General features: G+C 38.7%; 4 protein-coding genes and 2 long non-coding RNA genes across 8 annotated transcripts in view; 2 read left to right on the forward strand and 4 right to left on the reverse strand.

Annotated features, from left to right (window-relative positions):
- Positions 1-11194: 11194 nt before the first annotated feature.
- LOC138910642 (uncharacterized) lies at positions 11195-28004 on the forward strand. Its single transcript, XR_011415779.1, has 2 exons — positions 11195-11625; positions 27619-28004. It is a non-coding gene; the product is annotated as an uncharacterized lncRNA (long non-coding RNA).
- A 23182-nt stretch (positions 28005-51186) lies between these two features.
- Positions 51187-56108, forward strand: LOC104110735 (uncharacterized). The gene is made up of 3 exons (XM_009620273.4): positions 51187-51704; positions 52864-52993; positions 55489-56108. The coding sequence occupies exons 1-3, from the start codon at positions 51294-51296 to the stop codon at positions 55707-55709; spliced, it is 762 nt and encodes a 253-aa protein (XP_009618568.1). The 5' UTR covers positions 51187-51293; the 3' UTR covers positions 55710-56108.
- A 14859-nt stretch (positions 56109-70967) lies between these two features.
- Positions 70968-74028, reverse strand: LOC104110743 (uncharacterized). The gene is made up of 4 exons (XR_689532.4): positions 73889-74028; positions 72671-72735; positions 72412-72599; positions 70968-71429 (listed from the first exon to the last, which is right to left on the reverse strand). It is a non-coding gene; the product is annotated as an uncharacterized lncRNA (long non-coding RNA).
- An 8368-nt stretch (positions 74029-82396) lies between these two features.
- On the reverse strand, positions 82397-83622 carry LOC104110747 (subtilisin-like protease SBT4.1). Its single transcript, XM_009620292.4, has 3 exons — positions 83397-83622; positions 83192-83289; positions 82397-82646 (listed from the first exon to the last, which is right to left on the reverse strand). Exons 1-3 carry the CDS (start codon positions 83567-83569, stop codon positions 82573-82575), a joined length of 345 nt encoding a protein of 114 aa, XP_009618587.1. The 5' UTR covers positions 83570-83622; the 3' UTR covers positions 82397-82572.
- A 25664-nt stretch (positions 83623-109286) lies between these two features.
- LOC138909899 (uncharacterized) lies at positions 109287-110507 on the reverse strand. The gene is made up of 3 exons (XM_070201116.1): positions 110307-110507; positions 109443-110228; positions 109287-109358 (listed from the first exon to the last, which is right to left on the reverse strand). Exons 1-3 carry the CDS (start codon positions 110505-110507, stop codon positions 109287-109289), a joined length of 1059 nt encoding a protein of 352 aa, XP_070057217.1.
- Positions 110508-140458: 29951 nt separating this feature from the next.
- Positions 140459-144179, reverse strand: part of LOC104110758 (subtilisin-like protease SBT3.10) — a 19989-nt gene continuing 16268 nt past the window's right edge. The window contains exons 3-4 of one of the 3 annotated variants that reach the window (XR_011415443.1): positions 142464-142768; positions 140459-140734 (exon numbers count right to left, since the gene is read on the reverse strand). Coding sequence is in view for 2 of the 3 variants with exons in the window: in XM_009620311.4 (XP_009618606.1) it covers positions 141671-141723 (53 nt within the window). In the remaining variant the exon portion in view is untranslated. Of the gene's footprint in view, positions 140735-141654; positions 141724-142463; positions 142769-144179 lie in introns of all 3 variants that reach the window. The other 2 variants (XM_009620311.4, XM_009620318.4) reach the window with 2 other exon arrangements.

The following is a 144179-nucleotide window of genomic DNA, read 5'->3' on the forward strand; positions in this document are numbered from 1 at the left end:
CAACTGGGTTGCAACCCGTGACTCCCAATTGGCAAAATCCCGAGTCTCCATCATACAGGGCGTGCCAGGTGTGAAAACCATTCAGAAATGGGAGTGCATAACATAGAAGATTGTTGGGCCCTCAAAAGGGCGATCGAAGGCCTGATCGAAGCAAAAGGAATTGTGCTGAGGGATGAAGAGATCCCTAATGTGACCAACAATCCACTACCTACTCACAATAATGGGCCAATCATTGGTATGATTTGTGATGAGAAAGAGGTTGACCCGACATTGAAAGCCATTGTTGCCATCGCCAATTTAAAATCAAGACCTAAAGTGGCGGTAAAACCGACAAAAACTGAAAAGAAAGTAGCTCTGATTCCTCAGGCCGTTGAAACAATAACTGGGACAGCACCTACCCAGAACATGGTTCTTTATGTTCCTAAGGCCCCGAGAAAAGAACAACTTATCCTCAGCATTCCCAAGAAGTTCGATGAAAGGAAAGCTATATTGAATGTGCCAAGACTATATGTACCAAAGGGGACATATGTGGCGTGAAGGCCGGTAATTTCACCAAGACTGACTGAGCTTGTGGTTATCAGTACTGCACCACAGAGTCAAATGAAATATCCTACCACAGTCCCCTGGAACTACAACAAAACCGTGGTTACATACAAAGGGAAAGAAATTATGGGGGAAGTGAATGAGATGAATCAGTCTAGGACGTACCATACCCCAAAAGAGCTAAAGAAGTCCAAACATAACAGGGATAAAAAGATGCCATCCAAGAAGCCTATAAGCAATGAGGAAGCGGAAGAGTTTTTTAAAAACATGAAAACTTCAGAGTACTCAATAGTTGACCAACTCCGGAAGACTCCTTCCCAAGTCTCACTCTTATCTCTATTGCTGAGTTTGGATGAACATCAAAAAGTTCTCCTCAAAACATTAAATGAAGCGTATGTCCCGGTTGATACTTCTATCGAACAATTGGAAAGGATGGCCGAAAGATTTTTTGAGGTCAATAAGATTTCCTTCAGCTGCGATGATTTGCCCGTAGAGGGAGCTGCCCACAACAAAGCCCTCCACCTGACTGTCAAATGTGAGGACTATTATCTGAAAAGAGTGATGTTAGATGGTAGGTCTAGGTAGATATTTTCCCTCTCTCAACACTCCAGAGAATGGAGATTGGAACATAAAGAAGTTGGGCTAACAATATCTGCGTACGAGCTTTTGATGGGGTCAAGAGAGACACAATAGGAGAAACTGATCTGATTTTAACTATTGTACCTGTAGACTTTAAGGTGACTTTCCAAGCTTTGGACATGGAAACCTCGTACAATTTCCTCCTAGGTAGACCATGGATTCATACTGTCGGAGCTATTCCCTCCACTTTTCACCAACAGTCAAGTTTGAATATGATAATCAAGAGATTGTTGTCCATGGAGAAGACGAGCAATCCATCTCCTGGGACCCCTCGGTCCCGTGTCTTGAAGCTAGAGAAGGCAGTGAGCACATTGTGTACCAAGCTTTTGAAATTGTGGTCGCTAACCAATTTGAAGAAGGGGCCCCATTACCTTAACCTTGCTTGTCTAATGCTTCGATCATGGTCGCCACCCAAATGATTAGAAATGGGTACAAACCCTAAAAGGGGCTCGGAGTATCTCTACAGGGCATTACTGAGCCCATTTCCCCAATCGTCAATGAGAAGTATTTTGGGTTGGGCTTCCAAGCTACAAAGGCCGACAGAACATGGGCTGACAAATGCAAAGAAAATGGGTGGTTCATGTCCCAGCCCATTCCACATCTCGCCTAATCATTTGTCAAACCAAAGTATATGGAAGAAGAAGAAGAAGAAGAGGCCTTCACGGCTGAAGAAATCGATGATATGTGCGAAGCCTTGAAACAAATGCTATATGAGTCCCACATGGTCCATCCATGGGAAGGCACGAGCCGTGCCGAGGTGCAATATATCGGACAGGATTTCAAGCTCCAGAACTGGTAGGCTACCTCATTCCCTATCAGGCGGGAGTCCCAGTAGTTCAGTCTTGCTATCTCTTCTACATTACGAGTTATTTCAGGGTATAACTCGAATGTTTTACTTTATTGTATTTTAATTCTGATATAAACCCTCATATATTTCAATTCAATTAAATGGAATCAATATTTCATCGTCCATAGATGTCTCTTTTCCTTTGTTCTGATTTTGCTATTTTTTGTTATCTTTTTCTTTTCAGTTCTAATAATGCGGATTTAAATAACATGACATACTTGCGGACTTCATGCCCAGATCCTAAAATGCTGTCTAACTTTGAAATAATGAATCAAGAGCCAGAATATGATGAAGACGAGGCCTTTAGGGAAATAAATCGAGAATTGGAACAATTTGAGAATAAGCCTAAGCTAAGCTTAAATGAACCGAGCTAGTTAATTTGAGCAGTTCAGAAGAGATCCGAAAAACCATGATAAGCATTCACGCTGACGAAAGAATTAGAGATGCCTTCATCCAACTTTTGTTTGAATTCAAAGATGTGTTTGCATGGTCTTATGATGATATGCCAGGGCTGAGCGTTGATTTGGTAGTACATAAATTGCCTACTTATCTCGGTTATCCACCAGTCCAACAGGAGCAAAGAAAGTTCAAAACTGACATCAGTGATAAGATCAAAGAAGAAGTCACCAAACAACTGAAAGTTGGTGTGATCCGAGTGGTCCGACACACCACATGGCTGGCTAATGCGTTACCTGTGCCAAAGAAAGATGGAAAACCCCAAGTCCGTGTTGATTATCGGGATTTGAACAAGGCAAGTCCCAAGATAAATTTCCATTGCCAAAACTCCCCATTCTTATTGATAATTGTGCTAAACATGAGATACAGTCTTTCGTGGATTGTTATGCTGGGTATCACCAGGTTCTGATGGATGAAGAAGATGCAGAAAAGACTGCTTTTACCACACCTTGGAGCACTTACTGTTACAGGGTCATGCCATTTGGTCTGAAAAACATCGGGGCAACCTACATGAGAGTTATAACTACCATCTTCCATGACATGATGCATCAGGAAATTGAGGTATATGTGGATGATGTGATCATTAAATCCATAAAGCATGAAGACCATATGCGAGATTTGAGGAAATCTTTTGAGCGTCTGCGCAGGTATGATTTGAAATTGAACCTAGCTAAATGTGCATTCAGAGTTCCATCTGGGAAACTTCTGGTGTTTATAGTCAGTCGGAGGGATATGTAATTAGATCCAACAAATATAAAGTTTATTCGGGACTTTCCACCTCTGATGAGCAAGAAAGAGGTCATGTGTCTACTAGGTAGATTGAAGTACATCAGCAGATTCATCGCTTATCTTACCACCACTTGTGAGCCCATATTCAAGTTATTGAAGATAGATGTGGCAATCAAATGGACAGATGAGTGTAAAGAAGCTTTTGATAAAATTAAAGAATACCTGTCAAATCCATCGGTGTTGGTTCCACCCGAGCCAGGAAGACCTTTGTTCTTGTATCTGACAGTCTTGGAAAATTCTTTCGGCTGTGTCCTGGGGCAACACGGTGTAACCGGGAAGAGAGAACATGCCATATATTATCTGAGCAAGAAATTCACCAGTTATGAAGCCAAGTACACTTTGTTGGAAAGAACTTGTTGCACCCTAACTTGGGTCGCCCAAAAGCTGAGACACTACTTGTTGGCTTACACAACACATCTCATAACCATGATGGATCCTTTGAAGTATATATTCCATAAGCGTGCCCACTGGAAGGTTAGAAAAATGGCAGATCTTGCTCACCAAGTTTGACATTGTCCATGTCACTCACACGGTGATGAAAGCTCAAGCCTTGGCAGATCACCTGGCCAAAAATCTGGTCGATGATGAATATCAACCATTAAGCACTTATTTTCCGGATGAGGAAGTAAACTCGAGTGAAGTAATTCCAGGGAACACCAATGCATGGAAAATTTTATTGATGGGGTCGTAAACGCAAAAGACGTGGGGATTGGGGCAATTCTGATTTTGCCCACAAGTCAACACTATACAACCACTGCCCGGCTCCGGTTCTTCTGTACAAACAACACCACCGAGTATGAATCTTGCATCATGGGCATAAACATGGCAGTTGATTTAGATGTACAGGAATTACTAATCATGTGGGATTCTGATTTAATCATTCGCCAAGCCCTAGGCGAATGGGAAACTCGAGACATCAAACTCATACCGTACAAGCAACACGTGGAGGATCTTAGCAGATGATTTAAGTCCGTCGAGTTCAGGTATATTCCTCGATTCCACAATGAGCTAGTTGATGCACTAGCTACTTTGGCCCCAATGTTGCCGTACCCGGGTAATGTTCATATTGACCCGCTGGAGATTCAAGTTCAAGAAAGGCATGGTTATTGTAACGCAATTGAAATAGAGCCAGATGGTCAGTCATGGTATCATGATATCAAAAGGTTTTTGAAAATAAAAGAATATCCGGAGCAGGCCAGTGGAGATCAAAAGATAACTATAAGAAGGCTTGCAAGCGGTTTCTTTTAAGTAGAGGGATCCTATATAAAAGAACTCCGGATATGAATCTCTTAAGGTGCGTAGATTCTCGAGAAGCTGAAAAGATCATGAACAAAATGCATTCAGGAGTATGTGGGACTCCATGAATGGGTATGTCCTTGCAAAGAAAATTCTCCCGGAAGGTTATTACTAGATGACCATGGAAAATGATTTTTTCAATTTTGTCCGTAAATGCCATCAGTGCCAGATAAACTGTGACATGACTCATGCACCGCCTTCAGAGCTACATCCTATATCAGCGCCTTGGTCATTCGTTGCTTGGGGCATGGATGTTATTAGGTCAATCTAGCCAAAAGCCTCAAATGGGCACAGATTCATCTTGGTTTCCATCGATTATTTCACAAAGTGGGTCGAAGCAGTCACTTTCAAAGCCGTCACCAAGAAAGCAGTAGTGGACTTCATGTATTCCAACATTTTTTGTCATTTTTGTATTCCTAAAACTATCATTACAGACAATGCTACAAATCTGAACAGCCATTTGATGAGGGAGGTATGCGAACAATTTAAAATTACGCATCGTAATTCTACCCCTTATCGGCCCAAAGCTAATGGCGTTATTGAAGCGGCAAACAAGAACATCAAGAAGATCCTCAGGAAAATGGTTCAGGGTTCTAGACAATGGCATGAAAATTTTCCTTTTGCACTATTGGGATATCGCACAACCGTGTGCATGTTAGTTGGGGCCACTCCCTACTTATTGGTTTATGGCACAGAAGCCATAATACTTGCAGAAGTTGAGATTCCCTCTCTTCAGATCATTGTTGAAGCCGAGATTGAGGATGATGAATGGGTCAAAACCCGGTTGGAACAATTGACTATGATTGATGAAAAGCGGATAGCCGTAGTTTGCCACGTGCATTTGTACCAACAAAGAATGGCCCGTGCCTACAACAAGAAAGTTCAGCCCAGAAAATTCGAAATGGGGAAATGCGTTCTGAGACGTATTCTCCCGTATCATGAAGAATCCAAAAGAAAATTTGTCCAAATTGGAAAGGTCCGTACATTGTAAGAAGAGTGTTGCCGAAAGGAGCGCTGTATTTGGGAGACATCGAAGGAACCCCGAGACAGATATCAATGCAGATGCGGTCAAAAGGTATTATGTTTGACCCCTTTTTCACAGCTTTAACATGCTCCGATTGGGATGATGAAGGCTTTCTTTCTCACTATCCAAACACTATCAACCCTTTGAGAACTCGTTGAGCCGGTTCCCTTTCATTGATAAACCTCTTAGGAACCTGGAAGTTATTATTGAAAAAGAAAAAAGAAAAAATTAAAAAAAAAACAAAGTTCATTGAACTACGTTCGACTTGATTCCGAAGGATACGTAAGCAGCCTCTCTCTGGGGTTTAGTCATGCCAAAACAAAAATCCACATTCCCCCAAAAGTGAAAACTGGGGTAGATGTTATAATGGTTCGGCGATGGTTTCTCCTGAAAGGTTCCAAAGTTGTAATTCAATCTAAATTCTTTTTACCCAAATCATTTTCAAGTCCTTTCGATCAATCGGCAAAGATGTTCACAATTGGAGGATACAATTACTTGGATCTGATGCAACCAAAATGAGAGAGTTTTATTAGTGAAAACCCTCACGGGCATCATAAGATGATGGTAGTTAGAGAAATTAAAAATGAGAGAGTCTTGTTAGTGAAAACTCGCAAAGAGAACTATAATACGATGGTGAGAAGAGAAATGAGAGAGGTCAGCTGGTGAAAACTCGCAAATGGTGCCACTGATCGAAAAGAGGATCCTCACAACCATTGGTATCGACACAGTCCCGGGCAAGGTTTCTCGGTTTCGAGGCAAACGTTGTGATGAATTTCTAAGAGTTGGGCGGTTTACACATATCAGGCATCCAGTCCAAAAGGCATGTCATGTTCATCGAAGTCCGCATATACTCCAGATAAGTCCTTCTTTCCTTTCCCCAAAAGGGATACCTCTTGTTTATATTCATTTTCCATTCCATTATTTGCTTTTCTTTGAATCTCTTTCGGTCTAACTTTGTTCCAAAAACTAAGGCAAAGAAGGGATGGCAAGACTGATTTACAGGGCTCTCGTTTGATACAAGCTAATATGCAAAAAAGGCACCCAACCTTGGCAGGAGCATCAAGTCGACCCCGACTGTCCATGGCAGTCGACGCTTTAAAATCAAAAACTCTCGAAAGAAGAAAATCAAATGTAAGTGCCTACAAGGGAGAAATGAAGTTGAAAAGGTTGAATCCCATGTGGCTAACCATCTTGGAAAGGTTTGAAAAGCCAAGGATTCCCCAAATGCTCTGAAATTAAAATTGAAAGAAAGAAGTCAGAAGTGAAAGGCCTACAAAGGCAAAATAAAGTTGAAAAAGGTTAAGTCCCAAGCGACCCACCATCATAGCAAAGTTTGGAAAAGCCAAAGGCTCGTTGGGGCCAGAAAGGCACTCGGTATCCAGGAAACAATCAGTTGCAGTTTGAAATCATCGTCAAAAGAAGATTGGTCAAGATCAAGTGACTGAAACACTCAAGGCGACAAAACCAACCACCATTTCAAACTGACAAATTGTTCTTTGTTTGAAAAACAGGAAACAGGTGCAATCCAAAAGCAACCTTGCAAGAAGCAGGTGCAACCAAAAAGAAACTGTGCGGGGAGTAGAAACTACAGCAGAAACAACTCCAAAATGGGAAGTCTTCTCCAAATTCTTTCCCGCATTTTACTCATTCTCTTAATAAAAAAATATAATTAAAAAAAAGAAGAAAGAAAAGAAATAAAGTTCAAAACCATGGTAGTATAGGGTACACCAATCCCTAGCTGCGTTTTCAAATATAGGGTCTCCACTCCCTAGTTGAAGTTATTTTAGACATAGAGTCTCCACTCCCTAGTCTCATTTTCCAACATAGGGTCTCCACTCCTTAGTTGATTTTATTTTATACATAGGGTCTCCACTCCTTAGTCTTTCTTTCCAACATAGGGTCTCCACTCCCTAGTTGATGTTAGTTTAGACATAGGGTCTCCACTTCCTAGTCTCCTTTTCCAACATAGGGTATCCACTCCCTAGTTGATGTTATTTTAGACATAGGGTCTCCACTCCCTAGTCTTATTTTCCAACATAGGGTCCCCACTCCCTAGTTGATGTTATTTTAGACATAGGGTCTCCACTCCCTAGTCTCGTTTTCCGACATAGGGTCTCCGCTCCCTAGCTGATATTATTTTAGACATAGAGTCTTCACTCCCTAGTCTTCTTTTCCAACATAGGGTCTGTACTCTCTAGTTGATGTTATTTTAGAAATAGGGTCTCCACTCCCTAGTCTCCTTTTTCCAATATAAGGTCTTCACTCCCTAGTTGATTTTATTTTAAACATAGGGTCTCCACTCCCTAGTCTCCTTTCCAACATAGGGTCTTCACTCCCTAGTTCATTTTATTTTAGACATAGGTTATCCACTCCCTAGTCTCATTTTCCAACATAGGGTCTACACTCCCTAGTTGATTTTATTTTAGACATAAGGTCTCCACTCCCTAGTCTCCTTTTCAAATATAGGGTCTCCACTCCCTAGTTGATTTTATTTTATACATAGGGTCTCCACTCCCTAGTATCCTTTTCCAACATAGGGTCTCCACTCCCTAGTTGATTTTATTTTAGATATAGGGTCTCCACTCCCTAGTCTTGTTTTTCAACATAGGGTCTTCACTCCCTAGTTGATTTTATTTTAGACATATGGTCTTCACTCCCTAGTCTCCTTTTCCAACATAGGGTCTCCACTCCCAAGTCTCATTTTCTAACATAGGGTCTCCACTCCCTAGTTGATTTTATTTTAGACATAGGGTCTCCACTCCCTAGTCTCCTTTTCCAACATAGGGTTTGCACTCCCTAGTTGATGTTATTTTAGACATAGGGTCCTCACTCCCTAGTCTCCTTTTCCAACATAGGGTCTCCACTCCCTAGTTGGTGATAGTTTAGACATAGGTTCAACACTCCCTAGTCTCCTTACCAGTATAGGGTACACCAATCCCTAGGTGTGTTTTCCAACATAGGGTCACCACTCCCTAGTTGATGATATTTTTACACCATTTCCTATCTACATTTTCCCAACATAAGGTACACCAATCCTTGGTTGAAACATCATTTTCACTTTTTTTTAAAAAAAATCAAATCAAAATAAAATCAAAAATCATCAAATTCTCTCTGGATACACCATTCACGGCTCTTTTATTGCTTTCAATAAAGAAGTAGTTTAAATTTCTGTTACAATAACTCATGAAAATTTCCTGGTGAAAACTAGGGCAGAAAAATTTCGTTCGTTTGTTTTGTTTTGGTATCTGAGTAGATTTTACCTCGAGGCACAGGGTTTGAGATGATCAAAAGAAGAAGTCTCAATCCAGAATAAAGAAAAAAAAGAAAAAAAAAGTGAATTCAAAATGCAGAAGCGGATGAAAAAATATGGACTGCTCAAGACATGACTGAAGTCACGAGCATCGCATTTCCCGTCTTGATTAGAAAAACCATAGAAGAATGAACTAGCACCTAAAACTAGCAAGCATCAAGATTCAAATCAGAGCCTACATGAAGAACCAGTCAGGACTCAAGATCAAGCTCCAAAAGACTTATAGATAGGAATCTTGTAACTCATACCTGATAGGCTTGTCTAGTTTTTTTTTTTTTTAATTTTGATTTTGGTGTAATAAGGAGTTCAACAAACAGTAACAGCAGCAACAGACGTGAAATAATAGTTCCCCGGTAGTCCCAGCTACCAAAACTTCTAGAATTATACTGACCTGATTCCTTTATAGCCAAGGATAAGTAGGAAACCTCTGAAGCAAGGTTCGGTCGAAAGTTTTCAAAATGCTTCCCATGCAGTATCAAACGGGTAAAAGTTATTCGTAGTTGCTCACTTTATCTTGGCCCAAAAACTCTTCATGTTCTCGAGCAAAGAGGGGCAGCTATGAGCACGTAATTTTTATCCCACATATAAAATTACTCCTAAAAAATATTCAAAATAGTTATAATTATTTTTCATAGATTTTAAGGAATTTTCTTTCTTTATTTGTTTGCATTTTTATCGCATTTAGTTGCATTGTTAGCCTAATTAAGAATACCATAAATCACAAAATACCAAAAATACTTTTATATTTTATTTTTCTTTTATTCATTGCATTCCAACACCTTAATTGCATTTTTAGGATTTAATTACATCGTAAATGCATAGTTAATACATAAAAATCACAAAAAAATATACGTTAGCCATTTTTGCATTGTCTTGCATTTTTTTTAAGTTTAATTATTGAGTTAATAGGTGAATTGATCAATTATTAGTTGAAGAGGATAAACGGGTTAATTTTCCAAACAAAAAAAAGATTAATTCAAAATTAGGACCCTACATTAATGCGTTAGGTTTGAAACTTAGAGCAAAAAGAAGGGGGGAGTTTGGTCTTGCATTTAAACTGTGCCAACAAGTTGGACGGCCTAGTTGTCTTCAATGTTACACGACCCAGTCCTTTAATTTACCCGATCTAGCCTTAGCAATCCACAACGACGCCGTTTTGAAACGGTTAATCGTGGCCCTTCATTTATTTGATCCAATAGTCCGCAACTCATCCCCTTTCTCCCATATAACTGTCTGAACCGGGTCCCCTAACCCCCAAAACCCTAGAGACTCTCATCATCTCTCATCTTTTTCACTTTCTCTCAGAGCCGCCGCCGAAAATCATCCCACGGCGGCGGCACTGCTCCAAACGGCTCCAAATCACCACCCACAATTCTCATTCCCTCCTCATTCACAGCCCCTTATTGGTTTCCCTCAACACCTTTTGAATCTCTTCGATTTCCGGATCTAAGAATCAAAGATCAACTTAAATTGCCCATTTCTGATTTTTCCTAAACCTTGACCCATCTGAGTTAGATAACTGGTATTAACTGATTACCATCAGCAGATTTCCTCAATTCCTTCTTTCCTCCTTCTACACGGCTCGTCAGAGTCATTATTATGTGTAGCACTGACCTAAAGATGGATAATCTCCGGCCAGTGCTCACATAGCAATAACTTTGGTTTGCCGGAGTTTGGTCGACCACCAGTTTCCTTCTGACCAGTGCCTATACGGCATCAATCGGTAACTTTTCGACCTTTTCTTTTGTTTAAGATTATTTGTTTCCTTGTTAATTTCAATGAATCCATGTTTTGCATTTTCTTTCTCTTAGTTCAATTTAGTTAGACGTTTTGCATATTATCTGTTTAATTGTATGTTTTGCATGATTAGCTTAATAGTTTAACTGCATGATAGTTAGTTTGTAAGCTAATTGATCCTGAATTAGTTAGTCGCATATTTAAATTAGGATTTATTTGTTAAATTATTTGGTTTTGCATATGGTTTGCTCTGTGTTGGACTTCCTGATACGTTTTGAATTCCTAATTATAGTTGTATGTAATTAACAGAAGTCTAAGGGGCTAAAAGAAATAAGAAAATCACTTAATCTTTCTGTTTAGGTGTTAAGAAGGTTCTAGAATAGAGTAGAAGGGGTTAAAATGCAATATGACAAAGGAATTAGGTCAAATTTGGGGTGAAAAGGGGTAAATTCAGAAGTTAAAGGGGCTGTTAAAAGAAAAAAAAATAATCTGAATAGGACAGTTGTCCAATTCAGTTTTAAAAGATGTTATTTTCCTATTTTTTAGGGACTGACAGATTCTCAAAAGAAGCTCTCATTTTCTGCATAAAAACTCATTTACACTCTCATTTTTAGGCATCTTTATCTCGGCATTCCTTTAGAGAACACACACACATTTTGCATACATTGAATACACTCTTCTTTTTCACTTCACCACACAAGACTGGATTGAGAGGACTTCATCCTTTTTTTTTATACACTTTGAAGTATTTACTCTTAGATTTAGCAATCCTAATTTCAAAAACAAAACACAAAAAAAAAAGAGAACACTTAGAAAAGAGATCTGAAAGCAAGCTTTTGGGGAATATTTTTTGGGTTTAGAAGCTGTTGAAGTTGGAGTTCATTTGTTGTTGATTACTGCTTTAGTTCTCCTGTCTAACCAAGTTCTGTTTGCCCTCAAATTTGACCTTTACTTGGTCATTTTCTTATGTTTCCTTGTTGCTAGGTATGTAATCCTTCATCTAGGATCTCTATTGAATATGGAATTGAAGATATGATTTGTTCTTGTTGTATTTATGTCCAGATTTCGTGTATTAAGGGTGTGTGGTCCTTTAATCTGTCCATACTTGCTTTCTCTCTTGATATATGAATTATGTTTAGCTGTGATTATTGACTATGTTACTGTAGATTTAGTCAAGGTATAGCTAATTGATTTTAAGCTAAAATGATCTTTGTATAAGCTTAGTCTATGATTGAAATGAGTTAGATCTGCATATTAGTATGTATAACCTTCATAAAAGTTGAATCCAAGTTTGATTTAATTGCACTCAATGGTCTGATTAGAGACAAATGTTATTATGAAATTTACAGCATGTTGAATAGTGATAGTGAGTATGATTTGAATTAGGGTCATGGAATCAGTCTACAACAACTCGTTTGTATAAATTAGAATAGATTATGATTGCATCAGGAACATGTAAAGCAAGAATCTGGCAAGTGGAGTGAGATTTAGGAGATTGATTCTATGGAAGAATGACTCACTAAAATGGTGTTAGCTCTAATCAGGCTTTAGACAAATTCATTCTTGTATTTGGCTACTCTGCAACTAGGCATGTTAAATGGTGGTAATGACTGTTGTTACGGTTTGTTTTGAAGTCAGGCCAATTTGCTGTAGATGCAATTGGCCAGACCCTGAGGAGGCTTTGGAGCCCGTTTTATTTATAAATTGAAAAGTGTCAAGGACTCTATGATTTCGTCTTTGGAATATAATTCCAATTTAGGTCTCACGATATTGGTCATTTGCCTTAGGCCTACTCTATTCACTTGGATCAGTTGAAGACCTTAATAAGAGTATTTAATCATCTCCTTTAAATCACCCCAACGGACTCACGCGAGATTCCTTAATAAGATTACATGTACTCTATCCAAAATGAATCCATAACTGATGACCTTCATCTCAAACTTAGGTATTAAACAATTTTGAACATCGTAGCTTGCTTTAGGCATGATTAATAGTAAAGCATCATGACTATGGGTACGGTTCTCGTGGCATAATCACGATACATAAACCCCAATTCGAGTGCGCGTTTCATGCGACTTGAACACACCTTTAAATAATAATAATAATAATAATAAACATATTGTAAATCGCGGGTGCGTTTCACGTGGCGCGGCTTGCAATGTGTACCAGAATGACAAGTGTACAACATCATAACTTGTTCCAAAAATAACTCCATAAATACTAAAAGCGGTTAAAGATTTAATTAAAATCGGTGAAAGATAAAATGCACAATAGGTTTTAAACATATATTAATTCAGATAATTAAGCCAATTATTAATTGTTAAGCAACCGTGCTAAAATCACGGAACTCGGGAGTGCCTCAAACCTTCTCCCGGGTTAATAAAATTTCTTACCTGGTCTTCTGTGTTTGCGGACCATAAATAAAATAAATTTTCTCGATTTGGGATTTTATAATAAACTGGTAATTTGGGACACCATAATAAATATTCCAAGTGGAGACTCTTATTAAATAAATAATCCCATTTTGAACAATATCACTTTAATTGAAAAAACTCCTCTATTTTTCGGAAAAAGGAGGTGTGACAGCAAGTTTGGCTAGGCATCATCACAACCTTGAGGTATGATTTTGGTTCGTGACAATTAGTTTCCAGCCACTATAATTCCTCTTTCCATCCTTTCACTAACATGTTGATTCCTTGCTGTCACGACCCGAATCCCTCCATAAGAGTTGCGATAGCCCATAATCTCTAAAACTAGGTAAGTAGATCACTTATGAATATTTAAATTAGTAAAACATGATAGAATAAAGCAGAGTTTAACATAAATACGGAAATAAAAGGTGGTACAAACTAAAACGAGGATAATCACAAACATATCCCTATAACTAGGTAGTAGAGAGTACGAGCTCTAACTGAATACATGAGAGTTTCTCTAAATACTGTTTGAAATACACAAACAATAGAAAAAGGGTAAGGACGGTGACTCCGAGGCCTGCGAACGGAATATGCAGGGATACCTTGAAGTCTCCAACAAGCATAATGCTTCCCTATCGATTAGCCCGATACGACGTACCTGGATCTACAAAACAATATGCATAAGCGTAGTATGAGTACACCACAGTCGATACCCAGTAAGTATCAAAACTAACCTCGGTGGAGTAGTGACGAGGTTCAAGTCATGTGATAAGCACTAATCCAATAGCTTGTACAATATATATATAAAAGAAACTGACAATAGAATGTATAATTGAAAATAACAACAATAATCTCTTTAGAACGTGTGATAACAACTTGATGTAGTAAAACCCATCTTTTCAACAACACATCAAATAGGAGTGGGGCATGTGATAGCATGTCAAGTACAACCAATAATTCATAGAAGTGCAAGACAAAAACTTTAAGAAAACAGGTATATTGATTAAAATATCAACCCAGTCTCAACACAAAAACAACATCAAGAAAGACACCCTGAAATATCACATAATATCATCAATAATGCCACCTTTATTTCGCCGCATGTGCACATAACTATGAAATACCTCCCTTATTCTCCACATGCGCATATCGCCCCTTATTTCACCACGTGACCCGAGATAACGGCACTCTTATTTCGCCCTATACCCACAATAATAGACATGATCGCACGGCAAAGACCTCATCTGACACCCCCAATCAATCTGCCCAACATGTCCACATGTGTCACAATATCACAAAAACAACAATGCCAAATTTTTATCAAGATATAAGCTCGCAACTTATCAATAAAGTGCACAAGGATATAACAATAACATTTAGTGCGGAGGGGTGTTCAACAAATAAAGTATGACTATGGCTAATTCAATGTAGTGATCATGATCATGTAGTCACAAAGTGGATTAAACATGTTTCATATAAAGTCCGTTATCAAATTAAGGCATATTAATAGCCTATTAACTAATCCGGTCATAAATCACACATATCACTTATGTACACGCTCGTCACCACATGCATACGTCACTTTTCACATAACACGAATAAGTAATTTAAGGCTAAATCCTAAGGTATATTTCTCCCACACAAGATTAGGCAAGATACTTACCTCAAACAAGCTAAATCAGTACTCTAAAATTCCTTTCCCGCATGAATCAACCTCCGGACGGCTCGAATCTAGACGAAATAACATAATAATATCAATAAAAGTCATAGAAAATAACCCCAAACAATAAAGCTATGATCTTGATTCAAGTATGCAAAGTCAACCCAAAAGGTCAACCCCAGACTCACACCCCAGAACCCGACAAAACTCACAAATTCCAAATAGCCATTCCAGTACAAGACCAACAATACAAAATTCATCTAAATCCGACTACAAATCGGGGTTCAAATCCCCATTTTTAATTTAGAAATGGTTTTACCAAAATCCCTAATTTTCTTCAATTAGATTTATCATTCAAATGCTAAATCAAGGTTGGAATCATGAATAATAACCAAATCCGATTAAAAAACACTTACCAAAATCCAAATCATGAAATTCTCCTCCAAAATCGCCAAATCCAAGCTCCAAACCTCAAAATGTGATAAAATAACTCAAACCCTCGAAATAGAGTATATAATGAATCTTCCCAGATATACACTTCGCGATCGCGAGGCCACCTTCGCGATCACGAATGCCAAACTCTACCCAGTTGTTGTCCCTTCTACGCGAATGCAAGGACCTGGTCACAAACGCGATGACTTCCACAGCTGAGCCTACCTGAACGTGTTCCCTCACATGTGAACGCGAAGGCTAAGAGCCTGACGACCCTCTCCGGGCTTCCCTTCAACGCGAATGCGATGTCCAGGACGGGATTGCAGAGGCTACTGCCCTCCGTGCTCCATGAACACGACACACCGATCACAAAAGCGAAGAGAAAACATCACCTGCCACTAAAATACTCTCCGTGATTGCGATAAACACTTTCGCGATCGTGATGAACACCAGAACACCAGAAGACAACTAATCCAAAACAAGTGGAAATGGGCTGAAACCACCCCGAAACACACCCGAGGCCCTCATGACCCCGTCCAATCATACAAAGTAATCCCAAAATATAACACGGACCTACTTGAGGTCTCAAAGCACACTAAATAATATCAAATTCACGAATTGCACCTCAATTCAAGCTTAATAAACAAATCAAAAAATTTCAAATTCCAAACTAACGTCGTACATGCCTAAACAACTCAAAATGATCTTAAATTTTACACACAAGTCATAAATTACCATACAAATCTATTCCAAGGTTCAGAATTCCAAACGGACATCGATAACTACAAAGTCAACTATGGGTCTAACCTATGAATTTCTAAACATTCAAATTGTCAACTTTCGCCAATTAGAGCCAATTCAACCTAGGAACCTTCGAATCCAAATCCAGACATACACCTAAGTCCATAATCACCATTCAGACCTAACAGAACTATCAGACTCCGATCCGAGGTCAAATACACAAAAGTTAAACTTGGTCAATACTTCCAACTTAAGCTTCCAAACTAGAAACTAAGTGTTCCAATTCAATATAAAATATCCCCTCAACCAAACCAACTACCCACGCAAGTCACACAATAACAAATATACCTATGGGAAGCATCAAATAGGGAAAGGGGGCTCAAATATACAAAATGACTGATCGGGTCGTTATACTTGCCATTATAGTATCTTTATACAAATTGAAGCAACAAACTCACATACAAAGAATAGATGAGAGATTGTTTCATCCCCTATAGAGCATAATGGGCAAATATGATTAGTAGTTATGCTCTATTTTAGTATCCTATTCTTTTTATACAACTTACCATGTGCAACAAGTCCTACAATGAATATCCAATTTAGTGCTCCATTGTTATTACAAACTAACCTCTTTTAGTTAATCTTTTGGAAGACCCCTTGCAATTTCTGGTACATTTTTCTAATAGAAAACCTATTCATAGTCAGTAGGTCATTGATGGTTACCCCTGCTTCTTCAAAAACCTTCTTTGCACTCATTATTTTTGAAGGACCCATGAAGCTTGTTTGAAACTAGCTTCCAATATTGATCTTCCTTTGATTTAATAAGTATGCACCCATTTCACCATAAGTTTATCTTTTTTCATATACAAATTTCACATTAGCTTGTTGCTCTATTTCACACTAATATATTAATTATATTTAATTCTTATGCTGACATGGATAATATAACTTGTCCCAAGCAATTAGGGCTTTCCTTATAACCTCTGTGTTCCTTCTCCATATATATCTTTTATGTATAGCCTCTATAAGCTCAACAATTTTCTTGGGTAATATGAACACTTGAGATCAAAAAGTTTGGATAAAGAATAGCACACACTTGATAAGTTGCACCCTACCAGCATATGATAGAAATTTAGTTGTCCATGTAGTGACTCTCCCGAGCATCCTCTCCAATAAAGGTTGACATTGTACTATAAGCAATCTCTTATAGCTTAAAGGAACTCCAAAATATCTAATATGAAGATTTTCATTGTGAAACCTAAGATATTGATGATTTATTGTTGATTCACAATACTTACCGCCCAAAGTATATTGAGTTGTTGGTGGGATTAGCAATAAGACCTTAAGATTCAGAGAACTTGAGGAAACAATCATATAAAGCCTTAAAAATTTCTTATTCCATTTACAAATAGTATCAAATCATCAGCGAATCTCAATTGTATAATTTTCAACTTTGCACATTTTCGACGGAACTTAAAATTCTTCACATGCACTAATATTTTCAATAGTCTACTAAATTACTCCATCACCAATACTAACATAAATGGGGACAAGGGATCACCCTGTATAGGCCTTTGTTTTGCAACAAATACAGTAGTTGGCCTACCATTTATCATGAAAGAATAGAACTAGGTCTTTATACAATCCAGTATCCATTTCACATAACTATCAGGAAAAATGAGACTGATTAAAACTTGGGCTAAAAATGGTCAATCCACCGAGACATAGGCCTTCTGCATATTTGTTTTTATCATATACCCGGATGATATATTCTTCCTTCTCATACCCCTTTACCAACCCATGGCTAAGGATGATGTTATCTGTGATCTTTTCTGGAACAAAAGCACCTTGGTTGTTGTCTACAAGATTATCAAGTATATAGTGCATTCTCAAAGTCAACATTTTGGATATTATCTTATACAACACTATACAACATGAAATAGGTCTAAAATTTATGACTGTGAAAAGGATTTTTAACTTTTGGAATAAATATCACCTCAGTGCAGTTAATTTCCTTACATAAATTTGTAGTTCTGAAGAATTTCAAAATAGTTGTTGTAATGTCATCCCCTATGATAGGCCAAGTCTTTTTATAAAAAAAAACTATTGAAACCATCACACTCCAGGGGCCTTGTCAATGAGTTGCAGTTGCTAATTTTTATTGAGAATGCATCCTGATTTTATGACATTTGGATCAATTGCAAGAAGTTGACTGGTAGTTGTCCCCCATAGGTTTCTTAAAAGCCAATGATCTTAGCTTTAATACGCTCCTTATCACGATTCAATTCTCATCATAGGCCGTTATAGCGCCCAACACTGACGTTAGGCAAGCCTACGGTAAACCACCTACACAATTACCCGTTCATAAAACTTTTAAAATCAGGAATTTCATTAAGAAAGTGGAATTAAGTTTAGAATGCATGGTAAAATACTTTCATTCTTACTAAGTCACAGAGTATGAAACAAATATAAAGTGAAATGATGATAATATTAGGTACAACCATAATCATCTACTAGAAATCCCCAAAATCTGGTGTTACACAGTACATGAGCATCTAGAAGAATATACACAATCATTATAACTACTGTCTGGAATGAAAATAGAAAGAACAAAATAAACATAGGGGAAAGAGATGTGTTGCGGATCGAAGGATGGAAAGAAACTCACCACCAAATCTCCAAATAGTGTGTCTACGCATCCGAGTAACCGCCTGAAGTACATGCACAATTAGTTCAGAAGTGTAGTATGAGTATGTAAATCAATGCGTACCCAGTAAGTATCTAGTCTAACCTCGATGAAGTAGTGACGAGGGGTTGACATCGACACTTACTAGTGGTCCAATAACAAGTATATAAAAGTAGACAGGTATGAAGCCCAACAAGTAGCAATGAAACATATCAAATAAATAACATAAGTTTTAACATAAAAATAGTTATGAAATCATCAAATATCATATGCTATCTCGAACGAACAAAGATAATCAAGACCATGTCAAATCGCAAGTTAGGAAAAGCTCATGTGTACTCTGACTCCTATCGAATATTACGCATAAATTCTACAGAGGTCGTACGGCGCGATCCATAATAATAGTTTACACTGCCGAGGTTGTACGGTCCGATCCGTGGATGCATCTCATAATATTGTCGAGGTCGTACGACCCGATCCATAATGCTACTTCATAGCACTGCCGAGGCATACGACCCGATCCTTAGGAATAGAGAAACTTTCTCACCCATAAACATACGTGGGGTCAAGAAGACAAAACCACTAATAATGTAAACACAACACGAGAATCAGAGTGCAAAAGAAAACATAATTATTACTGACAATTACATATCCCTCCAAAGCTCAAGGTAAAGAGGCTTGGTCAAAGCATAAATTCTAATCTAAATCTCAGTTTAATTTCAGGTAATCAACAAGCAAGTTTAATTCAAGTAGCACAGTTAAGGCATGATGTAGGTCTAAGTCTACCCGAACATAAGCATAAATCTAGCTTAAAAAGTGCCGTTTTTAAAAAAAAATATTTAAGCATTGAGTTAGGCAACGGATATTATTTTGACAATGACTAAATTTTTAAAGTTTGCAACATCTAGTTTTTTGACTTATTTAATAAACTTAAAAATTAAACAAAAATTAAAAAACTAAGTAAAGAATTATAAAATATTAAAATAAAAGACTTGTAATGAAATATTCTAGTAATTATAAATTTATAATAGAGTTATAATTTATTTAATATAATTTCAAGCCATTAAGTAACTAAGTAAGAGTGTAAGACAATTCATAAAACAAATTCAACGCTTAGAGCCTTTTATTTTATTAATAGAACTTTCAAATCTCACATACAAATATAATTCTTTTGAAGAGTACCTAATCTACGCAGCCACCTTCTAAGAAGGGTTCTGTTTGAACTAGGCCTCTTAGTAGCCAATTACAAATTATCATACTAATATTTGTAAGCTCCTATATAACTTCGTTGTAACTTATCTATAATTTTTCTCGGACATTGTTTTGGAATTGGCAATATTGATTGATGTTCCATGAGTTCCATGCCGTTATCGCTCCCAGTGCTAAGTATCTCATTGTATTCTTCTTCTTCCCTAGTGGTTAATTTTTCAAAACCAAGATTTCTTCTTTCTGAATTAATCCAATCTCTGAATAATACGGAAATCTCTAGGCTGTCCTCCGCTAATGAATGTCTATGATCTCCGATTTGAAATCTTGCCGCGCTAAAAGTACTCTCTAATGCTACTGATGATGCTTGAATAGCAAGGATATCTCGGGCCATTATTGAAAGTGTTGGAAAAGCCTTGCCACGCTCCCTCCACCATGCCAAAGGTTATTCGTTGCCTTCTTCGTCTTTAATGCTTTCCAATTCTTGATTAAGATAAGAATCAAGTTTATCATCAATAGAGGAATCAAAACCTGTTATATCATCCATATCTTCCCATAGAACTTCTACTCTAGACTTAGAAGTAGAAGGAGAAGTTTTACCACATGTTGTTTCCATAGATTTATATTTATCAAACATTGATCTAACACAAGAATATATGTTAGCTTGGCATTCTTCGAGAGATGGTTGTTCATTTTCTTGAATTGCTAAATTCTCATAAATTTTACGAACAAGTCCCTTTGCACCTCTTAATTTTAAAGATGGGTTAAGTATAGTAGAAATTAAATAAACTTGGGGAATAAGAAAAAAATACTTTTTAAATTTTGCAATCATTTCATTAATGGCCGATGCATAAGTTGGATTAGTTTTATACTTACCAAATACAATAGAAATTCCACAAATATACCATAATATATGTGTAATAGTAGGATAATATATACCAGAAAATTATTTTGTAGCATAATAAAAACTTTCTAAAAAATTAGTAAGCTCTTTGATCTGATCCCAATCAGAATCAACAATTTGATCAGCGGGGATACCATTATGCATATTAAATACCTTTTGTATAGGCACCCGATAATCATAAGCAACTTTAAGTATTTCATAAGTAGAATTCTACCTAGTAAAAACATCTTTTGAAACTTGAAGAAATTGCCCAAAATATTGCTCCAAATACTTGACGAATTAATTTGAAGCTTGAAAGTTGCTCCAAAAATTTGTCCAAATGCTTGAAACTTATCACTTGATTGCAAGAAAATTGAGAGAATAATATAGATAGAATGTAAGAGATTTGAGAGAGAATGATTTATTTTTGTGGAAAAAAATGAAGAAGAATAGGGGTATTTATATTAGAAAATAGGGCCAAGGTATAATTTAATAAACTTAGGGATTATATTAAATGTTTTGGGGGGGTAGGGGTGTTTTGGGGGAGTGGGGGCCAAATATGGCCGTTTTTAGCCATTGGAAAAGGCTATTTTTGCAATTATAGCCGTTGCCCAACGGCTATAATTCAAAAAAAAGGGACGCGGAATGGGACGGGACGGGAAAAACGGGACAGGACGGGACGAAATGGGACAGGATAAACGGGACGAAATGGCCATCCCGTCCCATCTCGTGTTCCGTTTAACATGGGCCCATCCCGTTTAAAATTAAGTGGGATGGGACGGGATGCAGGACGGGACCGGGATGAGTCGGGACGTCCCGTCCCGTTGGACAACCTTATTCAGAGCTATCACAGTAGTTATTCGGGTCAGCAGCGTCAGTCTCTGATTTAGCAGCCATGCCGGCTGAGAGGATGCTTTGAGTGTGGAGATACATGTCACATCATAAAGTATTATCCCAAATTTCAGAGCAGTATGCCACAACAGGGTACTCGTGCCATGATTCTAGCACTGGTTGCTCCACCACCCGCTCAGCCAGTTAGAGGTAGGGGTCAGGTAGCCCGAGGTGGTGGTCAACTAATTATAGGTGGAGGTCAGTCAGTAAGAGTTCATCCCAGAGGTGGAGGACGCGTTGGTGGGGCTCAACCCCTTTATTATGCATTTCTAACTAGACCTGAGGCTGAATCGACCAATGCTGTTATTACAGGTATTATCTCAGTCTATCATAGAGATGCTTTCGTGTTGTTTAATCCGAGTTCTACATATTCTTATGTGTCTTCATATTTTATTTTGCATTTGAGTATGCCTCGTGATTATTTTGATACTCTTGTTTCTGTGTCTACACCGGTTGGATATTCTATAGTAGTTGATCGGGCATACAGATCATGTGTTGTCACTATTAATGGTTTTGATATTGTAGTTGATCTTCTTTTGTTAGATATGATGGATTTTGAGGTTATTCTTGGTGTGGATTGGTTGTCACTGTATCATACTATCTTGGATTGTCATGCCAAGACTGTGACTTTAGCTATGACGGTGTTTCCTAGATTATAGTGGAAAGGGACTCTCGGTCACTCCACTACTAGGGTGGTTTCATGTTTTAAGGCTCGACATACGATCGAGAAGGGGTATTTGGCGTATCTGGCTTATATCAGTGATTCTAGTGTGAAGTTCCTTCTATGGATTCGATATGAGTTGTGAAGTTCCCAGAGGTGTTTCCTACAGATTTGTCGGGTATGCCACCTGAGAGAGATATCGACTTTTGCATTGATTTGGTTCTGGGCACTCAATCGATTTCTATTCCATCGTACCACTCTAGTTGAGTTGAAAGAATTGAGAATCAAGTGAAGGATTTTCTTGACAAGGGATTCATTAGACATAGTGTTTCACCTTGGGGTGTGTCGGTGTTGTTTGTTAAGAAAAAGGACAGATCGATAAGGACGTGCATAAATTATCGACAATTGAATAAGGTCACTATCAAGAACAAGTATTTGTTTCTTAGGATTGATGATGTATTTGACCAGTTTCAAGGTGCCAAGGTGTTTTCCAAGATTGATTTGAAATCAGACTACCATTAGGTGAAGATTAGGGCATCGGATGTCCCTAAGACAGCTTTTAGGAGTCGATATGGTCATTACAAGTTCTTGGTGATGTCATTTGGCTTGACTAATGCTCCAGCAGCCTTCATGGATTTGATGAACAGAGTGTTCAAGACTTATTTGTATTCCTTCGTAATTGTTTTCATTGATGACATTCTGGTTTACTCTCGTAGTAGAGAGGAGTATGAGCAGCACCTATAGATTGTACTTCAGACTTTGAAGGATCGTCAGTTATATGCCAAATTTTTGAAGGTGAGTTCTTGTTAGACTTAGTTGCCTTTTTGGGTCATGTTTATGTTTCAAGAGTATAATGGCGGATCCTAATAAGATTGAGGTAGTTCAGAACTGGCTAAACCTACTTTAGCTACAGAGATTTGGATCTTCCTAGGTTTGGCGGGTTACTATCGCCTGTTCGTGTAGGGGTTTTCATTTATCTCAACCCCATTGACCAAGTTAACCCATAAGGGTTCTCTTTTCAGATGGTCCAACGAGTGTGAGGCGAACTTTTAGAAGCTCAAGACTACCTTGACTACAGCCCCAGTATTGATATTGCATACAAGTTCGGGATCTTATATTGTGTATTGTGATGCATCACATATTGGTCTTGGCGCTGTATTGATGTAGGATAGTAGTGTGATTGCATACACGTCTCGCCAGCTGAAGGTCCATGAGAAGAATTACCCTGTGCATGATTTAGAGTTGGAAATCATTGTTCACGGGCTCAAGATTTAGAGGCACTATATTTACGGCATCCTATGTGAGGTCTATACCGACCATCAGAGTCTCCAGTACCTATTCAAGCAGAAGGACCTTAATTTGAGGCATCAGAGATGGTTAGAGTTGCTGAAAGACTATGATATCACCATATTATATCATCCGGGAAGGCCAATATGGTGGTCGATGCCTTGAGTAGGAAGGCGGAGACCATGGGCAGTTTGGCATTTTTACCGGCCGTAGAGAGGCCATTAGCCATGGATGTTCAGGCTTTGGCCAACAGGTTCATGAGTTTGGATATTTCATAGACGAGTAGGGTTCTTGCTTGTGTTGTGGCACAGTCATCCTTTTGGAGTGTATCAAGGCTCTCCGGTTTGAGGAATCCTCACTTGTTGGTGTTCAAAGACACGATGCACCAGGGTGGTGCCAAAAAGGTTATAATTGGAGATGATGGTGTCATGCGGCTTCAGGGCCGAATTTGTGTTCCAACTGTCGATGGGTTGAGATAGTTGATCCTTGAGGAGGCTCATACTTCACGGTATTCCATCCACCCAAGTGCCACGAAGATGTACCGTGACTTGAAGCAACAATATTGGTGGCGAAAGAAAAAGAAAGATATTGTTGGTCGTGTCTCTTGGTGTTTGAATTGTCAACAGGTGAAGTATGAACATCAGAAATTGGGTGGGTTGACTCAGAGATCGGAGATACCGGAGTGGAAGTGAGAGCGCATCACTATGGACTTTGTGGTAGGCTTACCAAGGACCTTGAGGAAATACCACATTTTTTGGGTTATTGTGGACCGGTTGACTAAGTCCGCCCACTTCATTCCAGTGATGACTTCCTATTCTTTAAAGCGGTTGGCTCAGATTTACATCCAGGAGATTATCTATCTGCACAGTGTGCCCATTTCCATCATTTCTGACCGGAGGCACGCAATCCACTTCACACTTTTGGAGAGTTGTGCAGCGTGAGTTGGGCACGGGGCTCGATCTAAGTACCTCATTTCATCCTCAGACGGACGAACAGCCTGAGCTTACTATTCAAATTTTTGAGGACATGTTGCGGCCATTCTCTATGGATTCGAGGGTCGGTGGGACCAGCTTTTACCTCTAGAAGAGCTCGCCTACAATAATAGCTATCAGTCGAGCATCCACATGGCTTCGTACAAGGCCTTATATTGGAGGCAGTGTCGTTCTCCGGTAGGCTTGTTTGAGCCTGGTGAGGCCAGATTGTTGGGCACAGATTTGGTTCATGAAGCACTGGAAAGGGTGAAAGTGATTCAGGATGGACGTCGTACAGCTTAGTCCAGGCAAAAGAGTTATGTGAACTGGAAGGTTCGAGATATGGCTTACATAGAAGGTGAGAAGGGTCTTCTCCGAGTGTCGCCTATGAAGGTCGTGATGCAGTTCGAGAAGAAAGGCAAGTTGAGCCCGATGTTTATTGGCCCATTTGAGATTTTGGAGAGAGTTAGGGAGGTTTCTTATAGGCTTGTATTGCCTCCTAGCCTAGGAGGGGTACATCCGGTATTTTATGTTTTCGTGCTTCGGAAGTACCATGAGGATAGGTCACATGTTTTAGACTTCAGCACAGTGCAACTTGATGAGAATTTGACCTATGAGGAAGAGCCGGTGGCTATTCTAGACCAAAAGGTTCGGAAGTTGAGATCTAAGAGTTTTCCTTCTATAAAAGTGCATTGGAGGGGTCAGCCGATTGAGGAGGCTACGTGGGAGTCCGAGTTCGATTTGACGAGTAGATACCCACACCTTTTTACCAGTCCATGTACATTTATATGTCCATTCGAGGATAAATATTTCTTTTAGAGGTGGAGAATATGACAACCTGATAGGTCGTTTTGAGTACTAGCTCCCTTTTTTGTGTTTCAAGACCTCTCATAGCTTTATTTGATAATTTATGACTTGCGTGCGTTGGTCCGTTTCATTTTTCGAAAAGTCTATATGTGAGAGTTTAAAGAAAATGTGATTTTTGACCTTTGATGTGGCTAGAGTTGACCACATTTAACATTTTTGATAAACGACCTCGGATCGGTGTTTTGACAATTTCTGAAGGTTTGTATGATATTTTTGGACTAGTACACATGTTTGGTTGGGGTCGTGGTGTTACGGGAGACCGTTTAGGCGCATTATGTGAAAAATTGAAAAATTGATATTTTAAGTTGAAAATCTTGAATTTTGCTGATTGATTCTTGATATTTGATGTTACTTTGATGATTTGAGCTAGCAAACGAGTTTCTATGATATTATTACACTTGTGTGAATGTTCGAGTTGGATCCCGGGGGCTCGGATAAGTTCTGATGTGTTTTGGAATATTTTGGACTGCTGAGGCATTTTCTGGTGTTGCTGAACTGCAGGTCTCGCAATTGCAAGAACCTGTTCACAAATGCGATCCTCGCATCGCATTTACGATGTCAGGATCGCATTTGCGATATTTTGGCATGGCTAGGGGGCTTCGCAATTGCAAAGTCAGTGGTCGCATTTGCGAGCTGGAGGCCATCGCATTAGCGATTTAAGCGTCGTATTTGTGACTCAGACTGGGTTGGACAGCCTTCGCAAAAGCAAAGGCAGACTCTCTTTTGCGATAGGGGCACTTCGGAAAAGCGGTTGTCTTGTCGCAATTGCGATAACAGAGTGGTTGGGACACTTCTCGCATATGCGATCAATAGTTCGCTTTTGCGATGGTCGCATCTGCAGCTGGGTAAAGGTTGGAAATTTCGGGACTTAGCTCATTTTACACTATTTTTGAACCCTGAACTTCATAGAGGCGATTTTTGGATAGCAATTTCTTCCCAAATTCATAGGTAAGAAACTTTAACTTGTTTTCAATCAATTTCAATTACTTTTTCATGTATTTTATTATCAAATCTATAAATTACAAAGTAAAAATTTGGGATTGTGGGTAGAATTTAGAGATTTTGTGAAATTGAGATTTAGACCTCGAATTGAGATCAAATTTCCAAAAATATCACATATCCGGGATCGGGGGTAAATGGGTAATCGGGATTTAGTCTTAATCTCGAATTTCGACCACGTGGACCCGGGTTAACTATTTTAATTATGTTAAAGATTGAACCTTTATTGTACGAGGGTAGTTTCTAAAGCTTGCTTTGATGTGTTTGAACAATATTTGACTACATTCGGTTGGTTTGGAGGCTTGTTCCAAAGGGAAAGTCGTGTTGGAATGTGGACTTGTTTCCGGAAAGAGGTAATTGTCATGGTTAACCTTGACTTGAGGGAATTAGGACTTGATTGGTCTATTTGCTACGTAATTTATGTGTGGGGACGGCGTATATGCAAGGTGACGAGTGTATATGCATTGTCATATGTTCAAGCATGCAGAGTGACCTACTTAATTACATGTCTTCAGTTATATCATGTCTTTATTTATTCCATGCTCTTACTTGTTACACGCCTTACTTGCTACATGTCATTACTTGTTAAATACATGCATTCACTTGTTACATGCCTTTATTTGATAAATGTTACCATGTATTCATGCCTTCATTTATTGTCCACCTTTATTTGTCGTATGCTCTTACATGTTATTAGATACATGCTTTTACCGGTCTCGTGTCTTTACTTGTTCATTCGCCTTGCTTGATTTCCATTTCACTTTACCATGTTATTGGATTGTCTTAGAAAATTTAAACGTTTTGGTTCCCTTCTTATGTTACTTTGAGAGATACGCCGTACTTGGGACTTAGTATTATATATACATATATTTGGATCGGGTTGCATACCGCAACAATATTATTATTATTATTATTGTTGTTGTTGTTCTTATTATTATTATTATATATGTGGATCGAGTTGCACGCTGCAATAGTATTATTATATATATGTGGATCAGGTTGCACACCGTAATAGTATTATATACATGTGGATCAGGTTGCACGCTGTAACAGTATTATATATACGTATATGTGGATCGGGTTGCACGCCGTAACAGCGCCGCAACGCTGAGGTTGTATTGTAGTTATTCTTGGATGTTGGTTTCCGGTACCGTATTGTATTTTGAATCATAGAAGTGATGATATTCTGGGGCTCTCTGTCATTATTGTTATTTCGGTTATCATGTTAAATAGTTGTTTCTCTACATCCTTATTGTTTTTTCTGCTTATATTCGTACAGGTTTATAGTGAGTGTCTTGCCATAGCCTCGTCAATACTTCGTCAAGGTTAAGCTTGGCACATGCAGAGTACATGGGGTCGGTTGTACTCATACTGCACTTCTGCACTTCCTGTGCAAATCCCGATGTTAGTCCCAACAACGCGTAGCGGAGATTTCTCGGACCCATTTTTTCAGGAGACTTGAAGTAGAGCTGCACAACGTTAGCAGACCCTGAAGTCCCCTTCCTATCTATATATTGTTTAATTTGTATCAGACAGTTATACTTTATTTCAGACTTTGTTTGCAATATTCTAGTAGCTCATGTACTTGTGACACTAGTTTATGGGATTAGACTAGACAACGATGTTTATTGTTTTTATTATATACTTCAAACTATTTCAGTCTTATTTCTTAATATTTTAATTTTAAATTATTAAATTGAATAATTGTGTAGCTAATATTGACTTGCCTAGGAAGCGGATGTTAGGCATCATCACGACCCGTGGTTGAAATTTTGGGTCGTGACATGGCACCTTTGTCCATATTTTAGCAAGAAGTCATCCACTTACTTTGAATTGTCTTAATATTTTGTTCCACAGGGATAATCACCTTAGCTTTCATGATTTACCCAGGCGACGATGGCAGACTGTATTAGGGAGGTGGCAAAATAGGTGTTAGGGGTCTTGAAAGGATACACTATCAGGCACAAAGGCGACTGGTGGTGGAATGAAGTGGTCCAAGGCAAAGTAGAAGAGAAGAAGGCGGCGTACCTGAGGTTAATAGGGAGCATAGACGGGGAGGAGAGGAGAACGAACTTAGAGAAGTATAAGGTAGCTAGGAGGGAGGCGAAGTTGGAGGTCATAGAGGCTAAGACTGTTGCGTTTGCTCGTCTGTACGAGGAACTGGCGGACAAAGGCGGGGATAAAAAGCTCTTCCGATTGGCCAAGGCAAGAGATAGGAAGGCTCGGGATCTGGACCAAGTGAGGTGCATCAGAGATGAGGACGGCAGAGTATTGATGGGAGAGGCACAAATTAAGAGGAGATGGCAGACTTACTTTCATAGACTTATGAATGAAGATGGAGACAGGGATATAGTGTTAGGTATTTTGGGACATTCCGTGAGTCACCGAGACTTTGGGTAAGATAGATGCATTAGGGTTGATGAGGTCGTGGGGGCTATGCGTATGATGAGTAGGGGTAGAGCGATCGGACCATACGAAAGTTCGGCTGAATTTTGGAGGAGTGTGGGCAGAGCAGTTTTGTAGTGGCTGACTAGGCTGTTCAGTATTATTCTCTGGACGAAGAGGATGCCGGATGAGTGGATGTAGAGCATGATGGTACCGTTGTACAAGAACAAAGGCAACATCCAGAAGGTGAGAAAGGTCTTCTCCAAGTGTCGCCTATGAAGGTCGTGATGCAGTTCGAGAAGAAAGGCAAGTTGAGCCCGATGTTTATTGGCCCATTTGAGATTTTGGAGAGAGTTAGGGAGGTTGCTTATAGGCTTGTATTGCCTCCTAGCCTAGGAGGGGTACATCTGGTATTTTATGTTTCTATGCTTCGGAAGTACCATGAGGATAGGTCACATGTTTTAGACTTCAGCACAGTGCAACTTGATGAGAATTTGACCTATGAGGAAGAGTCGGTGGCTATTCTAGATCGGAAGGTTCGGAAGTTGAGATCTAAGAGTTTTCCTTCTGTAAAAGTGCATTGGAGGGGTCAGCCGATTGAGGAGGCTACATAGGAGTCCGAGTTCGATATGACGAGTAGATACCCACACCTTTTTACCAGTCCATGCACATTTATATGTCCATTCGAGGACAAATATTTCTTTTAGAGGTGGAGAATGTGACGACCCGATAGGTCATTTTGAGTACTAGCTCCCTTTTTTGTGTTTCAAGACCTCTTATAGCTTTATTTGATGATTTATGGCTTGCGTGCGTTGGTCCGTTTTGTATTTTGGAAAGTCTATATGTGAACGTTTAAAGAAAATATGATTTTTGACCTTTGATGTGGCTAGAGTTGACCACAGTTAACATTTTCGGTAAAAGACCTCGGATCGGTGTTTTGACAATTTCTGTAAGTTTGTATGATATTTTTGGACTAGTACGCATGTTTGGTTGGGGTCGTGGTGTTACGGGAGACCGTTTAGGCGCATTATGTGAAAAATTGGAAAAATGATATTTTAAGTTGAAAATCTTGAATTTTGCTGATTGATTCTTGATATTTGATGTTACTTTGATGATTTGAGCTAGCAAACGAGTTTCTATGATATTATTACACTTGTGTAAATGTTCGAATTGGATCCCGAGGGCTCGGATAAGTTCTGATGTGTTTTGGAATATTTTGGACTGCTGAGGCATTTTCTGGTGTTGCTAAACTGCAGGTCTTGCAATTACGAGAACCTGTTCGCAAATGCGATCCTCGCATCGCATTTGCGATGTCAGGATTGCATTTGTGATATTTGGCATGGCTGGGGGGCTTCGCAATTGCAAAGTCAGTGGTCGCATTTGCGAGCTGGAGGCCATCGCATTAGCGATTTAAGCGTCGCATTTGCGACTCGCGCTGGGTTGGATAGCCTTCGCAAAAGAAAAGGCAGACTCGCTTTTGCGATAGGGGGCACTTCGCAAATGCGGCTGTCTTATCGCAATTGCGATAACAGAGTGGCTGGGACACTGCTCGCATATGCGATCAATAGTTCTCTTTTGCGATGGTCGCAATTGCGAAGAAGAGTTCGCAATTGCGACATCGCAGCTGGGTAAAGGTTGGAAATTTCGGGACTTAACTCGTTTTACACTATTTTTGAACCCTGAACTTTATAGAGGCGATTTTTGGATAGCAATTTCTTCCCAAATTCATAGGTAAGAAGCTTTAACTTGTTTGCAATCAATTTCAATTACTTTTTCATGAATTTTATCATCAAATCTATAAATTTCAAAGTAAAAATTTGGGATTGTGGTTAGAATTTAGAGATTTTGTGAAATTGAGATTTAGACCTCGAATTGAGATCAAATTTCCAAAAACATCACATATCCGAGATCGGGGATGAATGGGTAGTCGGAATTTAGTCTTAATCTCGAATTTCGACCACATGGACTCGGGTTAACTATTTTAATTATGTTAAAGATTGAACCTTTATTGTACGGGGGTAGTTTCTAAAGCTTGCTTTGATGTGTTTGAACAATATTTGACTATATTCGGTTGGTTTAGAGGCTTGTTCCAAAGGAAAAGTCGTGTTGGAATGTGGACTTGTTTCCGGAAAGAGGTAATTGTCATGGTTAACCTTGACTTGAGGGAATTAGGACTTAATTGGTCTATTTGCTACGTAATTTATGTGTGGGGACGGCGTATATGCAAGGTGACGAGTGTATATGCATTGTCATATGTTCAAGCATGCAGAGTGACCTACTTAATTACATGTCTTCAGTTATATCATGTCTTTATTTATTCCATGCTCTTACTTGCTACACGCCTTACTTGCTACATGTCATTACTTGTTAAATACATGCATTCACTTGTTACATGCCTCTATTTGCTAAATGTTACCATGTATTCATGCCTTCATTTATTGTCCACCTTTATTTGTCGTATGCTCTTACATGTTATTAGATACATGCTTTTACCAGTCTCGTGTCTTTACTTGTTCATTCGCCTTGCTTGATTTCCATTTCACTTTACCATGTTATTGGATTGTCTTAGAAAATTTAAACGTTTTGGTTCCCTTCTTATGTTACTTTGAGAGATATGCCGTACTTGGTAGTTAGTATTATATATACATATATTTGGATCGGGTTGCATACCGCAACAATATTATTATTATTATTATTATTATTATTATTATTATTATTATTATTATTGTTGTTGTTGTTGTTGTTCTTATTATTATTATTATTATATGTGTGGATCGGGTTGCACGCTGCAATAGTATTATTATATATATGTGGATCGGGTTGCACGCCGTAATAGTATTATATACATGTGGATCAGGTTGCACGCTGTAACAGTATTATATATACGTATATGTGGATCGGGTTGCACGCCGTAATAGCGCCGCAACGCTGAGGTTGTATTGTAGTTATTCTTGGATGTTGGTTTCCGGTACCGTATTGTATTTTGAATAAGAGAAGTGATGATATTCTGGGGCTCTCTGTCATTATTGTTATTTCGGTTATCATGTTAAATAGTTGTTTCTCTACTTCGTTATTGTTTTTTCTGCTTATATTCGTACATGTTTATAGTGAGTGTCTTGCCATAGCCTCGTCAATACTTCGTCAAGGTTAGGCTTGGCACATGTAGAGTACATGGGGTCAGTTGTACTCATGCTGCCTTTTTGCACTTCCTGTGCAAATCCCGGTGTTAGTCCCAACAACGCGTAGCGGAGATTTCTCGGACCCATTTTTTCAGGAGACTTGAAATAGAGCTGCACAACGTTCGCAGACCCTGAAGTCCCCTTCCTATCTATATATTATTTAATTTGTATCAGACAGTTATACTCTATTTCAGACTTTGTTTGCAATATTCTAGTAGCTCATGTACTTGTGACACTAGTTTATGGGATTAGACTAGACAGCGATGTTTATTGTTTTTATTATATATTTCAAACTATTTCAGTCTTATTTCTTAATATTTTAATTTTAAATTATTAAATTGAATAATTGTGTAGCTAATGTTGACTTGCCTAGCAAGCGGATGTTAGGCGCCATCACGACCCGTGGCTGAAATTTTGGGTCGTGACATGGCACCTTTATCCATATTTTAGCAAGAAGTCATCCACTTCCTTTGAATTGTCTTACGATTTTGATCCACAGGGATAATCACCTTAGCTTTCAAGATTTACCCAGGCGACGATGGAAGACTGTATTAGGGAGGTGGCAAAACAGGTGTTAGGGGTCTCAAAATGATACATTGACAGGCACAAAAGCGACTGGTGGTGGAATGAAGTAGTCCAAGGAAAAGTAGAAGAGAAGAAGGCGGTGTACCTGAGGTTAATAGGGAGCACAGACGGGGAGGAGAGGAGAACGAACTTAGAGAGGTATAAGATAGCTAGGAGGGAGGCAAAGTTGGTGGTCACAGAGGCTAAGACTGCTGCGTTTGCTCGTCTGTACGAGGAACTGGCGGATAAAGGCGGGGATAAAAAGCTCTTCCGATTGGCCAAGGCAAGAGAGAGGAAGGCTCGGGATCCGGACCAAGTGAGGTGCATCAGAGATGAGGACGGCAGAGTATTGATGGGAGAGGCACAAATTAAAAGGAGATGGCAGACTTACTTTCATAGACCTATGAATGAAGATGGAGACAGGGATATAGTGCTAGGTGTTTTGGGACATTCCGTGAGTCACCGAGACTTAGGGTACATTAGACACATTAGGGTTGATGAGGTCGTGGGGGCTATGCGTATGATGAGTAGGGGTAAAGCGACCGGACTAGACGAAATTCCGGTTGAATTTTGGAAGAGTGTGGGTAGAGCAGGTTTGGAGTGGCTGACTAGGCCGTTCAATATTATTCTCAGGACTAAGAGGATGCCGGATGAGTGGAGGTGGAGCACGATGGTACCGTTGTACAAGAACAAAGGCGATATCCAGAATTATAACATCTATAGGGGTATCAAGTTACTAAGTCATACCATGAAAGTCTGGGAGCGGGTGGTGGAAAAGAGGGTGAGAAAAACTGTGTGTGTATCTTATAACCAGTTCGGGTTCATGCCGGGTCGTTCAACTACGGAGGCTATCGACCGAATGTTGATTTATGTGTAAACGACCTCGGATTTGAATTCTGATATTTCCAGGAGCTCCTTATGGTGAATTTGGACTCAGGAGCGTGTCCGAAAAAAATTTATTTGGAGGTCCATAGTAGAATTAGGCTAGAAATAGCGAAAGTTGATTTTTTGAAAAGTTTGACCGAGGAGTTGACTTTTTGATATCGGGGTCGGAATCTGATTATGGAAATTGAAATAGCTTCTTTATGTCATTTATGACTTGTGTGCATAATTTGAAGTCATTCCAAATTGATTTGATGTGTTTCGGCACAAGATATAGAATTTGAAAGTTCAAAGTTCATAGATTTTGATTTGAGGTGCGATTCGTCGTTTTGATGTTGTTTTATATAATTTGAGACCTCGAGTAGGTCTGTGTTATGTTATGGGACTTGTTGGTATATTTGGACGGGGTCCCGAGGGGCTCGGGCGTGTTTCGGATTAATTCGGATCAATTTTCTTCATGTTGTTATTGCTGGTTGTTGTTGGTTCTGGTATGACCGCACCTGCGGTTGAATTTGCGCAGGTGCGATGGTCGCAGAAGTGACAGAAAAATCGCACGAGCAAAGGTCGAAGAAGCGAAAGCCAGGGCGCATATGCGCGTGCGCAAAAGCGGCCAATGTGAGAAGGTGGGCGTGGCCCCGATGGATGACAATATGCGGGAAGCTAGACTCAAATGGTTCGGGCACGTGCGGAGGAGAAGTCCAAACGCCCCAGTAAGGAGATATGAGCGGTTGACTTTGACAAGTATAAGAAGAGGTAGAGGGCGGCCCAAGAAGTATTGGGGAGAGGTGATCAAGCAGGACATGGCGAGACTTCAGATTTCTGAGGACAAGGCCCTTGATAAGAAAGTGTTGAGGTCTAGCATTAGGGTTGTAGGATAGGGGGTAGCGGAGATCTTTTCTACTTCGCACCGGGTGAGAGGCTAGTCTGAAAGGGTTGTGTCCTAGAGTGCTAGTGGTTATTGTTGTGTCCACACTTCTCTTTCACTTTTCAGAACATCGGGCCTTTCTTACATGCTACTGTTATTGTTTTTCATCTATTTTCTGGTACTTTTGATTCTGTTATTATTTTTATGCCTTCTGTTGTTGGTACTAATATATTGTCTTTTTCGTCTGCTTGAGCCGAAGGTCTATCGGAAACAGTCTCTTTACCCCTTGGGGTAGGGGTAAGGTTTGCGTACACTCTACCTTCCCCAAACCCCACTTGTGGAATTTTATTGGGTTGTTGTTGTTGTTGTTTCTTCCATTTTGTCTATGGCAACTTCGGAACACTCACAACAATAGCTTTTTCCATAATAAATGAATACCTGTCAACCTTAACAGTACATACTCCAAAGCCTGCGAGTTTTACTATATGCCCATCAAAAGCAGGTTCATTTATCTAAAATTCCCACCCCCTCTAAAATGGACCTCACCACCACCTGGTTATTTCAAGCTTACCACAGATGGAGCTGCTATGTATAATCCTGGACAAGGTGGTATAGGAAGAGTGATCCGTGACTCTCAGGGTAATCGGGTTGTGAAACTTTTCTTGTCACCTCATTGATACTACTAATATTAATCCGAACTATTGGCGTTACTGTAGGGTCTTAAGCTAGCGCAACAATTTGCTGCAACTCCTTTGGAAATATGCATTGATGCCAAGGAGGTTTTATCACTCATTCTCACCAAACTTATACTATGCTAATGTTATCTATGACTGCAGGTTCTTGATCACACAGCTAGGTAATCCACAGGTGACGCACGTGGAGAGGGAGCTGAACCAACTAGCAGACCTACTTGCCAAACATGGTTACGTTGCTCTGCCATGGAATCGTTTTTGTAAAATTTTTACAACTCGCCATCTTTTACTATCGATATTTCAAATGCTGACAAGGGTGGGACTATACACATGCGACTCATACCTGCTCAAGCTAGTACTCCACTTACTTTCTCTTTTCTATCATGTAATACAAATGTTAGCAAGAATAGTAATTTATGCCAAATTTGTTCTAATGTGCTCATGACACATCACAATAATCCTCCTTGTACTACTCTTATTTAGTTTAATATGAGTGCTTTCCTTTGGACAAATAAATTATATGGAAGATTAAATTCCTTCTATCCCTTGGTCTAACAAAAAATATTTTCGTAGGATATTTTAATAGTGTAAGCACCGTTCTGCAAACGATTCTAATTTTAAAAAGACTTGAGTCACTACGCTCTCATAACTCTTGAGCACTTTGCCTTTGGAGTCATTAATACACACTTAGCAAGGTGTGCTTCGTTATATATTGATCTTAATTTGAAAATCGTTATTTAGTCTTTCCATATAAGAAGTGTCGTAGAAATTGGTGAAAGAAATTCAAAAATAGCTAGATTTATAAGTAGTAATTGAAAAATAGCCACAGTTTCAAAAGTAATCGAAATTTAGCCACTTTTCTTGTAAAGATAAATCTGAACGAAAACACTGTTCAAAATCCGAAAAATATTTCAGCATAATATACTGGAGTTCCAGTATAATACTGGAGTTCTAGTATAATATACCGGTCCAGCATAATATGCTGGAAGTTCATACACATGTGCTCCAATCTCCAGTATATTATGCTGGAACTTTCCGCGTGTTGGAGTTCCAGCATAATATGCTGGAAGTTCATACACAGGTGCACCAATCTCTAGTATATTATGCTGGATCGGTCCGTGTTGCAGCAAAATAATGACTATTTTTTACTGACTTTGCAAACGCCGACTATTTTTGAATTATCAATCCGAAAACTGACTAGTCCGTACTATTTTTACATAAATAGGTGAAGTAGGCACCACTTAGTTGATATCCCTCTGAGTTTTAGGGGCATTTGTGAAAATTCATAGTTTCTATGCTTTCCAACTATTGTACTTAGTAGTATTACGTCTATGTTATTCCCTATTAAGGATAAAAAAAAAAAAAAAGCTACTTTTTTCAAGCCACTTCTTGTTGAGAAAAGTAGGCCTTCCACCTCAATTTTTCAGTACACGTGCTTTATTTATCGTGAGACACCATAATTTTTCTGAAAAAGTGAAGCCGCTCTAATTATTTACTTCACGCGCCTCATGTACAACCAATTTAAAATATCATCACAAGCATAGTATGCATAACATTAATCCTCAATTTACATGAACTCTCTTGATCTACCATGTCACGACATAAATTCACGTGCACACCAAGTCATATTGCACCCAAATCATATGCATGAAAATCAATCTAATTTAGAAAGCTTTTTTTGAAAATCATATACGTTTTCAATTTAAATCATGAAATATGTTCCAATTCAAAACCATACATGACACATTTTATAATAATAATGAAATTAAATAAAATAAATATCTCTTCATATATGTCATGTACACTCCAATTACTACAACATATCATAACTATATATGTAGCATCTATACCAACGAATAGAACTAAACACTTGAGTCAATGCCCGACTAAAAGAGAATAAGAAAACAACATGATAGCTATCACGAAATAGGAATGGTGCATCACCATATACCTCTCGAAGAGAGTCATCCTATCCATGTCTGCATGCCATGAATCATACCTCATCCTGAGACATGTAAAGTAAGCGAAGCCCCAGAGAGGGGCCGTTGAAGGCTGAGTACACCACCACAGTACTCCATAAGTGTCATAGACTCTTTCTAACTCAAGTTCATAGGACAAGGCTTTACAAAAAATAATGCAACCAACATTTGATATAAAACGATAAATATTATATCAATTCATGCTCTTTATCATTTTAAATGAAAAGACAAATGAAATATAAACCGTGATATAAATTTCAAAATATTTATCTCAATCCATGATTTTAATAAAAATTATATTAAACTATTTTAATTCCATTAAGTCATTGAAATCACTTTCGGCTTGCCTAAACATAAGAAAAACATTCATTACTTTTCACCGAGAGTACTATACCATCATTTGCACAAGAAAGTCAACTAGGTTATGTACTTAAGCAAGTATTATATACCCAACTTTCTTAGGTCGTCTCATCGTAGTACTGGACGAATCGACTCAGTGATGCTAATAATAGCACAAAATAGTACCCTCTCAAGGGGGCACTTTGTCCTGATCTATACCACAAAGTGGCCATCTACGCATATGCCGTCACATGTAGTTTCATGCCGACGAATATAATATATCCACAGTCAACCTCGGTGAACACAAGTAACTCCCAAAATATTTGATACTCCAAAAATAGATTCATAGTCAATAGCCTCAAAGTATCAATTTTATAAAATCATGACATTTATAGTCAATTCAAACCATTTGAACAAAATCAAATAAAATTCGTTCTCATTTCATATTAACGCAATTAACAAAATGAGATTTCAATCCTTAAATATTTAACATGTGCAATTTCAAATTTAAAGATTTTAAAACACTACATTTCTCTTTTTATAAAATGAAGATAACAATAGAACTTAAATGTTTAATCTTTTTATCATCAACATAAGTTTTTAATAAGACTTATAACATTTACCCCAAGTGTTATTTGACATCAAGTCCTTTAAAACAAGAATTTTCTTTTTATAAAATAACAAGAGCTTTTATATGCAACACAATTCAAGATACGTGATTACACCATTCGCCTCTTGTTCCCACAAGTATTGAAGTATATATACAAACAATCTCATGTAATACAAAGCATGACTTAGAGAAAATCTCTCGAAAAGAGTAAGTTTTAGTCAACTTACTTCAAGCTTCAAGCTCTAAATAATATTACGATGCTCCAATTGATTAAAATGCTCAAACATCACCAAAAATTTAATATCTATAATTAGATATCCGAAATACATTAAAACATAACCCAAGATATTTATCAATATCCATCTAGGACACATAAGTTCGCTACAAGCCTCCCACAACTCGAATCGTCCAATAGATTTACTCATTCGCTTATTCGATTTCATATTATTATGACCCGATCGGTCGTTTTGGGTAATTAAATTCCTTCCTCTATTTGATATTTTTTCTATGTGTATTTGATATTCTATGACTTACCGGGATAGGTGCTTTGATTTTCATGGGGTTCGGGAGTGAATTGGAATGCTTAATTTTATTTTAGAAACCTTAAGTTGGAAGAGTTGACCAAGGTTTGACTTTTGTGTAAACAATCTCAGATTGGTGATTTTATAGTCCTAATAGGTTCGTATGGTGGACTAAGGAGTATGTTAAGATTTGGATTTGGAGATTCCTAGAAGATTTGAGCCTATTTGCCGATAGTGGCATTTTGAAGAATTGGAGAGTTCTTAAGTTTGATCGATAGTTGACTTTGATGATATCAGAATCCGATTGTTGTTCGAGAACTTGGAATAGGATCATGTTTTTTTATGGAAGTTGTGTGCAAAGTTGGGTTGTGATCCAAAGTGTTTAGGCATGAATCAGACGCTTGGTTGGGAGTTTCGAAGTTCTTGAACCTAAAATAATTTCAACTTGTGGTTTGATATTTGATTCGTTAATGTGATAATATTGTACATGTTAGGAAGCTTCGAATAGGTCCGGGTAGTATTTATGGACTTGCTGGTATGATTGGACGGGGTCTCGAGTGGCTCGGGTGAGTTTCAGACCACCCAGAGCATGTAGAATTTGGTAGATTTTGTTGGTGTCTGGTGTGCTTTGCGATAGCGTATTAGGTCTCAGGATCGTGGAGTGTATTTCGAAGCTGGGGAGATTTGCTTTTCGCCTTCGCAATGGGGCAGTCACGTTCGCGAAGAAGGAGCTGGGAGCTGTGTAATGACCCAACCGGTCGTTTTAAGCATTTGCATTCTATTTGATGGTACGAGAGCATGAGTAGCTTCATATGATGTATTATGACTTGTGTGTATCGTCGGTTTTCATTTTCGGGTAATTTGGGATTGATTTGGAAGAATGATTCTCAACTAGGAAGCTTTAAGATTGGAAGAGTTGACCAAGTTTGACTTTATGTATTTGACCTCGAATCGGAGTTTTGAATTTGTTTTTCAATTCGCAGTGGTGCATATTGTGGTTGTTTCGGTACTTCTATCAGCCTTGCACCTCTATTGAGTAATGCCTGAGTCGCAACATCAAGGTCCGAGCCAAATTGAGCAAGGGCGACCACTTCGCGATATTGTGCCAATTCCATTCCATCTTCTATTAATTCTTTATTCAAATTCAATTCCAACAAATAAAATAGAAAATTCTTGAGTAGTCTACTTCCCTTGTGAAAAAAAGTGACGAACTCATTTTATTCGCTTGAATTGATTCTTGAATTGTTGCAAGTTGTCCGATGATATCCATTTCAGTGTTGTTGGAATAAGTGTTACTGAAAGTATTTCTTACTATTTATATGGCGAAGGCATAATCTTCTTTTATCTCTAAAATAAAAATCTCATTGGCGCCAAGCGTGAGGGAATGCTAAACGTTTGGGCCGTTAAACTACCACCTATGAACCTTTTTAATAAGCATTTCATCGCGGAAATTACATGAATAAAGACCTCTACCGAATCTCCTACGACTTCGTCCTCCCCTTTTGCTAGCTACATTATATTACCGGTTGACACCATTTTGGAAAATTTTTATTCCGGTTACTACTTGTTAAATAAGTGAGGGAGTGAGATTTTAGGTTTTATTAGGGTAGACTGAAGACCAAGCCAATCTACTCTCTAAGTGAAGAAGACCTAGCCCAACTTTCTTTCCGAGCCATCAATAACTATTGGCTTTCAACGGGTCCGGCTATCCTTTCACCGGTCGATCAGTTATGGAAGACTCTACTGGGTAGAAGCCCGAATATCATTAAGAATATCTTAATATTTTTTTATTTATGTGTGCATTTTTTAAATAATTGAAAGTAATATATGAATAAGAACAGATAATATCCTGCTAGAGAGAGGGCGCTAGCCCGGGTACATAAGTATAAGGTCCACTAGTGCACACAACTATTCCGTTATTATCTCCTACCCGTTTAACTATTCCTCGAGAAATTTGTGCTGATGAGCCCTTGAATTATAGCAGGAGTAGCCTCAATTACGGGAGCAGTTTGTGCTAGCGTTTTGGTGCTCGTCTTATGGTTCTCAGTCCTCTTTAGCTGAGATGCCTTTTAAAAAGATTTTTTACCGCATTAGGCCCACCAGGGACGCCGGTAGAAAGGGAAAGCGTCTCTTCCTAGTCTAAATGAACTTTCCAACATACTATATGAACAACGGATTCTAATTCAAGACTCATTTCAGCTTTCAAGATTGCGTTGGTGTTCCGATAGGCGATAGGTGTAAGCACCGTGAGGTGTGAAGACAGATCGTACTTAATCAGTCAAGATTGATTCCTCCTTTTGTCATTATAAAATTAGAGAAGTTCCTAGATAAATAGACAAAGAAAGGAGAGCTACAACACTGGCTAAACGATACTCAAATGGTGATAAACTTGCAACCCCCGCTACTTAACGAAGCAGTATACCCGAAAAAAGAAGCGACTTTTCGTGGGTGAATATTGACTCTTTCAATCCCTATTTCATTTGTAGGGTTAACTCGTGACTTCTTGGATCTCTAAATAAATGAATTAATCTCTAGTTTGTTCCACCATCTCGACTAGAGAATCATTAAGATTCCAGAACACCTTTCTATCTAAAAGAATGGTGCTCGATGAAAGGATCTAGATTCCACACTATGATGTGGGCTGGGAAAAGAGCTGTTCTTGGAGGAGGGCCTATTTCCTGTCTTCCAGGAAGCTAATGCGGTCCCGGATCCGCTGCATGGCTGCACCCACAAGTGTAGGATCGATGGAAGGCAGGTGCTTCCAAAAGGCAGCCAGGGTTTGCTCTTCGTTCATGGTTCGGTATTCTGGTGTCCTAGGCATAGAGGAACCACACCAATCCATCCCAAACTTAGTGGTTAAACTTTACTGCTAGAGGTAAGCGGAGTCAAAGGCCGAGCCTCAACCAGAAAAGGGGGCAGCCATTTGATGGTTCCATCAGGTCCAAATGGTGATTTTGGACTTGGACATATGCCCAGATTTGCATTTGGATGTTTTTAGAAGGTTTCAGCACTATTTGGCAAAAGTTGGCAATCTGAAAGTTTGGAAGGTTCATAAGTTTGACCGAGAGTTGACCTTGATGATATAGGGTTCAAATTGTTATTTCGGGAGTTGTAATAGGTTTGTTATGTCATTTGGAACTTGTGTACAAAATTTGAGGTCATGCCGAATTGATTTGATATGGTTCGGCATGAGTTTTGAAAGTTGAAAGTTCAAAAGTTCAATAAGTTTGATTTGAGGTGCGATTTATGGTTTTTATATTGTTATGTGTAATTTAAGGCCTCGAGTAGGTCCGTATTATGTTTTGGAACTTGTTGGTATCTTTGGACGGGGTCCTGAGGGGCTCGGGTGAGTTTCAGACGGATTTCGGACCATTTGGAGTCATGTTGGTTAATGTTGGTTTTTGGCTAATATCTAGTATGACTGCACCTGCAGAAATTTGGGCGCAGGTGCGGAGCCCCAGAAGTGGCACAGGTGGTACAGAAGCACATTTTGGGCAGGTCAGGTATGTCCGCTATTGCTGAGGAAGGGGCGCATTTGCAGAATCGCAGAAGCGAAAGTTGAGGCGCAGAAGTGGAAAGGCTGACTGGGTAGGAGTTTCGCAGAAGCGGAAGATGATCACACATGCGCTGTCGCAAAAGCGGGAATTTGTCCGTAGGTGCGAGAGGATGGTTTTTCAGTGGACTCTGCAGAAGCTGAATATTTGTTGCAGAAATGGCCACTTGTTCGCAAATGCGAAAGAGCTGGGTAGAAGTTTATAGATTGAGGTTTTGGTTCATTTTATCACAACTTGAGATTTGAAGCTCGGTTTTGGGCGATTTTTGTGTGGATTTTCACCACATGGATTGGAGTAAGTATTTTTTACTCGGTATTAATTATATTACATGGTTCCATTTTCGATTTCGGAGTTTGATTATTTTAAAAGAGAAATTGGGGGGTTTTGTCTAAACTTTCCTAAAGTGAATAATTGATTTTTTAACATCGATCCGTAGTCGGATTTGAGTAAAATTAGTATCGTTAGACTCATAATTGAATGGGTTGTCAGAATTTGTGAATTTTGTCAGGTTGTGAGGGCGGGCCTAGGTTGACTTTTTGGTTGATTTTGAGTATTTGATTAAAGATTCAACCTTTATCGTTTGGTTTGTTTTCCTTGACATTATTTAATGTTTTTGAGTTGCTTTTGGCTAGTTTTGAGCCGTTTGGAGAGTGATTCGCGTGGGATGGCATTTCTAGGGTACTGTTTGGTTTGCTCGGTATTTGATTTGGCTTGTTCGAGGTAACTAATATATCTAAGCTTATATTTGAGGGTAATTAACCCTAAGAACTATGTTATATGAGACGTGTTGGGGTGACACACATGCTAGGTGACGGTCGTGCGTGCACCGGGGTATTCATGATTCGAGTGGATTTTAGACTATTACCGAACTTGTCTTACTATCATGCTTTATTATATTCGTGTTTTATTTACTCGCCTGATTATTCGAGCTATGATTCATGTTAGAAATCATATCTAGGCTATGTGCTTATTTGGTTGAGACATAATGGAGCAATTCTTGTTGATTTGAGTAGTTTGCTTTAACTGTAATTATATACTCAGTCATGATTCCTCATTTGCACCTTATATCTCAGTGTCTATGTACTACATGTTAAATTCATCACATGCTAATATTTTCCATATGTGATATTGTTTGGGCTGAGTTCTATGAGATTGTGAGCCTTTAAAACTTGAGAGGTTATTGACTAATGTGGGCTATAGAGCCGGGTTGTGAGTTATTATTGGATCGGGTTACACGCGCGCAACTGATTGTTATTTGGATTGGGTTGCACGCTAGAACATGCCTTATTAGCTTCATTGTTATTCAGATCGGGTTGCACGTCATGACATGACTTATTGGCTTTATTGTTATTTGAATCGGGTTGCAGGCCGCAACAAGCCATATTAGCTTATGATTAGCACTTGGGCAGGATCCGCCCCTTCGGAGTCTGATATACTAGCAGTGGGCGTAGGTACAATATTATATATACGTACTTTGGTGAGGGGCTTTTGAGCCAGGCACCCGTACAATGATGAGTGATTGTGTGTGTGATAAAGTGGGGCTTTGAGCCAGGTACCTTGAGTGTGTTGAGAGTGAGCGTGCTTGAAGGTAGTACTGTGAGATAATTTACTTGACATGCATATTTGACATGTAGGCATAGATAAGTATTTTCCGCATGCTAACTGATGGGATATGGGCTAGGTTGGATTAAGAAATTTCAGTCATGTTGTGTTATCATACCTATATGGGATAGGGTGATGTGGGATCACCCCCGGGTATGTGCATGGTAAGGTTACATTGTAGTTGATGGCTTTGAAAATAACTCTGGACACGTTCGAGGACGAACGTATATTTAAGTGGGGGAGGTTCTAATGACCCGATCGGTCATTTTGAGCATTTGCACTTCGCTCGGTTGTTTAAGGGCATGAGTAGCTCCGTATGATGTATTATGACTTATGTGAATCGTCAGTTTTGGCTTTCAGATTATTCAGAATTGATTTGGAAGAATGATTCTCAGCTAGAAGCTTTAAATTTGAAAGATTTGGCCAAGCTTGACATTTCGGTATTTGACTTCGCATTGGATTTTTGATGGTTCTGCTAGCTCTGTTGAGTGATTTTGGACTTAGGAGCGTGTCCGGATCATAATTTGGAGGTCCGTAGTAGAATTTGGATTGAAATGGCAAAAGTTGGAATTTTGGAAAGTTTGACCGGAAGTGGACTTTTTGATATTAGGGTCAGATTTCGATTCTGGAAGTTGGAGCAGGTCTGTAATGTCAAATGTGACTTGTGTACAAAATTTGAGGTCAATCGGACATGATTTGATAGGTTTCGGCATCGGTTGTGGAAGTTTGAAGTTTCAAGTTCATCAATTTCTAAATTGAGGTGTGATTCGTCGTTTCAATGTTGTTATGTGTGCATTTAGGCCTCGAGTAGGTCCGTGCTATGTTATGGGACTTGTTGGTATGTTTGGACGTGGTCCCGAGGGGCTCTTGATTTCGAAACAGTTTGGAAATTTTGGCTAAGGTTCATTGCTGCTGGTTCTGGTGTGACCGCACCTGCTGCTGGTTTGCACAGGTGCGATGGTCGCAGAAGCGACAGTGGAGCCGCAGGAGTGGCGAGTGGCACAGAAGTGAAGGTTGTTGGCACACCTGCGCTTATGCAGAAGCGAGGGTTATCCGCAGGTGCGAAAGGGCCAGTCTCCATGGGCTTCGCAGATGCGAGGCATCATCCGCAGAAGCGGAGGTCGCAGATGCAACATTTTAACCGCAAATGCTGAATAGTTGGGAAGAGTTATAAAAATCGAGGTTTTGGTTCTTTCTTCATATTTTGAGATATAGGACTCGGATTGAGGCGATTTTGAAGAAAATTTTATCACAAGGATTGAGGTAAGTGTTCTCTACTCAGTTTTGATTACATTTCATGAATCTATCTTCATTTTTGGCAATTGGTTGATGAATTTTAAAGAGAAATTGGGGGTTTTGGCCTAAAGTTTCATAATATGAATTTTGAGTTTTGAACACCGATTTGGAGTCGAATTTGAATGAAACTAGTATGGTTGGACTTGTAATTAAATAGATTATCGGATTTTGTGAGTTTTATTGAGTTTCAAGGCATGGGCTCGGGTGTGATTTTTGGCCGGATTTGGGATTTGATGTAGGATTCGATATTTATCATTTGTAATTGCTTCCTTGGGCTTTATCTGATGTATCTGAGTTGCTTTTGGCTAGTTTTGAGCCGTTCAGAGGTCGTTACGCGTGTGATGGCATTTCTGGAGCATCGCTTGGCTTGCTCGGTGTTGAAATTGGCTTGTTCAAGATAAGTAACTCTTCTAAACTTAGTGTTGAGGGTATGAAACCCCAAATTACTTGTTGTGTGATTGGTATTGAGGTGACGCACATGCTAGGTGACGGGCGTGTGGGCGTGCACCCTGTGAATTGTGATTCCATTATTTCCATGACGTTGTATAGTGGCCCTATTTTCATTGACATCTGTGTTTTCACCATGTGATAAAGTAACTGAGCTGTCAATCATGCTAGATACCATGTTTAGGCTTTATGCTGATATTGTTAGGACCCATAGAGGTCGTTGCTTGCTGTCATCTCACTGATTTCATTGACATTTTGTACTCAGTCATATTCATGCATTCATATCATATCTCAGTCTCGGTTGTTACATATTGATACATCATATCATTGTTCCGGGTCAGTTTTCATGACATTGTGAGCCCGTGGGTGAGGCTGGAGAGATTGATGACCGAGTGAGGCCGAGAGCCTGATTATGAGTGACAGTTATGGGATAGGGTTGCACGTCGCAGCGGTTATATTGATGATTATGATAGTGCTTGGGCTGCAGGAGCCCCTCCGGAGTCTGTAACACACCCCTAGTGAGCGCGGATGATACTATTGAGGGATGGATTTCCCTGGACATGGATTTGTCCGAAGTACTTACTACCTGGAGATGGATTTCTCCACAGGGTTGGATTGCCCTTTTTCCTCGGTACTGGGTGACTTATAGTCAATGTTGTATATGTTCCAGGATGGATTTCCCTGGGCCGTATAAGCCATATACAATACCGAGTAGTTGAGCATGATGAGTGAAAAGTGCGAAGCAGTGAGATTGAGTACTCTGAGAGTGTGAGTACATGATTCATCTCTGAGATACATGGAATTGGCATGCACACATGACATACATGCATAGAGACGCATTTTTTCTCATGTTGTACGGCATCACGTCATTCATGACTTTTAGACACATTGATATGTGAGCATAGAGAGGTATTTCACACTTGCTATCGGGAAAGGAAATGAAACATCTTACTTATTTTGGAAAAGATTTTTGGAAAAAATTACAGTTTTCAAACTATCTCATACTTTTCGACGATTTCGGTAAAGGATTTGGGTTTTCACTATTCTTCTTGAAAAGCGAAACTATTTTTGGGAAATTGTGATAAAGTTGAGCATTTTATTTCCGAATCGCTTCCTTATTTATATGCTCTACATTGTTATAAATAGTTGTTGCCAATTGGTGTTGGACCCGACCATATTCCAACTCGTCACTACTTTTAACCTAAGGTTAGATTTGTTACTTATTGAGTACATGTGGTCGGTTGTACTCATACTATACTTCCTGCACATTGTGTGCAGATTTTGGATGCCGATGTTGCTGTGTTCGATGGGAGCTGGATTGCAAGATGTACCTGTATCCCTGTTGTAGCTGCTTCTTGTTCGTGGTAGCCTTAGCTTTTAAAACTCTGTTTATGTACTTTTCAAACAGAAAGTATATTTAGTTCATATCAGCTTTGTATACTCTATTCTTAGAAGTTCATGATTTGTACTACCAGTCCTTGGGGAATGTATAAGATTCAGATAATTCCTTTGTTTAATTGTCTTATTAAAAGGTTAATTGAAATTGGATAGTTATTAGTTGGCTTACCTAGCGGGTTGGGTTAGGTACCATCAAGACTAGTAGATTTTGGGTCGTGACAAGTGTCCTTAGAAGTAGGATTTATACCTCGGTGAGTGGTTGGATGGCTATATGATGAGCATGATGTAACTGCGGGATATGTTCAGATGGATTGGATGTGATGAGAAGAGTTTGCCTGGGATGTGAAAAAGGACTATTAGGTGCTTGATTTATGTCTTGATGTGTTGTACATTCCTGAGTTACGAGTGTGTTAGTGATCCCTCAGTTGTTCGTTTGTGGAATGAAGTGTATTGTTATGTCTTGTTGACGAGTTCAAACTCAGGAAGATTTAGTATTTGCATAGTGGTTGTATCCATGAAAGGGCATGGAGAGATGCCAATTTGAGGCGAAACGGGTAGGTTATTTCCTGCGGGATGTTCTGAGGTTGTATGATTCTTATGATGATTATGTTGAGAGTTTCTTTATACTGGTGGGTTACATGTGTTGCAATTTGAGTTTGGATCGCTTGAGGAAGTTTTCTTGACTGTCACGAGGGTGAATGTGAGCTTAGTAGATGATTTGAGGTATTTTATGATTTGTGTTACCTGAGTTCATGAAGAATGTGGTTGAATTACTGTGCGAGATCATGGCAGTTATGGGGTAAAAGTATTGCGGGTTATCGGATGTTATGATGGCTTCAAGCCAAGTGGGGGAGTCTGCTATCGACAATTTGATTGCATGGTTACGTGTTGTATTAGTATTGGTCTGAGGCATACTTGTGGATCAGTTATGACTTGCAGAGGTTGGTTTTGAGGATGACTCGAGCAAGGAAATTTCTGGATGCATGATGTATTACACTTTATGGATATATGGAAATCTTGAAATGAGTCGGTTTGTTATTCGTGATGGATGTAATATGCTAAGAAAATAGAGTTATTCGATTGCGTTAAGGTGGGGTCACTTCTTTGGGTGCTGGTGTGCTAATGGAGCAAAGGTCGTTCGGCTCGTTTGGGCGGTACATTTGAGATTTGTATAGGATGGATGACTCTCAAGAAGGTTCTAATGGGGTTCAAGATTCATACGTGGATTTAAGGGATTTCTAGAATTGTAATAGGCCAAGAGCTGAGATTTGCATTGTATGGTGTCGGGACTCGCGATATTTCTATATCACCATGGATTCTACATTTCAGTATCATAGAGGTTAAGGGAACAACTTTAGATCTGCATAAGGTCTCTTCAGAGTGTGTATCTCGGATGTGGTACTTTGGGTGCTTAAGAAGGTATACAACGGCTTAAGGGCCTTAAGACGACGTGGTTTCATGCTAGGATCTTTTGTGGTGAACTTTGGGTAAGGATCGTAGTGTATTGGCAAGGAGAAGTATTAACTTGAAAGCAATTTGGAAGGAACTCGAAGGAATAGTGCATCTTGGTAGTAGATTGGATCAGCACGGTAATAGAAATAATTAGTTCTCTTAGTTCTTCGGAGGCGATGAGATTTTCCCGGTGCTTTATGGTAATAATCCTGGGTTTGGCGATCTGCATGATTTGGTTGAGTTAGGGGGATTCAATCTGATGGCTTGGTTATTTCCTAATGGGTTTCGGAGAATTCTCAATGGTTTCTACCAGGGCTTGGGACATATGTCTTCTACAGGCATGATGAGTATGTTGCATGTTCTGATTTTCTCTTAGATGGGGGTCGAGTGGAAGGTTTCTAGCTGATGAAGTAAGTGTCCTGCTTGTGATTCAGAGTTGATAATAGGATTCTCGAATTTTCATATGATGGTATGATAGAGGCGGTGCGGCGTGTTGGATGGGAGGTTTAGGAGACACATGTGGTATTGGACTCTTTGCAGGTGGGGGATCAATTATCTGTTGTTTGCACTTCTTGTGAGGTAGTGATGATGATGAACCAACGCTTGCATCACGTTTCTTCTTCGGTTGAAGAGGGGGTAGGACTAAAGTCATCAGAATCCTCCTCATTGTGGTCTATATGAAGAGGAGTTTGCTCTACATCAGCATCATCCGGAGGCACCTGAATAACTGCAAGCTCCCTAGCGGTTTGTTGAATATTGTTGTATTTCATCTGAAAACAACAATATATTCAATATAAATCTCTCTTTCTGTATTATGTATGTTACTGTATATCTGTATCTATGTAGTCATGTATATAACTGCATATTGTATTCACATGTATTTTGTATTGATTTATAACAATGTATTCAATGTGAAGATGTATTTCTGTATTATGTATCTTACTGTATATCTGTCTGTATATGTGCAGTCATATATATAACTGTATGCTGTATTCAAATACATTTAATTACATAAACATATATTGTATGTAATATCAGTCGGTTCAACAAGCATAAATTACCCGGTTTTCCTCGTCGTTGAACATATCGTTCATCAAATAAGCAAACGGTGGATGGTTGTTAGTGGATTTTCTATTGAGTATTCTGGAAATCTGGTTATCAACTCGGAGTGCGATTTTGGGGTCGACTTTTGAACAACACTCGTACAACCATATTTGCACGGCAGGAGGCATGCCAACAATCCTGTAATACTTCTTATGGGAATCCATCTTCTAGCTAATAGATTTGAGATTGGCGGTGAATGCCTCCTTACCCCATGGATAATCACAATATCTCCTGCTCTCGACCAAGTCAAAATGTTGCCTTGGAATGGTTGTGCAATTCTTCTCACTGGATAATATGAATGTATGTATGAAATATAACAATGCTATTTTAATAACATCTTCATCGTTGTCAAAGCCCCAATTCTTGTCATTAAAGCATTTTACCAAATCAGTCTTCTTCACAGTCTTTGCTCCGATAAAATATATCTCCACAATCCTGTTAGGCCTCTTTGTGTTAAACTTAAAATTTTCAACATCACCAAACACAATTTAAACTACTAACTAGCGCAAACTCCCTAGGTGAAAAGTACAATGTTTGTATCATTTACATGTATGAAAAATGCGTCAAGAGAATTTTCTTTCAGTTCTTGCACCATGAAGCACCTGAACAATTGATATTGAATCTCACAATGCTTCATACTGAGGAATATCCCAAAACAGGTTTTACCAAAGAGTTGGTATTGTTGTGGATTAAGCTTTTCTTTGAGGTCAGAGATTATGTTGGTGTTAGTGTAGGAATAGATATGCAGCAATGAAGTAGGCGGGTGTTTAACAAAAAATTTTAATTCCTGCATACAAACACCACAAAAAAGTAAATACATGCTTGAAATACAAATAAATACAACTAAGTTGGTACAGTACTTTCATTGTGTTTAAAATAAGTGATTTCTGACATCAAATACAGATAAATACAAGTGTATATAAATCCATTTTTTTCATTGTATCTCACAATACAGTATAAACAAAAAAAAAAGCTTGAATCATAACAATATTGATACAGTACTGTTGGTGTATCTAAAATTGTTATTTTGCGAATTCAAATACATATAAATACAACTAAATACAAAATAGGCAAAATCCCGTACGAACTAAATTCAGCGTATGAGGACAAACAAACAGAAAATACATGTATAGTAAAAACAGACATGTTATATAAATACACAAAATACATGTATGAAAAAAAAATTATATCACCTTATCCTTCCGTGTTTTCGAGCTACTTCCTTTAGCGACCAGTTTTCCCTTTTGCTCCCAGAAGAAACATCGCTAATTTTTCTTCTCTTTTTTACATTTTTGTTGTGTACCGAAACTTTAGAAACATTAGCAACTGTGGCTCTTTTCGAAGATTTCGCATCTTCAACTTGTTTCATAGGGTCATTGCGTAGTTTGGTTTGCCTCTCGACTTCCATGGTTGCTGCAGAACCTGCAAATACAGCTTCTTCTTGAGTGATTCGCAAATTAAAAGATGGCCCATCAAAATTGAGAGCTTTAGTGGGTATACCTCGTGTAACCCTCTTCTGAGTTTTTGAATCAGCCATTAAAGACTAAACTTGAAGTTTCTTCGTAAAAATTAAAAAGAAAAGTGAAGAGAAAAAAAAGAATGGCAGAGTAGTAAGAAAGAACCGACCAAAAGCTTTACCAATTAGTAATGAACCATGATTTTTAGAAGCAAAATCGTGGTGGATTCATTATGAGAAATTTGCTCCTCCTAAAATCTTGCTGAGAGAGGGGGAATTATCGTGTGCTAACTGAAAGAGAGAGAAAGAACATAACTAGCGTATTTCACGCCTCAACGGTAGTGTATATAATAAATATGTATTTTGCTATAAAGTATAGCTATAAGTAATAATATTTTAAAATTATTTTAGTTTATAATAAATAAGGTGTAATAATTTATTATATGAGGTAAAATTTTCTTAATGGAAATGGAAAACAAAAAAGGAAAAAGGAAACAAACAATATTTTCCAAACATATCCCCAGATATTGAGTTTTACAGCCCACTGGTCAGTCCAACTCAAAACCCTCGTTAAGCCCCTCCGCCCCACTCCTCACATTCTCTTGGACTCGATCACATTCAAAAAAATAATGTTGATCCGACGCATAGCACTGACCACCTCCCTCCACCACCATCACCTCCACCTCCGTTTCTTCAGCAACTTCGCCGCCGCCGCCGTTCTTCCAGACCCAGAACCGGAGTTCCCAAAACCGGACCCCAAATACGACGAAACCATTCACGCAATTGCACGCGCCAAATCGGGGAAGAACATCGCCGCCAAAGAGAGGAAGGCAGGTCGAGTACCGAGCATAGTGTTCGAACAGGAAGACGGTCAACATGGGGGTAACAAAAGGCTCATTTCTGTTCAGGCTAATCAGATTAGGAAGCTAGTTAACCATCTTGGTAGGTCCCATTTCTTGTCCAGGTTGTTTGATCTTGAGGTTCGCCCCGACTTTGACTCTGTTGAGGTTGTTGAGAAGGTTCGAGTTTTGCCCAGAAAGGTACTTATTTTAGGTTTTGTTATTTTGAATTGATCTGCAGGTACCGGTTTTGCCTACTCTTTGTTAGGGTGTGAATTGAGTTGAAAATAGAATTGAGTCAGGAAGAACAAGTTTTTCCAGCTCCGGGGAAAAGATTCATCTTCACATTTTTCATACCTTCTGATACGTTTTTCTTTTTCTTTTTTTTTTTTTCATTTTTGCTTCTAGCGTTTTACTCTGTTTGTTTCTGACTAAGCAGCAAGCGACAGCTTATCCCCCTACCTTTGGGTTTGTCAAATTATACTCTTATTTAAATATTAAGTGCTTTGAAGCTGGCTGCAATCTTATGCTTACTAGGTGTAGGGCACTGGTTATGAATGATTGAATTCACACACATTTATTTTTGGTTGATAATGGTAGTATCCAGGTCATGTTGCACGCACCTTGACTATTCCACCGGGTACACTAAGTACCTGCTAGCTCCCATTAGCACATGTATTTGATCACTCTGCCTACCTGCTAGCTCCCATTAGCACATGTATTTGATCACTCTGCCTACCAAAACTTAGGTAGATGAGAAGAATCACCTAGTGTTTTTTTTGGCTCCAATGGGATTTGAACTTCGTATCCCATGATTCACTCACTTCATGGGCCACACCCCTAGATTTAGACCTAGTTTCACACACTTAAAGGGATAAAAGTGGAGCTTTCTTGAATTGATATAGGCTTCAAAGAAAGCAAGGTTCTAAAAAGTTTTTGTGGATTAGATTGTCCTATATAGGAGTTGATATTAGCTTCCATAGCAAATAGTCATTATGATGCCCCCATAAATTAAGCAGCCACAAGTGTGAAAGCAACAAAGTGCTTGTGAAAAACTTGCAAAACTTTCTATTTGGAAATATAATATTCACATTAACAGTTTGATGATGATTAATGGGTTGTTCTTGTCACTAGTCCTGTGGCATTTCTAAAACAGAATGATGGTCGACAGTTGTTGCCACTGAGATATTTTTATCATCCTGCTGAGATTTGTGGTATTTAGGTGGGTTTAAACTCCGAGATTGCTTGTCTTGGTTCAAAAGGAGGACCTTTTATAGAATTATGAAGCTGTTGGAGCCAAACAGAGCTTTACATGGCTTTTAGTGGCGAGGTGTGCTGATTTATCTATTTCAATGTTCAGGTTCATCTGGAAGCTGGTTCAGATGCGCCTCTTAATGTTACATTTATAAGAGCTCCACCAAGTGCTTTATTAAAGGTTGATGTTCCTCTCGTATTTAGAGGAGAGGATGTGTCCCCCGGGCTGAAGAAAGGCGAGTAACTTGTGACTTGCTGCATATGCTGATTTTTATGATGTCTTTAGTTTCTTTGGTATGCTGATTTGCGGGGGGATATATTGAAACAAGCTTATCATATGTTACACTTGCACCATTTTTATTTTATTTTATCTCAGCGGTATAATGACTAGTTTCTTGAATTCATTCAATGCAAATATTTACGGTTATTGGTGGACATAGAAGTTTCTTCTCAAGATAAGACCCAAGTATGTTGTCTAACGGTCAATGAAACTGGAATAGACCATGGGAGATCAGTGTTCAAATCCCAATATCGTTTAAAGAAAATGTTAGGTGAATTCTTCCCATTTGTCTAAGCCTTGGTGGGCAAAGACAAGAAAACCCTACTATCCATCCTAGCACCGACAGTCTTGACCAAAGAGATACATTGTATCATCCATCAAAAACACCTTTGATCACATCCTATCATTTTATTATTCAGGAGGAAGTTCCAGTTAACACGATCATAGGCCTTCACTATGTCATCTTTGCGTAGAACTCCAGGTTCTCCTAGCCGTAATTGATGATCATGCCATTCATTTGTTGTCCCCTAAATCAATTTATCTATTGCCTCTTTAGTCTTTCAGCGAGTGCTTTAGCAATACTTGTATAAATATTTCCTTTCAAACTGATCGGCTTGTAATCTCTTAATTCAGTTGCCCCTTTTCTTAAGGACTAAGGTAATAGAGTAATGAAGCTCTTCTCAGATCTTCCTTCAAGGTAGATTTGGTGAAAGTTTCGAGCACCCGATTTCTAAAGATGTGCCAACATTTTTGGTGAAAAGCTGTAGTTAAGCCATCAGGGCCATGAAGTTGTTCTCCAGCACTATCATTTATGGTGCAGTCTCTTCCTCTTTGGAAAGGCCTCCACAACTATGTTCTGTCATCTTCTAGTAATATAGTTAGGTCCCTGTCATTCCACCTTGGCGGCCATCAACTGTAATTTCCATGAGGGCTTAGAAGGAAAACAATGAATTTTAAAGCAAAAGAGTTTAAGTGTTGCAAAAATTTTATCGCACTTACAAGCATGTAATAACTCATTAAGCCAATCAGATTGGTGTCTTTGCATGTTGATAAATATTTTCTTAATGGAATTGATGGAACATAAATTTGTTTAATGAGCATACAACTCAATGCTTTTTTCTAACATGTTTACAGACTGTGGTCACTTCAAAATTTATCCACCTTGAGTATAGAGTTTGGTATTGGAGAGTTTGGTATCCACCTTGAGTAGTAGAGTTTGGTATACATCAGTTGTCAGCTAAGTTGTGCGGACTCTTCGTTTTTGGTGCCGCACCCGTCTCGACACGGGACGGGAGCGGGTGCGAGAGCGGGATACGTCCCGGATTCGGTCAACTAACTTCGGATACTTTGACCTGAGTCCATCGACAAATTTGGGGGAAGCCGAGATTTTGATTTCTCAAAATTAAAAATAAAACAGATTTAAGACATTGGGAAATAGCATACCTTCAATATTGTAGTACTTTTGTTTCATATTTGCTGCTTTGTGTTTCAGAAAAATCAAGAAGTCAAGGGGTTGTGTTCTGAATTCAGACTTCTGGTAGACAATAGCAGCGATATAGATGGAGAGTTGGTGGAAGGCCTTGAATGGCTTTCTTTTTCTCTTTATAGCTCTATTTTTTATAATTTTGAATTTTTTTAGCCGAATCCCCGTACCCGTATCCATACCTGGATCCGCACCCCCGAATCTAAAAATTTAGATTTTGCCGAATCCGACACTCGGATCCATGCCCGTATCGGATGCCGCACCCGAGTCCGAGCAACTTGGGTTGTCAGGTAATAACCTGATTAAGTGATTATAAGCTCAGATATACGACTAAAACCACAAACTTTAACTTCCCTTTTACCCATCTAACTATAAAAACTAATTACGGAGATTGGAGCAACTAAAAGAGGGATAAAGCGTAAAGAGTAGTTGTGATAAAAGCATGCTTCTTTTCAATTTTTAATAGCAGTAGGCCAATTGATGCCTCTCTCTCTCTTTCTCTCTCTCTCCTCTTAGTAGTGCTTCAGCACATGAATCCAACATCTGTTTGAGGGTGGAGGGCGTGAGATCTTTCAGCTAATATATGTTTTCTTGATATTCTGAGAAAGTGAGCTACATAATTAGTGCTTCTCTTAGAATCGATGAACAATTTCAGAAAGAAACTACACCTTGCTGAATTATAAAATGATGAAAGGAAACAAGCCATATCTATCTAGGTAAGTGGTGACAAAGAACAGGCTTTAAGCATGAGGGACAGTGAGCGAGTTAGGATAAAATGGTATTTGAACCAGACAAGGTTGGCAGAAGTGTCTGGCTAGTTTGTTACAGATTACGTGAGTTCCATATGATGATTCAGTATTAATGACCTCATTCTGGATAACATGTGAGGCCATAGCCATTACCTATGTGCTTGCACTTTCTTTTTCTTTTTGGATTTTTTACTAATCATTAGTTAACTAATGTGGCAGGGTCGTATTTGAATATTATCAAGAGAACGGTAAAGTATCTATGTCCTGCGGATGTCATCCCTCCTTACATTGATGTAGATTTGAGTGAGTTGGATGTTGGCCAAAAGTTGGTAATGGGTGATCTGAAGGTTCATCCAGATTTGAAGCTTGTCCAACCAAAGGATCATCCTGTTGTCAAGATTATGGGAGCAAGAGTTTCTGATCAAAAGAAAGCTAAATGATTTTAATTGAAGCACTTGTGTGAAAGCTTATTATGAAAGGATTCCACAGCTGGGGACGTTGGCATTGGTAGCTGATGTAAGTTATTCCGTGATCGTGTTCATTTGTGCTAGTTATATAGGATGATTAGGTGATATTATCTCAATTTTTGGAATCTTTATTAGGACTGATTTTATGCCCTTTAGATGAGTATGTTGAAATTTTTGGGAAACAAGAGGGAGCCCTCATGATTTGAAGTGGCTTCTCTTCTTGAGTGTCATCAGTAACTGAATTGTATATCAAATTGCTAATGTCCAAATAATTTTGCACTACTGGGCTGTGAAATGTGAAACTTCATGACTTTCTCTGCGCAGTTGCAGCATCAACTTTATTAATGTAATGTCCTTTTCTTTTTTCTTGTACATCTATATTTTTGAATATTTTCTAATGATCGTTGCAAAGACGCTAGGTCCTAGTTAAAGACTTGTGCGAGAACCTTTCATTGGGAAAGATGGGCAGATTGTGGATGCCTCATCGAAAACTATTTGGAGTTAGCGATGTCAATCTTTTCTATCCTTCTGAGCCGGCAGATAAGTTTCACTTATTGCAACATTATAGAACCTTATATGTGATTTTAACTTCATACAGTTCCTTTTCCAGTTGCACGGTTTTATGTGCTCAAGTACATTCACTCTATCCAAAAATAGAAGGATGGATGATATCAGCTCCTAGCTGATCTAAACAAGGTCATTTTCTCTATTGAACATATGTTTAAGTTTGGAATTTTTTTCCACAAATTATTATTTGCTTCTAGGCAAGTTATCATCTGATATGTTCAATTAGACTCGAGTCATGCCAGCCTTGACAGATCCAAGAGGATATACTTTAGATAATTCTTCTTCTTTTTTTTTTTTTTTTTTTAAATAATGAATTCATTAAGCAGATATAGGATAATATTGGACACCACTTTCAGTTAAAACACCTCAATTTTTGTAGTGGCCATTATGAACACTTCTACTTGACAGAGGTGTGTCCAGTGGAGACTTTTCATAGTGACCATTGTATTTTTAGGTTTTAGTTTCCTTTTGTCATATCTTTCTTTGGTGCTGCTAGTAGCGCCGCGTTTTGAATTGATGTTCTTGACCTCTTCAGAATCATGATTTACTTGTGGGGATAGCATATGATTTAGGGTTATTAAGCGAATGCTTAGTTTGATGTAAAAAAGGCAGCTCAGTGCACAAAGCATCCGGCATTCAAGCAGCCGCACCCAAGAGAGTGTAATGTAGGCAGCCTACCCTGATGCAAGTATTAGTAGTTGATTCCACGGTTCGAACTCGTGACCTATAGGTCACACGGAGACAACATGACCGTTGCTCCAACCTGTTAGTTCATGATGATTGTTATTATACATTGCTTTATCGTCTGATGAGGATAAATGTTTGCTTGGTGGTTGTCAAGCTTGTCGGGTGCTGATCACGATCTTCCAATTTTGGGTTGTAGAACAATAATACCACGACTATGAAGTTGAAGTAACACTGCTAGAAATTAATAAACTGAAATATAAAACTTTCATATATTTGAATATCATAAGACCTCATTCACACCACAGAGTATTGAGCCTAGTTCCTCCATGAGCGCAACAAACATTTATTCTTAGCCTCCAAAATTATTGATATTATTACTAGACTAGACTAGATACTACTAGTTCATCAAGCAGCTGCAGCCTTTGTGGAACAGTACTTGTCACTGCAACTAGCCATGCATACTCCAAGCTTCTCTCCATCTGAAATATTAATAAAATTAATTAATTATCATAGTGAGCTAACAAAAGGAATTTTCATCTTGTATATGTATGTGTACACACAGAGGTGGAGCTAGAGTTCTAGAGACCATTTAGGATCATAAAGTTCTTGCATTGGCTCAAAGCACATCCAATATAATTTGCAGCATGAGTTGGTGTTGATGAAGAAGGAAGTTCAATAATCTCCAGCCATAGATCCCTCTACAAAAATAATACTAAATATTAATGCTATTACCATCACTTCTTTCCCCTCCATTTTTATTGATGCACTACTCCTCTAGCTACTCCTATTTGTTTTAGATTTGATACTAATACTTATTATGTGAACTAACCAACCACAGCTACAGGATCATTTGTATTCGGTGAACCAGATTTTTACCTTCTTTTGGTATCAACCACCTGAAATTATGCTCATTGTAACATCTAAGAAAACGTAAATTCGTGATTGGTTAAATCACAAGTACTTTTTCAAATATGTGTAACAAAACGTAGTAGGAGAAATCAATATCTATCTGATTAACATTTAGAGCTTGTTTAGAAAGCCACCTAGGAATTGGATTTAATTATAATTGAGTGTAATTAGATAATTTGACATGTGTTGGCCAAGTAATTACTTTATCATGGAATTGAGTGTAATTGACAGGGTGTAATTATACTCTCCAATGCTCAAGGAGGTGAGAATTTGTGGTAATTATACTATGTAGTTACAAGGTAATGTAACTTTAACATTTTTTTATTTTTCAAATATATTAAGTACTAGTTTTTTTTAAAAAAATATTTCTTTTCTATTTCCCTTATTCTCATTTTTTAATATTCCAACATCTTGCTTATTGTGTGTTTCCATATAATTTTGTAACTTCTCATATTTTACTTCTTCTTTTCCTATTTTCTTTATTTTTCGTAGTTGTTAAAAACAATTTCGTAGTTTACTAGTTCTATTTTTTATTTATGTGTATAAAATAACTATTAAAAAATACTTTTTAAACTCGTATTTATCTTTTTTGTTATTTAAAAAGTACAACAAATCATAAATTTTATATTTTACTCATATGAGTTGGTAAAAATTTTAAATTCATAGTTGAACTTTTATTAATTATTTTAAATTAAGATATTATTTATTTGAAAGATAGTCAAGATGTCGATAATCTTTTTTCGATATTAGTTACCAATTTATAGTTCTTTAATATTTAAAAAAAAAATATAATTTAATTATTTGATTATAAATAATATCTAGCATTTCTTATATATACATGTATTTATCACACATTAATGAGATAGTAAGAAAATTTAAATCGAAATTTTAATTTTGATTAATTTAATTAAGTAATAATATTATTTATTTGAAAGATACTTCTACTTATAAGTTATTATTTATTAATTTGTAATTATTTAACATATTTTATAATATATTTTGATAGGTTAATTTAAATAATATTATTACTTAATTAAATTAATCAAAATTAAAATTTCGATTTAAATTTACTTCTACTTCTAAGTTATTATTTATTAATTTGTAATTATTTAACATATTTTATAATATATTTTGATAGGTTAATTTAAATAATATTTATTTAATTACGTAATTAACTTGTCCAATAAAATATGACGATGAAAATTATATTACAATTACGTTCTGACAAATAAATAGATCATTGTAATTTATGTCATCTTTGATTTTAAACATTCATTTCTGTGTTCTGAGACCTCGAATAGCACCCTTCAGCATCCCTCAACTTGCGGGCGCAGTCCGTAAATTTTTTTGAAAAATTTTTATGTGAAAAATTGATTAAAATGTGAAATGGAGCTTCAAAACTCATTTGAGTTGACTTCGGTCAACGTTTTGAGAAAACGGACCTGGATCAGTATTTTGACAGTTCCCGTAGGTCCGTATCATGATTTGGGACTTGGGCGTATGCCCAGAATCGAATTCGGAGGTCCCTACCTCGAATTATCGTCATTTAACGGAAACTAGAAATCTAAAGGCTAAAGATTTTCAAAGTTTGACCGTGAATTTGACTTTATCGATATCAAACTCGAATTGAGATTCTGAGAGTTGGAATAGCTCCGTTATGTCATTTATGACTTATGCGCTAAATTTGAAATCATTTTGAATTCATTTAATACGTTTTAGCACGGGTTTTATAATGTGAAAAAGTTTCAAACTCATAAGTCCGAATTGAGGTGTGAATTGTAATTTTGATGTGATTTGAGACCCCGAGTAAGTTCGTATGATGTTTTAGGACTTGTTGGTATATTTGGTTGAGGCCCTGAGGGCCTCGGGTGAATTTTAGATGGTTAACGAAATTTAATTTGGATATTCTAGAATGTTTCGACGTCGTTTATTCAAGAATAAGTGGTATCACATTAAGCAAATGAGCTCCAAATTCAGTTTTGATCGAAGCATTAGATCCGTATTGAAATTTCAGAGGTATAGCAAAAAGAATCGTCGAATTCGGACATCGTATGAGAGAGTTATACCCATTTCCGTGTCAGGAAAGATTTTCTGTTGCCGCCAGCGCCCAGGGTAGCGTGGGGCGCTAGCCCTGGCGCTGGGAAATGTTGGGGTTCTGGAAACTGCGCCACAGGCAGCGCCCCACGCTACCTGTGGCGCTTGAAACAGCAGAGACTCTATAAACGAGGTTTTTGTTTTGCCATATTTGACAAAAACTGAGTTGGGGAGCTCGGTTTTGGGCGATTTTCAGAGGGAGTTTTCACAAATTTGAACTAGGTAAGTGTTCTTTATCCTAAATCATTTATATATCATGATTCCATAATTATTTACATCATGAATCCGTGAATTTAATTGAAGAAAAGCAGATTTTTGTAAAATCTTCCAAAAATATAAAAATGAAGATTTGAAAGGCGATCCGATGTCGGAATTCGATAATTTTTGTATGGTTGAACTCGTATCGGAATGGGTGTTTGGATTCTGTGAGTTTTTTCGGGTTTCGAAAAGTGGGACCCACATTGACTTTTAGTTGACTTTTCCGAAAATGACTTAAATTAAGTGTCTTTTGAATTGTGAATAATTTCTAAAGCTCAAATTGAATTGTTGGTAAATAAATTGCTAGGTTTGGAAAATAATTCGAAAGGAAAAGCCGTGGTCGAGTGATCACTTGAACTGCGAAGCAAGGTAAGTATCGTGGTTAACCTTGACTTGAAGGAATAGAACCTTGAATTATTTGTTGCATGAATTTCATGTGTAACGACGTATAGGTGAGGTGACGAGTGCCTATATGTCGTCAAATTGATTGTTTGCATATTTATCTAAAAATCATAAATTATTTTAAATCGTGAATTAATTATTATAATAATTATTTTTCTCATATTCCTTGTCCAATATTATGTCTTGAATTCATGCTATAATTGCTATATGCTTATTTGACTTATGTGTCTTAATTGCTACTTGACAATTAGCATATTAAATATTAAATTGTCTATTTTTTTTCCTGATTTGCATAATTAATTGCTATTTGTCATTACTTATTTCCTAAATAAATCATAAGCATTGTATGCCTTGTTGCCTAATAATTTCCTATTGAGTGTGGTATTTATTGGAGTATTTTTATATTTAAGAGTTGTTAAATTATATTATTAGAGCGGGTTGCACGCCGCAACATATTTATTTTAAGTTTATATTGTTGGAGCGGGTTGCACGCCGCAACGGATTTATTGAAAGTTTATATTGTTGGAGCGGGTTGCACGCCACAACGGAATTTAATTGAAAGATTATATTGTTGGATCGGGTTGCACGTCGCAACGGATTTTATTCTAAGTTTATATTGTTGGAGCGGGTTGCACGCCGCGACGGAAATTAATTGAAGGTTTATGACTGCTGAATTGACTTCAATTATTGATATGATTTACCAGTCTTACTTCTTTTTATATTATTATTATTTTCATGTTAATAATAATGTAAGCGATCTGCCTTAGCCTCGTCACTGCTTCATCGAGGTTAGGCTCGGCACTTACAAAGTACATGGAGTTGGTTGTACTCATACTACACTCTGCACTTCTTGTGCAGATACTGGAGTTAGTCCCGGCGGCGTACTGTAGATTCGCTCGGATTCAACTATCAGAGGAGACTTGAGGTATAGCTGCACGACGTTTGCAGCTCTGAAGTCCCCTTCTACTTTATCTTAGTTGTGTGCTTTCTTTCAAACAACTATATTTTTTTCAGACCCTTGTTTGTATTATTCTAGAAGCCCGTGCACTTGTGACTCCAGTTCTGGGATGGTATTTAGACATCATATTATTTTTTGTTTGCATATTTAAATTCAAATATTATTTCGGTTGTTGGTTTCTATACTATTTAATTAAGGTGAATTGTTAAAAATGATTTAAATTATTCTAACGTTGGCTTGCCTAGCAAGTGAAAATGTTAGGTGCCATCACGGTCCCGAAGGTGGGAATTTCGGGTCGTGACAAGTTGGTATCAGAGTACTAGGTTACTTAGGTCTCACGAGTCATGAGCAAGCTTAGTAGAGTCTGAAGGATCGGTACGAAGACGTCTGTACTTATCTTCCAGAGGCTATGAAATTTAGGAACAATATCACTTCTTTCTTATTCCGCCGTGCGATTTTATTCTATCATCGATGATTGAACCATTATATTCTTGTTCTCTCGCATATGGAGAGAACATGTACTACTTCTACCGCCGGACATGAGCCAGAACCCCAGGTGCAAACTATGACCAGGGGTAGAGGTCGAGGCCGAGGTCGCGCCAGAGGCCGAGGCAGAGGTAGAGCCCAGCCTCGAACTCGCGCAACAACACTTGTTGTTGAACCTCAAGTGGATTTGGGAGTGGAGGTTCCAGCTAAGACAGCCGCAAATCGGAAGATAGCTTAAACCTACATACAGGCTGATCAGAGGAAAGAGGAAACTAAAAGAGTTACATCAACTAAGTAAATCAGGAATCTGATTATTGAACCCAGAAAATTATAGACCTTGTGATTGAGAACATTGAAGGATCACTCTTAAATATCAGAGGTACAAGAGAGATAGTACAACAACCATATTCTATAACGGCTCTACGATAAAGCAGTTAGAAAAGTACCAGCCTCATAAGAAGTCAGTATGAAGCTCCCACCAGATTATGTATGCACCAAAGGTGCAAGTATTATAATAGAGTTTCAAGTTGTGGATGTGAAATATACCTGTATGGAAGGGAGGTCATGAAAGAGATAGAAGATGTGATGCGAGATTTTAAGGTAAGTAAGGTAAAGGTGAACAACGTACGAGATACTCAAATGCAGAAGGTTGTGAATAGTCCATACTTCAGATAAAAGCCTAGAAGAGCGGGGATTCAGTATCCAGGAATGATAGCGGCGTTGTCAGTGGCATATCTTCCAGCCTATGATTTCTAGGTACCGAGAGATCTACTAAAGAGAGTAAAGAAGAGTTAGAGACAATGTGATGTCTCGCTTGATATTCCAGAATAACATAAATCTATGGTGCAAGCAAGTTGAAAGAAGGTTGAGAGTAGTATTAATAGATATGTGTAGGTCGCAAGCTAAAGTATAATAGAGCGACAAGGTTTTAGGAAGACAGAAGTAAGGGGAAAAAAGGGTGAGTGAGAAGGTGACGAGAATGGATAAATCCTCGGGATTAAGCCCATGAAAAATAAGAGAGATGATGGTTTCTGTAAGTTATAGAAAGCTCAGTATAGCATGAATGAACTCAAATGAGTCTAAGACTAGTAGCATTTAGAAGAGATGGAATGCTGCCCAAGTAGTAGAATGAGGGTGTAATTATGATGGATGAAGGATGACATTTGGGCCTTCGATTGAGTAATGATTTCATGAATTGTACAGGATTAAAATACCCACGTAAGGTAAATCACATTGGGATTCTATGAAATACGGTTATGGAAGTATAGTATCGTATCGCCCCCAGGTGGATCAGAAAAATCACTTCAAATGTTCCTCGATGCAACGTGAGCCCTAGTGATTACGTAAGAGGTTTTAAGTTATCAGTGGTAGATTGTAGATCAATATTGAGGTGAATCAACAATGGATGGACAAAAGTCACAAAGTAAGTGATGAGATTAGGCCGTCATTCTTAATATGAACAGTAATGAGGAAGCATTAAAGGAATTAGATTTATACATATGGGATAAGCAACGAAAGTAACCTGGAGTTTGGTAGCAGACCTCAGTAACAATAAATCGAAGTAAGACTTATGGTATAGTATGACCTACCTAGATACAGTAAAGTCATGCGGATAGATAACCGGGCCGATGAAATAAGATATAGCAATATTCGTAAGTTCGACAAACTACCGATCGAAGAACTTCAGTATACCTATAGATTCCCAGAGGGACATCTTGTCAAGCTCTGTATATGTTTACAAAGTGAGGCTTAGAGATTGGCTAAAAATTGGAGGAAAAAGGAGAGGAGAATCACATAGGCGCACTCACAAGATCAGAGTCGTACATGCTGCATGATAGAAGGTAGCAACATTTACGAGATTGGAAGGATTCCGACCACAAGTCGTGGTGTGATAAAGAGTCCTAAAGGGGGGGAATGCCTTGGCCTTTGGATTTATTCACAGAACAGTTCCCTAGATGGCATGAAGAGTACTAAAGTATTCGCAAGAACTATAGGTTATGATAATGATAAGTGCATCAGTCAACATACGAGAACGAATGTTCCAAATGGGAGCAAGGTGTTACACCCCATGTTTTCGTACGTGAAAATACGCATAAGTAAATTGATGGAAACTCAGAAATGAGATGTTACATCCCGCATTTTCGTATGTTAAAGTTTTGCCGTAAGTTAATCGACGTAAGTTCGAGAATGAGATTATTTTGAGATTGTAAGCATTATGCTATTTAAAATAAGTCATAAGTAAATTTGTGAAGGTGAGAGGGTAAGCAAATCGAAGAAATGAATTTCGTCGAAATTTGACATTTTGAGATAAAATACGGTCCAAGCTACAATACCCCGTATTTATGGACTAGTGCCATACAAGGTACCACATGACCATGATAGCAAGATATATAAAGTGGGTTAAAAGTGAGTAGTATTTTAAGTAAGTTGAGATAATTCTTAATTATGTGGATAATTGATTAATCGCGGAGATAATTGTGGTATTAAGTAGGATTAAGTGGTTAAGGATCTTTATTTTTGGGCTGCCACATGGCATTAAGCCAAGCCAAAGTGGCACCAATGTGAATGATGAGTCATAAGACATAAGTTGCCTTGATTACACATAAGAGTCCTTGGATAACTACCTTGGTTGGTTTCTTATTTGGTAATCTAACTTAGAGAATAGGAAAAATTATAGCATGCTTGCAAAGACCAGCAACGTTGGGTACATAGGCTTGATAACAGATGGAATTCTCTTTCTCAAGGGGAATTCTTATGAACCCTTATAATGCTACAGTAGCGTAAAATACGATTCTAAGAGAGCACAGTACAATCTTTCTCAAGAATATCATACGGATTTTTCTCTACTTTGATCCGCCGCTACGTGTTTTTCGCAAAAGACGTGTGTTAGGGGGATTGTCAAGAGAATCAGCTCAGGTATGTTAAGGCTATCCCTTCTTTCTTTTTGGCATGATCCATACGATACAAACGAAACGAGCAAATGCATAATTTCCATAAATGACTCTATTCATAGAAATACTAGAGGTTCCTATATTCTTGATTCCCCATATGTCTTATTATTCTATCGTCTGTTCATGGGTCTTAGAAAATACGTAAGTTGATAAAGTTTATTTCATGACATTAATCAAAGGCATAATGGTCTTATGACGTTCCGAGAGATTTAATTGGCGTACTTCTCATGCATTGCATTCATTTATACATGTATATGACCCATGACCAGATGGCGTTATATATGTGCATATATATATATATATATATATATATATATATATATATATATATGTTGATGATTTTGCCCACAGTGGCCGAGATGATATGATGGGATGCTCTCAGAGGCTTGATGATGTTATGAACGCATATACCTATGCATGGTATGACATTTATACACATATGCATGACATTATAAGTATTAAATGATTCACAGGGCTATTCAGACTTACATGTCGAGTCTTTTACTCCATGTTTCTCTCATGTCTATTATTTACTGATTTTCATTCCTTACATACTACATTATTTGTACTGAGGTTCCTTTTGCCTAGGGATGTTGTGTTTCATACCCACAGGTCCCGATAGACAGGTCAAGAGTCCTCCAAGTAGGCTATCAGCTCAGCGGAAGATGTTGGTGCGCTCTATTTGCTCCGAAGTTTCTTATTTGGTCAGTATGATTTGGACGTGTATCGTTTAGTATGGCGGGGCCCTGTCCCGACCTTTATGATACTTATGTACTCTTAGAGGCTTGTAAACATATGTCATGTACGTAAAAGATTGTATGGCCTTGTCGGCCTATGTTCAGTGTACGAGTGATCATTTTGGTCTTATAGGCCCGTATGTCTTATGTCTTAGGCTATCAGCTCAGCGGAAGATGTTGGTGTGCTCCATTTGCTCCGGAGTTTCTTATTTGGTCAGTATGATTTGGACGTGTATCGTTTAGTATGGCGGGGCCCTGTCCCGACCTTTATGATACTTATGTACTCTTAGATGCTTGTAGACATATGTCATGTACGTAATAGATTGTATGGCCTTGTCGGCCTATGTTCAGTGTGCGAGTGATCATTTTGGTCTTATAGGCCCGTATGTCTTATGTATAAGTTGGTATTACGTGTTTCATTCTAGTTATCCCACGACAGCCTTTCCGTCTCATTTACCTATGATAGCATAATACAAAAAGATATGTTATGTTGGTACTCGATTGAGTAAGGTACCGGTTGCCCGTCGCAGCCCATCGGTTTGGGTCGTGACACAAGGTAGGTAGCATGAATAACATCAAGGAGAGTGTTTAAGCGAATTTTCCAAATGAGCATCAATCACAGTTTTCAAGCCAATAACAATTCAATAAGCCTCAATTACTTTATTGTTCAAATATTTCAACAAGTCTCAAAATGATCTTCAACTCAAGTATAGAATCCAATATCTCAAGAATAACGGTCGTAGTGATGTATTGGTGATTAAGCATAGTGGTGACCGAATTAAACACATCAATAGTTTCACAAAAATCTGTCAAATTTTAATCAAGTTATAATAAGCTAAATCTTGGTTTCTAGCATTTAATTTCATATTCTTAGTAATCTAGAAGTCAAGTAAGACATGAAACAAGAAGGTCACGTAATTTCTACAAGGCACAATTAATCGTATAATTTACCCTCGAGCATGATTAACCCTGGCACTTGCATGCACGCTCGTCACCTTATATATGTATCACCCCCGCATGTAGCAAACAATAGCAATTAGTAGAAAATATTCTCCCAAAAAAGTTAGGCAAGACACTTACCTCAAACAAGTCAAACCGATACACTAGAAGCGCCATCCCGCTCAAATTATCCTCTGAACGACTCGAAACTAGCCAGAAACAACTCAAAATCATCAAATAATGCCATAGGAAGAAAACTCAATCGATAAAGGTCTAATCTTTACGCATTTACTCAAGGTCAACCAAAAGTCAAACCCGTGCACGCACCTCAAAACCCGACAACACTCACAAAATCCGACAACCCATTCATTTACGAGTTCAACCATACTAATTTCACTCAATTCCGACTCCAAATCGATGTTCAAAACTCAAAAATTCACTTTAGAAAAGTTTAGACAAAACCCCTCAATTTCTCCTTTTGAAATCATGAATCAAATGCCAAAAACGATGATGGAATCACGGAATATAATCAAAATCGTATAGAAGACACTTACCCCAATCCATGTGATGAAAATCACCTCCAAAATCATACAAATCCGAGCTCCTTAGCTCAAAATATGCTCAAATGTTCGAAGTTTTCGAAATAGAGTACTTTATATCACTGCTCCAGTAATACCCTTCACGAACGCGGTAGCAGCCTCGCATTCGCGAATCACAAACTCACACTGCCACACTTTACTCTACACGTTCGCAGCAACAACCTCGCGAACGCGATGAAGCACACGGCCAGACCTCCGCGATCGCGGACAAACCATCGCGAATGCGATGAAGAACCTATCAAGACTAACCAGTCCCGCTCAACACTACGCGAATGCATAGCCATGGACGCGAATGCGAAGACTAAAAACTTCAACCAAGTGCGAACGCGATCGCGAAAAACAAACAGCTCCACTAACAAAAATACCCATCGCGATCGTGTTCCATCTCCCGCGACAGCGAAGCACAACTGAAACACCAGAAAACCAGCAATCTCATACAACTCTGAAATGGTCTGAAGTCTATCTGAAATACACCTGAATCCCTCGGGACCCCGTCTGAACATGCCAACAAGTCCCATAACATAACACGGACTTACTCGAGACCTCAAATCACATATAACAACATCAAAACCACGAATCGCACCTCGAATTGAACGTAATAAACTTCTGAACTTTCCACTTCCAAAACTCATGCCGAACTATATCAATTCAACTCGGAATGGACTCAAATTTTGCACACAAGTCCCAAATGACATAATGAAGCTATTCCAATTTTCGGAACCACAATCTGAACCCGACATCATCAAAGTCAACTCTCGGTCAAACTTATGAACATTCCAAACCTTCAAATTTCCAACTTTCACCAATTCGTGCCGAAACCTCCTAGAATTATCCAAATGCAAATCACCCGGACCTAACAGAACCATCAAAACTCCGATCCGGGGTCAAATACGCAAAAAGTCAAACTCGGTCACTCTTCCAACTCAAAGCTTCTAACATGAGAATCCCTCTTCCGAATCGATCCCGAATCATCTGAAAATCAAAACCAATGATTCAAACAAGTCATAATACGTCATATAAAACTACTCAAGACCTCAAACAGCTGAACGAAATGCAAAGAGACCGGTCGGGTCGTTACAAATATTTTGATATATCACGATACTTATATTATTTTATGTTAGTGCTGCTATTTACTGTATATTAACATCTCCTTTGACTATCATTATTGTACTTAAAAAAAATGTTCTAAAAGGCATTTCTGGGACTCACCCGGGGTTCGCCCCTGGGCGGGGCACTTGAAAAACGCCTTGAGGCTCATGTATGGGGCTTAGTTCTGTGAGGCTTACGCCCCAAGTGCCCAACCGTGCGCCCTAAACACACCTAACGCCCAACGCTCGGGGCTCGCCTAACAGTTCTAACACAAATCACGTGTCGAATTTCCTAATTAATATCGTTGACCTTCAAAATTCTTTAACAAATTAATGATAAAAGTTCTATTCATCGATAGAAATATGAAGATTGAGCATAACTCAAATAATGAGACATAGTATTGTGAATTTATATCTTCACTTGTTATTGGTCGTGTCTTAGTTCATTTATCCCTCCTTGTTATACACTTTTATTAATTTGATATCTTAAACTAATTTGTATTTATTCATGAAGGAGTAATATTTTAATTATCGTACTAGTAAGATTTTATTAATTATTTACTTTTAGGAAGGTAAAATGTGGAGTTTGATCTTTTTTTAAAGAAATTATAAGTTTTTAATTATTTGAAAGTTAAAGATGTTATACGTGATTTGTATGGATTAGTTATGCTTAAGAATCATGCTAGATATTTATTTTCTATGAGTTTCTTTAATTTTTTTTTTTAATTTTTAACTTTTAATTTATATTTTATATTTTTTTTGTGTTATTATGTAATTTTATTAATTTATAAATTAAAATTTTTAAAGATCCATGGGGCTTACGCTCCCTTCCCCCCGGCCTCCAGGCTTACGCATCACCCCATATCAAGTAAAACGTCCCGCCTCACGCTCCCGTCTTTTAAAAATATTGCTTGCAAGTAGCCTATAATAGATTGTTTGGCTAGTTTTTTGTGGGGATGGTGTTAGGATCGGAAAATCGGGTAGTGCGGAATTTATCCAAACAACGTTATAATGATAATAACAAAGACAATGCAAGTTGATAATAACGCCAATTAAAGAAGATAAAAAGACACAAATTTAACGTGGTTCGGTCAAGGTGACCTACGTCCACAAGCAGAGAGGAGCAATTTTACTATACCAACAAGAGTACAAAAGAGAGTACAAAATTAGAGTAAATACTCTAATTAGTCCCAAATACCCCAAGAGAATAACCTCACAAGATCACTCCAAAGAAAGGGTTCACATAAGTGTTTCCCAACACTCACTCTCTTACAAAATACTCTATAATGAAATAAAGGAGGAGAAAGAAAGACAAGAGTGAAAAGTTCTTGAATTGACGTGTTTACAAATGAGGAGAAGCTCCTCTATTTATAGCAAGAAATCCTTGGCCTAATAGTGGATATTATGTCATGGCAAATGTCATGATCCACAAATTTGTTATAGTGGATATTATGTCATGGCAAATATCATGAAAATTTGGCCCCCACTTGAGAAAAAGCCAAATAAATGGCCATATTACAGATGGAGCATATATATTTCAAATATTTATAGTTTTCTTCAATTTTTATGTAATTTTACCTGTTTATAAATATTTACTGTCATTATATTATTTTATAAAATATTAAAAATTAAATACCTATGGGGCTTACGTCTCGCTGAGGTATATGTAAAACGTCTCGTCTTACGCCCACGTATTTTAAAATATTGCTTACAAATAGCAGATTCTTGAGCCATTTGTCGTAGGTAATGCACTATTAATTTGTTTTATATTTAGTGCATTCTGTTAGCAAAGTACCCTGCGTGTAACCAAAATTTGGTCAAGTCGTGCATCTACATTAAGATGTCAATTCTTCCATTTTGTTACTACACATAGCATTAAACAGTTCCCTCTAAGGTTATAGTACATCACTACTATTATTTAGTTTTCTCACTACTAAAAAAGTAACTGTTTACCAACGCAGATTATCGTGGGACGTCCCTCGGTAATAAGGCTTTATCGAGAGAAGTCCGTCGGTAAGTGGGACGTAGGTAAATCGCTCGTCGGTAAAAGTAACTGACAAAATCCCTCGATAATTACCAATGGACCCCGTCGGACAGCCTTCGGTAGCTTTCTGACACAAATTGGTCAAATAATTTTACTTACCGACGGATATCCGTCGGTATATTATAAAATAATATAATCTCAATAATATCCATATCGACGGATATCTCTCGTTAATTAAAAATAATAATTTAACATTACTGACAAACACCATCGGTACATTTAAATTTTAATTTAGTAAATTTAAAATTTTAAAATATGAATAAATTCATATTCCGATGGACATTCGTCGGTATGTTCAACAAAATTTAAAAATTTATTTTTAGTATACCGACGGACTTCCTCGGTAAATAGGATCTCTGGATTGACAAATAAATATTTTTCTGACGGACTTTGTCGGTAATTCCCTCGGTAAATATGGTATATTTTTGACAAGCAATGCTTATTTTTTGCTGCACCACCTGCCAGCCAGAATATTCAATAGAAACAAAAATGCATCCACAATAAAATACAAATTAACAACAATAAAACTTTATAAACTATCCAAACATCCAAATTATCCCATCAAGCATCAAAATTATCCAACCAAACTTCATAATCATCCAATCAAAACTATACAAAATGCAACCAAACTTCAAAATGTAATACTCAAAAGTCAACATCCAACTAAACAATAATCCAACCAAACTTAAAATCACTCCTCATCTTCGGATTCCCCCTCATCTTCTTCATCATTTATATTGTTTCCATCACTTTCATCCTCTTCATAAATGTGACTTTTTGGCGAAGAGCGGGGCAGGCTGATTAAGTGGTTCACTTGAGCCTTGAAGGACTCGATGTCATTCCTAAGTGTGGTCATAATCTTCTCTTCCTGGATTATTTTTTCTCGTTCATTCGCTTAGTTCCTAGAAAGTTGTTGAATCATTCGCCGCATCTCCTCACTTTGCACAATTGCGGATGTCCCAATACCTTCCAATCTACAAAAGAGAAGTGGAAAAAATACACAAAGAGTTAGAACCTGTAATATGATATGTTAATTTACATTCAACAAATGTATTATTGCATCTGATTGAGTATTTGCATACGGTGCTCTAAAATAGTAGTCTTTTTCATTTCTGATATTTCTCAACATACGAACTTTTTCTTAATGAGTAAAGACACCATTATCTAGGAATGTTATTTTAAGATCCATAGCTACATCATGAATATGGTCACAGAACTACAGAGTCTCCAGTGATATAGCTTAATCTTGCATCGTCCAATTTATAATTCCTTAGACAACAAAAGGAGAGCTCCAGCAGCAAAAACACACAGACAAACTAAGAAAGTATGGACGACGTATATTATGCTAGTATTTCTGACCCCAATATAATCAATCATGTGATGTCCATCATTGCCATCTTACTATTTTCTTGGACTATAATCGTCACTTGGCAAAAATTTCTTAAGTATAATAATTAGCATGCAAGATTCTGTCCTGACGCATAGCTTCTGCTTCTGCAACTTCCTATAGAATAACTTCTGAAACAGTTTCCTGCACTAAGTTAAGACTAAAGAATATGCAAAAGATAATTTCAAAAGGAACAAAAACTATTTATCCAATTTTCAAGGTTGTTCTCCAATAGTTGTTGAAATGGAAACTTAATTCCATTGTTTTTCACTATTTCATATATACACTAGTACTTCAGAAAAATTGCAAGGAAACTCCTAACATTAAAAGCATGATTCGGTTGCATACAAAAAAGTAAAGAAAACATAAGTTGACAAAATGTGTATCTGCAAATCCACTGCATCTTTTGAGATTCATGCATATCCAAAGTGTGCTTACTAACACCAAGTTAAAAAATAGTTTGATGCAGCTGAAGCAGAAAGTATAAGGAATTGTGGTGGAAGAGTGCTAGCACTGGAAAAAGAAGCAGATAAACAAAAAAAAGAGCTTATTAACAAAAAAGTATATACCTTGTAGTCCGCACTCGAGGCCATGATAGTTGCACTCGGAGGAAAGGCCGTATGCTCTACCCTTACACGCCGCCAACCACGTTCAACCAAAATGGGAGAGTTTCTTCCTCCGATAGCATGATTGGCGGGCCTTGCTCATCGGTCGGCTGACTCCTAGCGAGCTTGACCAATGCTTGTTTATACCAATTCTACATTAAAAGTGAAAATTAGTATATAAAAATCATTATAATTTTTTTTTTAAAGTTAATCTTGATCTTACATAAGTCTCCTCAGCCCGTGGCTCAACCCAAGATTCCTATCGTACATCCACATACAATGTTCCATCTATATATACAAACAACAAATTTATTATTCTTACTCATTTAATATTATAACAATTACAACAGAAAACAGAAATTTGAATGGATTCTACCCTATTTCAATCATGAACACAAACTCCTATACGAGACAAACCAATATCACATGATACTTATCATACACAACATACTAAAATGGCACCAGCATCAAAATCCTAAGTCCAAACAAGCAATAATATCACAAACAAATCTCAAGAGTAAGGTCCATGGCCCGAAAGCACAACCATTGAGTGTAATTAGTGAATCAAAATGTACAGTGTAAAGCACAACTATATTTCAAGTCTTTGTAAACTCATTTCTAAATGTACAGTGTGATACTTTGAGGCATATACTGTATTTTTTATGCAATATCAGCACCCCATACAATGTCTTCATGAGTACTTTAAAATGAAGCCTACTATGCACTTTGTATACTTATCTTATTAAGAATTATTTCCACTTAGCAGATGATTGATGCCAAGAATGTACCAACTATTGTGTATGTGCTAGATTACAATTTACCAACTATCTTCTCAACATTAACAACGGGATAAATCTATAGGGGAATCATCATAATTGCATAAAAGATGCGTTCATTTGATTTTTCCATTCTAATTTACTCCAGGAATGAATATCTACACGTTATACCACTTTTTCATAGTTTTATTCATAAAATTGAGTATATACAGTTCCACAATGGTTGAGGTGAATGAATTTTAACTAATCGAGTATTCAAAATCGTAACTATTCTTGGACACCTTTCATTTCGATGGCTGGTCGGAAGGAAGAAGAGAGAGACGATGTGCACTCCACGAGAGAAAACTGGAAAATTAGAAAGAAAATAAAAATAAAAACGAGAGAACACAAATGTGCACTCCACGAATCTAACCAAGATTTCTAATGTTCTCCACGAATCTTTTCCCCTTACTAGTACTACTACTTCATTCAAAGCAAGATTTCTAACCAACACTTGAGCTCTCAGTGTTTTAAATTCCTCTAAATAATTCAGAAAATAATAGAGAAAAAGGCAAACAAAATGCAACCATTGAAAGAAGCAGCAACAACCTAAACAAAATTGGGACAAAAATCTAAAAGAAACAGCAACAATCGAAAGGAAATTGGGAGATAAAAAAAAAAATTACCTGTCACTCGGGCTGGTCGGAAGGAGGAAGAGAGAGACGATGGCTGAGGGTTGGTCGCCGTTAGAGTGAGGAAAAGAGAAAAAAGCGGGAGAAAGAAAAAATGACTAAGGTTAGGGTTTCTTCTACCGAGTGGTTCCGTCCGTAAATATCGGTAAATAATAACTTTAATAAATATTACAAGCTAATATATCAATTACTCATAAGTATTATAAGTAATTAAATTCTAACTAACAAATTACTATGAATCAATAAAAATCAAACTAATATTTTACAAAAAACTAACATATAGTTGTATAATATAATTCTGCTTACTGTAATATTTCACAAAAATCCATTAATATAATGGGAATACTTCACATAAGAACAATAGGCTAAGATTCAACATTCAACTCCAATAGATTCTCGAAATTACTATTTAATTTTTAAAAAAGATTGCTCAAGCTTTTTAGTTAATTTTCAAATTAGTAATTGTGACTCAAATATTAGTTCAACAAACCAAATTCATTTGGGTGATGAAAATTAGATTTTTAACAAGCTTAAATATGTGGGTTTAAATTTCGAATTTGATTTTGTGAGAAATTTGGAGTGGGTGTTATTTAGACTTGTTAGAAATAGTATAAGGAGATTGTATATAAAATTTGAAGTCATTTAATGGATATTTGGACTGGTTTTGAACAAGAATTGCAACTAAAAATCGTGGAAGAAGTTCGTCTACAGACGCTTGTATAAAGGTGTATAATAGTGTATAAGATGTGTTTATACACTCTTATACACTGTTATACAAGATTATACATAATTATACAAAAAACTGACTTCGTCTTCTTCCTTGCGTTTTTTCCTGAAATTTAGCTCAAATCTACTCCAAATCACTTCAAATTTAAATTTTGAACTACCTTTTGATATTTTCAATCAATTGGAACAACACCCAATCCAAACAACTAACAAACTCAAAAAATCCTATTTTCGAAAGCAAAGCTTTGAATGACCTTCAATCGTGGACTTCTACTCTTCAATTTTCTTACATTGCAACCAGGTGATACGGGGGGAGAAGCAGTAATGGCGGTCGGCCCCTTAAAGCATATGTAGAAGATGTGAGAAGAAGAGAGAGTGAAAGCAATGGTTGTGAGAACACAAATTTAACTCCATAGTTTTTAGAAGCAATGGTTGTAAGAACACAGATTTTGAATTTGCTAGTGCTTTCAAAATATGTACAATATGGGCTAGGTCGGGTAAAATTTAAAAATATGGGTTATTTTTTATTATGGTGTGAAGTCAAGTGTATTTTCTTGTAATTCTTTCTAATATAATTCTCAAATTTAGAACAAATCACAAGCTAATGATATCACTAACATATCTTAGGCTTACACTTTACTTAGTGTAATTTTCAATGAATTAGATAATTAATTATTAATATTAATTAATGATGTCACTAATATATTTCTACTTACTTTAGTTATCAATTTAAGATAATTAAATAATCACTAAGATTTTTCACGTATACCATTAATAAATTAAACTTCTACTTAGTGTATAATTAACAATGTATAGGCTAGTGAATCACTAACATTACTTGTCACGACCCAAAATCTAACCATGGTCGTGATGGCGCCTATCGTATTACAAGGCAAGCCTATTTTCCAAAATATTACTACTAAATCGATTATGAGAATTTAATAAAATATTTCCAACATTTGAATTTTTCATAAACTAAATCAACTCTAAATATAATTATAGAAAATACGGAAACGAGCCCCAAACATTGGGGTGTCACTAAGTCATGAGCGTCTAAATCCGTGAACTAAGAAATAAACTGTCTAACTGTCAATACAGTCCAAAAGAAATGATAAAAAGAGTAACAAGGTCCTGCGGACGCTAGCAGCTACCTTGCAGTCTCCAACTCACCTGGATTTGCACATAAAGTGCAGGGTGTAGTGTGAGTACAACCGACTCAGTAGTAACATAAATAACTAAGGAACTGAGTAGTAGTAACGAGCTAAGTAGGACAATTCAATTATTTCTTTATCACAATTTAAAATAAACAGAAATAAACAGGTAAATTCCATCAACTCAATAAATGTTACAAAGAAATTAACAGGTAAAATGCAGCAACAACAAAAGCAATGAATCATCATAGCAATGTCACTCCATCACTCAGCACTCGGTTCTCGGCACTCGAACTCAGCACTCAACACTCAACACTCAATAGGTACCTGCGCTCACTGGGGGTGTGTACAGACTCGAGAGGGGCTTCCAAAGCCCAAACGCTAAGCACGGACAACTCACGTGCTGCACGGACAACTCATGTGCCATAATATCAATCCCTGGATCCGCACGGTCAACTCACGTGCTATGGTATCAATATCTAGATCCGCACGGAAAACTCACGTGCTTCAATCAAATACCTCACAACAGGCTCTCGGCCTCACTCAATCATGTACCTCTCTAGCCTCACCATCATCAACAAAAAGGGAAACACAGCCCACGTCAAGTATCACAGCATATCAGCAAAATAATAGGGAATGAGGTAAATATGTACAATAATATCTATGACTGAGTGCAAATAATGTGAGCATGAATAAAGCCTAAGCATGATCTCTAACATGAAGGCAAACAAGTTCAATAACAAATAAACACATAACCACAGATAATAGCCATTAGGCCTCACAGCCTCACGGGACGGACCAAGTCTCAATCCCTCGCGGTGCACACCCACACGCCCGTCACCTAGTGTGGGTATCACTTCCAAATAATCACGTGATGTCAAATCTCCGGGTTTATACCCTCAAAGCCAGAGTTAAAACTGTTACTTATGTTAACAGCGTAAAATCCTACTCCGGGATGCCTTCGCCTCTGGACTCGGTCTCCAAAAGCTCCGAATCTAACCAAAATTTGAATACTACTATCAACATAGGCTAAAGAATCAAATTCCACAATAAAAATCACATAAATAGGCCAAAAATTCGAAATCGGCCAAAACCCGGCCCCGGGACCACATCACAAAACCAGTCAAAAATGGAAGAATAACAAACCTCGTCCTCACGCGAGTCTAACCATATAAAATTCGTCAAAATCGGACTCCGTTTGGTCCCTCAAATCCTCACTTAAAACTCTCCAAAACACAAGCCCTAGCTCCCTCAATTTTACCCTAAACCCCTACTAATTTCATGGCTAATCAGTGGAAAAACATAAAAAAAAAAAAACGCGTAAATGAACCCAAGTAACTTACCTCAGTGATATCTCTTGTTTCTCCCTTGGAAAGCACTGCCCTAAGCTTAAAAACTTGCCAACAATGGAGTAACAAGGTCCTGCGGATGCTAGCAGCTACCTTGCAGTCTCCAACGATAGCCGGCCTGAACTCAACGATCGTCGCGCTCTAACTCACCTGGATCTGCACATAAAGTGCAGGGTGTAGTGTGAGTACAACCGACTATGTAGTAATAGAAATAACTAAGGAACTGAGTAGTAGTGACGAGCTAAGTAGAACAATTCAATTATTTCTTTATCACAATTTAAAATAAACAGAAATAAATAGGTAAATTCTATCAACTCAATAAATGTTACAAAGAAATTAACAGGTAAAATGCAGTAACAACAAAAGCAATGAATCATCACAGCAATGGTACTCCATCACTCAGCACTCGGCTCTCGGCACTCGCACTCAGCACTCAACACTCAATAGGTACCTGCACTCACTGGGGGTGTGTACAGACTCCGGAGGGGCTTCCAAAGCCCAAGCGCTAAGCACAGACAACTCACGTGTTTTACGGACAACTCACGTGCCATAATATCAATCCTTGGATCCGCACGGTCAACTCACATGCTACGCGGACAACTCATGCGCTATGGTATCAATACCTGGATCCGCACGGACAACTCACGTTCTTCAATCAAATACCTCACAATAGGCTCTCGGCCTCACTCAGTCATGTACCTCTTTAGCCTCACCATCATCAACAAATAAGGGAAACACAGCCCACGTCAAGTATCACAGCATATCAACAAAATAATAGGGACTAAGGTAATCATGTACAATAATATCTATGACTGAGTGCAAATAATGTGAGCATGAATAAAGACTAAGCATGATCTCTAACATGAAGGCAAACAATTTCAACAACAAATAAACACATAACCACAGGTATTAGCCATTAGGCCTCACAGCCTCACGGGACGGACCAAGTCTCAATCCCTCGCGGTGCACACCCACACGCCCTTCACCTAGCGTGGGTATCACTTCCAAACAATCACGTGATGTCAAATCTCCGGATTTATACCCTCAAAGCCAGAGTTAAAACTGTTACTTACCTTAACATCGTAAAATCCTACTCCGGGATGCCCTCGTCTCTGGACTCGGTCTCCAAAAGCTCCGAATCTAACCAAAATCAGAATACTACTATCAACATAGGCTAAAGAATCGAATTCCACAATAAAAACTACTTGGATAAAAATCCGAAATCGGCCAAAACTCGGCCCCCGGGTCCACGTCTCGAAATCAGTCAAAAATAGCAGAATAACAAACCTCGTCCTCACCTGATTCTAACCATATAAAATTCGTCAAATTTGGACTCCGTTTGGTCCCTCAAATCCTCACTTAAAACTTTCAAAAACTCAAGCCCTAACTCCTTCAATTTCACCCTAAACCCCTACTAATTTCATGGCTAATCAGTGGAAAAATATCAAAAACACGCGTAAATAAATCCAAGTAACTTACCTCAGTGATATCTCTTGTTTCTACCTTGGAAAGCACTGCCCTAAGCTCAAAAACCGGCCAACAATGGTGAAGAAAGGGCAAAAATTCACGAAGTTGGGCTTATATAGTTCTGCCCAGGGGTTTCGCACATGCGGACCCCTCCTCTCACCTGCGCAACTGCATTTGCGGTCCCAAGTGTGCACCTGTGCATTCCACTTAACCGTCCAGGCTTCGCACCTGCGGCTGCCCCTTCGCACCTGCGGGCTCGCAGATGCGACACACCTTCCGCTCCTGCGAAGCCTGCCCAGAGCCCTTTTTTCCGCATCTGCGCCCCAGGTCTCGCACCTGCGGGCTCGCAGATGCGACCTCCAACTCGCACCTGCGCATCCTGCGTAGCCCAGCACTGCCCGCTCCTGCGGACTCCCCTTGCGCACCAGCGACTCCTCCTTCCGCAGGTGCGAAAATAGCAGAACAGCAGCATCAATTGCATTTTCCAAACTCCAAACTTCCCATTAGCCATCTGAATTCATCCCGATCCCCTCAGGACCTCAACCAATAATTCCAACAAGTCATATATCACTACCCGAACTTAGTCGAACCTCCGGAACACCCAAAACGACACCAAAACACTAAATCAACCTCGAATTCAAGGCTAAAAAAATCTAAACTTCCAAAATTCACCAATGACGCCGAAACCTATCCAACCACGTCCGAATGACCTCAAATTTTGCACACACGTTACAAATGACACTACGAACCTACTCCAACTTCCAAAATTTTATTCCGACCCTGATACCTAATTTTTCACTGCCGATCAAAATCGCCAAATTTTTAACTTTCGCCAATTCAAGCCTAATTCTACCACGGACCTCCAAATTACATTCCGGACACACTCCTAAGTCTATAATCACTCAACGAAGCTAACCGAATCATAAAAATCTACATCCGAATTCGTTTACTCATAAGTCAACTTCCGATTGACGTTTCTAACTTAACTTTCTAACTAAGAGACTAAGTGTTCATTTCATTCCAAAACTATTCCGAACCCAAACCTACTAACTCGATACAACTCAACACAGCTGAACAATACATAAAGAAGCAAAAATAGGGAAAACGGGGCTATAACTCCCAGAATGACTGACCGGGTCGTTACATCACTTAAGGATATATCCTTAGTACGTACACTTCTACTTAGTGTAATTATCAATATTTATAAGCTAATTGTAACTATTACACTTCTATACTTAATGTAATTATCAATGAATTGCCTAATAAATTATTAATATTAATTAACGATATTGCTAATATATTTTTACTTACTTTAGTTGTCAATTTAAGATAATTAAACAATCACCAACATTTGTCACATATACCATTAATAAACTTCTACCTAGTGTGTAATTATCAATATATAGGCTAGTGAATCACTAACATTACTTAAGGATATATTCTTAGTACAGTTCTTCTTAGTGTAACTATCAATCAAGCTAATTATAACTATTACACTTCTACTTAGTGTAATTATCAATATATAGACTAATCAATTATTAATATTACTTAACGATACCACTGTACTAATAAACTTCTACTTACTTTAATTATCAATTTAAAGATAAACTCACTAACATTTCTCATAAATAGCATTAATACACTTCCATTTAGTGTATAATTATCAATGTATAGGCTAATCAATCACTAACGTTACTTTTATAAGGATGCCACTAGTTCACTAATACTCAGTGTTATTATCAATGTATATAGGCTAATCAATCACCAACATTACTTACAAATATATTATTAATATACTTATACTTCGTGTAATTATTAATCTACAAGCTAAATATAACTAATACACTTTTACTTAGTATATTATCAATGTGTATGATAATCAATTGTTAACGTTACTTAAGGACACCATTAATACACTTCTACTTACAGTAATTATCAATTTATAAGATAAATCATCACTAATATTTCTTACGGAAACGACTAATACACTTCTTCTTAGTGTGTAATTATAAATGTATAGGTTAATCAATGTAGTTCAGGATACTACAAATTCACTTTTACTTTGTGTAATTATAAATTACTAAGCTAATTACCACTAATGTATTTTAAAGTAGTGTAATTATTATGAATACAGTTCCACTTAGTATAATTTTCAATAAATTGGCTAATCAACCACTAAAATAATTAAGTAAATAGTTACCGAGGGACTTACCGACGGCCTCCCTCGCTATTGTGTAATAAAAAATACAAAATAATTATGTATAAGATTATATATTTAAATTACCGATGGAAGTCCATCGGTACTGTAAGAACAAAATTCAAAAATATTATGTAAATGCAATAGCGATTGAGTCCGTCGATAACTTTATTTTCTTATTTATTTATTTTTTTAAAATGCACCGAGAGACACCGTTGGTACCTTAAAAAATAATTCAAAAATATAAATACAAAATATTGCGAGAGAATCTGTCGGTAAATTACCGTATCGGTACAACCAATTAAATTTTGACCGGTCAAAGTATTATTATTTAATGAGAGTTGTCCGTCGATTATTTTAAAAAAAATAAAAATTAAGAAGTTCAAAAGTATCAAGGAACTCCGACGGAAAGCCCCTCGGAATAGCAACAAAGTTTTTTAGTAGTGTCTGTGATGGCACTAAGCTAGCACCTTATAATGCCACTCTACAGTTTAAGGGTGAATTGTTTTTTGGATTAGTGTTATAAACATACACAAGGATGATGAAAAATTAAAGAATATAGTTTTATGAAGAATAGGGATAGTAGAGTTTTAAAGATTTTGAAGAGATGTTTGCGGAGTACATGCCATTAATCTTCTCATTCTCTCTTGTATTTTTATTTACTTGGAACCCTAGACACTGTGATCTTTCCTCTTTTGCTTTCTTAATATAAGTTAAATATGAGACTCATCTTGAGGATGGAATACTTGTTCCGCGATTTACTTTGAAAGATGGTGCATCTTTAATTTCCTCCCGTCTCACTTTTGAGTCCCCTTTCTTTCAGTAATATGTATAACAACAACTAATATGATGATTTCTGTGTAGGTTATTTCTACCTAGCTTTAACGAGATCTATTAAGACAGTGAAGGAGGAAGAGAAAGTCTACAACTTGTGACGGCACAATGTAAGCGAGGGTTTTGTTCTTTCGAGCTGCTCTCCAAATTTTTTCCTGTAATGATTTCTAACAAAAGTCTCACTGATGCATCGAGATCAACAAGTGGAGACAAAGCTGGTCGAACTTATTATTAGCTTCAATATTTCGGTAATGTGTCCTTAAAGATGCCTTGTGATATTAACCAACTCATTTAAAAAATGATTATGGTGTACCCTTTGGAAGCCAAACTTTAGAACGGAATTGATGATTGAAGAGGGGTTATTATATATATTGAAAGTTTTATACTTTTATTATTATATTCTTATAACTATATATAATGTTGATCTGATAGTTTTATTTGTAATTATATATAATAAATTGTACATGAAACACATTCTGGTTAATTTTTTGCAACTACAGGATTTCTTAAATGATTTCTTGATTGTATAGTAATTTCTACTAATATGCTATGTGCTCCTGCAGATCTGCATAGTCTCGAATTCAATCATGAGAATACAAACATGAATTGCAAACTAGACCATGTTAAATTTTATTGCACTTCAACTATATTGTTTTATGCTATATTGCCATGATAGGGTTAGAGTATTCGCTCAGTAGGTTTAATGTTCATCGAGTATTGATCATAGCGCTTTTGGATCGTGACATAATGCTCCATCATATAACAACTATCTCATTTCTTTATTATAATAATTTCTTTCTTTTTCATGTTAGAGATAAAGAATCTATTAAAAGTTTTAAAATTAACAGTTTTTGCAATACTTTCTAATTTCCATTATTTTGCCAAAGGATAAAAGATCACAAGAATAATGAGCTTTCAAGAGCTTCATTTGACGATTAGATCTCCTGGTTAATTTTAGGTTTGACCTTCAAATCCACTATCCAGGTTGAGTGAGCGATCTGGGATAATATTTAATACACCTCGTTGCTCTGCAAATTAAAGATGTACTTGCCTCAATTAGCTAGAGCATAAAAACTAAAATTTTAGCATTTTCAATGTCAAAACATTAGCTCTCAATTAAGATTTTAGAAGTAATTAAGCATACTACTTGTGCAGTGATTAGAGTATATGTGAATATATTGAACGACTTCATTAATTTGGTGAATATACTTTCACAGATATGTTTAGAGACAAATTAAAAATATAAATTTCAAAATCTCCCCCCCCCCCCCCCCCCCCCCCAAAAAAAAAAAAAAACCGCTGGGATTCCAAAGTAGACTTTTGGAAAAATATAAAATTGTACTTATATTAAACTGAAAATTCTTACGTACAATGGACAACGTATAAACAATAAAATGACTTATCTCTAGTTGTGTGTATTTCTTATTAAAATAGCTATTAGATAACATATTAGAACAGTAGATAAAATATCTCTTAAATTTTTATAAAAAATTAAACCATCTATAGGTGTATGTTTCCTCTTTCTTAAAAATTTAATCAATTAGTGACACAAAATATTAAAATTCAAACTTACTTTTCAAACGAGAAGCCTGTTCAGGAGTCAATGAAGCTGCAAATCCTTTTAATTCGTTTTTATAAGGATATATAATTGCCTGTTTCGCTGCATCCTCACTAAAAGTTAAAAAAAGAATTACAAATATGGCACATTATATACCCTTAATTTATAAGCATTTGAATTCTAAACTTGTCATTAAAATAAGGAAAATAGGGGTATGAACCTTCCCAATACTGTGGCCAAGATCTTTTCATAATCAGAATTCTCAGTAAAAACAATGTAAATCTTCTTGTCGTCCTCTGGAAAAGAAGCTGTTCTTGCTATAATAAAGGAAAAATGAGAAATCAAAATTAGAAATGTGAAAGTTGTTGATGACAAATATTTTCCTTGAGCCATTGTGCTTTAATTTTATGGAAATTAGAAATGGATGAGAATTAAGATTTTGGTTTATTAAGTGATGAAGATGGTGATAAAAGCAATGGAGCTTGGTGTATAATTTATATTTTCGAAAGAAGTTTTAGATGCTAAGCACCTAGAGCATTAATTGAATAGTAACTTACTGAAGTTTCATTTTGACTTTAATTTGTCGGTTAACTGTAATTACAAAGGAAAGAAGTTTTAACTGATTTAAGTGTATTGTTGTCTCATTTTGACTTATTTAATTCTAGAGTTATCAATTAAAAGACGCCGAGTACAGTTTCTGGACCAATTATTATTGGACAATAAGATGATCTCCGTAAATTAAAATACTTATCATGTGAAATTAGGAGTTCCTAACCAAATATGTACCTTACGAACTGATCTTCTTTCAACTTTGCATCGGTTAATAATTATAAGCTAAATTTCTTTGCTGCACAATCAAGTTAATTAATGTCAACCTAATGACATTTCACACATAATGTAACTTTATTCCAGATTCAGTATGTCCAATATCAAAAGTCATAGCAACTTTACAATAACAGTTGCTACTTACCATTACACAAAGCTACTAATTGGTAATGCTACATAGTACAGTACTAATATTTAATTAAACCGTTCTTCTATGGACATGCTCAAATGTAAGTGGGAGTGTTTCCTTAATTCACTCGGTCAACCATTCATTTGAACCTAAAGCAAATAGGAAAGGAGCAAAATGATCTCTTATGTAACTTTTTTACTGTTATTTTATTAAAAAAACATATAATTTAAATAACATTTACAGAGGATTACTAACTTTTCCGCACGTATATTCTTAATATCACTAGCTATATGACTCCTAACCATGTGACGAATTAAAATTCCCGTTCCTTTCTGATTGTTCTGATCATATTTGACATTATAAACTTTCGTGTGTGTATATCTTGCAAATGAGCTATCTTTATAGATTATAGGGAATCAAATAATTTCATAACTTAGCAGTTGGTTGACAAATTTGTGATGTTTTAGGATCTTTGAGTACATTAAGCTTACGGTATAGGTGTTGACTCAGTAGCAGTGTGTGCTAAATATATATCAATTATCATTTCACTATCGGATGAGGAGAGTTTCATCTAAATCTAAATCTAAATTCAGTTCAACATCTTCTATATGTTGATGCATGATTAGATACACTTTCTTAACCTTGCCTAAACAAATTACCTAAGCAAGAACGATCGAGATGAACAAAAAGCAGTGAAATAATGAAAATTAAACGTTAATCGGACATGATGTGTAAAAGCGGAATAATGAAAATTCAACGTGTTATTAACTCTATCATAGACATATATGTTTTTTCTTCAAAAATTGAAGTTTAACGGGTTAAAGTGAAATAACAAAAATTAAGGGTTTTGATAAATGGTGAGAAGTGCATGTTTTTGAATATGTTTGCATATTATTTCTTATATGAGTTGCGGGAGTCGGGAGATTACATGATTTTTGAAGTGAAATATGCTCATATGTTACTTCTTGCATGTAGGAGTAAGTTTGGATGATAAGTGATCAAAAGATATCAATTTGTTGCTAAAAGGAAAAGATGGGAGAACTGGGAGCTCATCCATTCTCGCACATGGCATAAAAACAAACGCGAAAAAAAAGAGAATTAATTGAATGCACAAAACAGTAAAGTGAAACGAAGGCACGGATCACTTTGTGAAATGAAAAAATTTCAAAAGCTGAGTCCGTGCCTATGGTCGCACGCTACACGAAAGTTGACGCGGATTCCAACTTTCCTATCCGAGATTGGATTGATTAGTTCTGTCCCATATAAACCCTAATTGATATAAATACATCCTAAAATGTCCTTTTGAGGGGGAGAAGACTTTGGAGTGGAAGAACACGCTAAGAGTAAGGCGGAAGATTCGGCAACAAGTTGTTTCTTTTCTTCTTCCAATTTTTCATTATTGGTTATGAATTTTTGTATTTTAGTTTTACATACTATCATGAGTAGCTAACTTGTTATCTAGAGTTTTGGTGGAATCTTTTGTAGGATGAATTCTTGTTATATTTTACTATAATTTAGCCTTTAGATTTCTCTATTTGTTTAACTACGTGCTTATTTTAGTTGATTGAATGGACATCAATTGGTTGTGTCTATTTATTATGTATTGCTTGGAAAATGAAACATATTTAGGTGGTTGTTAAACAACGTCACTCCTAACATATGTGAGGAATCAATACGACGGATTTAAAGGTGAGTTTAGGAATATCAAAGCATTGACATGATCATAATGAGCGGTAAGATAGTGCCAACTAGCGTAGTTCAGAAGAATATGTCTAGTAAATTATTGTAGTTGCTCGGACGAGAATTACGACACCTGAAATGCTCACGATCAGTAGAGAATACTTAGGCAAAATTATAGAAGAAGTAGCATGAAGGATTCCGACAATTGGGAAAATCATAACTCTAGGCCTCCTTAATCTTTTTCTCCAACCCTTAGTATCTCTAGTTGTTAATTTACTACTTTAATTTGTAAGTTAATTAGTTAGACATAAGAATCTGAATATTTATAACTTAGGAATTGTTCGAACTTGTGTTCTTAGTGATAGTGATAAGTTGTAGCTAAACCTTAGATCTCTGTGTGATTCGACTCCGGACTCCTAGACCGGATAAGATTTGCAGTGACCGCTTATCCTTTTTAGGACTAGAGTTGGGCGTGATCAAATCTATTTGGAAAGCTATGCATAATTATGTCACGACCCGAAATTTTCACCTTTGGGACCACGATGGCGCCTAACATTTTCACTTGCTAGCAAAGCCAACGTTAAAATAATTTAAACCATTTTTAACAATTTACCTTAATTAAATAGTATAGAAACCAACAATCGGAATAATCTGAATTTAAATGTGCAAACCAAAAATAATACGATGTCTAAATACCATCCCAGAACTGGAGTCATAAGTGTACGAGCTTCTAGAATAATACAAACAAGGGTCTGAATAAAATATAGCTGTCTGAAAAAAAGCACACAGCTAAGATAAAATAGAAGAGGACTTCAGAGCTGCGAACGCCATGCAACTATACCTCAAGTCTCCTCTGATAGCTGAATCCGAGCGAATTTATAGTACGCCGCTGGGACCAACTCCGGTATCTGCACAAGAAGTGCAGAGTGTAGTATGAGTAACCAACCGCATGTACTCTGTAAGTGCCTAGCCTAACCTCGACGAAGTAGTGACGAGGCTAAGGCATGTCACTTACATTAACTTGTACGCAATAATAATAATAATAATAATAATAATAATAATAATAATAATAATAATAATAATAATAATAATAATAATAATAATAATAATAATAATAATAATAATAATAATAATAATAATAATAATAATAACAGGAAAGAAGTAAGACCGGTAAATCATATCAATAATTGAAGTCAATTCAGCAGTCATAAACCTTCAATTAATTTCCATCGCGGCGTGCAACCCGCTCCAATAATATAAACTTAGAATAAAATCCATTGCGGCGTGCGACCCGCTCCAACAATATAATCTTTCAATTAAATTCTGTTGCGGTGTGCAACCCACTCCAACAATATAAACTTTCAATAAATCTGTTGCTTCGTGCAACCAGCTCCAACAATATAAACTTAAAATAAAACCGTTGTGGCGTGCAACCCGCTCCAACAATATAATTTAACAACTCTTAAATATAAAAATACTCCAATAAATACCACATTCAAGAGGAAATTATTAGGCAACAAGGCATACAATGCTTATGATTTATTTAGGAAATAAGTAATGACAAGTAGCAATTAATTGTAAAAATCAGAGAGAAAATATGCAATTTAATATTTAATATGCTAATTGTCAAGTAGCAATTAAGACACATAAGTCAAATAAGCATGTAGCAATTATAGTATGAATTCAAGACATAATATTGGACAAGGAATATGAGAGAAATAATAATTATAATAATTAATTCATGATTTAAAATAATTTATAATTTTCAGGTAAATATGCAAACAATCAATTTGACGACGTATAGGAACTCGTCACTTCGTCTATACGTCGTTACACATGAAATTCACGCAACAAATAATTCAAGGTTCTATTCCCTCAAATCAAGATTAACCATGACACTTACCTTACTTTGCAGTTCAAGTGATCACTCGACCATAACTTTTCCTTTCGAATTATTCTCCAAACCAACCAAACCTAGCAATTTATTTACCAACAATTCAATTTGAGCTTAAGAAATTATTCACAATTCGAAAGAGACTTAATTTAAATCATTTTCAAAAAAGTCAACTAAAAGTCAACGTGGGTCCCACTTTTCGGAACCCGACGAAAAATCACGGAATCCAAGCACCCATTCCGATACGAGTTCAACCATACAAAAATTATCGAATTCCAACATCGGATCACCTTTCAAATCTTCATTTTTACATGTTTGGAAGATTTTACACAAATATGATTTTCTTCAATTAAATTCACGGATTCATGATATAAATAAGCATGGAATCATGATATATAAATGATTTAGGATAAATAACACTTACCTAGTTCAAATTTGTGAAACATCCCCTCTGAAAATCGCCCAAACCAAGCTCCCCAACTCTATTTTTGTCAGAAATGGCAAAACCCCCCGTTTATAGAGCCTCTGCTATTTTGAGCACCACAGGTAGCGTGGGGCGCTTCCTGTGGCACATTTTCCAGAACCCCAACAATTCCCAGCGCCATGGCTAGCGCCCCATGCTACCCTGGGTGCCGGCGGCGACGAGAAATCTTTTGTGACACAGAAATGGGCATCTCTCTCATACGATGTCTGAATTCGACGATTCTTTTTGCTATGGCACCAAAATTTTAATACGCATCTAATGATTCAATCAAAACTGAATTTGGAGCTCATTTGACTAATGTGATACCACTTATTTTTGAAGAAATGATGTCAAAACATTCTAGAATATCCAAATTAAATTCCGTTAACCATCTGAAATCCACCCGAGGCCCTCGGGACCTCAACCAAATATAGCAATAAGTGCTAAAACATCATACGAACTTACTCAGGGTCTCAAATCACGTAAAATAACGTCAAAATTACAATTCACACCTTATTTCGGACTTATGAGATTCAAACTTTTTTACATTATAAAACCCGTGCCGAAACGTATTAAATGAATCCGGAATGATTTTAAATTTGGCGCACAAGTCATAAATGACATAACGGAGCTATTCTAACTCTCGGAATCTCAATCTGAGTCCGATATCGATAAAGTCAAATTCACTGTCAAACTTTGGAAATCTTTAGCCTTTAGATTTCTAGTTTCCGTTAAATGGCGATAATTCGAGGTAGGGACCTCCGAATTTGATTTCGAGCATACGCCCAAGTCCCAAATCATGATACGGACCTACCAGAACTGTCAAAATACTGATCCGGGTTTGTTTACTCAAAACGATGACCGAAGTCAACTGAAATAAAATTTGAAGCTCCATTTCACATTTTAATCAATTTTTCACATAAAAACTTTTCGGAAAAATTTATGGACTACGCCCGCAAGTCGAGGGATGCTGAAGGGTGCTATTCGAGGTCTCAGAATACAGAAATAAATGTTTAAAATTAAATATGACATATTGGGTCATCACATTCTCCACCTCTAAAACAAACGTTCATCCTCGAACGGAATTAGAAAATTACCTGAGCTGGTGAAAAGGTGTGGATATCTACTCCGCATGTACGACTCGGACTCCCAGGTAGCTGCCTCAATCGACTGACCTCTCCATTGCACCCGAACTGAAGGATAACTCTTAGACCTCAACTGTCGGACCTGCCGAGCTAGAATAGCTACCGGCTCCTCCTCGTAAGTCAAATCCTTGTCCAATTGGACTGAGCTGAAATCTAACACATGGGACGGATCACCATGATACTTCCTGAGCATAGACACATGGAACACCAGATGAACTACTGATAAACTAGGTGGTAGTGCGAGCCTGTAGGCTACTTCACCCACCCTTTCAAGAATTTCAAAGGGTCCGATATACCTAGGGCTCAACTTGCCCTTCTTTCCGAACCTCATTACACCCTTCATAGGTGAAACCCGGAGCAACACTCTTTCTCCAGCCATGAATGCAACATCACGAACTTTACGGTCGGCATAACTCTTTTGCCTAGACTGAGCTGTGTGAAGTCGATCCTGAATAATCTTGACCTTATCCAAGGCATCCTGTACCAAATCGGTACCCAACAACCGAGCCTTTCCCGGTTCAAACCAACGAACTGGCGAACGACATCACCTCCCGTATAATGTTTCATACGGAGCCATATGAATGCTCGACTGCTAGTTGTTATTATAGGCAAACTCCACAAGTGGCAAGAACTGATCCCAAGAACCTCCAAAGTCTATAACACAAGCGCGAAGCATATCTTCCAATATCTGAATAGTGTGCTCGGACTGTCCGTCCGTCTAAGGATGAAATGATGTACTCAACTCAACCCGCATGCCCAACTCACGCTGTACAGCCCTCCAGAAGTGCAAGGTGAACTGCGTACCTCGATCAGAAATGATAGACACGGGCACACCGTGAAGGCGGACAATCTCGCGGATGTAAATCTCCGCTAACCGCTCTGAAGAATAGGTAACTGCTACTGGAATGAAATGTGATAACTTGGTAAACCTGTCCACAATGACCCATACTGCATCGAACTTCCTCTAAGTCCATGGGAGTCCAACAACAAAATCCATAGTGATACGCTCCCACTTCTACTCGGGAATTTCTAACTTCTGAAGTAAATCACCAGGTCTCTGATGTTCGTACTTGACTTGCTGACAATTTAGACACCGAGCTACATATGCAACTCTATCCTTCTTCATTCTCCTCCACTAATAATGTTGCCGCAAATCTTGATACATTTTGGTGGCACCTGGATGAATAGAATACCGGAAACTGTGGGTCTCTACAAGAATTAATTCATGAAACCCATCCACATTAGGCACACAAATACGACCCTGCATCCGCAGAACTCCATCTTCCCCCACAACAACCTGTTTGGCACCACTGTGCCCGCACCATGTCCTTAAGGACAAGCAAATGAGGATCATCATATTGTCGCTCTCTGATGCGCTCATACAAGGAAGACCGAGCGACTGTGCAAGCTAGAACCCGACTGGACTCTAAAATATCTAACCTCACGAACTTATTAGCCAAAGTCTGAACATCTACGGCTAACAGCCTCTCACCAACCGGAATATACGCAAGGTTACCCATACTCACAGCCTTTCTACTCAAAGCGTTGGACACCACATTGGCCTTTCCAGGGTGATACAAAATGGTAATGTCATATTCTTTCAATAGCTCTAACCATCTTCTCTGTCTCAAATTGAGATCTTTTTATTTGAACAGATACTGTAGGCTACGATGATCAGTAAATTAAATACTTCACACGAGACACCGTAAAGGTAATGCCTCCAAACTTTCAGCGCATGAACAATGGCTGCCAATTCTAAGTCATGAACAGGGTAATTCTTCTCATGAACTTTCAACTGCCGCGATGCATAAGCAATCACTCTGCCATCTTGCATTAATACTGCACCAAGCCCAATGTGAGATGCATCATAATACACCGTATAAGATCCTGAACCTGGGGGCAATACCAACACTGGCCTCGTAGTCAAAGCAGTCTTGAGCTTCCGAAAGCTCAACTCACACTCGTCTGACCATCTGAATGGGGCACCCTTCTGGGTCAATTTGGTCAGTAGGGATGCTATGGATGAAAACCCCTCCACAAACCGGCGATAATAACCTGCCAAACCCAAGAAACTCTGGATCTCTGTAGCTGAAGTAGGTCTAGGCCAATTCTGAACTGCCTCAATCTTCTTAGGATCCACGTTTATGCCTTCTGCCGATACAACATGCCCCAAAAAAGCAATTGATACTAACCAAAATTCACATTTTGAAAATTTGGCATATAACTGATTATTCTTCAAAGTCTGAAGCACAATCCGAAGATGCTGCTCATGCTCCTCTCGTCTGCTGGAGTAAATCAGGATATCATTAATGAATACAACCACAAAAGAATCCAAATAGGGCTTGAATACCCGGTTCATCAAATCCATAAATGTTGCTGGGGCATTTGTTAGCCCAAATGATGTCACTAGGAATTCGTAATGCCCATACCGAGTCCGAAAAGCTGTCTTAGGGACATCAAATGCCCTAATCTCCATCTGATGGTAACCATGCCTCAACTTGATCTTTGAAAACACCTTGGCACCCTGAAGTTGATCGAATAAGTCATCAATTCTTGGCAACGGATACTTGTTCTTGATAGTAGCCTTGTTCAACTGTCGATAATGTATAATCATCCGCATTGAACCATCTTTCTTATTTATAAATAACACCGGTACACCCCAGGGCAAGACGCTAGGTTTAATGAATCCCTGATCAAGCAAATCTTGTAACTGCTCCTTTAATTCTTTTAGTTCTGGCGGGGCCATACGGTATGGTGGAATAGAAATGGGCTGGGTGCCCGGAGCCAAATCAATACAGAAGTCAATATCTCTTGCGGGTGGCATCCCCGACAAATCTACAGGAAATACATCTGGAAACTCACGGACAACTGGGACTGAATCCATAGATGGAACATCCGCACTAGGATCGTGAATATAAACCAAATAAGCTAGACACCCCTTCTCGACCATACGACGAGCTTTCACGTAAGAGATAACCTTGCTGGTGGAATGGGCAGGATTCCCTTTCCACTCTATTCGAGGTAATCCCGACATGGCTAAGGTCACCGTTTTGGAGTGACAGTCCAATACATGATGATAAGGTGATAGCCAATCCATTCCCAAGATAATATCAAAATCTACCATATCAAGAAGTAGAAGATCTACGCTAGTCTCAAGACTCTTAATAGTAACTACACACGAACGATAGACATGATCTACCACAACAAAATCTCCACCGGTTTGGACACACGCACAGAAGCACTCAGAAAATCACGAGGCACAACCAGATATGAAGCAAAATAGGAGGACATATAGGAATAAGTAGATCCTGGATCAAATAAAATTGAAGCATCTTTATGGCAAATTGGAACAATACATGTGATCACGACATCGGATAACTCGGCCTCATGCCTAGCTGGAAAAGCATAAAATCGGGGATGGGCCCATATTAGTTATTACTTTTGCCTTTTATGGGCGCTATGGAATATCCATGATACAATCTTCTAACAATTCAATCCTTTGTCTATGTCCTGGACTCAATTCTTTCTTTTAGCTTATACCGGAGTCTTCTATGGCTATATGATTGTCAACATATATGCTGTATGGATAATACTCCAAAATCTTGAGTGCATTCATAATGTAACTAACTCTGGATTATCGATCGAATAATTACTTTCGTTCCTTCTCAACTTTATTTAAATGTAAGCAATTACTTTTCCTGGTCATTCTGCCACTTGTTGCACGAATACTTGGCTTATCTTAGTACCCACACATATTGGAATTCCATACAACCCATATGATCTTGAATATCACCTTTTGATTTTTTTCTTCTTCCCGTTCATTAGCCACGATAGGTGCCACTTTCTTATGAAATGCATACAATATTGTTGTGAGACTGTTGTTACAAAACCATTTTCTCTTTAGGTCATTGTGCTTAGGTTGAAGCCCTCTTCCTTATTTCCTCAGCTAGTCTTTCGTTGTAGTACTTAGGGAAGACCCTCTGACTTTTGTAAAGCTGCGAGCTTATTACGTCGTATACCCGATAGAATTTTTGATGTCCTTCCTCGCCTATAATTATTCGTAGTTACTTACTTCAACGCCCTTGTGCTTGTAAGGTTGCTCTTGAGCTGATATTTTGACTGTCTTCCCAGTGGTACTCTCTTTTATTTCCGTAATACTCATACGGTACCTTTAACTACCCCAACTCCTATCTAAATATTTCTCAAGGATCACGATATCATTATCTACGAGACTAGATTCACTATGTTGGGGTTCACTATGTTTATCTTGCACGATCTGCTGATTTGTCTGTATCCTCTTGTCTCGCCATAACTAAGTTCTTGTTGAATTAACTACTAACTACTCGTTAGTCCATACTCATATCTATATTTCGCGTAATCTCTTTTGGGATATATCCTTTTCCCTAACTTACCTCTCGTACTAGCTCCTTATTTATTACTAACATCTCGGGTAGGAACCCTTACTTCCTCTCCTTGACGTCGTGTTAGCATAATGTTCTGGAATCATAGCATATCAGTAAGATTTGAGTAAGTGCAATCTCATCCCTTTCTCATTTTTATCGCATTCTTCCTTTACCATTCCATAGTTACTAGAACTACTTAATTCTGATTTAATGCCACATCACTTCATATTCCCCCCCCCTTTAGGGAAGTACTAAGATTTAGTGCTACGATGATCTATGTATAGATGTTTTACCTCTTCATATTTGACGTCTTTTCACATCATCGATGATCCTTATTCGCCTCGTGGTAATCTTTTTATACCAAGGATAACAAATTTCCTTATTCGCGAGGGTGACACTTAGTATAACTAGCACATACAGTCCCTTAAGCTTAACCTTGCTCACATTACTTATTTTAGGGAAGTGTCTTCCTGAATGACCTCTAAAGATTATTCTTCTGTCGTCCATTCTATTACTAATTTTGGAATGCAATCTCTGAAATTATCATGATGCTGACTATTATCAAATCACTTAGTTCCTAATTCATGTTTAGTTTATCTTGTTTACCAGCCTATACTAATTTCCATTACTCTGGGGTCTAACTTTTCCTTCTGGTAATCACGTTAGAGTCACAAACTTATTTCTCGAAATGAAGATATGACTTTATGGCCTATACTCTTTTGTTATCTCAAGGTCTGTCACCTCTCATCTTTTTCTTCCCTTGACTATAGACTCTGTAATACTGTCAATTTCAATTTTTTTTTGATCTACCGTTGTTATCCATGTATTACATCTTACTCATAATGCTTCATTAACTCTCTTCTTATTTCCCTGCTAACATTTCTGTTTATCACCTTATTCTGAAAATTTCAACATGACATTCTTTTACTTTTAGCTCCCCTTGCTCCATCCACTGGCTCTTCGGGTTGCCTAACATTCTCTCTCTACTAGGGACGGGAGCCATACTAAGATAATATTTATCCCTTCAGGATTCCAGTGCCTATCTTTGAACATTCTAGTATTCATATCTAGCTGTACTATTCTAGAGTGCACCATCTGGGTGTCTCACAAGGAGATCTATTAGTACATTTGCAATATCCTTCAGAAATGTCAACTAACGCAAATAATCCATTCACCATTTTGGGTTACTCTAACCCCAGCCGGATCCTGATATCACGTCCTTCTCTCAAACCATATTTGTTAGCTCCCATAGGGCATAACTGAGATGGGTGTGGACAATTGTACATAAATATATATCAATGTTAAAGGTAACTCAAAATGCTTATATTTCTCTGCTTGAATTGTAAATACTGATAATCTTCATAACTGGGCGTCTCGTACCCTTCTTCACCTTGCTTCTTTTACTTGTTGAAACTTGTATCTACCTTCTGAATCTCTCATTGCTTTTCACCATATGGGTAGATATTCTTGCCTTAAGGCTCCTTATCAAGAAGCTTACACGTCTTAGTACACACATGTTCTGCTGAAGACCTCACATTTATCCATCATAAGAATGATGCAAAATCGAGTTCCTCTGACTCAACTCTTCCACATCCACATTCAATCTCTTACCAACTGTCTTTCAGGATGTAGGTATCATTGTATTACGAATATAATAGAATTTCGGAATCTGAATTCTTACAAGTGAGCTCTACCACATGATCTAGAGTAAGAAGAAAAAGTGACAGTCCTAAATGCCCTGTAGCCTCCTGCTTATAAGTGTGGTGAATAACACACCCATAAACAAGACTCTACTAGACACGACTTGTAGACTCCCTAGGACAAAATTGCTCTGATACCACTTTTGTCACGACCCAAACCGATGGGCCGCGATGGGCACCCGGTACCTTACTCAACCGAGTACCAACATAACATATCTTTTCGTATCATGCTATCATAGGTAAATGAGATGGAAAGGCTGCCGTGAGATAACTAGAATAAAACATGTAATACCAACTTATACATAAGACATACGGGCCTATAAGACCAAAATGATCACTCGTACACTAAACATAGGCCGACAAGGCCATACAATCTTTTACATACATGACATATGTCTACAAGCCTCTAAGAGTACATAAGTATCATAAAGGCCGGGACAGGGCCCCGCCATACTAAACGATACACGTCCAAATCATACTGACCAAATAAGCAACTCCGGAGCAAATGGAGCGTACCAAAATCTTCCGCTGAGCTGATAGCCTACTTGGAGGACTCTCGACCTGTCTATAGGGACCTGCGGGCATGAAACGCAGCATCCCCGGGCAAAAGGGATGTCAATACAAATAATGTACCGAGTATGTAAGGAATGAAAATCAGCAAATAATAGACATGAGAGAAACATGGAGTAAAAGACTCGACATGTAAGTCTGAATAGCTCTGTGAATCATTTAATACTTATAATGTCATGCATATGCATATAAATGTCATACCATGCATAAGTATATGCGTTCATAACATCATCAAGCCTCTGAGGGCATCCCATCATATCATCTCGGCCACTGTGGGCAAAATCATCAACGTATATCAGCTGATCAGGTGGTGGTGCGTATATAATGCCGTAACCTTTTCCCATATCCCATATATATATATATATATATATATATATATATATATATATATATATATATATATATATATATATATATATATACGTGTATATAACGCCATCTGATCATGGGTCATGTACATATATAAATGAATGCAATGCATGAGAAGTACGTCAATAAAATCTCTCGGAACATCATAAGACCATTATGCCTTTGATTAATGTCATGAAATAAACTTTATAAACTTACATATTTTCTGAGACCCATGAACAGACGATAGAATAATAAGACATATGGGGAATCAAAAACATAGGAACCTCTAGTATTTCTATGAATAGAGTCATTTATGGAAATTATGCATTTGCTCGTTTCGTTTGTATCGTATGGATCATGCCAAAAAGAAAAAAAGGGATATCCTTAACATACCTGAGCTGATTCTCTTGACAATCCCCCTAACTCACGTCTTTTGTAAAAAACATATAGCGGCGGATCAAAATAGGGAAAAATCCGTATGATATTCTTGAGAAAGATTGTACCGTGCTCTCTTAGAATCGCATTTTACACTACTATAGCGTTATAAGGGTTCATAAGAACTTCCCTTTAGAAAGAGAATTCTATCCGTTAGCAAGCCTATGTACCCAACGTTGTTGGTCTTTGCAAGCATGCCATAAATTTTCCTATTCACTAAGTTACATCGCCAAATAAGAAACCAACCAAGGTAGTTATCCAAGGACTCTTACGTGTAATCAAGGAAACATATGTCTTATGACTCATCATGCACATTGGTGCCACTTTGGCTTGGCTTAATGCCATGTGGCAGCCCAAAAAAAAGATCCTTATCCACTTAATCCTACTTAATACCACAATTATCCCCACAATTAATCAATTATCCACATAATTAAGAATTATCTCAACTTACTTAAAGTACTACTCACTTTTAACCCACTTTATATATATTACTATCATGGTCATGTGGTACCTTGTATGGCACTAGTCCATAAATACGGGGTATTGTAGCTTGGACCGTATTTTATCTCAAAATGTCAAACTTCGACGAAATTCATTTCTTAGATATGCTTACCCTCTCATCTTCACGAATTTACTTATCACTTGTTTTAAATAGAATAATGCTTATAATCTCAAAATAATCTCATTCCCGAACTTACGTCGATTAACTTATGACGAAACTTTAACATACAAAAATACGGGATGTAACATCTCATTTTCGAGCTTCCATCAATTTACTTATGGCGTACTTTCACGTACGAAAACATGGGGTGTAACACCTTGATTGTCATTGATATACATATGCTTGGTCAGGAAGAGTGTAAAGCATGAAGGGTGATGCCGTGCCATTGCATATACATTATCATGTGAGGAAGAGTGTAAAGCACGAAGGGTGATGTCATGCCATTTTATTTACATTATCATGTAAGGATGAAAGTAAAAGCACAAAGGGTGATGTCGTGCCGTTTCATTTATATAATCGTGTTTCATTTACATTATCATGTGAGGAGGAGAGTAAAAGCACGAAGGGTGATGCCGTGCCATTTCATTTATATTATCATATTTTTATATTATCATGCGTTCATGGCACGAAGGGTGTTTACGTGCAGGCGAGGACTAGGGACATGCATTATATTGTGATATCTTTTCCTTGTGTATACATTCATTACTTTACCTTGAACTGTTACTGTTACACCTATGCTTTCTATGCGACTTGTCGTTGTTGTTCTGTCTTTGCCCTCTATCTCAATTGTTATTGTGTTATCCATGCCTACTAGCTGTTTAACTTGCAAATATCATATTTTTCCTTCTTGTTGTTATATCTACATCCATGTCGTTCCTTATTTATTGCACTTTCGTATAAGCCTTCTACCATGTTAGTTATTCATGCCTTCTATTTGTTAGCTCATGAAGATCATGCTTTCTCTCTTATTTGTTATATCTACATCCAGACCTTCTACCATGCTAGTTAGTGAAATTTGTGTTCTTCTTTCATAATTGCTATCATTACTTCTATCCCTTTTACCTAGTCTGTTACCATTGTCCATACGTACTGCCTTGTTCGTTATAGCTACCTGTGTACTTCCCACTTTGTCATTACTGTTACTGGCATTCTTTCATCTGGTTGGTATTGTTATACACATATTTGGGGAGGATGAGATAAATGCATGAAGGGTGTTGCCGTGCTATTTGATTTGATATCTTGAGTACATTTCTCACACTATGAAAGTTATGGATTTACTATCATGGTTTGTTGGTTATCGCTCTAAGGAAAGAATTGGTCGAGGTATTGAGGAATATTTAATCGTGATTTATTCTAGTAACCATTTACTGCTTCACATATTCGTTTATTGTACTCTTTTCTGTTATGTTGTAGTTTTGTTCTATTGCTAGTCTTCTGCACATGTTATATCAGTGAGTATATTTTAACTAAAAATTCTCGTCACTACTTCACCGAGATTAGTTAAGATACTTACTGAGTATATGGGGTCGGTTGTACTCATACTACACTTTTGCACCTTGCGTGTAGATCTTGGAACGGAGCTACGGTGGATAACGGGGCCTGACACTAAAGATGTTCGTGCCTTCCGGGTGTGGCTACCACTTGTCCCTGGGTAGTTTTTGAATTGAATTCTGTTTATGTACATTTCAAACAAAAGTTATATTCATTTCATATCAGTTTTTGCAATAATCCAATCTTAGTAGCTCATGACTTGTACTACCAGTCCTTGGGATAATGTATGGAATTTACATATATCATTTGTTGGTGTTAACTGTTAAGTGGGTGACCTAACGGGTTGGGTTAGGTGTCATCATGGCTAGTGAATTTTGGGTCATGACAATATTTCTTTAAAATAATGGAGTGCTTGCATAACATTAAAAGGATTTACTTGTTAGTTCAACTAAGAAGAATGTGTGAAGGTCCTACAAATGGGGATGCAGAATAATGTTATCAAATCTGCATCACATATGTGCATGAACATATCATCAATAGTTTCATGTATGCACTCACATGCTTCACACACCTTATGAGAACAAATTTTTTTATAAAAAGCCACCACAATATTAAACACATTGCATTCCTATATAAAAAGAGTCGGACAAAATTTTGACTTTACATTGAATCCAAAATAAAATGAAAAATCACTTCAAATCTTAATGGATAATAGATGGATGCAAATTATCTAGACATAAAAACTTTGGTGCTCTATCTCACTAACACTTTCCATCCATCTCATTAAAAATATAATTTAATGTACAAAGAACAAACTTTAGCAATCAGTAGACTCAACATATAAACTAATTGTATAGGGTCGAAATCGAGCATGTCCGATTTCATAGGCACGAGGAGCTGCCTCGAGAGTAAGCTCGTAATAGACCAGGCTCGAGCTCAATGGCAGAGTATGGAGCATGAAGATCGAAGTGCTCGTTGAAGATCGAGACCGAGCATGACCGACTTCGAGTAAGGCATAATAACGGAATGGCGAGATATTAGTAATCGACCGAAGATATCGGCAGAAATCCCTAAACAAATCGAATCAAGCGGTTATTGACGCCAATCATGGGATTTGTTTCCGTTATTAGAATTGTACCTTATTTAGGATTCCTCTACTATATAAAGAGGGACCCCATTCATTTGCAAGGGAGATTTATTCACTGATAAACATATACACATACACTGCTTTCTCTATTTCACTTACTATCTATTGCTGCTCATCACTGTTTATTTTCTATTCTTTATTGTTCTTGTTACCCAACCTCGAGACCATCTCGAATCGAAGTCGAAAGCACTGCCAGAACACTGGTTTGATTTATTTTACTATTCAGATTATCTATTTAATTCCTTGTTTATCAATTAGTATTGGATTAAATTACGTATCCTTGAAACCACTAAATAAGTTTAATTATTACTCAAAATTCTGGGTAAACAGTTTGGCGCCCACCGTGGTGCAAAGGATAATAGTGATTGTTTAGTACTGATTCTGGTAAAACACGCTATTTTACACTTGTTCTTGTCGAGTGTCTTTGCTTTCAGGTTAAAACATGTCAAACTCACAAAACGCATCCACACACGGTGACAATGGCCTTGGATTCCATGATGAAAACGCAAAATGTGATCGCTCCATGAGTCGAGGTGCCACGGGCTAATCTTGGGGAAGCACCGATTGCCAACCCAGTCGATGTCAGTTCGCACGTTGCTCTAAACGCGGACCTAGGTGCAGATCTCGATGGGAGTGTACGCAGAGAAGGCCGATCTAGTGGCCAAGGAACACAGGGCAGATGAGATGAAGGAGTCAGTCTCCAAGTGATATTCGAGATGCTTCAGGCTCAGCAAGCCGCTATTGCTCAGTTACAAAATCAACATGGAGCTCCAAATAGGGTCGAGCCGAAAATTACTCGTCGTACCGAGCCAGTACCGAAAAGGTCGAATGGTAACAAATCTGGGACTAATCCTACGGTAATGAAAATGCTTGTGGAGCTCACCAAAAGAATTTAATCAGGGGAGAAGAGAATCGAAGACAACAATAAAAAAATGAAGACATACAACTCTCGAGTTGATCAGATATCGGGGGCACCGCCAATCTTGAGAGGGATGGATTCGAAGAAGTTTGTACAAAAGTCGTTTCCTCCAAGTGCGGCTCCAAAGCCTATTCCAAAGAGGTTTCGTATGCCAGACATACCCAAATACAATGGGACTACCGATCCCAACAAGTATGTTACTTCATATACATGCGCCATCAAGGGTAACGATTTAGAGGATGATGAAATCGAATCCGTGCTATTGAAAAAATTCAGAGAGACCTTTTCGAAGGGAGCAATGATTTGGTATCACAACCTGCCACCAAATTCCATCGATTCATTTGCCATGTTAGCAGATTCTTTCGTAAAGGCACATGCCGGGGCCATAAAGGTCGCAACGAGGAAATCAGACCTTTTCAAGGTAAGACATAGGGATAATGAAATGCTGAGGGAGTTCGTGTCCCGATTTCAAATGGAACACATGGAGTTGCCACCGGTCACAGATGATTGGGTTGTTCAAGCTTTACCCAAGGGTTGAACGAACGGAGTTCAATATCATCATGGCAGTTGAAACAAAATTTGATCGAGTATCCAGCTATAACTTGGGCAGATGTGCACAATCGATATCAGTCGAAGATCAGGGTCGAGGACGACCAATTAGGATCCCCTTCCGGTTCAGTATATCCAAACAGGTCGACAATTAAAAACCAGAGGGACATCGACAAGGAGCCAAGGTCAAACAGGGACCGATATCAACCATATACCGCAGATCAAAGGAACAATGGTTCAGGATGCAATTCTGCCTGGAACGATCGAAGAAGTGATCGAGGACAGAATTCTCGGGAACTTATGAGCAAAAGTGGTTTTGATAAGTATGCCGATCCCACAGAGGCACCTCGGTTATCGGAATATAACTTTAGCATCGATTCATCGGGCATTGTATCGGCAATCGGAAGGATCAGAGATAGTAGGTGGCCCAAACCCATACAAACTGATCCTTCCCAAAGAAACCCAAATTTGATGTGCATGTATCATGGCACGCATGGTCACAAGACCGAGAATTGCAGGCAATTAAGGGAGGAGGTAGTCCGTCTATTCAATAAGGGCCACCTTCGATAGTTCCTCAGCAATCGAACCAAGAATCAGTTCAGAGAAAGGGACGCCAGCAGAAAAAATGAACAGGAGGAACCCCAACATGTCATTCATATGATCGTCGGTGGGGTCGACAATCCACATGGACCCATATTCAAACGCACTAAGGTATCAATCACTAGGGAAAAATGAACCCGAGATTATATGCCCGAAGGCACTTTATCATTCAACAACGAAGAAGCAGAAGGCATTTCTCAGCCCCACAACAACGCTCTGGTAATTTCTATCTTATTAAATAAAGTTCAAGTTAAGCGTGTTTTAGTGGATCTAGGTAGCGTGGCAAATATCATCTGATCGAGGGTCGTAGAGCAGCTCGGCCTACAAAATCAAATCGTACCCACAACTCGAGTCTTAAACGGCTTCAATATGGCCAGTGAAACAACTAAAGGGGAGATTATTCTACCAGTGAACGTGGCTGGAACCATTCAAGATACCAAGTTCCACGTAATCCAGGGCAACATGAGGTACAATGCCCTGCTCGGAAGGCCTTGTATTGACAATATGAGGGCAGTCCCTTCGACTCTCCACCAAATGATAAAATTCTCGACTTCGGACGGTGTAAAAACAATATATGGGAAGCAGCATGCTGCAAAAGAAATGTTTACGGTCGATGAGGTAGAACCGATATCGACACTATCAACCTCAAAAAGGTCAAGCATTAAAAGTAAACAAGAAGTCAAATAGCAATCACAGCCACCAGCCTCGACCGAATCAGGGAAGCGAGAGATAGAAGAAGAAGAGGAGGATTTTCTGACTCCTCAAACTTTTATTGTTCCCGAAGATTATGACGCCACCAAATCAACGGTCGAAGAGCTGGAACAGGTTATATTGATCGAGTACCTACCCGAGCGAAAGGTATACCTGGGAACATGATTAACCCCCGAACTCAGGAAAAAGCTTATTTAATTTCTTAATGATAACATAGATTGTTTTGCTTGGTCCCATTTAGACATGACAGGGATCCCACCGGAGATAATGACGCATCGGCTAAGCCTGGACCCTAGGTTCAAATCAGTGAAGCAAAAGAGAAGACTCCAGTCCGAGGTAATGCACACATTCATAAAGGGCGAGGTAACAAAACTTCTCAAAATAGGGTCCATTCAGGAGGTGAAATATCCCGAATGGTTAGCCAATGTAGTTGTCGTCCCTAAAAAAGGGAACAAACTTAGAATGTGTGTAGATTATAAGGATTTAAACAAGGCGTGCTCCAAAGATTCTTTTCCACTGCCTAACATCGATCTTATGATCAATGCCACGGCCGGCCACGAGATCCTTACTTTTTTCGATGCCTATTCCGTGTACAATCAAATCCAAATGAGCCCGAAGGACCGAGAAAAGACTTCATGTATCACCAAGTATGGAACATATTGTTATAATGTAATGCCCTCGGGCTAAAAAAATGTAGGAGCTACTTACCAACGCCTAGTAAATAAAATATTCGAAGAACAAATAGGTAAATCAATGGAAGTTTATATTGATGACATGCTTGTTAAGTCCCTGTGCGTAAAGGACCATTTGGCTCATTTGCAGGAAACGTTCGAGATTTTAACGAAATACAACATGAAGCTCAACCCCGAGAAATGTACTTTCGAGGTCAGTTCGGGCAAGTTCCTTGGCTTCATGGTATCGAATCGGGGGATCGAGATCAACCCCGATAAAATTAAGGCCATCGAAGACATCACTGTCGTGAACAGTGTAAAAGTTGTGCAGAGGTTGACTGGACGGATAGCTGCCTTAGGCCGATTCATTTCGAGTTCATCAGATCGAAGTCACAGGTTTTTCTCTCTTTTAAAAAAAAACGACTTCGCCTGGACCCCGAAATGCCAACAAGCATTAGAGGAATTGAAGCGGTACCTATCGAGCCCACCGCTGCTTCATACTCCAAAGGCAGATGAGAAACTTTACTTGTACTTGGCAGTATCGAAAGTTGCGGTAAGTGGCGTCCTAGTTCGAGAAGAGAAAGGTACGCAATTTCCCGTTTATTATGTAAGTCGAACCTTAGGAGAAGTAGAAACTAGATATCCATATTTGGAGAAATTGGCACTTGCACTGATAAGTGCCTCTAGAAAGTTAAGACCATACTTTCAATGTCACCCCATATGCATATTAACCACTTACCCACTTCGTAATATTTTGCACAAGCCTGAACTATCGGGCCGATTGGCCAAATGGGTCGTCGAACTCAGTGGGTACGATATCGAATATCAACCCCGGACGGCCATCAAGTCTCAAATTTTAGCGGACTTCGTGGCCGATTTCACGCCAACCCTCATACTTGAAGTTGAAAAGGAACTCTTATTGAAATCAGGTACATCGTCGGGGGTATGGACCCTTTTCACAGATGGTGCTTCGAATGCGAAGGAGTCCGGGCTAGGCATCATTTTGAAGACGCCCATGGGTAGCACTATTTTACAGCCTATCAAAACCTCCAGATTGACTAACAATAAGGCCGAGTACGAGGCCATGATTGCAGGTCTCGAGCTAGCAAAAGGCTCGGGAGCAAAAGTCATTGAAGCCAAGTGCGACTCTTTACTGGTGGTGAACCAGGTAAATAAAACCTTCGAAGTTCAAGAGGATAGAATGCAAAGGTATTTGGACAAATTGCAGGTAACTTTGCACCGTTTCAAGGAATGGACTTTACAACATGTACCTCGGGAACAAAATAGTGAGGCCGATACACTTGCAAATTTGGGGTCATCGGTCGAGGAAGATGAGATCAGCTCGGGGACTGTCGTTCAACTCTCGAAATTCGTGATTGAGGAAGGGCTTGCCGAGATAAATTCTATAAGCTTAACCTGGGACTGGAGGAACAAATACATCGAGTAATTGAAGAATGAAAAACTTCTATCAGACCCTAAAGAATCAAGGGCCCTACGAACTAAAGTTGCTCGTTTCACATTGGCCGAACACGGAACGTTATACAGAAGGACATTCGATGGACCATTGACAGTGTGTTTGGGATCAAGAGACACCGATTATGTTCTACGAGAGGTCCATGAAGGCACTTGTGGGAACCACTCCGGCACCGATTCACTTATTCGCAAAGTCATTAGAGCAGGATACTACTGGGATAGCATGGAAAAAGACTCTAAGGAGTTTTTTCGAAAATGTGATAAATGTCAAAGGTTTGCACCGATGATCCACCAGCCCAGAGAACAAATTCACTCGGTCCTATCCCCATGGCCATTCATGAAATGGGGGATGGATATCGTCGGCCCTCTGCCATCGGCCCCAGGTAAAGCTAAGTTCATTTTATTTATGACTGACTATTTCTCTAAATGGGTCGAAGCACAGACTTTCGAAAAGGTCAGAGAGAAAGAGGTTATAGATTTCATCTGGGATCGCATCGCGTGTCGATTTTGGGATACCCGCATTTGGCTCATTTGCAGGAAACGTTCGAGATTTTAACGAAATACAACATAAAGCTCAACCCCGAGAAATGTGCTTTCGGGGTCGGTTTGGGCAAGTTCCTTGGCTTCATGGTATCGAATCGGGGGATCGAGATCAACCCCAATAAAATCAAGGACATTGAAGACATCACCGTCGTGAACAGTGTAAAAGTCGTGCAGAGGTTGACTGGACGGATAGCTGCCTTAGGCCGATTCATTTCGAGTTCATCGGATCAAAGTCACAGGTTTTTCTCTCTTCTCAAAAAAAAAAGGAACGACTTCGGCTGGACCCCGGAATGCCAACAAGCATTAGAGGAATTGAAGCGGTACCTATTGAGCCCACCACTGCTTCACACTCCAAAGGCAGATGAGAAACTTTACTTGTACTTGGCAGTATCAGAAGTCGTGGTAAGTGGAGTCCTAGTTCGAGAAGAGCAAGGTACGCAATTTCCCGTTTATTATGTAAGTCGAACCTTAGGAGAAGCAGAAACTAGATATCCACATTTGGAGAAATTGGCACTTGCACTGATAAACGCCTCTAGAAGTTAAGACCATACTTTCAATGTCACCCCATATGCGTATTAACCACTTACCCACTTCGTAATATTTTGCACAAGCCCGAACTATCGGGCCGATTGGCCAAATGGGTCGTCGAACTCAGTGGGTATGATATCGAATATTAACCCCGGACGGCCATCAAGTCTCAAATTTTAGCGAACTTCGTGGCCGATTTCACGCCAACCCTCGTACCTGAAGTTGAAAAGGAACTCTTATTGAAATCAGGTACATCGTCGGGGGTATGGACCCTTTTCACAGATGGTGCTTCGAATGCGAAGGAGTCCGGGCTAGGCATCATTTTGAAGCCGCCCATGGGTAGCACTATTAGACAGTCTATCAAAACCTCCAGATTGACTAACAATAAGGCCGAGTACGAGGCCATGATTGCAGGTCTCAAGCTAGCTAAAGGCTCGGGAGCAAAAGTCATTGTAGCCAAGTGCGACTCTTTACTGGTGGTGAACCAGGTAAATAAAACCTTCGAAGTTCGAGAGGATAGAATGCAAAGGTATTTGGACAAATTGCAGGTAACTTTGCACCGTTTCAAGGAATGGACTTTACAACATGTAACTCGGGAACAAAACAGTGAGGCCGATGCACTTGCAAATTTGGGGTCATCGGTCGAGGAAGATGAGATCAGCTCGGGGACTATCGTTCAACTCTCGAAATTCATGATCGAGGAAGGGCTTGCCGAGATAAATTCTATAAGCTTAACCTGGGACTGGAGGAACAAATACATTGAGTACTTGAAGAATGGAAAGCTTCTATCAGACCCTAAATAATCGAGGGCCCTACGAACTAAAGTTGCTCATTTCACATTGGCCGAAGACGGAACGTTATACAGAAGGACATTCGATGGGCCATTGACAGTGTGTTTGGGATCAGGAGACACCGATTATGTTCTACGAGAGATCCATGAAGGCACTTGTGGGAACCACTCCGGCACCGATTCACTTATTCGAAAAGTCATTAGAGCAGGATACTACTGGGATAGCATGGAAAAAGATTCTAAGGAGTTTGTTCGAAAATGTGATAAATGTCAAAGGTTTGTACCGATGATCCACCAGCCCAGAGAACAACTTCACTCGGTCCTATCCCCATGGCCATTCATGAAATGGGGGATGGATATCGTCGGCCCTCTGCCATCGGCCCCAGGTAAAGCTAAGTTCATTTTATTTATGACTGACTATTTCTCTAAATGGGTCGAAGCACAAGCTTTCGAGAAGGTCAGAGAGAAAGAGGTTATAGATTTCATCTGGGATCACACCGCGTGTCGATTTGGGATACCCCCAGAAATAGTATGCGATAATGGTAAACAATTTATCGGCAGTAAAGTGACAAAATTTCTTGAAGACCATAAAATAAAAAGGATATTGTCAATACCGTATCACCATAGTGGGAACGGACAGGCCGAATCGACAAACAAGACTATCATCCAAAACTTGAAGAAAAGGTTGAACAAAGCTAAAGGGAAATGGAGAGAAATTCTACCCGAAGTCCTTTGGGCATATCGAACAACATCAAAGTCCAGTACAGGGGCAACTCCATTTTCCTTAGTATATGGCTCCGAAGCCTTGATTCTAGTCGAAGTCGGAGAACCCAGCGCCAGGTTTTGACATGCAACGGAGGAATTGAACCACGAGGCTATGAATACTACCCTCGAATTATTAGATGAAAAATAAGAAGAGGCACTCGTTTGAATGGCTTCACAAAAGCAACGAATCTAAAGGTACTATAATAGAAGAACCAACCTTCGCCACTTCAAGGTCGGGGACTTAGTCCTAAGGAAGGTCACTATCAACACTCGAGATCCTAATGAAGGGAAGCTCAGCCCGAATTGGGAAGGACCCTATCAAGTCCTCGATATAGTCGGAAAAAGGGTCTTATAAACTCGGAACGATGGACGGCGAACCACTGCCAAACAACTGGAACATATCACTTCTCAAACGATATTATTGTTAAGGTATGAATTTCTCCCTTCTTTCATTTATATATATTCGATGCTAACTCATTGCAGGAGTTCAACCAAAGACATCGAGACCTCGGGTTTAAAAGTACGCGTTGGACTCTTTTTTCCTTAGATCGGTTTTTATCCCAAATGGGTTTTTCCGGCGAGGGTTTTAACGAGGCAACAATTATGTGCTACCTGAGGATAATTCAACAGTATCCAAGGCTTCTTTGCAATCAACCTCGAATATTGGAGGGCATCACCCTCGGATGTTATATTCTCGAGAATAGTACTTCATGTCAAAGGGCCTCGATAAGGAAGCTTTGTAATGGGCCAAATGGTCAAGTGAACCGTGTCCATATAAATTAGTCAAGCCTCGATGGAAAAACATGTGCGCATGTATAAATTATTCAAAGAAGCATTCTCTATTCATTTAAACATTTTGTGTCTCGAAGAAAATTCTCTACTATACAAACCTCATGCTTATGATATTGTGAGAAACGGCTCAAGAGCCAAAGTACAAATATACACTCGGGGACTACCATCGATGATAGGCATATTCGAGTTATCTAAACTCAAATTCATAAGACCTCAAAGAGGCACCCCTCGATCTATAGGCCAAGGCCACCATTCTCGGGGACTGACATTTCAAAAAAGTTTGAGATGTTATTGGGAAATAAGCCCAAGAGGCATACCCGAAGGCTACGGCCAAACTAAAGGCTATGGCCTAAATAACGCGGCTCGGAGATGTCCGAATTCCGCAATAACGATAGGCCTTCAAATTTTTTGAAAAACCAGTTAAAAAAGGCTACCCTCGGCAAATAATCAAAAGGGCTTCGATAAAATCAGCCCTCGAAAACCTTAAGAGGTATCAAATAATCTTTAACACAAACGTGCTAAGGCACAAAAAGTAAAAGGGTTTCAACCGACATCGGACCCTCAAAAAACCCAATGGGTAAAAAATACATGCTAAGGCATAAAAAGAATTTTACTAAGTCTTTTAAGCCGAAAGGGGGAAATAATAACCGTCTTTTAGAGGCCATATTGGCCCAACCTAAAAGGGCCTAAGGGCCAATACATTTAGAGTTCGAGACTTTGTTCTCACTCAACTCGGACCTAAGGGTTCCACTATTCCGAGTTCAAATAAAGTTGACTTGAATTTAGCTCAAGGATCCGCCATAAAACCTTAAGGGGTATGTTACTGTAAGTTCGAAAATTACCTATTATTTGATAAAAAAACCTAAGGGTTTGTTCTATTCTAAGTTCGAAACATACTCGAACTTAGTTATAAAAATAGTGCAGTCATGGCATCGATCAAGCCATCCAAAATCTCGAACATATTATTGAGCTCGGGGACTCTTCCTTGCGTGTCTAAAAAACCTAAGGGTTTGTTCTAAGTTCGAACTAGTGTTCACTCAATTACAGAGGCTGCAACAACAAAATTTTCACAAGGTAAAACCACAAAACACGTTTGAACATAAAACTGAGAAGACATTCAAAAGAAGTTTTTTTATTATAAAAAAGGTTATGTAGAGGAGACAAAGTCCTAACTATGGCCGGTTTCAACCTCTTCTCCGGGAGCAACCTCTCCTTCAGGCCCCTCATCGGATCTGTCTCGACTACCTTCTTCATCATCGTCTTCATCATCGGAGGAGGCAAGCTGCTTGGCTTTGGCTTCGAGCACCTTAGCTCGAGCTATCTCCTCTGAGAGGTCAAAACCCCGAGCATGGATTTCCTTGAGGATTTCTCTCCGGAATTGACACTTTGCCGAGTCATTGATCCATCGCTCTCGGTCAAAAGCCAACCTTAGCTGCATTTGAGCAGCCTCAGCATCAGCCCAGTACATGGCAATGGACTTGTCCGCCATGACCTTTGTCTTCTCGATCTCTGCCTTGGCCTCAGTAAGCCAGTTTTCAAGCTCCTCGATCCTCTTGGCTTGGGCCGAGCTTTTCTCTTTGAGGCCCCGAAGTTGAACCTCGGCCGATGATAGTTTGGCCGAGGTAGTTTCTTTTTCCGTAGCCAGGCGGTCCATATTCTCTTTCCACCGATCACAATCGGCCTTGACCTGATTGACTTCTCCCCGAAGCAGCTTGATCCTTTCAACCTTTTGCTGCAGCTGAGATAATGAAGTATTAGCTTCCACAGCTGGGTCGAGTCCATACTTTATCAAAAGGATGCTCACCTGCTTATCTAGCTCGGCCTCTTTCTCATGAGCCTTGGCCAAATTCGCTTGAAGGTCCTTTATAGTTTCGTCCTTTTGGCCGCAAAGAAGCTTCAGAGCATTCCTCTCCTCCGAGACCTTTTGGAGCTCGGTTTCACACTGGCTAAGGTCAGCTCGAAACTTGGCGAAGGCCTATACAAAAAAGGAAAGCACAAGTCAGATTTAGAGAAAAAAGAGTAAAGAAAAGGAGTGCAATAAACTGATTCTTACCCGAGATAAGAGACGTTGGGCCTCTTCTAAAAGAATAGAAGCGTCACTGATATCAGAGGCATCATCGACTCCAGTAAAGCAATCATGAAAGGGATCCCCTGCACTAGAGCCTCCGCCTATATCAGGGGTCTTCAAATCTCGAGCCTCCCTTAGTGCATCCTCAGAAAAAGTCAGAAGAGAAGGCAAGTGACCTGCTGTCATGGTCCCGAACAAGTTGCTCGGGGCGCTCTGATCGATCTTCGGGGTTTCAGAACCGGCCCCGTTTGGTGTAGTTGCAGATGGACGAGAAATGATCTCGACCTCTGGTAATTCGGGATCCTCACCCGATTTCTTTTTGGAAGCCTCCTCGAGACGAGGCTTGATTTTAGCTGCCGCCGTCAGCTCAGAAGGTTTGGTGACCTCGGCGGCTTTCCTAGGTCGGACCGTCAGTGCCGAGGAATTTTACTTTTCTTCCTCTTCTTTGTCTCTTAGTTTTTGGACCGAGTCCATCATGATAGAGAATACTTTCCTCCTCACCCTTCTAGGTTTGGGCTTGGGGTCCTCGGACTACGAGGCACTTTTCCTCTTCTTGTCTTTCCCCGGCTTCAGAACCGAGGACTTAGTTTCTTCCTCGCCACTCGAGGGCCTCAAAATGGCATCCTTGGTCAGGCCTGCATGAAAGAAAATTAGTGACGAGTGAAGTACAAAAAGTGTTTCAGAACATGAAAAAGGAGATCCTTACCGTGGTTCTTGGCCTCCCATCTGCCCCTTGCCAAATCACGCCATGCGCGTTCGGCATAAGTAGAAGTTGAGGCTAACTTTCGAACCCAATTTTCGAGGTCAGGTACCACTTGAGGCATCCAAGGAATAGATGCATGTCAAAAGGGAATATCAGGCGAAGTCGAAGAAGGTACGAAGAACAAAGTTTAAAAGATCATTTACGGTCGAAGTTCCACTCCTCGGGGAACGATATCTTCTCTTCCGGAATAATGTCACGGGTCCTCACCCGTATAAAATGGCTCATCCAACCTCGATCCTTGTCCTCGTTGATGCTCGAGAACAAGACCTTCATTGCCCGGCGTTGGAGCCTAATTAGTCCTCGATAGATTCGAGGCCGGTACATCCGCATGAGGTGATTTAGAGTAAACTCTAGCCCCCCGGCCTTGCTAGAGAAGAAGCGCAACATGATTACTATGCGCCATAGAGAGGGGTGGATTTGGCCAAGGGTGACCTGATATCTTTTATAGAGATCAATAATCACTGGGTCGAGGGCACCCAATGTGAAGGGGTAAGTGTAAACACTTAGGAACCCCTCCACATAAGCGGTGATGCTATCTTCGGGAGTAGGAATTTGCACCACGACCTCGGGACCCCAGTTGCAGTCCCTCTTCATGCCCTCGAGGTAGCTCTTCGTTATCAAGCACATGTACATCGACACATGCTCACATCAGCTCGGGATTGATGAAGGGTTTTCGACCTTGAAGTCGGATTTTAGAGTACACGGGCCGGGAACATACTCGTGGGGAAGCGGCTCCACCGGCGCCTTATCCCCGGACGACCGGGAAGAGAAACAAGAAGCTTTCTCCTTCTGCGGTACGGTCTTTAAGGTTTTCATCATTTGTATAAGTAAAGAAGAGCGAAGGAAGATGAAAAACTGATGGTTTCGGTGCTAACGAAGGTGGCTCTACAGACAGCGAAAAGGAGGAGACGAAAAGAGTGAGAAGACTTAGAGGTTTGATTAGAGCAAAAGTAAAGTTTGATTCAATGAAGGAGCGGGTATTTATAGGTTCACGGCGATGGTTCGGTGGCGCTAGTGGCCGACCGCTAACTAACAGGCATTAATAATTTGGGGAACTGAACCGACAGGACGTTTCGGTCACATCCGTCACTTATGTCATGATCGAGGTTTCGGAAAATCGAGGCTCAAACCGTTTCTTATCATTTTATTCCAAGAAACGCGAGGACTATCTGTATAAGGTCGAAATCGGGCATGTCTGATTTCATAGGCACGAGGAGCTGCCTCGAGAGTAAGTTCATAATAGACCAGGCTCGAGCTCAATGGCAGAGTATGGAGCATGGAGATCGAAGTGCTCGCTGAAGATCGAGACTGAGCATGACCGACTTCGAGTAACGCATAATAACGGAATGGCGAGATATTAGAAACCGATCGAAGATATCGGCAGAAATCCCGGAACAGATCGAATCAAGCAGTTATTGACGCCAATCATGGGATTTGTTTCCGTTATTAGAATTGTACCTGATTTAGGATTCATTTACTATATAAAGAGGGACCCCATTCATTTGTAAGGGAGATTTATTCACTGATAAACATATACACATACACTGCTTTCTCTATTTCACTTACTATCTATTACTGCTCATCACTATTTATTTTCTGTTCTTTATTGTTTTTGTTACCCAACCTCGAAACCATCTCGAATCGAAGTTGAAAGCACTGCCAAAACAGTGGTTTGATTTATTTTACTATTCAGATTATCTATTTAATTCCTTGTTTATCAATTAGTATTGGATTAAATCACGTATCTTTGAAACCACTAAATAAGTTTAATTGTTACTCGAAATTCTGGGTAAACACTAATAAAAAAAACATTTTATCAGATTTGCGAATCTTCACTGAAAACTATTTCAAAATTGGGCAAGCTATAATTACTTGAGAAATGATATAGTATCCAAGTTAGGTGACTTATAGTTCGTCATACATGATCGGGAAATAGCTGAAATTAACAGGGTTGCCGGTTTCTCTTTTTTCTTCTTTTTTTTCTTTCTTTTTTCGGAAACTGCTCTCTAATCAGCCTGTAAAAAATGAGATGCACTACTATTTTCACTATCTCTTTGTTCTTCAAATAGATGGTATAAATTAGTAGATTATGAGAGATATTGGCCAAGAGGACCAATATTTCAGTAAAACAAAATTAGAAAAAAGAACAGGCTATCGAAAGTTGTCAAATTCTTGGAGAAAATTTACCATAAACTTCATCATGTAAATAAAAAAAAATCTGACTAGATTTATTGATAAGATCATTTCCTGCCGTATAGTTCAAATTCATAACATCCAATGAGAATCCTCAAGAAGTAGACTATATGAAAAAATAGGTATTCGTCGCAAGTGCAACACCTACCAATATAACATCAATACATGGATATGGTATATTTTTTGCTAGCTGTAGCATGGTGTTTCTTCCACCAGATAACTATCGCTCTATAGATGCAGAGAAATATTACCATTCAATATATGCGATTTCCCTTCTGACTTTACAAGTTTGTATTCAATCTTATCCATTACGTAGGAGAATTCCTTAAAGCTATCAAGGAAAATTTTCAAAATTACCTGTGTCCAGATAACCAGGATTGAAGCTATTAGTATTATAATTCTTTTTTATGGAGAAGAATGTTATTTACATAAATAATAATTTATGATGTTTGCCTTTCACGTTCTTTGGTTTCTCATGTCTGTGTTTTCTAATTTTCTTGTTAAGAAAAGTTGTTGTATGCTCCAAAGGGAGACTTGTAGTTCTGAGCCAGATGACAAGTTCTCTCCAAAACATCAAGTGTTACGTTCAGGTTCCGGTCTCTATCTAATGTGATATCATGTAATAAGTCAGAAGCAGAAACACAAAATGCAAGTCGCTTACACTATTTTAAAAGCCAACCCACCCACTTGAGATCCTAAATTCTCTTCTTAATCTTTTTTTTTTTTTTGTACTTGTACATCCCCATCCATCTCCCCTTTCTTTGATGCCTAGTGCTTATTAGCTGATATTTGAGCAATCTATGATGGAAGGCACTTAGCAAACCAGATGGAAAAGAAAAAAAGAAAAAACTATATCATAACATGAAATACACAAAAAGGAAAAAAAAAGGAGAAAATCTAGAGCAATGAACAACAGAAACGAAGAACAAGCAAAAGTAAATGGGAGAGAGATAATACTAACCTAGATAATACTAACCTGAACAGTATAAGACCCAACGGAAAAGTCAATGAACAATGAAAGCTAAAAGGATCATTACCCAAAATTTCACTATAAGGATCGTGATGATACCTAGTTGCTAAAACTAGGTAAGCCTAACACATAAATAAATCAGTAAAAATATAAACTAAGATAGTAATGAAAACTTAGGAGTGTCATAATATAACCAACATCGAAAAACAATAGTCATAAATCCTAAAAACCCGATAATACTGAGTAATAAGCACTACAAAAGTACATAATGAGTCTCAAAATATAGAATTGTTTGAAATACAATAAACAATAATATGGAAATAGTAGAAGGTGACTACGAGGTTTGCAAACGGGACAACAAGTATATCTTGAAGTCTCCTCAACAACTCAAAATCAACTCGCTAACGCCGACATGCTCTGAAGTAACTGGATCTGCACAAAAATATGCAGAAGCATAGTATAAGTACACCACAATCAGTACCCAGTAAGTATTAAGACTAACTTCGGTGGAGTAGTGATGAGTTTCAAGTCAAAACACTCACTAGACCATAACCTATGCAGAATATCCATATAAAGCTAACACGGAAGCAAAATAGAATAAATGGCATCAGAGATTAGAGCAAGTGATAATACGACAAATTAATCAAAACTTGTACAACACAAAGTGAAAACAGTTAAGGTCAAAACAATGACATATCCGAATCATCAACTGATCCAACATAAGAATAACAACAAGAATTCTACGAAACACCTCATAACATAATCACAAATCACAAGCCTCCCTTGTGATGCCACGTGAGATTCACATTTTAAAAATATTTTGTTCGAAATAACTTCACGCGCATAAGACTCATTTTCTCTCTGTGTGTGCTTCACAATAAAGTATTTTCTCTTACTAGCAACACACGTATAAGTCCCCTTATTTTACCACATGTGCATCAATATACACACCACCCTTATTCCGCCGTATGCGCATCTCAATCACAACACAACAATAATAATCACTCGCACCTTACGTACACATGTGCCACAATATCACCACAATAACAATACTAATGCCACAATAAGATATAGCCTACGACTCAACAACAATGTATACAAGAATCATCACAATAATATAAGGGTGCGGGGAGTGAACAATAAAATAAAAGCATGTTTTATATAATAAACAACTCCAAATTAAGGCATATTAATAGCCTAAGATCTAATCCGACCACAACCAATACATACGCCCGCGTACACACTCGTCACCTTATGTACACACTGTTTCACATAGCATAAATATTGCAAATTAGACCAAATCTGAAGGGGAGTTTTTTCCACATATAGTTAGGCAAGTTACTTACCTCAATCAAGCTAAATCAATCCTCTAATAAGCTCTTTCCGCATGAATCAACCTCCGGACAACTCGAATCTAGCAAAAATAACTTAATATCATAAATAAAACCCATAGGAAATAATTCTAAATAATAAAGTTTCGATCTTTAACTAAAATAAAAAAAGTCAACCCAAGTTAACCTCGGGCCCACACCCCGGAACCTGACAAAACTCACAAAGTTCGAACACTAATTTCGATACAGTTCAACCATACCAATTTCATCCAATTCCAACCTCAAATTGACCTTCAAATCATCAATTTATATTTTAGAAAACTTTTTACTAAACTCCCTAATTTCTACAATCAGATTCATCAATCAAACACTAAAATCGGGGTTGGAATCATGAAATATAAATAAATTTGAGTCAAAAATACTTACTCCTATCCAAATCATGAAAATTTCCTCCAAAACCGTCCAAATCTGAGCTTTCTAACTCAAAATATAATAAATGGAATTAAACCCTCGTTCAAGATATATTCTGCCCATCCTTTTCGCTTCTGTGGTACCTCAGTCGCATCTGCGACACCGTATCTGCGGAAAATTCATCGCAGATGCGGACTCCACTTAAGTCCTAAAATTCTGCTTCTGTGGACCATCACACGCTCCTACGGAGCCGCTTCTGCGGACAAAGATGCACACCTGCGATCGCGCTTCTGCGCACACACTGCCGCACCTGCGGAACCCCTGAGTTCAACCAAACACCACATCTGCAGTCCCTTGTATTCTTCTACGGAGCCGCACCTGCGGACCAAATGTCGCAGGTGCAAAAACACCAGAATTGAGCTTCCAAAATCACCCCAAATGATCTGAATCCCATCCGAAACTCACCCGAGGCCCCCGAGACCCTGTCCACTCGCACCAACCAATCCCATAATATAACTCGAACCTACTCGAGGCTTCAAATGACACCAAACAATATCAAAACAATAAGTAAACTCGAAATGACCTCAAATTTTGCATGCAAGTCCCAAATGACACAACATACCTATAGCAACTCTCGGAACCAAAATAGGAACCCGATATTAACAAAGTCAACTCTCGGTCAAACCTATCAACCTTCCAAACCTTCAACTTTCCAACTTTTGCAAAATTCAAGCTAAAACAACCTAGGAACCTCCAAATCTAAATTCGGACATATTCCTAAGTCCAAAATCACCATACAAAGCTATCAGAACCATCAAAACTCCATCCTAAGTCATCTACAAAAAAGTCAAAATCCGGTTAACTCTTACAACTTAAGCCTCCAACCAAAGGACAAAGACTACCCAAATCAATCCAAAACTCTCTTGAAACCAAATCAACCACTCCAAAAAGTCAAGTAACCACAAACACACATATGTAAAACATCAAATAGGGGAAACAAGGCTAAAATACTCAAAACGACCGGCCCATCATTACATTCTCCCCCTCTTAAATAAATGTTCGTCCTCGAACGAGTATAGAGACATACCTAAAGTGCCAAAAAGGTGATGATATCGGCTCTGAATATCATGCTAGGTCTCCCAAGTCGTCTCCCCGACCGGTTGACCTGTCCATTGAACCTTCAATGATGCAATCTTCTTCGACCTCAATTTCCAGACTTGCCTGTCTAAAATAGACAATGACTCCTCAATATAGGTCAAATCCTTGTCCAATTACACTGAGCTGAAATCAAATACATGTGAAGGATCACCATAATACTTTCGGAGCATGGAAACATGGAACACCAGGTGAACTCTTGATAAGCTGGGTGGAAATGCAAGTCTGTAGACCACCTCACCCACTCTCTCAAGAATCTCAAAAGAACCAATATACCGAGGGCTCAACTTTCCCTTCTTCCTGAACCTCATCACATCCTTCATGGACGAAACTTTGAGTAAAAACCTCTCATCCACCATGAATACCATATCATGAACCCTCTTATTAGTATAACTCTTTTGCCTGGACTGCAGTGTACGAAGTCGCTCCTGAATCAATTTCACCTTCTCCAAAGAATCACAGACCAAATCAGTGCCTAACAACCTAGCCTCCCCAGGCTCAAATAAACCAACAGGAGAACGACATCACCTCCCATATATGGCCTCGTAAGGAGCCATCTAGATGCTCAACTGATAGCTTTTGTTGTAGATGAACTATGCTAGCGGTATAAATTGATCTCATGAGCCCCCAAATCAGTAACACAGGCACATAACATGTCCTCCAAAATCAGAATGGTGCGCTCGGATTGCCCGTCTGTCTGTGGATGAAATGTCATACTTAGTTTGACTTACATGCCCAACTTGCGCTGCACGGCTCTCCAAAAAATTGATGTGAACTGCGTGCTATGATTCAAGATAATAGATACCGGAACAACATGAAAGCGAACAATCTCATGAAGATAAACCCAAGCCAACTACTCTAAAGAGTAGGTAGTCATGACTGGAATGAAGTGTGCAGATTTGGTCAGTCTGTCCACAATGACCCACATAACATTGAATCTCCTCGAGGTCCGTGGAAGTCCAACTACAAAATCCATAGTGATACGCTCCCATTTCCACTCTGAAATATCAAGCCTCTGAAGTAAACCACCCGACCTCTGATGCTCGTACTTCACCTGCTGACAGTTCAAACATCGAGCCATGTACTCCACAATATCTTTCTTTATTCTTCTTCACCAATAGTGTTGCCTCAAATCATGGTACATCTTCGCGGTGCCTGGATGAATGAAATGCTGAGAACTATGGGCCCCCTCAACAATCAGCTCCCGCAACCTATCAACATTGGGCACACAAATCCAGCCCTGAAGCCTCAGTACCCCATCATCACCAATATTCACCTCCTTGGTATCACTATAATGCACTGTGTCCTTAAGTACAAGCAACTGAGGATCATCATACTGACGCACCTTGATGCGCGCAAACAAAGAAGACCGCGAAATCACGCAAACAATAACCCGACTAGGCTCTGAAATATCTAACCTCACAAACTTGTTGGCCAAATCTTGAACATCCAAAGCTAACGGTCATTTCCCAACTAGAATAAAAGAAAGACTCCCCATGCTCTCAGTCTTCCTACTCAAAGCATCGGCCACCATATTGGCCTTCCCGGGATGATAAAGAATGGTGATATCATAGTCCTTTAGTAGCTCTAACCACCTCCATTGCCTCAAGTTCAGATCCTTTTGCTTGAATAGGTGTTGTTGACTCCTGTGATCCGTGAACACCTCACATGACACACCGTAAATATAATGCCTCCAAATCTTCAACGTGTGAACAATGGCTGCCAACTCCAAATCATGCACTAGGTAGTTCTTCTCATGGGGCTTCAATTGAAGTAAAGCATAAGCAATCACTCTACCCTCTTGCATCAACACACATCCAATGCCAATCCATGAAGCATCACAATAGACTGTATAAGAACCCGATGCTGAAGGAAAAACCAGAACTGGAGCCGTGGTCAAGGAAGTCTTGTGCTTCTGAAAGATCTCCTCACACTCGTCAGACCACCTAAATGGGGCACCCTTCTGAGTTAATCTAGTCAAAGGAGCCGCGATGGATGAAAAACCCTCCACGAAACGGCGATAATACCCATCTAAACCTAGAAAAATACAAATCTCAGTAGCAGTATAAGGTGTAGGCCAACTCTGAACTGCTTCAATCTTCTTCGGATCAACCTTAATCCTCTCACTAGACACCACGTGGCCCAAGAATGCCACCGAATCAAGCCAAAACTCTCACTTGGAGAATTTAGCATATAGCTTCTTCTCCCTCAAAGTCTGGAGTACGATCTTCAGATGCTGCTCATGATCCTCCCGACTGCCAAAAAACACCAATATATCATCAATAAACACGACAATGAAGGAATCAGGATATGGATGGAACATGTTGTGCATCAAGTGCATGAAAGCTGGTGGGGCTTTGGTCAGCCCAAAAGACATCAGCAAAAACTCATAATGACCATAGAGGTTCTTGAAACCATTTTCGGAATGTCTGAAGCTCGGATCTTCAACTTTGAGTATACCTTAGCACCCTAAAATTGATCGAACAAATCATCAATACACGGTAGTGGGTACTTGTTCTTGACTGTAACCTTAATCAGCTTCATGTAGCCAATACACATCCTCATAGAACCGTCTTTCGTCTGGACGAATAGAATTGGAGAACCCCAAGGCGAGACACTCAGTCTGATGAAACCCTTATCAAGAAACTCCAGTTGTTTCCTTAATTCCTTCAACTACACCGGTGCCATATGATATGGTGGAATAGAGATGGGCTGAGTGGCAAGCACCAAGTCAATACCAAAATCAATATCCCTATCGGGTGGCATGCCCGATAGGTCTATTGGAAACACGTCTGGAAACTCTCTTACTATTGGAACTGACTCAATGGTAAGAATATCAGCACTGACATCCCTCACAAAGGCTAAATATGCCAAGCACCCCTTCTCAACCATCTGTTGTGCCTTCAAAAAGGACACCACCTTACTAGGAACATGACCCAATCTACCTCTCTAGTCTAACCTCGGTAACCCCGGGCAATGTCACGGTCTTAGCGTGACAATACAGAATAGCGTGATATGGTGACAACCAATCCATGCCCAAAATCACATCAAAGTCTACCATATTGAGTAACAACAGCTCAACCCTGGTCTCATAATCCCCGATAGTGAACAAACATGATAGATAGACACGGTCTACCATAATAGAATCCCCAAAAGGCGTAGACACATAAACAGGGGTATCCAAAGAATCATGAGACATATCCAAATATGAAGAAAATTGGATGACACATACGAATAAGTGGAATTTGGATCAAATAAAATGGATGCATCCCTATGACAGATTGGAACAATACCTATGATGACAATGTTTGATCCAATAGCCTCAGTCCTACCAGGAAAAACATAACAACGGGCCTGGACTCCTCCTCTAAGACGACCTCTACCCGTTTGTCCTCCACCTCTAGTTGGCCTGTGTACCCTGTAGAGGTCCACCCCTCCTAAGTCTGGGACAGTCCCTCACCATATGCCTAGTATCAATACACTCAAAATAACCTCTCTGCAGGCGTGGCTGTTAGAACTGAGTCTGACCTGGTTGGTTGGAATAACCACTATAGGAATCCCGTGCAGATGGTGCACTGGAAGATGGCTGTCCAAAATGAGTGCTCTGAGGTCCCTTAATAGATGGAGCACTGCGTGTGACCTAAAGTACCGAATGAACTGGTCGACTAACATAACCTTGGCCATGAAGAGCTGAAAATGCGAAGTGGGAACCACTAAATCCTCCAAAACCTCGAGGCCTCTTAGCCTCCCTATCCTCTCTCTCATAGTCGCGGATGCGCTCTAACCTCCTAGTGATCTCCACAACTTGCTGAAATAGAGTATCAGTCTCTAACTCTCATGACATCCCGAATCTAAGACCATAACTGAGCCCTTCGATAAATCTACAGACTCTCTCTAACTGTAGAAACCAAAGCAGGTGCATGGCAGGATAACTCACTAAAAATCATAGCATACTCAGACACCGTTATAGTCCCCTGGAGCAACTGCTCGAACTCGATGCGCAACGGTATCCTGAGGGTCAGTAGAACGAACTCCCTAAAAACTAGATCAGTAAACTGAGCCCAAGTAAGTGGCGCTACGACAATTGGACTACTCTCCTCCTAAGCCTGCCACCATCTATATGCCGACCCCGTCAGATGAAAAGTAGTGAGGTCGACCCCGCTCACCTCTACTATGCCCATAGTGCGCATAATACGGTGACACTGGTCTAGAAAACCCTATGCATCCTCAGAAGCTGCACCATTGAAAGTAGGAGGAAACCATTTTCGGAATGTCTGAAGCTCGGATCTTCAACTTTGAGTATACCTTAGCACCCTAAAATTGATCGAACAAATCATCAATACACGGTAGTGGGTACTTGTTCTTGACTGTAACCTTAATCAGCCTCTTTTGCTCCTCCTCTAATGCCACTGGCCTGACCTCAGGTTGAACCGTGATCACGGGCTATACCAGCATAACACCTGGAGCCTGATCAATATGAGCCTGTTGCTTTGATGTACGGGCGGCGGGATTCTGAGCTCCTCCCCCAGCCTGAGAAGTATCTGGTGCAAATGGGATCAACCCCGCCTGAGCCAAGGTACCAAACATGCTTAATAAATATGCCAAGGTCTCATGAAATCCAGGGGTAGCAACAGGTGCCTCAGGTGCCTGATCCCCAACCGAAGCTACTAGTGGCTCCTTAGTCATGGCCCTAGCACGACCCCTCGCTGCAGCACATGCTCCGTCTCTGCCTCGGCCTCTACCCAGCCTTTAGTAACACCGGTACCGGGGGCAATATCATCTTTAGCTGAAGCTCGTGTCCTCACCATCTGTGAGATAATAGAAAGACAAGGCTTAATTTTCGAAATCAATATATCCGCACGACACGGAATGAAAGAAGCGAAATTTTCTAATAGTTCTGTAACCTCTCGAAGATAAGTACAAACGTCTCTGTACCGATCCTCAAGACTCTACTAAACTTGCTTATGACTCATAGAACCTATGAACCTAGAGCTCTGATACCAACTTGTCACGACCCAAAATCTCACCTTAAGGATTTTGATGGCACCTAATTCCTAAGAGGTAAGCCTGACACATAACAAAATCAGTGGAAATATCAACTAAAATAGTAATGAAAATGGAGGAGGGTCATAATATAACCAACAACGGAAAAAAATAGTCATAAATCCCAAAAATCCGGTAATACTGAGCCGTAAGCTCTACAAGAAGTACATAATGAATCTCAAAATACAGAACTATTTGGAATATAATAAATAGTAATATAAAAATAGTAGAAGGTGACACCGAGGCCTGCGGGTGGGACAGCAGGTATACCTTGAAGTCTTCTCAACAACTCAAAATCAACTCGCTAACACTTGGCATGCTCTGAAGTACCTGAATCTGCACAAAAATGTGCAGAAGCATAGTATGAGTACACCACAATTGGTATCCAATAAATATCAAGACTAACCTCAGTGGAGTAGTGACGAGGTTGAAGTCAGGACACTCACTAGACCATAACCTGTGCAGAATATCCATATAAAGCTAACACGGAAGTAAAATAGAATAAATGGCATTAGAGATTAGAGCAAGTGATAGTACGGCAAATTAATCAAAACTTGTACAATACAAAGTGAAAACAGTTAAGGAAAAGTAATGACATACCTGAGTCATCAACCGATCCAACACAAGAATAACAACAAGAATGCCCCAAAACACCTCATAACATAATCACAAATCACAAGTCCCCCTTATGACGCCACGTGAGCTTCACATTGTTAAAACATTTTGCCCGAAATAGCTTCACACGCATAAGACCCCTTTTCTCACCGCATGTGCTTCACAATGAAGTATTTCCCCTTACTAGCAACACACGCATAAGCCCCCTTATCTCGCCACATGCGTATAAATATACACACCACCCTTATTCTGCCGCATGCGTATCTCAATCACAACACAACAATAACAATCACTCGCACCTCACGTACACATGTGCCACAATATCACCACAACAACAATATCAAAATCATAATAATATATAGCTCACGACTCAACAACGGTGTGTATGAGAATCATAACAATAACATAAGGGTGCGGGAAGTGAATAACAATAAAACATATTTCATATGACAAACAACCCCAATTCAAGGCATATTAATAGCCTAAGGTCTAATCCGGTCAATTAACACGCATACGCTCGTGTACACACTTATCACCTTATGTACACGTCATTTCACATAGTACAAACAATGCAAATTATACCAAACATAGGTTTTTTTCAGCACAAGAAATATAAAGGAGGAGAAAATAAGGGACAGATAATCAGAGAGAACAAGAATGCTGATATGGAATAGCAAACATATATCATACATAGGTTCGTCAACTTTGAAGCACTCATCAGTCATCGGCAAAACCATGAACCTGTGGAGCTGAGTAGATAAAGAAACATACAAGAGGAAAAAAAATAAATGTCATTTTAGTTGTCTAGATGTTTCTGCAAATAATTAGCTAATAAGTGCAATGTCTAAATGCCATTAAATATTAGCTGAAATGATATATTTTTCCTTGGTCAACCAACTTGGCTCTTCTATATAATATATAAATACTAGATGAGTTTTTCTAGTGTATAGCACGATCCCAATATTTCGAATTCAAATTATATTTAAACTCTACGTATTTTAGATAACCATAATTTCACAAAACAAAAGCATAGTTCCATTCTTAGTAAAAGTGAAAACATCGAAGACTACCTATTACTCGGAGTATACATATTCAGAATTTGTTCATTTAGGAACAATGGAACTTTGCTCCTTCTTTGGAATTGCATCCACAAAGATAACCATACAAATTGAAAGTCCAAAGGCACTACTTATTAATGACTTAGTAAATCATTCAACAAGCCATTTTGAGCTCTAGCATTTTCGTTTGGTAGTTTGAGACCTTGAGTAGCTTTATATGATGCATTATGACTTGCGTATGTGTGATTTTGATTTTGAGAGGTTCGGGATTGATTTGGAAGAGTGTTCCTCAATTTCGAAGTTTTAAGTTAGAATAATATACCAATATTTGACTTTTTGAGTAAATGATCTTAGAATCGTGATTTGATGGTTCCAATAAGTTCGTATGGCAATTTTGGACTCAAGCATATATTTGGGTTTTGATTAATTGGAGATTACTACAAGGTTTTGGCTCTATTTTGCCAAAAGTTGGTAATTTAAAGGTTTGGAGAGTTCATAAGTTTGACCAAAAGTTGATTTTGGTATTATCGGGCTCCGGTTGTGGTTTTGGGACCTTGGATAGTTTCATTTAGTTGATTGAAACTTGTGTGCGAAGTTTGATTGTCTAGAATGCCTAAGTGTGATTCGGACGCATTCGACAAATTTTGAAGGTTTGAAAGTTAAGAAAAGGATTTTGATCTTTGATTCATGATTTTGATATTATTTGTGGTGTTTTGAGTCTTGGTACAAGTTTGCATAAGGTATTTTGACATGTTGGTATGATTCAACAAGGTCCCGAGGGGCTCAGTTGTATTTCGGGGTAGTTTTGGACCATTTTGGTTGAGTTCAGAGTAGTTGATGTGCTTGTGTGCTGTTGTGCTTCACGATCGCGGAGCAAGGCTCACGATTGCCTAGAAGGATTTTGCAAACTGGCATTTGTTCTTCGTGTTCACATACATGATTTGACATTCGGCAGTTTTGGAGGCTAGAAGCGATGCGTTCGCTTGAGTTGATTGCATTTGTATTGAGTGATTTGGGAGTTGCGATCAGTGTGCTTCACATTCGCAGGGGTTAATTCGCGTTTGCGTGGAGTTAGGAAGGCTGGTCACTGCTTTGGTGTGAAGATGGTCGTGTTCACGAAGGAGTGGAGTCAGGCGGGAGTGTTGGCTTACACATTCGTGTAGGCTTGGGCAAAGTTGGTCTTTGTGTTCGCATTGAAGGTTTCATGGTCGCGAAGTGTAGCTGGAGCTGGAGGTTGTTTGGCCTTCGCGATCGCGAGGAGACTATCCCGATCGCAAAGAGTAATGCCTGGGCAGACTTTATAAGTTGGATTTTCGGGATTTGGCCCATCTTTCATATTTTGTTCCCTAGACTATGAGAGGTGGAGATTTTGAAGAGAAATTTCACTACTATATTGGAGGTAAGAAATTTTCACTTGGATTTGACTTTATATATTGATTCCCCATTGAATTATACACCTAAAACTTGAAATTTTAAAGTGAATTTTGAGGGTTTCATCTACAACTTAAGAGATTGAATTTTGGGGATTTGAGGGGACTTGGTTTTGGAATCTAATCATATATTTGGACTTGGTGGGTTATCAGTAATCGGGATCTACCCCTTGACTCGGGTTTTGACCATGTGGTCCCGAGTTGACTTTTGTTGTCATTTGAGAAATTGATTAAAGATTGAAGCTTTATTGTTTGGAATTGATTCCTATAGCTTTGTTTGATGTTATTGAATTGTATTTGACACGAATCGAGTCGTTTGTGTTGGATTTAAATGAAAAAGTGGTTTGTTGTTGATTAAAGGTTGCCGGATAGAGGAAAGTCTCTTGTTTATCCTTGTAAGAGGAAATTCTCCCCATAGTGTGACCTATTTGCTACATATTGCTTGATTTAGGAGCCATGTATATGTGAGGTGATGAGCGTATATGCATAATTAGTTTATGACCATATACGGTAAAATTTGGCTTATAATTACACCTTGTTTAGATTATGTTAATTTTTTATCCATGTTTAATAACGTGATGATTAATAATTATGGCTTAGAAGCATGCTTAAGTTTATGACCTCTGAAATTGGGCATAAATGATTGTATTGTCATATTGAGTTTTCTTATTGAGTCGTAGTTATACATTTATCTATTTGATTTGATAGTTACATGGCTTAATTCATTCATGTTAAAGGTTATGAAAAAACTTATGAAATGTGAAAATTTGTGTGATGACCTAAAATGTCATCTTTAAATTTAATAATTAATTTTGTGTTCTAAGACTTTGAAAAGCACTATGTATTATTCCTCGACTTGCGTGCGCAGTCCATAAAATTCTTTGGAAAGTTTTCAGGTGAAAAATGGATTAAAATGTGAATTAGAACTTTAAAACTCAATTGAGTTGGCTTTGGTCAACATTTTGAGCAAATAGATTCGGATCAATGTTTTGAAAGTTCCGGTAGGTCCGTATCGTGATTTGGGACTTAGGTGTATGCCCGGAATTAAATTCTGAGGTCCCTAGCCCGAGATATGAAATTTTGATGAAAAATTAAAAGTTTAAGTTCAAATAGTGACCGGATGTCAAATTATGTGCAAACGACCCCGGAATAGAATTTTGATGATTCCAATAGTTCCGTATGGTGATTTTGGACTTAGGAGCGTGATTGGAATTTTATTTGGAAGTCCATAGTAGAATTAGGCTTGAAATGCCAAAAGTTGAATTTTTGGGAAGTTTGACTGGGGAGTTGACTTTTTGATTTCGAAGTCGGAATCCGATTCTGGAAATTGGAATAGGTCTGTTAGGTCATTTATGACTTGTGTGCAAAATTTAAAGTCATTCCGAATTGATTTGATGTGTTTCGGCACAAGATATAGAATTTGAAAGTTCAAAGTTCATAGATTTCGATTTGAGGTGCGGTTCGTTGTTTTGATGTTGTTTGATATGGTTTGAAGCCTCGACTAAGTTCGTATTGTATTTTGGGACATGTTGGAATAATTGGTTAAGGTCCCGAGGGTCTCGGGTGGATTGCGAAAGGTAAACGGAACGGATTTCGGACAAAGAGAGTTGCTGGAAATTTCTGTTGCAGAAATTTCGCTAGAACTTTCTGGTGCGTGGAGCCAACTTTGTAAGCTTATATCTCGCAATTCATAAGAAATCGGAAAATTTTTAAAACATGAAAATTGTAGGCGATTGATTCTAGTTTCCAGAAAATTAAACCATTAATTAGTTGGACATTTGTACAGAAAGTTATGATGGATTGAATGAAGGCTGGTAGAGCAGTTTCGCCAGAAATTTCTGATGTGTGGAGCCGACTTTGGAAGCTTATATCTCGCAATTCATAAGGAATCAGAAACTTTTCAAAACATGAAAGTTGTAGTCGTTTGATTATAGTTTCCAGAAAGTTAAACTATTCATCATTTGGACATTCGTACATAAAATTATGATCAATTGAAGGAAGGCTGATACAAACAAGTTATGGTGGACATTTAGTGACGGAAAATAGACTTTTAGTGACGGATGGGCAGAAACTTAAGGATCAAAAATGGTTATTTCCTTCATTTCGTTTTGGATTTTTGGAGCACGGTTCTTGGGCGATTTTTGGGCGATTTTCACGGGAAAACATTGGGGTAAGTGCTCCTTATCCTATATTGATTATATTTCATGATTCTATACTCATTTACATCATGAATCCGTGAATTTATGGAAGAAAAATCAAGATTTTTGCAAAATCTTCCAAAAACGAAAATTTAAGATTTGGAGGTCAAATTGTTATCGGAATTTGGTAAAATTAGTATGGGTGGACTCATAATTGAATGGGTTGTCGGATTTTGCAAGTTTCGCCGGATTCCGAGATATGGGCCCCACAGGCAAAGTTTTAGCTAATTTCGGATTTTATTGAAAAATATAATATTTTCTTATAAATTGATTAGTATAATTTTTGTTGACTGTATCGAATTAGTTATGACTAGATAAGAGTCGATCAGAGTCGAAAAATCGAGGAAAAAGCATAATACTTGGTCAAATTGGAGCAAGTCGAGGTAAGTGACTTGTCTAACCTTGTGTGGGGAAAATTCCTCCTAAGATTGATAATTGTAATGTGTGAAAAGTCGTGTACACGAGGTGACGAGTGTGTACATGGACTAAATGTGAAAGATTATGTTTTAAATTGTGTATATCACTGTTACGCATTATTTAAACTATTTTATTTTGTTATATTCTTCATTATTGATTTAATGTTTATATTTTAAATTTGTTTGACCTTTTCCTGCTAATTGTTTTATCTGTTTAGTTGAAACTTGGTTTCTTTTATTCTGTGCATTATTTGAAGGATGATTTTCTTTAAATTAAATATTATTAATATGAAGTATTTGACAATTTTAAATTTGATATTGAAGCAACGTATTAAAGATTTTGAAATATTATTTTCCTGAATTAGTTATTTCTGAATATTTTTGTAAGTTTTTCGTACTCATTGTGATGGAGCCGTGAGCTCTTTATTGTGGAAATATATTATTGATGATTTATTTTGGCATGAGCCGTGAGCTCTTTATTGTGAAAAAATATTGTTGTTGAATTATTTTTGCAAGTTAAATTATTTGAGCACTTGAGGTGCAAATTGTGACATATTGTGATATTGATACGCATGCGGTGGTATAAGGTCTGGGTATTAAAATGCATGCGGTGAGATAAGGGTGGCTTGGTACGCGTGGCTAGTAGGGGGAACTACTAGAAGTCATGCGGTGTAATAAGGATGGCTAAAATGCGGGATGCTATTTCGGAAAAATTATTTTCTTTCAAATAAATTGTGAAGACTCCCGCGGTGAGATAAGAAAATGAGATATTGTGAATTTGTTTATGATTTAGGACTACGAGGCGATACCTCGGGAGTGCCCTTATTGATATTGATTTATGGCCGCAGTTTCCTTTGATTATTATTATGATTTTCTTAAAGTTGAAAAGAATTCTGTTTTGTTTCCACGAGGTATTTATTTGCCATTATTTGATGTAATTAAATGTGACATGCTACTTGATTCATTTCCATTGTCAATTTATCTTATAATATTGTTTAAACATTTTACCATGCCATTATTTATTCTCCAGTAGGGCCTGACCTGACCTCGTCACTACTCTACCGAGGTTAGGCTTAGCACTTACTAGGTACCGCTGTGGTGTACTCATACTACACTTCTGTACATCGTTTTGTGCAGATCTAGGTACATCTTATCAGACCACGCATCAGTAAACTAGCTATACGAGGAGACTTCGAGGTATATCTGCCAGCGTCCGCAGACTCCGGAGTCCCCTTCTATCTTACTATGTTGTTTTCCTTATTTGCTTTAGACTCTGATGTATAGAGACATAGAGAATAAATTCTTAGAAGCTTGTGACTTATTTCTACCGGGTTTTGGGAGTTGAAATTGTTTGAATTGTAGTTTATTTATTTAAGATATTTATTATTATTCCGCATTGATAGGCTTACCTAGTCTTAGAGACTAGGTGCCATCACGACAACCTACAGAGGGAATTTGGGGTCGTGACAAGTTGGTATCAGAGCTCTAGGTTCATAGGTGTCATGAGTCACAAGCAGGTTTAGTAGAGTCTTGCGGGTCGGTACGGAGACGTCTGTACTTATCTTCGAGAGGCTATAGAACTATTAGGAAATATTCACTTCTTTGATTCCTTATCGTGCGGCATTGATTTAGCTTGAAACATATATCTTATATTCTTTTGTATCCACTCGTGTATGACATTGTGCACTCAGTATCAGTTGTGCGTCAATGGTTCGTGATGTCGCAGATGGACTACGAGGGAGCCAGAGATGCTCAAACATTTCCTCAACGTGTGGTTCCGACTGAAGATGCAGGCGTATTGAGAGATCACCTAGTGAATCATATGGGGGGTGCAACAGACGTTGGGTCTGGTTGATTTATACGAGCTGTGAAGGTTATTATTGTGGATCATCGGACGTTGTGACCTATGACTTCGCGCCGAGTGGGGGGAGTTCACTATCAATGGGTGGATTGCGGGGTCATGTGTTATATCATTTATGGCTTGAAATGTATATATGTGGTACTATAAGGTTCCCTAAAAGTTACACATGTTTAAGGCTTGAGATTTTGTTGAGAATAAGATTGGGATTTGCGGTATAGAAACATCTCTAAATTACAGAAGGTCTACTCAACGTGGATGTTACGGTTACAGATTTTGGGGTGCTTCGGATGAAGTACAGTTGTTGACGAGATTCTGGACTATGTGGTTCGTGCCAATATTTGTCTGTATGGAGCTCTACTTTTGTGATCGTTGTGTATAAATAGGGGTAAGGGTTACCCCAAAGAAGAATCGAAGAGTATGTTAAGAAATCGGTCAGCTCAACAGTGTTGAGTCAGCATAACAAAAGAAGAAATTTGCCTTGGGAGAGATTATTCTCCCCCAGTGTTCGTGGCAAGCCTATGAAGAGGGCAGACCAGCCAATGCAACACCGCCCACTTGGCTCAGTTCTTAGAAATGCTTTTAAAAGAGTTTGTTTCCCGGACTCTCCGTAATGCGTGGCGCATAGTGTTTGAATGGTTGCGTTAGGTCACCATTGACAGTATCAGAATATGCCATCAAGTTCAATAAGTTAGCCCGTCATACTCCTACTTTGCTTCCTATAGCCAGAGGGTGAGTCTACAGACTCATTGAAGGACTCAGTTATGATCGTAAAATTTTGTATGACTCGGGAGCTACAAGCCGATACTTCATTTCTGCTAGTTGTACAAATTGCCAAGATATTAGAATGTGTTTGGCGTGAGGAAAAAAAGGAAACTAAGGAGACCAAGACATCTCGATGTTCTGGGGGATTCAGTAGATTCTAGTCTGCAAGTATAAATCATTATGCCGGGGGTTCGGGCAGTCGGCCAGCCCAGTCCACACATCGGATTACTCGGGGTGCTCCAGTGAGTTCTTTTAATGCACCAACAACATGAGTTCCTACAATGGTTATTCCAGTTATCTGGCATAGACTCAATATGAGCAGCTTAACCCACAAAGGGGTTGTTATGAATACGGTGATACTAGGCGCATCATGAGAAAATTGTCCCAAACTTGGGAGAGACTTATTTCATCAAAGCACTCCGGCTATGTGCCCTATTGCAGTTACTACACCACCCACACGACCAGTTAGGGGTGGAGGACAGACGGGTAGAAGGCGTCCTAGAGGTGGAGACCGAGCCATTGATATATTTGTTTTATGGTATGGCAGAGGTCGCTACATCAGTTGGTGTTGTTATAGGTACGACCTTGATATAATATAAAGGAATAATTTCCTTAATTTGATTCGGTTCTGAGTATCGAGACGAGTCCTCCTATTGTGCTCCACTTATGAGTGAGCTTCATAATTCTATAATCTACTTATGTGTTTACCCCTGTTGGGAGATTTTATGGAGATAACTACGCCTATCATTTTATGTTTGTCACTAATAAGAGCTGCGAGGCTAAATGTGGCTTTCTGTTACTCATTTCAGTAAGTTTTGATGTAAATTTCGAATAATTAATTGCAAATTGTGAATTATATGCCTTACCGGTGTGTGGTTCATTATGTGTTGTGATTTGGTGTAACTGAAACTATTTAAAAGGAGAAAATGGAAATTTTCAATTGGCACGATGTGCATATTACTTGTGATTCAGAACTGAGGACGAGATCCTCACATTTTTATATAAATTGATATGTTTAAACCAGGCTACGAGCTGCGGTGGAAGTTATATAAAGACGAGATCCTTGTGTTTAAGTTCTCCCTTGTGAAATTAAATTTGTACTAAAGTAATAATAGGGAGTCATGCCTGTTAGGCTTAGTTGAAAATTCTTAAAATGAAATTTTCTGCGCATACTTGTCAAATTCGTGTTGTAATTATTAATTTTTAACCTACGAGGTAGGTGCCCGCCCATGTGGCGTTAAATGTGACCCGTTAATTCAGGTAAATAATTATGAAGTCTTCATGCCTCACATCTCGTTATCAGTATTGTGAAGGTTTGCAACGAGATTTTTGCTAACATGGGGCTAATTGACGATTTTGTAATTGATTATGAACAACTATTAAGACCAGATTGACCCAAGAGGGTGCCCCATTTACAGGGTCAGACGAGTGTGAGTTGAGCTTTCAGAATCTCATGATCACTTTGACTACGACACCAGTATTGGTATTACTTACATGTTCAGGGTCTTATACTGTGTATTGTGACGCGTCGTGTATTGGTCTCGGTGCGGTGTTGATGCAAGACGATAGGGAGATTGCCTACGCGTCCAGACAGTTAAAAGTACATGGGAAGAATTATCCTGTACACAACCTTGAGTTAGCAGCTATTGTTCATGCCTTAAAGATTTTGCGGCATTATTTGTACGTTGTCCATTACGAAGTCTACATCGATCACTGAAGTCTACAACATCTGTTTAAATAGAAGGATATTAATTTGCGGCAGCGTAGATGGTTGGAGTTGCTTAAGGATTATGATATCAACATTCTCTATCATCCTGGGAAGGCCAATGTAGTGGACGATGCCTTGAGTCGTAAGGCGGAGAGTTTGGGCAGCTTAGCATATTTACCGGTAGTAGAGAGGCCTTTAGCCTTCGATGTTCAGGCCTTGGCCAACTAGTTTATTAGACTAGATGTTTCCGAGCCGAGCCGAGTTTTGGCTTGTGTGGTTTCTCAGTCTTCTCTTTATGACCGTATCAGGGAACGTCAGTATGATGACCCCCATCTGCTTGTCCTTAAGGACACAGTTCAGCATGGCGATGCCAAGGAAGTCACTATTAGAGATGAAGATGTCTTACGGATGCAGGGCAGGCTATGTGTGCCAAATGTAGATGGTTTGCGCGACTTAATTTTCCAGGAGGCTCACAGTTCACGGTACTCCATTCATCCGGGTGCTACAAAGATGTATCAAGACTTGAGACAGCACTATTTGTGGAGGTGGATGAAGAAAGACATAGTGAAATATGTAGCTCGGTGCTTAAATTGTCAGCAGGTGAAATATGAGCATCAACGACTGGGTGGATTGCTTCAGAAGTTAGAGATTCTAGAATGGAAATGGGAGAGGATCACTATGGATTTCGTTGTTGGGCTCCCACAAACTCAGAGGAAGTTCTATGCAGCTTGGGTGATTGTGGATATATTGACCAAGTCAGCTCATTTCATTCTGTGATGACTACCTACTCTTCCGAGCAGTTAGCTCGAATCTATATTCGCAAGATTGTTAGACTTCACGGCGTACTAGTATCTATCATCTCTGACCGGGGTATGCAGTTTACATCACAATTTTGGAGGGAAGTACAGCGTGAGTTGGGTACTCGGGTAGAGTTGAGTACAACATTTCACCCTCAGACGGACGGGTAGTCTGAACGCACTATTCAGATACTAGAGGATATGTTTCGTGCGTGTGTGATAGATTTTGGGGGTGCTTGGGATCAGTTCTTACCACTTGCGGAGTTTGTTCACAACAACAGTTGCCAGTCAAGCATTCAGATGGTTCCGTATGAGGCCTTGTATAGCAGACAGTACCGGTCCCCAGTGGGTTTGTTCGAACCGGGCGAGGCTAGGCTATTAGGTACAGACTTGGTTCAGGATGCCTTGGAAAAGGTTAAGTTGATTCAGGATTGACTTCGTACAGCCCGATCTGGACAGAAGAGTTATGCGAATCAGAAGGTTCGTGATGTTGCATTCATGGTTGGTGAGCGGGTATTGCTCCAGGTTTCGCCTATGAAGGGTGTGATGAGGTTCGGGAAGAAGGGCAAGTTGAGCCCTAAGTATATTGGGCCTTTTGATATTCTTAAGAGAGTTGGAGAGGTGGCTTAAAAACTTGCACTATCGCCTAGTCTCTCTGCGGTTCATCCGGTATTCCATGTTTCCATGCTTCGGAAATATCATGGCGATTCGTCTCATATGTTAGACTTCAGTTCGGTTCAGTTGGACAAGGATCTTGGATAGGTAGGTTCGAAAGCTGGACAAGGATCTTGGCTATTTTGGATAGGCAGGTTCGAAAGTTAAGGTCAAAGAACATTGCTTCCGTGAAAGTTCAGTGGAGGGGTCATCCAATCTAAGAGGCGACTTGGGAGACCGAGCATGATATGCACAGCTGTAATCCACGCTTATTCACCAGCTCAGGTATTTTTTTCTAACTCCGTTTGAGGACGAACGTTTGTTTTAGAGGTGGAGAATGTGATGACCCAAAATGTCATCTTTAAATTTAATAATTAATTTTGTGTTCTAAGACTTTGAAAAGCACTATTTATCATTCCTCGACTTGCGTGCGCAGTCCGTAAAATTTTTCGGAAAGTTTTCAGGTGAAAAATGGATGAAAATGTGAATTTTAGCTTTAAAACTCAATTGAGTTGACTTTGGTCAACATTTTGAGCAAACGGATTCTGATTAGTATTTTGACAGTTTTGGTAGTCCGTATCATGATTTGGGACTTAGGCGTATGCCCGGAATCAAATTCTGAGGTCCCTAGCCCGAGATATGGAATTTTGATAAACAATTAAAAGATTAAGTTCAAATAGTGACCGGATGTCAAATTATGTGCAAATGACCCCGGAATAGAATTTTTATGATTCCAATAGCTCCGTATGGTGATTTTGGACTTAGGAGCGTGATCAAAATTTTATTTGGAAGTCCGTAGTGGAATTAGGCTTGAAATGCCAAAAGTTGAATTTTTGGGCAGTTTGACTGGGGAGTTGACTTTTTGATTTCGAGGTCGGAATCCGATTCTGAAAATTGGAATAGGCTTACCTAGTCTTAGAGATTAGGTGCCATCACGACATCCTACGGAGGGAATTTGGGGTCGTGACAATTTGCTTATTGAGCAGTCATGATAAATCAAATTACCTGATTAGCCATAGCCATCTTTTAGCTCTATGAGCTTTTTTCCACATTATAGTTATTGTTCTGTGCTTCTTAATTATATTTTTTTTATATACATATGCATGAGCTAGAGAGTGGATGTTGTGGAAAGTTGAGGAATTTGGCATCACGGACAATGTGAACGGATGTTAATTATCGATTGTTAATGGTATTATGATTGAAATGGGTCGCGCGCCGCAATGATTGATTAATGATCATTAAAGATAATATGATCAATGCTAGGATATGGATTCGTCTTTCCAGAGTCAGGTAATTACCCATGTTACTTTGGGGCCTGTGAGTATAGGCACTGGGATTCGCGGTGCTTGTTGGACATGTGGCATGTGTCAGGCACATATATTTTTTTTATGAGGTATTAAGAAAGAGATCCTGAGCATGCATATGTACATATTATAGACTCATGCGACTGATTTATATAAATGTCGTTGACATGTATCATGTCTTTATGCGAGGGTTGAGGTTATGACACCTGATTTGATTTCCTATATCTGTTAAACATTGCCTAAATTTTCGTATGAACTGTGTATCTAGATTTTATTTCTTATTTAATGATATCATGTCTTATCTCGTACCCGATTCATGATTTATCTCATTATTTGACTATTATTAGGTGTCAGAGTTGACCCCCCTCGCTATTACTATACTTCTACATATTTTGTGTAGGTTCTGAGATCAGTGTTTGATGTATCCATTGAGCTAGGTAGGAGTGTTATGGGGAGTTCGTGGTAAGCTGTTTTACTTGATCCGATCCACAGCACTTGGAGTCCCCTTCCCTACCTTTCTATTTCTGTTTAGGTACTTTTTTTGTAGACGGATGTATTTGTTCAATTGATTCTAGTTGCTCTCATTAGATGCTCGTGATGTACTGAAATCAACTTTTGGGCATTGTTAAACAGTTTTGGTCAAGCATAGACACTGTCTTTGATTTTGTACTTATGATATTGATTTGAAAATTCATTCCACATTGTTATTTATATCATAAAATAGTTAATGGCTTAATAAATAGATTATATTGTTAATATTAAGTGTTGGTTTGCCTAGCAAGTCGGTTAGGTTCTATCACGATCGTTTGGTGAGATTTTGAGTCATGATAAATTGGTATCAGAGCCAGTTCTAAGGGCCTCAATAATTACATACAAGCCTGATAGAGTCTTGTGGATTGATATAGAGACGTCAGTATCTATCTGCGAGAGGCTATAAGACTTTAGGAACTTTCCATGTCTTGATTCCTTATCATGCGACTTTATTTTGACTTGAAGCATATATCTTAAGTTCCTTTTTATTCATCCGTATGAGATATCGAGTACTCGATATCGGTTGGGCACCGGCGAGCAGTGATTTTGTTGCAAATATGGTGTGGGTTGATTTCCCCCTGTGTTATGAGGGCATACTACTATAGTCTCTTTATGAAGGGGTTTTCCATCTATAGCAACCCCCGATGTAGGTGTTTCCCATAGGTTTAGGGTCATATACAGTGTGTTGTGATGTTTCACGCGCCGATTTTGGTGTAGTGTTGGTGTAGAATTGTAGGGTAATTGCTTACGTGTCACGACAACTGAAGCTCCCTAAGAATGATTGTCCGGTTCGCGATTGGAGTTGGCATTTATTGTGCATGTACTTAAGACTTGGAGGCATTATTCGTATGGAGTGTCATGAAAGGTTTATACTGACCATCGAAGTCTTTAGCAATTGTTCAGGCAGTAAGATTTGAATTTGAGGCAATAAAGAGTAAGGATAGTTTGGCATTTATTCCAGGGGAAGGGAGGCATTTGTCTATGGATGTTTAGGCCTTGGATTATAGATTTGTGAGATTAGATATCTCTGTATCTAGTAGAGGTTTTGCTTGTGGTTGCACGATCGTCCTTGTTTGAGTGCATCAAAGCTCATCAGTGTGATGATCTTCACTTTCTTGTCCTTAGGGACACGATGTTGCGAGGTGGTGCTAAGGAGGTGGTCCATAGTATGCAGTATTCTATTCATTCGAGTGCTATGGAGATGTATCATAGTTTGAGGCAGCATTATTGGTGGTAGATAATGAAGAAGGACATTGGTTGACATGTCTCGCGGTGTTTGAATTGTTCGTAGGTCAAGTATGAGCGTCAGAGATCGAGTGGGTTACTTGGAAAGATGGTTGTACCGGAGGGGAAGCATGAGCGTATCAGTATGAATTTTGTGTGGTAGAGTTGACACGAATCTCGAGAAAATTTGATGTTATTCTGGTCATTGTGGACAAATGACTAAGTTTGTATATTTTATTCTGGTGATGAATTCTTATATTTCAAGAGTTCAATTATGATGAGATGGGCTTTTGCTTGAGATAAAATGGAATATGAATGCTTGATTATCATCTTGGTGTGAAATATAGTCTCGAGTTTTGGATGTATTGATGGATCACTCAGTTGTTCATTGATGGAATGAAGCAGATTCTTATAGCATCTGAACGAGTATGGGCTCGAATGGATTAATTTATTGAGAAGTGTTTGTACCCATGGCAAGGTCATAGCAAGATGTTGATATGAGGTTTCACTGTGGGGGTATCTCATGTGAGAAGGTTGGAGGCTGTATAATTTCTTATGAGGTTCCTATAAAGATTTTACCTTTTATCTAGTGGAATATATATTCTACGGTGTGAGTCTGGATCGCTTGAGGAGGATGACATGACTTTCACAAGGTTGAGTGTGCATTTAGACGGATAATTTGGGATGTGTTATGGTTAGTGCAACATGAGCTTGTGAGAAATTCTGCTGAGTAACAATGCGAGATCATGGTAAATAAGGAAGAGAACTCATTGTAGGTTCTTGGGTGATATGATTGGAGCTTAAAGCTAAGTGGGGGAGTCTACCATCGATGATTGGTTCATATGGTCATGTATTGTTGTAGTTTTTGGACTAAGGTACGAATGTGGATTATTTATGAGTTAAAGAGGATGACATAAGGATGATTCGCACAAGAAATTTGTTGGATGCATAAAATATTAGACCTTGTTGATATATGGAGGGTGTGGAATGATTCATGTTTGATGTTCCTTGTGGGGTGCAGTGTGTAAAGGGACGAGATTCACTCGGTTGCTTAAGGATGAGGTTTTTACTTTTTGGAGTATTCATATGCTAATGGAGCACTAGTCGTTCAACATATTTGACTATGTATTTAGGACTAGAACGGAGTGGGTGACTCTCGAGAATAGTTCTAGTGGGTTCAAGATCCAAGATAAGGAGCCATACATGGTGGAATAAAAATAGGCTAAGTGCCCAGAACCAAGTAAATACAGATATCAATATCCCTATCGGGTGGCATGCCTGATAAATCTGTCAGAAATACCTCCAGGAAATCCCTCACAACCGGTACTGAGTTCATAGAAGGAAACTCCATACTAGAATCTCAGATATAAGCCAAATACGCTAAATATCCCTCCTCAATCATGCGCCGAGCCTTCAAAAACAAACCACCCTACTAGTAGAATACCCAAGGGTCCCTCTCAACTCTAGTTTAGGAAACCCTGGCATAGCTAAAGTCATAGTCTTGGCGTGACAAAACAAGATAGCATAATACGGAGAAAACCAATGCATGCCAAGAATAACCTTAAAATTCATCATATCCAACAACAAGAGATAAACCATGATATCAAAATCATTAATAGTAATAACATTAGACTAGTACAATCGATCAACTACTATAGAATCCCCAACTGGTGTAGACATAGAAATAGGAATATCAAGAGAATCACGAGGCATACTCAAGTGCGATGCAAAATATTAAGAGACACATGAATAAATAGTACCCAGATTGAAAAACACCAAAGTATTTTTATGACAGACTGAGATAATACTTGTGATGGCTGCATCAAATAACTCTACCTCGAGCCTACCCGAAAATACATAATAATGGGGCTGAGCCCCACCAACACATCCTCCTCTTTTGGGACGATCTCTACCTGGATGAACTCCACATCTAGTTAGCTGACCCCCACCCCTAGTTTATTGGGCGGGTGGTAAAGCAACCAGTGCCAGAATCATAGCACGAGTACCCTGTTATGACACACCTCTCTGCAACCTGAGACAATTCCTCACTATATGCCTCAAATCCCCAAAGTCGTAGCAACCCCCTGCTGATGTGGAGGCTGAACCTGAAGTTGTCTATGACGACCCGAATGACCACCATAGAAACTCTATATCGAAGGCGCACTGATAGGATCTCGAGGCGCATTAAATGATGACTTCCCTGGGCATGAACCATAAGTACCATGGCTTCCTAGAGTACCATGAGAATCCTGGAGTGTTGACTCAACTGGTCTGATAGTATGACTTCTATCAAAATGTTTCTTACCTCCAGATGAGGCACCACTGAAACCACAAAAATGACGAGGACTCTTGTCACTCATCACCTCTCTCCTATGGCCATGAATGCTCTCAATCCTCCTAGCAATCTCTATTACTTGAGTAAATGAGGTCTCAGCCTCGGCCTCTACAGAAATTTGAAGCCTAACACCATAAGCAAGCCCCTCTATGAACCTTCACACCTTCCCCCTCGCAGTAGGGATCAAGATAGATACATGACGAGACAAATCAACCAACCTTGTCTCATACTGGGTGACTTTAATACCACACTACTGTGATGCTCAAACTGGCTATGCAGATCATCTCTATGAGTGAGCAGGATGAACCTTTTCAAGAAAAGTTGTGAAACCTGAGCCCAAGTAAGGGGAGGTGACCTTGCTGGTCTGCCCATCTCACAAGTCTTCACCACCTCTTGGCCGAACCCTGCATCTGGAAAACAGTAAAGTCAACCCTATTGGACTCAACTAGTCCCATATTTTGCAAGATCTCATGACATCAATCTAAGAGCTCCTGGTCATCCTCTGAAGGCAAACCACTAAAATAAGACAGGTGCAACTTCTAAAACTTGTTATCATCTTCGAGCGCCATCAAACATAGTGGGCCTAACCTAAGCCCGCACTGCAATAATAAGCTGAACCATGTCGGCTATTAATACCCCCCGCAATCTGATATCTCTACACCATCTGCTCTGGAGTGTGAATGGCATGAGTCTCAGCTCCTCTCCCAGCCTAAAAAATGGCTGGTTCCATAGGAAGTACACCTACTTGAGCCACGCTCTCCATAAGGCCAATCATATGGACTAAGGTGTCCCGATGCATTAGGATAGTAATAAACCCCTCTGGAACTTGAGCTAGCCCTACCGGCTTATCCTAAACGGGAATCTACTCACCATCTAGAGCTATTTGCAGCTCGACTGATACTGCTCTAGATCGATCACGGGTAGTTATAGGTGTTGCTGCACGTTCTCTAGGCTAGGCCCTCACTCTTCCCCTACCTTGGCCTCTACTCGTGATAATGGCTGCAACCTGGGGCTCTGGCTCATGCTCTGCTGCGGCTGACACACGTGTCCTCACCATCTATGAGAGAATGGAGAGTAAAGATTCAAACTTTAGGATAGAACAAAATTGCACGATGGAGGAATAAAGAAAGAGAAGTTTCCTATTTGTCTCATAGCCTCTCGAAGATAAGTATAGACGTCTCCATACCAATACACAAAACTCCACTAGACATGCCCATGACTCGTGAGACTTATGAAATATAGTGCTCTAATACCAACTTGTCACGATCCAAAATCCCAACCAAGGGGTCGTGATGGCGCATAACCTACTTGCTAGGCAAGCCAACACAGTTACAATAATCAATGAAACAACAACTAAACGGTTAACAACACAATATCATAAATAAGGGTAAAAGCTCTGAAATCACATAATAAGTCTAAACCAATATACAGTCTAAATAAATCCCCAAGACTGGTGTCACAGAGTACATGAGCTCTAACGAATACTAAATACAAAGTCTGAAATAAAATACAATATTGTCTTATACAAATTAAAAGTAATAAAGATAATGAAGGCGACTTTAGAGCCTGCGGATGGAAATGCAAAACTACCTCGAATCACCTAGATGTCCAAGCTAAGCACCTCTGGGGACTCTACTGGGACCAATCCCGGGATCTTCACAAGAAGTGCAGAAATGTAGTATAAGTACAACTGATTTCATGTACTAAGTAAGTGTCGAGCCTAACCCCGACAAGGTAGTGACGAGGCTAGGAACAAAACACCTACTTATAAACCTATGCAGTTAATAAGCAAGAGAACAAACAAGAGAATAACAAGATAAATAATAAGAGTAAATGTAAGGAATAATAAAGTGATCAACCAAAAGAAATAACAATCACGTTTCTCAGATAAACATCCAAACTTGTCTCCACAACTGAAATCCAAAAGGATAAAACGATAACCATGAAATAACATGGCTGAGTCCGTAAGTCCGCGTAACAAAAGGAATGAGTAAAATATATCATATCACCTATCATGGAAATACTCGACGTGCATATATCACTCATCCTCATCGCATGAAAAACGAAAATACCTTCGTGCAATATCTCTCATCCTTACACCACGAAAACACCCGTCTTATATAACCACTCATCCTCACAGCACGGAATCACCCGACACTCATCCTTACCAAGCATATGTAAATCAATACCAAGTAAGGTGAAAAGCATAAATAACATCAAGGAGAGTGATCAAGCATAATACACCGCGTAAGAGATAATCATAACCTTTGCACCAATAGATAAACCGGCATTTCAAGAACCGTAATGTCTAAATATCTCAATAAATCTTAAATATAGTACTAGGATGTATATGAATAAGCAAGTAAGTTAATGAACTATCTAAAACATAGGAGAAATAATATATGAACCAAACAAGGCATGAGAAAGGTTAGATCTACCCGCATGTTTTAACCATGGAAAACACATTACATTTATCACCATTCATATACGCCGCCCCTAACACATATAGCCACGTAGCAAATAGATCCAAACACAACCTAATTCCCTCAAATCAAGGTTAACCAAGATACTTACCTCTTTTCTGAATAAATCAACTCTTCAATAATGCTTTCCCTTTAGGACAGGCCTCCAAACAACTAGGATCTAGTCAAATAATACTAAAATAAGTCAAAATAAGCTTAAGAAATCCTCCTAATACTAAAAAGGTTCGATCTTTAACATATTTTGAAAAGTTAACAAAAAGTTAACTCGAGCCCACTTGGTCTAAATCTAAAATCAAGACAGAATTTGGATTACTCATTCATCCCTAAGTCCAAATATGTGATTAGTTTTGAGATCTGATCTCAAATCGAGGTCTAAATCTCTAAAATGCACTATCTTAAGTTACTACCTAAAAACCCTATTTATACTCTTTAATCCAAGCTATGGTCCCCTATGAACATTGCTAGGTCCCGCACCAGAATCTGCACAAGAAGTGCAAAAGTGTAGTATTTGTACAATTGACCTAATGTACTCAGTAAGTACCGAGCCTAACCTCGACGAGTTAGTGATGATACTATGATAAGATACTTACTATATAAACCTGTACAGTTAATGAGCAATAGAAATAATAAGAAAGACACTAATAATAATAACATGATTATAGATGGATAATAGTAAAAGGATGCAATAAAAAAAGTAATAACCATGTTTCTCGAAATAGACAACCAAAACCTTTCTCAGAAGCTCAAATCAACGGAGACAAAACAATATTCGGGAACGACATAGCCAACCACAAGGGAGGACAAAATCACAAGTCAACACCAAATTCATAATATATACGTTGTGGCGTACAATGCGATCCAACACACACAAAACATGGATCTTGTCCGAATCTTTTATACCTGGGGATGGATCTTTCCCGCGGGTTGGATTGGCTCTACCCAGTACTGAGTGACTGATGGTCAGTTGATGTATATATTCCGGGATGGAACTTCCCCGGGCTGAATTGGCCATATACAGTACTGAGTGATTGAGCATGATGAGTGAAAAGTGTGAGACAGTGAGATTGAGTACTCTGAGAGTGTGAGTACACGAGTTGATCTCTGAGATATATTGCAATATCTCATTTGACATGCACACTTAACATACAGGCATAGAGATGCATTTTTCCTCATGCTGTACAGCATTGCGTCATTCATGATTTCACCTGCATAGTGACATGTAGACATTGAGATGTACTTTCCTCATGTTATTTGAAAAATGAAACATCTTAAGTATTGTTGAAAGTTTTGGGTAAAATCATAGTTTTACGAAGCAACTTATATTTTGGTGATTTCAACAAAGGATTTGAGTTTTACTGTATACTTGAAGAGAAGCATTTATTTTTCAAAATTTTATACGAGCTGAGCATTTTTTTTATTGAGTTATTTCTTGCACCATCTTTACTATATTGTTATGAACTGTTGCTGGTTATTTGAGTTGGACTCTGACCCTTGTCCCAGCTCGTCACTACTTTTAACCTAAGGTTAGGTTTGTAACTTATTGATTACATGGGGTCGGTTGTACTCATACTACACTTCTGCACCTTACGTGCAGATGTCGGATGTTGATGCTGCTGTGATCGACGGCAGCTGGATTTGAAGACGTACTTGCGTTCCGGTTGTAGCTGCTTCTTGTTCATGGCATCCTTAGATTTATAAAAATCTGTTTATGTACATTTCGGATAGATGATGTATTTATTTCATACCAGCTTTGTAAATTCTAATCTTAGAAGATCATAATTTCTACTACCAGTCCGTGAGAAATTCTTGTATAAAATCAGTTGTATTTGAATTTCTTTTCTTAATAAATCTCATTTAAATTGGTTAGTTGCCTATTGGCTTACCTGACGGGTTGGGTTAGGTGCCATCACGACTAGGTGGATTTTTGGTCGTGACAAGGTGGTATCACAGCTCTAGGTTCATAGGTTCTACAAGTCATGAGCAAGTGTCTAGTAGAGTCTTGCGGATTGGTATGATGACGTCCATACCTATCTTCGAGAGGCTACAAGGAATTTAGGATAATTTCCCATCTTTCGTTCCTTATCGTGCGGAATTGATTTAGCTTGAAACATAACTCTTTGAATTCCTTCCATGCATTCGTATGCGCACATGAGCGCTCGGTATCAGTTATGCATCGATGGCTTGTGATTTCATGGATGAGGTGCGAGATGTGATTTTTGTGTGTTGATGATGGGCCAGTCTGGAAGACTTGAGGCCTGGTTTAGACTGTAACTTGAGCACGAGGATTTCAGTTGTGTGAGTATGTGCTCTTGGACTTATATGTCCGGTAGTGTCCCTATGAGTTGAATTTATGGCTCAGTGAGTGGTCGAATGGCTATATGAGGAAATATGATATGACTACGGGATGTATTCAGATGGATTGAATGTGATGAGAATAGTTTGCTTGAGAGGTAAAAAGAACTATTGGGTGCTTGATTTATGTCTTGATATGACGTATAGTCTCGAGTTATGAGTGTGTTGGCGGATCTTTCAGGTTGTTTAATTGGGGAACAACGTAGAATTTCATGTCTTGGTGATGAGTTCAGTCTTAGGAAGATTAAGCGATTTTGTAGTAGC

The sequence above is a fragment of the Nicotiana tomentosiformis genome, chromosome 4 (genome assembly GCF_000390325.3).
Source record: "Nicotiana tomentosiformis chromosome 4, ASM39032v3, whole genome shotgun sequence".
In the NCBI taxonomy this organism is placed as follows: Eukaryota; Viridiplantae; Streptophyta; class Magnoliopsida; order Solanales; family Solanaceae; genus Nicotiana; species Nicotiana tomentosiformis.

Coding starts and splice junctions, on each gene's coding strand:
- LOC104110735 (XM_009620273.4), top strand. CDS start 51,294: ATGTTGATCCGACGCATAGCACTGACCACCTCCCTCCACCACCATCAC. Junction 51,705..52,863: donor TTCGAGTTTTGCCCAGAAAG/GTACTTATTTTA, acceptor TTCAATGTTCAG/GTTCATCTGGAAGCTGGTTC. Junction 52,994..55,488: donor GTCCCCCGGGCTGAAGAAAG/GCGAGTAACTTG, acceptor CTAATGTGGCAG/GGTCGTATTTGAATATTATC.
- LOC104110747 (XM_009620292.4), bottom strand. CDS start 83,569: ATGGCTCAAGGAAAATATTTGTCATCAACAACTTTCACATTTCTAATT. Junction 83,290..83,396: donor TTGGCCACAGTATTGGGAAG/GTTCATACCCCT, acceptor TTTAACTTTTAG/TGAGGATGCAGCGAAACAGG. Junction 82,647..83,191: donor ACAGGCTTCTCGTTTGAAAA/GTAAGTTTGAAT, acceptor TTTAATTTGCAG/AGCAACGAGGTGTATTAAAT.
- LOC138909899 (XM_070201116.1), bottom strand. CDS start 110,507: ATGACAGCAGGTCACTTGCCTTCTCTTCTGACTTTTTCTGAGGATGCA. Junction 110,229..110,306: donor CCCAACGTCTCTTATCTCGG/GTAAGAATCAGT, acceptor TTTTTTGTATAG/GCCTTCGCCAAGTTTCGAGC. Junction 109,359..109,442: donor AGGTTGCTCCCGGAGAAGAG/GTTGAAACCGGC, acceptor ATGTCTTCTCAG/TTTTATGTTCAAACGTGTTT.